Source organism: Monodelphis domestica, chromosome 1 (genome assembly GCF_027887165.1).
Source record: "Monodelphis domestica isolate mMonDom1 chromosome 1, mMonDom1.pri, whole genome shotgun sequence".
NCBI lineage: Eukaryota > Metazoa > Chordata > Mammalia > Didelphimorphia > Didelphidae > Monodelphis > Monodelphis domestica.
The window spans coordinates 542,901,990-543,046,168 of record NC_077227.1 but is presented as its reverse complement, the minus strand read 5'-3'; positions in this window follow the sequence as shown (position 1 = coordinate 543,046,168).

Genomic DNA, 144,179 nt, shown 5'->3' with positions numbered 1-144,179 from the left:
AACAATCAAATCACCAAAAAAGGAAGCTAATTATACCATGAGATATCAAAAAAAAAATAGAACAAAATTTAATTTCAAAAAATGAAATGTTAAACATTGCATAGGAAAAACAATGTATGTGGAAAATAGAATGAGGTTAATCTAATAATTTTTGGACTAATTAAATCCATCTTTAAAAAATCTCACATGTTTTAAGAAATTATAAAGGAACACTGCACTAATATGATAAAACTACAAGAAAAGCAGAAATTGAAGGAATTCATTGACTACCTCCTGGAAGAAATTTCAAAATGTAAGGTCTCTTTGATATTGTAACCAAGATTCATAGCCCTCATTTCAAGGAGAAAATCTTACAGGGATACAGAAAGAATTCAAATATCATGGAGTCACAGTCAAGATAAAAAAATTTTAACATTTATCATTGGAAAAAATAGAGCCCTTGAATTATGACATTAATTCCAAAAAAATAAAATAACTTGAGTATAATCCTACAAGAGAAAACTAATATTAAATGAATATTGTATTTTAAAGCATTCCCAATGAAAAGGCAATAGCTGAATAGGAAATATGACATTCAAACACATGAATCAAGAGGAGATATTACTTATTAGATATTAGAACACTTTTTAAATTCTCAAATGGAACTCTTTGTTATTATAAAAAGATGAACATGAGTGAGAAATCACAAGAAATTTAACAAGATTAAACTGTTTACTTTCCTGATTGGGGAGATGATACATATAATTCTCAAGAGTTTCATCATTAGGGCCATTAAAAGGTGTTTACTTTGAGGGCATGAGTGTGAGTCAATATTGTTGGGATGATTTCCAAAGATGAACAGAAGGTTGAGAAAGAGGAATGCACACAGAGAAAGGAAAAGGGAGAGGAAATATGACAAAAAATATTTCACATAAGAGGCAAACAAGAAAAAAATTATAATGGTGGGGAAATTTGAAGGTAAAGTTGATAAAGATTGAAGTTCATTTTCATTTGAACTGGTTTGGAGAAGAATGATCATATCTATAACTATCTTTTTTATTTGTTATACATACATACATACCCACATAGAAATTTGATAATATAACTTCATCTTACCCAACAGGGACATATGAGTGAAAGGAACTAAAAGAAATTTTGTTATGTATATTCCACTATGTGTCCTAAATGAACCCTTTAGCTAAATATAAAAGGTCACATCATAAAAAAATGTAGGAAAATTAATGTAGTTAACCTTCACAATTATGACGTTTAAGTGAGGAGAAAGAGAAGAGGAGGAATCAACCAAAGTATGTTATTACAAGTGATTATATTTGGATTGCAATTTGGATTACAAAACTTTTCATAAGAATAAAACCTTCAATTTTAGGACCAGGAGTCAACTTGTTGAGGAGGAGGAAAAATGTCTGTATCAAAACTATAAGGATTCGTAATCAAGATACATAAAAAAATAGAAATGTTAAGCCCATTAATTGCCCTAAAATGGAGAAGTGGTCAGAGGAAATAAAGATTTTTAATATGAACTGTGAACTATTAGCAAGTACTAACTATGAGATTTTGGAACAATCTTAGGAAAATGAGATAGATTAGTATTTATGATGCTTATTTGGCATGTCTTTCTTATCCAACCTCATTCCTCTCAGCAAGATCTTCTTTTTAGAAGTCAAATAATTGATACTATCAAGTTACAAATTTCTTACTAGATTACAGACTGTATTGACACCCTAAAGTGAAACTGGTAACAAATAGCATTTTCAAGACTGTAAATTATAATTTGGGCTAATGAAAGATAAACCTTAAATCTCTGAGATCATGGATCCATGGGCATGTTTAAGTATGGTAGTATCTCAATCCTCCTCCACTAATAGAGTAGGGGTGTCAAGCTAAGGAGAAATGGATAAATTACTAAATAGGAATTCGTAGAGGTTACATATTGATTAATTTTTTAACCCTTATCTTCCACCTTAGAAACAATACTACATATTTGTTCTATGGCAGAACAGTAGCAAGGCTAGGAGATGAGGATTAAGTGACTTGTCCAGGGTCACAAAGCTTGGAAGTGTCTGAGGCCAAATCTGAACCCAGGACCTCCTATCTCTGGCCATGGATCTCAATCCACTGAGCCACCAAGCTGTCCACTCTATTGATTAATTTTTAAATGTAGTATGTTATATTTTGTTGTATTTTTACATAATTTGTTAAATTCTTTCTAATTACATTTTAATCTGATTCAGACTGCATTGAGGAGTGTTGTAAGCTTCTAATACTCACTCAAAGGGGTAGGAAAATCCTTTTGAGGAAACCTTCCCCTCCAATCCAGAATGTTACTAAGAGGTTGATTAAAATAATACAAGGAAATTATTTTTAAAATACATAAGAATTCTGATCAATGCAATTAGCAATTATATTTCCAGATAAGTGTGGGTGAAGGATATTATGTACCTCCTAAAAAAGAGTTGATAGTCTGAAGTTGGTGAAAGAGACATTCATTTTTCAATATGTTCAAAGTGGAAATTTATTTTGATTATGAATATCTGTTACAGTGGCTTGTTTTTCTTTCTCTTTTTTTCCCTCAAATCCAGAGAGGGATAAGAGGCAGAGAAAATAAAAGTTTGTTAATTAAATGAAAATAAAATTGAAAAGAGTCTCTGCTGTATAGTTCTGCTCTATGGGAAAGTCCTGACTTGAACACATCTCTTTACTTACTATTCCATTCTGCATCTTAGTTTAGTTATTTCCCACAAACCTTGACTTTATATTGGATTAGTATGGCTGAATTCATACTCAGAAAGTCAGAGCAATTTATCAGGTAGAAAGGAAAACATTTTTTGCTGCTAATAAGGACACCAAAGTTTTATCTCAAGACTTTTGTTAGAAAACCTTGCTACAGAGCTAAACTAAGCTTCTTGTAAATGTCTATAAGTTGCTCATTATGTTGTAGTGTTGACTATGTTGATAAGAGAGAGCTCAGGAGAGCAATCTGATATCTTTATGTAATGAACTAGTTTGAGAAATTTGCTTTCTTGAGGGACTTCATGTGTGTGTGTGTGTGTGTGTGTGTGTGTGTGTGTGTGTATTTCTGTTTTCTTTCTGTTGCTGGAGGAAAGATGTGTGTAATGGACTAGACTATAAAGCTGTTGAAAGTCTCATGGCACAAAATACACCAACAGTCTTAGGAAGTAATGACATGTTATAGTCAGCAATAACTGTGTCTTTGGCAATATCTTATGATTCCTTTTCTATTCTCTCAGGTATACTTGCTCCAGAGGACATGGGATCATATTAATCAGAGGTCACAGAATCTAATATTCTCCTAGGAAGGGTTGCAACAAAGAGCAAGGAACAGAGAAAGCAGTGGTAGAAGTAGAAAAAGAGAGGGCATGGAGTCAAAGGGCAAAATATCTGCTTGTCTGTAACTAGCACAATCAGATCCTATTCCTACTCCATTTCATGTTGCCATCATTAGGAACACATTGTTTAAGATAAGAAACACAAAAGATAGTTCATTACCCTCATGATTTGCCCATGCTTCCACAAGCCCTTTCTTCCTAACCATTCTGTCCTTTGTACTATGTCCCTGAAATTGTTGCTCACTACACATTTAGTGGGGATTCATCTTTGACATTGAATCAATGGAAAAAGAGAATCCTCTAGATGGTCTTTATTTGGTTCTATTAGAATATATTTATTTAACAAAAATTTATTGAGAATTAACATGAGCTAAGTACAGTTTACATCAAGAAATACTGGTAATCATAGTATTTTCAACTTTCAAAGACTACCGAAATAAAATGGTCATTGTTTGGAACTTTCTGTCTTCTAAATGTGTTAACCCACTTTAACATCAGTTAAAGGGATTTCATTACCATAAATAATAATCTTATGGGCAAAACTTCAGTTATTTGATCTATGGACTATTTTCAAAATAGTGTAATTTTGAAAGAAACATTGAATTTGACTTTATTATAAATTTAATGTGGAAACTTCATCCTGAATGTTCCCTGCATATAAGAATAATGATAATAAGCATTTTTAGATTTGTAAAAAGCTTTACACACAATAGTTCATTCTAGTCTCACAACTACCTTAAAAGGTAGTTTCTATTGCTCTGGAAAACTTTTAAATGTTAAGCTTTGCTCTGCTTTTCAGTAAACTTCCCAATTATTCTCGATTTTCTAAAGAGACCTGCTATTGAGAAGTATCTAAATGGAAGAAATATATACTAAGTTATAGAAACCAACCAGGTGTTTTCTATTAAATACCTTGCATCAAAACGGAAATTTCTTAAAAAAAAAACAAACCTCTTTCCATTGCCTGCATCCTCTATCCCCCCAAAAGGAGATGAGAAAACAAGTACATCATTAAAGGTACATTAACTTACTAATTTTTACATGTCTTTCGATGGGCTGCTTATTTCTATGCATTTCTCTGTGCCCTGTCACACTCCACTAGTGAATTCACAATTGTCATTTTTCAGTGTTATCATATTCTAACTTGCCCCCTCATTTCAGCACCTCCTTTCACCTTGCACTGAAACATCATCATTACTCCACAACACCTAAATCTTAACTGCTTTACAAGCTGCTGTCAGGAATTTAGTACCTTTAGGCTGACTTCAACACCTTTCTTTCATGTTTTATGTTTTTTCCAGTTTTATAGTCATTACACAGCTGCAGAAAATGGCTACAAATCAGACAGATGACTTGGAGGACTGGAGGGAGGGGTGGAGGGGGATGGAGAATTTCACCCAGCCTTGTTGTTCTCTCCAAAATATTTAAGATTTTATTAAAGTAATAAGTGATATTTAGGCCTGCAGGATGATACATATCATCTTTCTTTGGTGATGGTTTATTATGAGTGAAAAAAACATGGAGTCCCCTATCTCCATTTGGGCTAAAGGGAAGTGATCATGTACAACCTGCTATGGAGAGCTGAACTGTTCCAGGTGCTCTTTCCAGCATCAGCCAGCCAGCCAGAAAGCAGTGTTCACTCTGCTTGGTCCCTGCCACGATCACCTACTTATTTCTTCTTAATGAAAAACTGTGTCCTTGTTTTGTTATTCCCCCAGGAATCCTCTTTATTCTTCAAGTATATTTGTTTGTAAAACTTTGTAACATTATTAAAATACTAAATATAGAGAATATTTAATAATACATAATTAGATACAATGTAATTATAGTTGTGATATATAATCCTGACCAGTAATAACAAATATGATAATAATTTTTTAAATATTATTAAAGACAAATGTTTTATAAGAGGTCCTATGGATAGAATCAACAAAAGTATGAGGAAGATTTAGTTACAAATCTTGCCTGGGATGTACACTGGCTATGTAAGAAGCTTGGCAAATCTTTTAATTGTTCAATTTCCCAGGCATATCTTTTAAATTGTGAATCAGGTTCTAATCTGAACAAGAAGAAGCAATTTCCTTTCTGAGAATTTTCCATATTAATAAAATCGCAGTTTTGGTTCCCCTCCCACCTCCTCATTCCTGCCAGAAACAACACAAAATGTATAGATTGTTCAATGTTTCATAAGAGCCAGGTTGGCAGAATAGAGAGAGCATCAAACCTGGAGTCGGAAACTTGGTTTCAGATTCCAAATCTGACATTAGCAATATGAGTATCACCTAGTCTTTTAGTCTCTCTGAGTTTCAACAGGCAACTAAAACTTAAAACATTAAGCTATAGAAAGGTTGATCCTACCAAGGACATCTCAGCCTCAGGAGAGATGGTTTATCAAATCTAACATTTCAGTGTAAACATAATATCAACACTGAGCATATTTCTTACATTAATACAGCCATATGCTTTCTTACCCTCTAATTCTTTTCCATATCCTTCCCTACATAGTCCAAAGAGAATCCATCCAAATGACTAGATTGCTTTGTCTAGGGTTCCATTTGTTTGCTTCTTTACAGTTGGAAAATAACAGTAGAGCACAGAAAGTAGGCACATTTTATCTCTCAATCTTGCTGCATGACCAACCCATCTCCATTTTTTATCCTCCATTTTCTACTTTTCCCAAACCCTTGACCTTGCAAGAACATCTGAAATCCCATTCTCTACAACAAAGATTGACTACATTTCACCTACGTGTTTTGCATTCTATTTATCACCGAGTTCTACAGAGAAGCTGTTAGGCAAGTTATCAATCAGCAACACAGTCAGGAGACAAACAGGAACAAGACGTGACATTCCTTTATTGGCCCACAGATGACACTAAGTAAACTCCAACCTAAAATAATTGAATGTAAAAGGGAATAAAAATATCATTTTGTCAACATGCTCCTAACATATGCTTATGTAATAGCATAGGCTTATGTAATAGAAACCCAGAGTAGGAAAAGGACTTTGAGAGAAAATTTAGGTCAAAGTTTTTTTTTCTTTTTTTGTCTCATAGACCTCGTTAGCACAGGTGAAAACTATGTATCACTTCTCAGGAAAAAAGAAAATTTTTCCATGAATTAAAATACATTGTATTATAAAGAAAAGTAATTTTAATTAAAAAACAGTTATTGAAGTGGGAGAAAAAAACACACAAATTCACAGACCAGAGGGAAGAGCACTTGATTTGGGCTATTCACTCATTCATTTCAATGAATTTATTAAGTAACCATTATATGTGAGTCATATGGTAGTAGGGGAGATATAACATTTAGAACAGACACTTGGTCTTCCTTTCAAGACCAAGCTAGTATCAAATCAAAAGGAAAATCTTTCTATTCATTCCTTTTATATCTCTTTGAAAAGGACAGAAATGTATTCATTCAAAAGGACAATTATCATTAATGGTACAAACTATTATAAATATGTGAAGAAAGAGCCAGGATATATCTCAAGTAATACAAATCAGTTAATCAAAAAGCATTAAATGTCTATCATGCCATGTACCAGGGTCTTTGATAGGTGCTAGAAATACATATATATCATGTATGATATATGTATACATGTATGATATCTATATACATATGTGTATATAGATACAAAATAAAAAAATAAATAAGTTCTGCATCAGTCCCAGTCTGACTCTCTGTTTACCTTATCATCTCCTCTACTCATCCACAGGCCAATCCCTGACCAAAAGCACATGGTACTGGTAGTTCCTTCATCCTGACTTTACTCTCTCAAGCAATACCTTCTCCTTTTCCTCTGTGCTGTAAGGAGAGCCTTTTATACTTCAAAGGAGACATTGCCTTATAAAGCTGGCCCTTGAGAAGCCAACACAGTGGTACCTAGCTCCCTCAAGGAACCTCTTTCCAGACACCATCTTCATGGACGATTTTTCAATGATAAGCATACTCTCAGAGCATCACACGTTCTTCATCCCATTGATTCTGAAACCAGATCTGTTACTGTCTAAATACCATTTCTCTTGCCCCACCACCCAACCTTTACTCCAGTGTTCCTCAATTTAATCTCCTGCCTTATTATCACATTATCAAATTAATTTTCTCTTGTATTGTGCTCTCTGAAATTCTCAATCCCTAATTAACAAACTTGTTTTCATCTTAAACCTTTTCCTTTTTTTACTTCTACCCAAAAACAGCCCTGGCTGAGACCTACAGTCTTCCTCTAGACATTTCATCACAAATCATCCTTTCCAGTATTGGTTTGGTTTTTACCCAAAACACTTCTTGCTCTCCATTGCCACTTACAGATGCTCTTTTCCACTACAATGTAACAGCTTCCATTCTTTTGAATTTTATTCAATTCAAATTGATCACCCAAACAAATATTACCTGGTAGATATTATCTACAAAGATTCAAGAGCTCTCTCTTCCTCAATCAGTTTAATGCCTTTTTCACAATCTCTCTCCACCCCAACTCCAGCTTTCAAATTGGGAACTTCAACATTCCTATTGATATCCTCTTGATATACATTAATGTCTAACTTCCTCAGTCACTCAGTTTTCATGATCTACTTTCTCCATTCCATCTCAAAGGTAATCATATATTTGTTCTTTCCATCAGCATTCCACATTTGTTAATGAATAATGATTATGAAAAATCCTTTTGCCTGAGAATAATCTTTTATCTGTCGTTCACTTTGACTTTCATTCTCCACCTTTGGCTTTCATCATCACCTTATCTTTAATTCTTCAACCTCCCAGTTCTTTCCCAGGCCATCACCCCTCAAGTGACTATACTCCCTCCATCCTCTATCTTAAACCCTCCTTGAATCTATTCAACTACACACTATCCTCTACACCCAAATCTTTTACCTCTTACCTTATTGCAGATCATGCCTTGCCAAGCCTCAGACTTTCATTGCCCCAAAATCTTCTTCCCCTCCTATTTATGTGCCACTTACTGAACTAGAGAAAAACAGGGATCCTATTCATAGTACCATTACACTTATTGTAGTTTTTCCAAACCATTTTTATCTCTTCTCAAGTTTCTTGACATCTACTCACCCCACCCTTTCAGCTGAGCACTTTGCCTGATATTTCACACACACACACACACACACACACACACACACACACACACACACAATATTAACACCATTCACAAACAATTCCTTTTCTCCTCCTCCTCCTTATCTAGGGATTATTCAGATGCCTTTCCTACTATGCCCCCCTTTAATCTTGTCTCACATGAAGAGGGACCCCTTTTGGCTGAGACAAACCCCTTTACATGTCCCTAGGATCCCATCCCATTCGACCATCTCCAGCAGAATACCCCAATTATCCTTCCTATGCTGATACCTACTGTCTCACTATGTATGGACTGCATCCCTGCCACCTACAAACTTTCTCATATAGTCTCCATATTAAAAACAAAAAAGCAACTCATTATTTAGTCCTACTATTCCTAATGATAATTGTCCTATTCCTTTCTTCTATAAAAAGGAGATACATTCCTTGAGAAAGTCATCTAAACTTGATGTCTTTATTTCTTCTCCTCTCATTTGATTCTAAAATATATGTGATATCTTTCTCTGTCCCTCCTACCCCCAACACAGACACTGGATTTAATAAATTCACATGGGTGTTTAATTTATTAACAAAAATCACTGCATGTTTGGACTAATAGAATATGTTCATAATTGGCCCATAAACCTCAAGTCTCTCCCCACTCCATTCCAACTTTATCTGTCACATCTTAACAGCTAAATGTAATGTTCCTTTCTCAAACTTCAGCATTCTCTATCTCTTTTCTTCTCTTAGGTACTCTTTTCTTTCTAATTTTATATGATACTAATCTCTCCTGGTTTACCATCTACCAATCTGACCATTCCTCATCAGTCTCCTTTGCTGAATTTTTACCTCAGTCTCAACTACTAACCACATGTATTCCACAACACTCTACCAGGGGACCTCTTCTCTCCTAACTCTACTATCTCACTTGGGGATATCATCAGCTGCCATCTATCTAGATGATTCCCAGATCTATATATCCAGTCTTCTGCTCACTCCTGAACTTCCGTCCCAATTCACTAATTGCTTTTTGAATATGTCAAAACTAGATGTCTTATCCTTGGCATCTCAAACTCAGCATGACCAAAACAGAACTTGCTATAATTCCTACAAATTCTCCCATCTTACAACTTTCCCACTGCTTTTAAGTATACCTCCATATACCTAGTCACTTAGCCTTGCAACCTTGGTGGCATCTTCAAACCCTTAATTGCATTCAACCCACACATTCAATCTATTACTAAGCTGTACAATTCTCTCCACTCATAAAAAGCATCATTACTGAACCCTTGGACTTATACAGTAAATTTATAATTGGTGTGTGGACCTCAAGTCCCTCCGCATTCCATCTCATTTTCCTCAGATTCCAAAATTATTTTCCTTAAACACACATCTGATTATAGTATTCTCTTACTTGAGGAACTGCATTCTTTCTGCCCTTCACACATGGAATATTCTGCTAATCATTGAGATACTTTAACTCTCTTTAGGATGTCTAACATTGTATCACTTATCTATTATAGATGTGATATCTCCCTAACAAAGGGAGATTTGTTATAATTACATTAGCTCTCTTAACTACCAAACTTAACAAATCTGAAAACAACTCAGATCTTCAAGTATTTTAGTGGTCTAAAACAGTTCAATGCAAATCAAGAGATAGACATGGCAGTCAAGACTATTTTCTTAAATTGTCTTAAAGAAAGCATCATGTCCCGGAAGCTAAGTGACATAGTGGATAGAATGTTGGAACTGAAATCAAGAAATCCTGAGTTCAAATCAAATTTCAGACATTTACTAACTGTTATGACATTAATCAAGTGATTTAACCTCTGCCTGTCTGGGTTTCTTCAACCATAAAAGGCAATAATAGCACCTTTTTAGAGAGTTTTGTGAGGATTAAATGAGGTAATAATTGCAAAGCACTTAGCACAGTGCCTGGCACATCATTTTATACTTATTAATTGGTTGTTCTCTACCCTATCACCTCCACCTTCTGCATTCCCTGTTTCCTTTCAACACAGCTCAATTTCCATGTTGTGAAGGTGTTTCATGCCCAAGTCCCACCCCTAGTGTCATCCCACTAAGATAGCATTTCAATTATGCTCTCTAGATATACAATTTGTTGCAGGTTGCCTTCCCATAAGAATGTGAGCTCCTTGAAGGTAGGGGCCAAGGTTTTTTTTTTTTTCACCTTTTATTTGTATTCCTTAGCACTTAGCATAGTGCCTGGCACATAGTAAGAATTTATTTGTTGACTGAATAACTAACTGACTAAGGATGGAAAAGTAATCATTGAACAGAATATTTGTGAATTGCCCATTTCCAACCCCCTAGCCTCAGAAAGACAGAAGACCTTTTTGGTTGCTTCATTCATTTTCTAGAGGAGTAAAAGGATAAATAAACACTCTAAAGCTGTCAGTGAAATTTATATGTGTTCCAAACTCTGTTCTCCTAACATCCACAACTAGAATCAAATCCAATTCATATACCATGTAATGGCATCAATGTGACAATGGCTCTGCCAGAAGAAAGTGATTTCTTGAAAGTACCATGGTTAAGAAGGTTCCATGGTAAAAGTCAGTGACAGATTGTCTAAGTAATATTCTTTCAAAGTAGAGTGACTTATCACCAGGTTGTTCCTAGAGATACGATTCTGAGACAGGGAAGAACCAGAGAAACCCTTACATCATGTCTGTTAAAACCTGGAGGGGATTTATTTCATATTGGTAGAGGAGGAACTCATACCAGTGAAATCAGAGGTTACTGAAGTATTGAAGAACTAAGTCATGAGAGAATTATATAATTTTTAGAGATATAGTTATTTTTTGTTACTATTTTTGTCAGTGTGACTATATGGCACAGGGCATAGAGGAGCGATCTTGGTGACAGAGAGAGTTAGTGTCAATTTCCAATTCTGATACACACTAATAGGGTGAACCTAAGTAAGTCCCTTAATAATAAAACCCGATTTGCTACTTCATTCTGGATGTTTATCCTGCCCCCAGATAACCCCCAGAAACTCCCTGTGAGTCACACATTCAGTGCCTGCAATGTGCTAGGCACTGTGCAAAGTATTGAGGGTACAAAAAAGGCAATAGAAATCTCAGCTCTTGAGTTTACAGGGGGGAACAACAAAAAAATATACACAAATGAGCTATTTACAGGACAAAAAGGAAATTATCAAAAGAGAAAAAGCACTAGAATTAAGAGGAATTGGGAAAGACATCTTGTCTTTTCTGAAAGAAAATGGAATTATAAATAAAGCTTCTTATACTTTTATTTCCCAAGGGGAGAGGGAGAAACATATTATATGGGGCTTTAAGGAAGTCAGGAAGCCAACAGGCAGAGATGAGGAGGAAAAATATTCTAGGAAGGAAGGAGAGCCAAGGGAAATTCTCTGAATCAAAAGACATCATTTCTTTTTTTGAGGAATGACGAGGAATTTAAGAGTGGATCCTGGAGAAGAATGAAATGAAGACCTGTTGGTTTCAGTGTTTTTTTTTGTTTATTTGTTTGTTTGTTTTATTTTTTTATGGAGATGCTAGGAGAAACCAATAAGTAATAGGAAGCTGCCACAGAGATAGAGTGAATTTCCAAGGTATTGAAGCTGAGGGAACAGGATAAACATCCAGGATAAATTAAGAGAATCTGGTGCCCATGTACAAACTCTGATTTTATCAATCATTACCTGTGGACCTTTGGGAAGTCACAATCTCCCCACTCCTTAGTTTCTCTATCTCTGATATGAATTCATGGGTGTGTATGTGTCTGTGTGTGTGTGTGTGTGTGTGTGTATGTGTGTGTGTGTGTGTGTGTGTGTGTTTGGAGGGGGGATTCTAGATAGTTCACATTTATATATTGTCTATTATGTGTCAGTTATCATGCTGAGCACTTGTACAAACGTCCCATTTGATTCTCACAACAACCTTAGGAAGAAGGAGCTATCATTATCCCTCTTCTTACAGATAAGGAAACTGTGGCAAAAAAAAAAAAAGTTTTATGACTTGCCCAGGAGTAGACAGCTGCTAAGAATATGAGGCTGGATTTGAACTCAGATCTTTTAAAAACATTTTGATTAAAATCCTTAGCTTTCAACTTAGAATTAATATTGTGTATTTGTTCCAAGGCAGAAGAGTGGTAAGGGCTAGGCAACAGGGGTTATGTGACTTGCCCAGGGTCACACAGCCAGGAAATGTCTGAGGCTAAATTTGAATCCAGGATCTCCCATCTCAAGGTTTGGCTCTTAATACACTAAGCCACCCAGCTGACCCCTTGAACTCAGATCTTTGACTCTAGGCCCAGATCTTTGTGTACTATGGGGCCACCTTGTTGCTTCAATTAGAAATAATTACAATTATTTTTTGTTGTTCCACTATTTTGTCTACTTTGAAGTACCATATTTTTTCCTTGAACAAGATACTCGAGTGACTTGTCATTTCCATCTCTAGCTCATTTTTCAGATGGGTAGACTGAGGAAAGCAGTGTTAAGTAATTGCCAGGGTCACACAGCTATGAGTTTGGATTGAGGATTTCCTGCTTTCAAGTCCAGCTCTCTAAATCCACCTAGCTGACCCTAAGAAATTGAGGACTTCCTTCTGTATACTCTGCTCCAAGCCATTTCAACCTTCTATTTTTCCTCCACATTACATCATCTCTATACCTTTGCTAGGGCTATCTTCCAGAACACAGAAGGCACGAGGCACTTAATTATTGATGGACTTAAATGAATCTCCAACTTTTTGGAACCCTAGTTTCCTTCAAGCCATGGCACAAAAACACATTTCTTCCTGACACTTTTTTCAGGTTCCTGTCACAGCTCCTACCTTCCTTCCCTTCCCTTCAGTATTCCCTTCTATCTGCCTTCTATGTGTTTTGCCTATAACTGTGTATATCCAAGTACTTGTGTTAGAATGCTCCTGGCAAGTCAGAATTTCTTTATTTCTTTTACTTTGGATAAATTGCCTAGCACACAAAAGATCTAGAGTTGACTGAATGATGAAGTGACTCTGTTTGGTCTCTCATTAATGTTCTGGCTTAAATCTCCATTTGAGCACAATTTCTCTCTTCCTAGGAAAGGGTTTCATAGAACAATACCATTTTAGGATCTTGGTATAATAGATTAAGAGTAGAAATGCCTCTTAGAGATACTCTGGCCGAGTTCCCTACTTTTTTTGAAGCTGATATTGAAGTCCAGACATAGGAAGTGATTTGCCCAAGGTCTTCTAGTTAATAAGTAGCACTGGAATGAGATACTGTGTCTCCTGATGCCTTGTTCACTTCTTTTATGACATGATACTACCTCCTTAAGTCCACAAGTCCTAGACTCTAAATTTGTCATCTTTGTTGGCCCCACAAATGGTTCACTGACCAGGAAATTGCACCCAAAGATAGATGACCTTCTAGTGTCTCTGGTAATAAGTATTTTTCTTAAACTATGCCAGAGGCAGACCTAGGCTGTGTCCTTGTTTATGCTGCTGTCTCCATTAGGTGACATTTTTCCCTTGCTTTCTATGAACATGTCACTGGGATGTGTCTCCTTCTGTTACCACATAAACAACAACAGCAAAATAAACCCCAAAGAAACAAGAGAACCATGGTCTGAAAGGCATGGCTATCACACAATTACGCTCCTCTCCTCTCAAATTCAGCCTTATAAAAATAAAACAATCAACTTACTACTCTCGAAAGGGGTTTACTTACTTTTCTGTTCCCTTTTTGGTAGATAATCTTTTTTTTTAAATAGTTTAAATATTTTAAAGAAATGAGCATTACCTATATAAAAAAGGGCAAATATGCATTGGCCAGGAGCCAGATAGGAACATTCTTCCTATGAATGGATGACTTCAGGAAAGGGCTCACTTACATTCTTCCCTGAGGGGCAGAATTCTATGTTACTATATTTGTTTGTCCATAATTGGTTTTCAGATTTACAAAGAAAGCACAATGCCTAGCATTGATAACACATGGGCTGGCGGGACTCTTTCTAGCCAATCACTGAATACAAATATACACAGGATATACGTCTATATGTGTGTATACATACACATAGGCTGTATATATATATATATATATATATATATATATATATGTTACATATATTTACACAAATATATATATACACATATATACAGAGATATACACACATGCTCATAGCATAGGTATATATGCATGTCAGTATGATTGTGGGTTTATATACACCCAAGTGTGTATATATTATGTATACACTCTGTATGAGTATCCATATATACACAGAGCATTGCATATGTCTAAACACATATCTATTTGCACAAATGTATTTCAGAAGTGTGTATACACACTATGGGTATGTATATATGTGTGTGTGTGTGTAGATAGATAGACAGATAGATAGACAGATAGATGGATAGATAGTTATACAGACAGATGGATAGCCAGGCAGATAGAATGATGAATAGATGGATAGATGGATGGATAAAAAGATAGATATAGATAGCAAGACAGATAGATAGATAGAGCGAGACAGACAGATGGATAGATAGATAGATAGACAGACAGACAGACAGACAGACAGACAGATAGATAGATAGATAGATAGATAGATAAACAGAAAGACAGGTATACAGACAGATGGATGGACAGACAGATAGACAGATAAATGAATAGATGAATAGGTGGATTGAAAGATAGACAGATGAATAGATGGATAGATGGATAGATAGATAGATAGATAGATAGATAGATAAATTTTGTATTTTCCCAACTAAATCAGGCTGATCTTATGATAGATGGTAGACAGACAGATGGATGGACAGACAGATCAACAGATAAATGAATAGATGGATAGGTGGATAGAAAGAAAGATATAGATAGATAGATATATGATAGATAGATGGATGGATAGACAGATGGACAGATAAAAATAGATAAGAAATATGGATGGATAGATGGATGGATGGGGAGACAGAGAGAGAGATACCACATAGGGACCTAGAAGAAGAAGTAAAGAGAATTGAGTCCTCTACTTCTATCCAAAGAGTTAGCTATACAATACATTTGCATATCTTTACAGATGTAAATGATAAATATAAATGTCAGTCATATGTAAATGCAAGTCTTAAATGTAGATTTCTTCATCTATTTGTGTGTGGGTGGAAGGAGGGTACATCAGGGAAAAGGAGAATGGGTGTGAAGAGGAATATCCAAAAACAATATGTAATGCCACCAGAGACATACTTTAAAAAAAAATAGTCCTGCCATTCTGCATTGAGAGTATGTCTTCCATGTAAACAAACATTCTGTGCAAAGATTCTCAAGATGTTAGCCTTTAGATGTAGAAAATTATGCCAAAACTAAAGCAAAGGGAAAAGAGCAAGCCACATGTGTCCAATTAAAGGAATAGCATAGTCCCAAGGTTCATCTAAACAGACTTTTTTCATGGTTCCTAGGTCACAAGATTATTGACCTGGACAAAACATTAGAGGTCATCTAGTCTGACCCTCTCCATTTGAAGCAGATGAAACTGAGACTCAGCTCAGGGAAATGATTTGCTCAGAGTTGTAGAAATTGTAAATAAGAGACCCAGGACTTGAACTCAAGGACTCTTTTCAAATTCAGTTTTCTTTCTACTACCTACATCTTTGATGATTATCCCCAAATGCCAGTGTTTAAAATGCTTTACCAATTTAATGAGGTGTTTTAAACCCTGAATTCCATCTGCAATATTCAGTACCATTGGTCATTTTTTGTAAAGAGGTCTTTAGAAAGAGCCTTCCCAGGTGTTTCTGTCTTGCATTATGTTTTTCTGCAATTATGTCGTTCAGGACAAAGTAGCTTGGATGAAAATCAAAATACAAATATAAGTTCACCTGCCTTCACCAACAACTAGATAGTTTTCCTTTTCCTGTTAGGTCATATAATTTAGAAGTGGGAAAATACGTATATACCATTTAGACCTGAGTTACTTAACCTAGGGTTCATACAAGTCTCAAAAGGTTAGTAGATAGATTTCAGGAGTCAAGTGAATTTGTATGGGGGGGAAATCCTTATTTTCACTTATTATTGGTTTCTTTTACATTTTATTTTTAAATTCATTAACTTATTTATTTTCTCTTATAAATTTCAAAACATTATTCTAAGAAAGGCTCCATGGGGTTCAATAGTCTTTCAATAGCATATATGAAAAAAAAAAAACAGGTTAAGAACCTTGAATGGAAATCTTTTGCATTACTGAGGAAAATGATCTTCTTATAGGACCCAGTTTGTCTTTCTGTGGTCCTAAAGCAAATAAATAGCAGAGCTGAATTTTAACTTAGCTCTTTTGGCTTCAAATTTTGTATCTTCCCAATTAAATCATGCTGATCTTCTGATAGAAGGTTTTCTCAGCTATGCTGCTGTCTAGCAGTAGGTGAAAGATGATTATTTAAATTTGGACATACTCTTAAAGATCATTTAGTCTAACCTTTGTCCCTGAATGATTAAGGGCTACTGAGGTTCAGGAAAAATAATTGACTTGTCCAAAATTAAAGAAAGCAAGTACTTTTAATAACTGCAAAGGAAGGACAATCATAAATATAGAGACAATTGAAAAAAAAAAAAGAATAGCTAGGTAGCATAGTATTGAGGGCTGTAGACTTGGAATAAGAGAAATTTGATCTTGTCATAGATACTTTCAATGTGACCCTAGATAAGTCACTTAACCTTTGTCTCAGCCTCCTCGGGGGGTAAAAACAGCATTTATTTTCCAGGATTCTTGTGAGAATCAAATAAGATAATATTTGTAAAGTACATTGCAATTTTATAATGTTATACAAATGCTAGCTATTAATATTCTTGTTATGTGGTTTGTTTAATGCCAAAAGTTATATAAAAATGTTTCCCAACCTAAATAAAGTAGTTAAAATATAACCTATTTCATCAGTATCCTTCCTGAATGAATTTTAATGAGGAGAAAATAGGTTGTAAATATACCAACAAAAAAGATTTTTTTCTAAATATTTAATATATTTTAAGTGAAAAAGAGACAGAGACAGAGTGACAGAGGCAGAGACACACAGAGAGAGGCAGAGAGGCCAAGAAAAGTTAAATAACCCATCCACGGACGTGTGTTTACACACACATAAAAATACACATATGCACACATATGTTTACACATAGAGTATATGATACATATAGAAAGATCTTATTTTCCCTTGGTGTAGTTACAACCTATGTTCTCCCCATTAAAATCCATTCAGGAAGAATACTGAAGAAATGGATTCTTTTAATTTGAACAACTAATCTAAGTAAGGAGAAATAGATATGCCCAAGTCGGGATTTGAAGCTTTTCCTACTTGATAGAGTGTACCAGTCTGCACATTCTATTGGTCTGCAAAATATATTTGGTGATCAAAAATCTGGTAATGTCTCACCAAACATATCAAGGGTGGTTTTTGGAATTTTGGAATACAAATGCACGAATTTCTTATCTGAGCTCCTTCTGTATACTGTGTTGACGGTTTGTTAGGACTTGTCAGAGCTTACCTTCTATTGAAATATCCTCAAATACCTTTACCACATGTTGTGCCTTGGAGGAACTTTAGTGAAAGAGTCTATTTAATTCTATATTGCAAATTTCTTAAAACTGATTCAATTCTTTATTATGAGGGATGGCCTTCTGGGCAAGGGAAAAGAGAGGAATAAGAAAGATATTTCCAGATATAGAAATAACAGGTTTATATCTTGGTGATATAAAACTAGTACTTATAAGTATAAACCCATTTTCTAAAACTGAAGCTTAAGGCAATATAATTCTTGCCCAAATTTGCTTAGATTTTCAGTGGCAGGCCTGAGACTAGAATCCAGTACTCCCTATTATCAATGAAGATGCTTCCTTGCCTCTTTTTTCACCAGATACTTTGTTCTTTTCTGTGTTAATTCATTCATAATTCTATTTGCTATTAATTTAATTAACTCAATAATCTTTTCCTCACGTTCTGTTGATTTCACCATGAGTACTCAGTATTTCTACTATATCATCCAGCTCTCCCTATCTCAAAATGTCAGTGGTTTTTGTCCATGTATTACATATCTAAAGTGATAGATTAATAAAGATGATAGGCAAATTAGATGAACTGATATCTGGTAACACGGTCACCAGTAGCTAATGTTAGCCAAGAGGGATAGTAGAGTTCTGGGAGGAAGAAGCCTAATGTCCAGTATTTTATGTGCTATTTTTATATGAAGATGGAAAAAAGTCATTTCAGCTAGGTCTCAGTTTCTTTATTTATAAAATAGAAATAATAATACTTGTCCTGTTTGTGGGGAGGATCATACAAGATAATAGGGATGTAAACATGTTACAAACTGTAATATACACATTCAAGTGATTTTTGCCAATATCTACTACCCTATTAATCTTTCTTTTGTTTTTAATAGATAATTTTCCTTTTAACAATTCCATGTAATATCAATTTTCCACTTGTGTTTTCTGAAATTATAAGATCCGAATTTTCTTCTTCTCTCTATCTTCCCCTTCCTCAAAATGGTAAGCAATTTGATATGGGTCATATATGTATTATCATGTAAAACATACTTCTTTATTGTTCATTTTGTAAGAGAATACTAACTCCTATAAAACCATAAATAAACTAATGTGATGGATAGAAAGCTTTGATCTGTGTTCAGACTCCAACAGTTCTTTCTCTGGAGGTGGATTGCATTCTTTTTCATAAACCCTTCAGAATTGTCCTGGGTCATTGCATCGCTGAATTTCTACTACCTTCTAAAAAAATTGAATATATATTTTTAACAATTGGATGGTACCATGGATAGACTCCTGGACCTAGAGTAAGGAAGACCTGAGTTCAAATTTGTTCTCAGATATTTATTATCTCTCTGAATCTGGCCAATTCATTTAACCTCAGCCTGTCTCAACTTTCTCATCTATAAAATGTTAATAATATTACCTACCTCCTGGGATTTATTACAAAGATAAATATTTGTAAAGCATTTTGTAAGTTTTAATTTACTATATGAATATTGCCTATTACATTTTTAAAGAAATCAAGAATGACCATTGGAAATTATTTAGTAGAATGTATAATTTGACTACATAAGGAGCTGAGACCAGGGGAAGTCAAGGCACATGCATAAACCAGACAGTTATTTCAATGGCAGAAATGGTATTAGAATTCTAATTTCCTTTTTTTCCAGTTTATTGGGTTTTTTTTCCCTCCTATACTGTGTTAATCCTTCAGTGATTCATTACTGATTCACTCCCAGGCTATGTGGGTTGTAACTTCCCTTGGTTACAAAACTCACTTGTGCAAATAACATGGTTAAAACTACTTTGTACTTCCCTAGAACAAAATCCACTATGGCAGAAAACTTGGGAGAAGGTACTGCATTGCATCTATATCTGAAATGCTCTACTGAAGTTCTGCAGTGATCTTTTACCATGGCTTAAAGGTGATGCTGGGTCTTCAAAGACCATATTAGCATGATATAAACTTTGGCCAGTCCTGTCATAGTTTTGGGGATTATCTTGTAGGTCAGCTCTGACATATGGAGGCTAGTTTAGTGGGAAATAGAAAAATCCTTTCCTGGAAGTTCAATACCTCTTCTACATAATAACCCTTCAAATATTTGAACACAGTGATCACGTCCCTCCCAAGTGTTGAGGCTAAATAATTTCTGAATCACCCCTATGTTGTGAATTCAAGGCCTTTCAAAATTCTGGTTGGTCTTTTATGGATGTTGTAAAGATTAAATTGTAATCCCTGCCTATTTTTAGATTTTTAACCACCAATACTGTAGACACTCTTCTTACAGTAGTGGGAAGATCTGCCCATTTTTTAGACTTAATCACCAAAAGTGTAAACACCCCCATTTCACACATTAAGTGGGAGGTCTGTGATCCACTTGTGAAATAGTGGGTGATGAATCAAAATCAACTGATGGCACCTGGGTAGTCCTAAAAGCAAAAGTGTCAACTGTGATTGTTAGACATAAAAAATAGGGGAAGTGACGCACAAGAAAGTGCCTTTAAAAGGGAGTGACAACTGCCAGAGTGCAATTGGACTTGGAACTCTCACTTGGAGTATAACCTCCTGTGAGAGAGAGTTCTACTGAGAGTTCGACTTGGAGTGGAGGCTAATAAAAATCTGCTGGCTGGACTGACACATGGTGAGTGAAAAGCTTACTCTTAAATGCTGATTTTTTTTCCCTAAAAAGACCAGCCTCAGGAAAGGCCTATCTTCTTGAGAGACTTCCCCGGGGCCTCATCTCTGCCGAGGTCAATTGAAACTAACTCTCCCTGCCCAGTAAGGCAGAGAGTAAATGACTTAGTGCTTAGGCTAGATATCTTACCTTATCCTCTATCTGAATTTCTTTACTTCACTCTTTCTACATTTTGTAAATAAATTGTAAATAAATCTCATCCAAATTAATATAAATTCCTGGTGACTACACTCTTAAATAATCTAGTCCAACCATTTTATATTACACCCCTTTCCCCTCCCCCTTTACAATGTTCTCCAGATTATCAATTTCTTTACTAAAATGTGATGCCTAAAAAAGAGAATAATCTATATATAGTCATGAAGCACCCACTTTTTTAGTGGTCTCTCTCTTTAATTAGAGGAAATTAGAACCATGGATATCCCTATTCAAAATGTCATCAAGATTCAGCTAACCCTTTCCTGCCAATTCCCTTCCATTTCTCAATTGGTTTTAATATAAACAATTTTATCTCATGGATATACAGAGATTAGATAGTTAGACAGGGTGGCCCCTGCTTGCTCACATATACAAACAGAAAACCTTTCAGGTCTAGTTAAAAATGGAAGAATTGTTGAAAACTACCAATTCTTGAAAATTAATGAGAGATAAAAAGCCAGGTTGAATTAAGGAGACAGCACTGCATAACACATTTCTTTTTACCAACAATAGCTCAGCCATCATTATCTGTCCCCTTGCTTTCATATATGAGCTCATGTACTATAGAATGCGATTTAATAAAACTTTTATAAAAGAGTAAAAGTACAGCTATCACTTCCTTATTGTGGGGATTAGGAGTGTGGCACCTCTGCAATCTGGAAAATCCACATAAAATTTTTCGTCCTTCTTTGTACTGAAGAAGAAGAATAAATTCGTTTCTTTTTCTTTAATTGGATGTTTACAGTAAGAGAAATTGCATATATTTATTATGTTAAAAATAAAATATGTTGATATTGTACAAAACTATTCGTGTATTTTATGCATTTCTGATTTTCTAAACCTTTTCTGTGTCATCTGCTGGCTTTGGTGCGTCATCTGTGACTTTTTCAAAATTCCTATTTAATTTCTTATGTAAACCCCTGATTTATCAAAACTATGATGATGAAAATTGTAATGTGGAAGAGACACCTATAGTAATAAAGCATTAGTTCTAGTTTTCCCTGGAACAACTAGGAAGGTATTCTTTTCTGAAAGGTAGAATTTGTTCAACTCCTTGTCCCCTTAGAACAATTATGATTTCTTTTATAACAATAAAGGACAAAAGTTTTGGCTCTCTCCATAAAATATGAAAATATATGTGTATATATATTCACTTTATATGTGTGCATATATACACCCACATATATTATATATCAATCTATAAGTATCTGAGTTTATATATATTCATTATATATAGTATGTATGCAATGTATATTATATATGTATCTATAAGTATTTATATATGAATAAATGTGCTTAAATGTATATATATATAGAGAGAGATATAGATATTTCTTTGAAATATAATAACTATGTGACTAGACAAGTCACTTAAAATGTGCCGCTCTCTAAGACTGTGGGAAAGCAAATGACAGTCTTCGAGGATAAAAGAGTCTCGTCACTAAGAACTCCTTCTACCAGTGAAAGCACAAATCCATTTCCTTCATTTTCTCACATCCCTCCCTCCCTCCCTCCCTCCCAGAAGAAGACTAGGCAGGGAATTAGAGACTTAATGAGGTTAACACATTTTAAACTAAAGACAACAGAAGAAATTGAGGTGGTAGTGTCTTGTTCATTCTACTGTGATTTCCCATATTGATCTTTAGATAACTAGAAATTCTAGAGGTCAAAGACCCTTCAATTAAAACTTTTACATTAAAGCCAAAGAGATCTCAAGCTGCATTGACTGCTAATGGAACCTGCCTGCAAATGAAATGCATTTGATTGCCTGAAGCGCAAACACAAACACAGATACATGAAGTTTGTTTTGCTTGGCCCCCAAAGGAAAGAGCTCAGCAGAGGGGCAGATTTTACCTTAATAGAAGGAAAACAATTCCTCACAATCTGTGTGTTCCACAGGTGGAACAGGTGACCTTAGCAGCTGATGTATGTTGCCAATTATTAATTCTTCCAGGGCAGTCAGATTGCACACTTGTCTGGAGTGTTGAAAAAAGTGGTTCGCCCTCACTTGTGGGTTTGAGTGCACATTTTCCAAGGTCCCACCCAACTCATCGGATGATTTGATGAGTCATTGGTTATATGTAGGGCAAAGGAAAGGTAAGAAGAGGCAGAAGAGGCGAGAGAAAGAGTGAGGGAGAAAGAGAGCGAGAGAAGGAGAGGGACTGGTCAAATAATTTTGTACATTTGTGGAGCAACTTGGTGAGGCCATTTTTGCTACCAGTATGATCAGCACCTCCTCTGTAACATGAAATTTTGTTCAAGTTATCGAATCAGGACCATTCTAAGGGACTTATGACAGAGAATGCTGTCCACCTCCAGAGAAAGAAATGTTGGAATCAGAATACAGATGAAAGCATACAACTTTTTATTTGTTTATTTGGGTTTATGTTTGGGGTTTTGGTTTTATAAAATTATTCACTTGCAAAAATGAACAAAATGGAAATTTTTTTTGCATGATAATACTTGTATAACCCAGATGGAATCACCTGCCAGCATTGGAAGGGGGAAGGGAAGAGAGGGAGAAAGATATGTTTAATCATATAACTTAGGGAAATCATATGGAATTTTATTACATCCAACTCAGTGGCCAATTTAAAGGTCTTTCCTCATCAGCCAATTAAATAGATTTTTGTCCTCACTCAGTAAGCTGAGACAGTCAAAGGATATCTACTCATACTCTAAAATGGAAAAGAAGGGCCCCTTCATGACATAAAACCAAAAGCAGTGCCTCTAGGGTTAGAACCATGAAGACATATGGTGAATGCTCCAAAAACTGCAAGTCTTACTCATTCCACAGGAATTGAATGATTTATGAGATGACAGACCACTGGACCTCCCTCACATCATAGCTCACATCAGCAGGTAAGTCAGTGTACTCATCTATCAAATAATATGGATTAAGAATCTATGTGCTAGACCCTGTGATAGGTACTGGTGCTAAAAGTACCAAGAATGAAGCAATTCCTTGCTCACAAGTAGCTTATATTCTAATGGTAGAAACAACAATGTAAGTATAAAGTGAATAAACACAAATATATGCAAAGATATTCAATGCAATGTGTTTTGGTAAGAAGCGCCTTCTGGGAAACCCATCTTCTTAGAGAATCTTGGAGTCTAAAGGAGCACCCAGGCCATCTAGCACAAGCCCTTCATTTTGAAGCAGAGGTACCCAAGGCCCATGGAGGTTAAGTAATTTATCCAAAATGATATAGGTAGTAAGTGTGAGTGGCAAGGATTTATATCCTGTGATTACGGAGCCAGTGTTCTTTCTACTGCCCCCCATATCCCTATTAGCAAGGATATAGTAAGTGCCTGTTGGGTGTTTGGGGTGGAAGATACAAACACAAAGAATGAAAAAATCCCTGCTCTCCTGGTGCTTAAATTACAACAGGGAAAAAAAATAAAGGCATAGATATATACACAATAAATATAAACGAAATGAATTCACACACATACAAATTAGTTAAATGCAAGGCAATTTGAGAGGAGGGCACTAGCAGCTGGGGCTATCAACATGGGTTTTTCATAAAGTGATCTATAGCTCAAAAGAACAGAGGAATCCTGTGAGATGAAAGTGAGGAGGGAGTTCATTCTTGGTGTGTAGCAGCTCCTTGGGGATACATAATGGAGGGGTTCTTTCCCCTTCCATTTTAGAACAGGTCTTATCTGCTTACTGCTTCCTATTTACAGAAAGGAAGGAAGGAAGGAAGGAAGGAAGGAAGGAAGGAAGGAAGGAAGGAAGGAAGGAAGGAAGGAAGGAAGGAAGGAAGGAGGAAGGAGGAAGGAAGGAAGGAAGGAAGGAAGGGAGAAAATTACATTTTTGATTAATAATTATTAGTGTAGTTTTTAATTAGGCTGTATAGTTCACAAATGCCTAGTGCATTGGAGAAAGATAGACACCCAAAGAGAGAGAGAAAGAGAGAGAGAGAGAGAAAGAGAAAGAGACAGAGAGAGTCAGAGAAAGAGAGAGACTTTTAACCTGCTTGCCTGACTGAACAAAGTTTAGGGTTAACTCACAATAAATAAGAAGTGATATGAAAGTAATTGTGGGATGAACTGCTTCCAGCCAGGCCATAAACATGCATTAAGTACGTACTCTTTGATAAGAGCTGTGCAAATTCTCCCAACACCCCTCTGAAAAATAGGTTCAATTTTATCCCATTTTACAATTAAGGAAACTGAGGCATACAGGTTAAGTGACTTGCCAAGAGTCACACAGGTAGTAAATGCCTGAGGCTGGATTTAAACTCAGGTCATCTTGACTGACTTGTGCCCATGGATTCAGCCTAGGATACCTTTTAATATACTGAGTCAGACCTCTGCAATATACTAAAAGGCCATCCCTCACTCCTTAAATCTCTCTTTCCTGTTGACCTTGAAATATAAAGCTGATTCTGAGGTCTCAGGAATGAGGAGGGAATGCACTGGCAGACCATTAGCACATGGTCTCCTAAGCAAGTTTATCCCTCATGGTTGTATCTTAGGGTTTACATCTTCTTTTCTTTTTTAGGACCTTATGGTATCAAAAAGCAGTTAGTGCCTTGCCCCTTCCCAGCTGGAACATTTGCAACAGCAAGAATAGTGTCAGTGGCAAAGACAGAGGCAGACCAATCCAGAGAGAAAGAGTTTCCTATGAAGAAGTCACAGGAAAGCAGAGTCCACTTAGCATTATTAGGTTCTACTCTGTGGAGGTAAAATATCAAATGGCTAATTAGCAACCCTGTTATAAATGTCCCATTGAGGCTTGTATCCCAGCCTCTAAACTGACTATAACCATTCCATAATTCATTGAGACAATGTTATCTTCGTGTGTGGGATTAAAAGTGCCTGTTCCTTACCTGACTCACATTTGGAATCTGAGTAGCTGATGACTGGCTCCCTCCTCCTCTCCTTCCCACCTTCACCTTCTACTGGACACATTTGCTAAGAGTTGGGCCAAAGTGAAAATTGTTCCCTGGTAATGCAGCTAGAGGAACCTCATTTGAGATACAGGCAACTCCAGAGCAATGAACAAAACCATGAGGGCAGGTGAAGGACAGGAATGGATAAAGGTCTGTTGTTATCTGGCCTTAGCCAGAGTGCCATACACACATGGGACCCAGATTGTTCAAAGGTACTTAGTAAGACACACATACACACACACACACACACACACACACACACACACACACACACAGGGGTTGTATGACTAACTACAAAACAGTCTTTATGGAAGTAAAAATATAAGTAGGTGAACATAAATTATGCTGGTCTGTGCCAATATAATTAATATGATGATAATAGCGAATGTTTGCTTTAGTATTATAACAATTCATTGAGAAAATAATTACTTTGGAGAACATGAAGAATAATTTTTAAAAACAACAAAAGTCAAAATAAATAAGTACTTAATTAATAAAGGTCAAGGATAATAATGAGGTAGGTGGAGGGGCAAAGAAGAAGACAAATCATCAAATCTATTTGATACTTGATAAAATCTTTAAAAGATGATTAGCAAAATAGATTGTTTGGCAACATACAAAAAATGAAAATGAACAAAGTAACCTAACACTGGATAAATCTGAAGGACATAAATAACAGGATAAAAGGGGGAGGGGGGAGAAGAAGGGAATTCTCTCATTTGATCATCAAAACAATCCTGTGAAGTAGGTACTATTACTATTCCCATTTTACAGTTGAGGAAACTAAGGCAAATAGAGATTAAGTGACATTCCAGAAAAACTGGAAAACTGTCCTAAATTTAGACTAAGATTTTATACCATATATATTAGATATACTACATATTACAATAGGCTACAAATGCAAACATGACCTACATATATAAGTTCATATCATAAACAAATTAGAGGAACAAAGAAGAAAATAGATTTTTCAGCAAAAAGTCAAAACTAATCAAAGGATGGAAAGAATCATAGAATGGGTTAATTTTGATTATATTAAACCAAAAATGATTTAATAAAAAAATCAAGGTATTTAATATTAGAAGGGAAACAAATGATTGGAGGAAAAAACCTTGCAACATGCTTCTTCAACAAAAATCTAATATATATGATGAATGAACAATTCATCCTTATGTATAAGAACGACAGTCATTTGTGAGAGTTGATGTTTAAAGGACAGGAAAAGATATTTTCATAGAAAAAAGGAAAGAAATCTAAGCAATCAACAGAGACATGAAAATGCTCCATTTCACTAATAAAGATATGCAAATTAAAATGATTTAGAGGTTCTCCCTTACACTTGTCAGACTGGCAAAGATTACAGAAATAATAATGACAATTATTAGAAGGACCATAGGAAAACAGACCTATTAACACACTTTTAGTGGAGCTGTAAGTTGATCTAGCAATTCTGTAAAGCAATTTCAAATTATATCCAAAACATTACTAAATAGTGAGTACTCTTTCACCTACATATACCTCCACTAGGTCTTTATCTCAAGGAGGGAGAGTGTGAATATTGGATTTGGCTCTCCCCTGATTGTAACAGTGAAGGTACTTAGCTTTTCTTTGATTGTGAATATTAATTTGTAGTCCTCTGTCTATTTTTAGATTTATTCTCCATAAGTGTAAATATGGTACTTAAAAGATAAGTATGAAGATCATCCATTTTTGGATTTTTTTAAAGGTACAAACACCCATTTTACACATTGAGTGGGAGGTCTGTGACCCACCTATGAAAGAGTGGGTGATAAATTAGAATCAACTGACTGCCTTCTGTGCAGTCCTAGAGTGGAGTGTTGGCTGTGATTCCTCAACATAAAGATTAAGGGAAGTGATTCAAGAAAAAAAAGTCTTTAAAAGAAAGAGACCAGGGCCTGAAAAGGGTCCTTCTTGGAGTTCTTCTGGTGGTTCTTCTGGGAGTTAGACTTGGAACTCTCACTTGGAATGGAACCTCCTGTGAGAGTTCTGCTGGAGTTTGACTTGGAACTGGCGGTTCTACTGGAGTAGAGAATTTTCTTCATTCAGAAGAATGCTGACTGGACGTTTTTCCTGGTGATGCCTTTTCCTTGGCTTTCTAGTGAGTTCAAGGCTGACTCCCTTTCCCTTGGCCTTTCTGGTGGCAACAGCCTCCAAAAAGGCCCCTCATCTTGAGATTTCTTTCCTTTGGCAGGGATCTCCTGCCTGGCTCAATAGGATCTCTTTCTTTTTCTTCTCTTTCTCTCTTCCTTAATATCTTCCCTCTTTATTGTAAAATAAACTACCATAAGGTCCATCCTGACTTTAGTATTTCATTTGGGATTTAGTAATTAAATACCTGGCAACCAACTAAAATATTATTCAGTCCAACTATAAATTTAACAAGAAGGACTTCAGGGTAAACATGGCTGCAATCTAGACACCACACGCTTCCTCTCCCCGGCACGGAACGAAATAGACTACATCAAAGGAGCATAAAAATCACCTTTGGAGGAACAGAAGGACTCCCCAGTACCCCAAAGAGGCAAAGGTATGTGGGGTTTGAACATTTCCACACTATAATAAGAAAGAGGAAAAGCTTGCACAGAAACGTGAACTGAGCCACTCTCCCCCCCCACACACACCTCCCCCAACAAACCAGAGTGAGCTACTGGAGTGCTCACTGGGACAGCGAGTGAGTGGGGAACGTCTCTGTCTGGGGGGGCACTCCAGGGTCCTTGGGATCAGGGGACTGCCAGGAAAAAACCTCTCAGGGCGGTTTCATGGAAGAACCCAGCGCTGAGCACAAGGGGTCCACGGAGCTGTATTCGGGGTAGTTGCACTGAGTATCTGGGCGGAGCTAAACACCAGGGGAGGACCACACGCTGATTATCTGGGTGGAGCTGAACACCTGGGCAGTTTAGCTGTGATCAGGGGCCCAGCTCTCTAACAAATCTCGGAGGCTAGGAAGAACTAGTCTGAGGCAACCTAAATTCACAGAAAATCTGCCAATATCACCCAGACCCCAGACCAAAAAAGAAAGTGGAATAAAACCACCAAAGGGATGGCTCACATATCCCAAAATCAAGCCTCCAGGAAGAAAGGGAAAAAAGGTGACTATTGAAAACTTTTATGGTGGGAGTACCCAAGGAAAAGAAGAGAATGAGGATGACATCCAAAAAAAAAAAATCAGAATATGCCTCCCAAAAAGGAAACTATCAAAAAGCTCTGGAAGATCTCAAACTGGAGCTTACCCAAAAGATGGAAATCTTCTGGAAAGAAAAATGGGAGAAAGAGACCAGCAGTCTGATAGATAAGACTGCACAATTGGAGAAAGAGCAGGAAGCATCCAATAGTAGGGCAGACAAAGCTGAAAAGCAAAACCAGTCCCTAATGACCAGAATTAAGCAACTCGAAGAAAGTGAGATCATAAAACAGCAAGAATCAATAAAGCAAACCCCAAAAATTAATGAATTAGAAGAAAACAAAATATCTCACTGAAAAGGTCACAGACTTGGAAAACAGAGGAAGAAGAGACAACCTCCGAATTATCGGTCTACCAGAAAAACCAGAGATATACAATAAACTCGATGTTATTCTACAGGAGATTATTGAAGAAAATTGCCCACACATTCTGGAGCAAAGGGGCAAAATAGAAATAGAAAGGGTTCATAGAACACCCTCTATACTAAATCCACAAAAGACAACCCCCAGGAAAGTAATTGCCAAATTCAAGAGCTTCCAAGAAAAGGAGAAAATCCTCCATGAAGCCAAGAAGAGGAGCTTCAGATATAAGGGGGCTCCCATAAGGATCACACATGACTTAGCGGCTAACACACTAAGAGACCGCAAAGCATGGAACACGATATTTAGAAAGGCAAGAGAGCTGGGTCTCCAACCAAGAATCAAATACCCAGCAAAACTGACTATATAATTCAAGGGGAAAGTATGGGCATTCAACAAAATAGAAGACTTCCAAGCATTTGCTAAGAAAAGACCAGAACTTAGTGGAAAATTTGATATCCAAGCACAGAAAGCAAGAGAAACATGAAAAGGTAAATATGAAAGAAAGGGAAAAGGAGATAAATCTTATCTTTTTATTTAAGTCAAACTCTCTTCTATAAGGACTACATTTACATCAAATTGTATATATTAATATGTGGGGAAAATGTTTTGTGTAACTCTCAAAAATTGTATGCATCATAAGAGTAGTTAGAAGAAACATGCATAGGGAAAGATTGGGGCATTAAGAAGATTTGGTGAAAGTGGGGGCAAAGAAGGGAAAAGGGAGGGGGGAACCATCGATAATACTAAGATTTACTTCAAGAATTAGGGGGGGGACTTAATAGAATAATCTTTCCCATATAAAGATACACATGGGAAGGGGAGGGGAAGAACTCTCATATGAGAAGGAGAGGAAGAGAGCGTGAAGTGGAATTACTTAAACCTTACTCTCAGTGAAATCAAATCTGAGAGGGAAGAACATCTAGATCCACTGGGATCCTGAACTCTATCTTATTCAACAGGGCAAGAAAGAAAGGAAAATTAAGGAGGGAGAGGGGGAAGGGAGCATAAAAAGGGAGGGGCTAGAAAGGGAAGCATCTCAAGGGAGGGGACTAGGGGGACTGACCCAAAGTAAATCACTGGTTCAAAAGGAGATAGCTAAAGAAGAAAGGTCAGAACTAGGGGAAGATATCAAAATGCCAGCAAATCCACAAGTGACAATCATAACTTTGAACAAGAATGGGATGAACTCACCCATAAAACATAGACAAATAGCAGATTGGATTAGAACCCAAAACCCTACCATCTGTTGTCTTCAAGAAACACATATGAGGCGGGTCGATACTCACAAGGTTAGATTTAAAGGTTGGAGTAAGACCCTTTGGGCCTCAACTGATAGAAAGAAGGCAGGAGTTGCAATCATGATATCTGACAAAGCCAAAGCAATAATAGACCTGATCAAAAGGGATAGGGAAGGTAAATATATTTTGTTAAAAGGGAGTATAGACAATGAGGAAATATCACTAGTCAACATGTATGCACTAAATGGTATAGCATCCAAATTTTTAATGTAGAAACTAGGAGAATTGAAGGAGGAAATAGAAAGTAAAACCATATTAATGGGAGACTTGAACCAACCACTATCAAATTTAGATAAATCAAACCAAAAAATAAACAAGACAGAGGTAAAAGAAGTGAATGAAATCTTAGAAAAATTAGAGTTAATAGACATATGGAGAAAAGTAAATAGTGTCAAAAATGAATACACCTTCTTTTCAGTACCACATGGCACATTCACAAAAATAGATCAAACACTAGGTCACAGAAACATGGCATACAAATGCAGAAAAGCAGAAATAATAAATGCAGCCTTTTCAGATCACAAGGCAATAAAAATATTGATTGGTAAGGGTACATGGAGAGCCAAATAAAAATTAATTGGAAAATAAATAATATGATACTCCAAAATCGGATAGTTAGAGAAGAAATCATAGAAACAATAATTTCGTTGAGGAAAATGACAACGTCAGGACATCCTTTCAAAGTTCATGGGAGGCAGCCAAGGCAGTACTTAGAGGAAAATTCCTATCTCTGAGTGCATATATTTTTTTCTTTTTTTTTAATTTTAATTTTAAACATTATTTTATTTGGTCATTTACAAACATTATTCACTGGAAACAAAGATCATTTTTCTTTTCCTCCCCTCCCCCTCTCCCACCACCTTTCCTTCTCCCATAGCCGACACACGATTCCACCGGTTATCACATGTGTTCTTGACTTGAACCCATTTCCCTGTTGTTGGTATTTGCATTAGAGTGTTCATTTAGAGTCTTTCCTCAGTCATATCCCCTTCCCCACTGTAGTCAAGCAGTTGCTTTTCATCGGTGTTTTTACTCCCACAGTTTATCCTCTGCTTGTGGATAGTATTTTTTAGATTCCTGCAGATTGTTCAGGCACATTGCATTGCCACTAATGGAGAAGTCCATGACCTTTGATTGTACCACAATGTATCAGTCTCTCTGTACAATGTTTTTCTGGTTCTGCTCCTTTCGCTCTGCATCACTTCCTGGAGGTTGTTCCAGTCTCCATGGAATTCCTCTACTTTATTATTCCTTTTAGCACAATAGTATTCCATCACCAACATATACCACAATTTGTTTAGCCATTCCCCTATTTAAGGGCATCCCCTCATTTTCCAATTTTTGGCCACCACAAAGAGTGCAGCTATGAATATTCTTGTACAAGTTAGTGCTATAGCTGGATCAAAGGGCAGACAGTCTTTTATCACCCTTTGGGCATAGTTCCAAATTGCCCTCCAGAATGGTTGGATCAATTCACAACTCCACCAACAATGAATTAGTGTCCCCACTTTGCCACATCCCCTCCAGCATTAATTACTTTCCATAGCTGTCATGTTAGCCAATCTGCTAGGTGTGAGGTGATACCTCAGAGTTTTTTTTTTTTTGATTTGCATCTCTCTGATTATGAGGGATGTAGAGCACTTTTTCATGTGCTTATTAATAGTTTTGATTTCTTTGGCTGAGAACTGCCTGTTCATTTCCTTTACCCATTCATTAATTGGAGAATGGCTTGATTTTTGTACAATTGATTTAGTTCTTTGTAAATTTGAGTAATTAAATCTTTGTCAGAGGTTATTATGAAGATTGTTTCCCAATTTGTTGCTTCCCTTCTGATTTTGGTTACATTGGTTTTGTTTGTACAAACACTTTTTAATTTGATGTATTCTAGATTATTTATTTTGCATTTTGTAACTCTTTCTAATTCTTGCTTGGTTTTAAAGTCTTTCCCTTCCCAAAGGTCTGACATGTATGCTATTCTGTGTTCGCCTAATTTTCTTATAAGTTTCCTTATTTATGTTCAAATCATTCACCCATTTTGAATTTATCTTGGTGTAGGGTGTGAGGTGTTGATCTAAACCTAATCTTTCCCACATTGTCCTCTAATTTCCCCAGCAGTTTTTATGAAATAGTGGATTTTTGTCCCAAAAGCTGGGATCTTTGGGTTTGTCATATACTGTCTTGCTGAGGTTGCTTGCCTCCAGTCTATTCCACTGATTCTCCTTTCTGTCTCTTAGCCAGTACCAAATTGTTTTGATGACCACTGCTTTATAATATAGTCTGAGATCTGGGACTGCAAGGCCCCCTTCCTTTGTATTTTTTTTCATTATTTTCCTGGATATCCTTGATCTTTTGTTCTTCCAAATGAACTTTGTTATGGTTTTTTCTAAATCAGTAAAAAAAAATTTTTGGAAGTTCCATGGGTATGGCACTAAATAGATAGATGAGTTTGGGTAGGATGGTCATTTTTATTATATTGGCTAGTCCTACCCATGAGCAGTTAATGTTCTTCCAATTGTTCAAGTCTAGTTTTAGTTGTGTGGAGAGTATTTTGTAGTTGTGTTCATGAAGTTCCTGTGTTTGTCTCGGAAGATAGATTCCTAAGTATTTTATTTTTTCTGAGGTGATTTTGAATGGGATTTCTCTTTCTAATTATTGCTGCTGAGATATGTTGGAATTATATAGAAATGCTGATGACTTATGTGGGTTTATTTGGTATCCTGCAACTTTGCTAAAGTTGTTGATTATTTCAATTAGCTTTTTGGTTGAATCTCTAGGATTCTTTAAGTAGACCATCATGTCATCTGCAAAGAGTGATAATTTGGTCTCCTCCTTGCCTATTTTAATGCCTTCAATTTCTTTTTCTTCTCTAATTGCTACTACTAGTGTTTCTAATACAATATCAAATAATAGAGGTGATAATGGGCATCCTTGTTTCACTCCTGATCTTAATGTGAATGGATTTAGTTTATCCCCATTGCAGATGATATCAGTTGATGGTTTTAGATATATACTGTTTATTATTTTTAGGAATGACCCTTCTACTCCTATGCTTTCTAGTGTTTTTAGTAGGAATGGGTGTTGTATTTTATCAAAGGTTTTTTCTGTATCTATTGAGATAATCATGTGGTTCTTGTTGGTTTGCTTGTTGATGTGGTCAATTATGTGGATAGTTTTCCTAATATTGAACCAGCCCTGCATCCCTGGTATAAATCCTACTTGATCATGGTGGATGACCCTTCTGATCACTTGCTGGATTCTTTTTGCTAGTATCCTATTTAAGATTTTTGCATCTATATTCAGTAGGGAGATTGGTCTATAATTTTCTTTCTCTGTTTTTGGCCTGCCTAGCTTTGGAATTAGTACCATGTTAGTGTCATAAAAGGTGTGACAAGGAAATCACTTTAAAAGACTGATATACATTAATTTAAGGTCGCCAACGAATTCAGCTATGTAATTCCCAAATGAAAACTCAAGTCAGCAGTCAACCTTTTATGGAGTTTAATTACAAACAGGATGAAGAAAGGTATTAGAGATAGAGAGAAGGACAGAGAAAGGGGAGAGAAGGGAATAGGGCTTAAATACCCCTTCTGTTTAGGCTGGTCCAAAAGGCCCAAGCCCTTAGATAGCTGGGGCAAAGAAAGGAGATCAGTCCCTATTACTCACGTCACCAAAATGGATAAAAAGTCTCAGGGGCCTCCACCTCCAGCTTCCTTCAGAGCAAGCTTCTCAGAGCACCTCTCCAACCACTCAGAGCCAAAACTCTCCAACCAACCACCCCCTCAGTCCTCAGACCCCTCTCTCTTTAAGCAAACCATCCAAGTTCCCTCCCCTCCATTCTCACATCTACCAATCACTGTCCATGTCTTCCCTGTGCCATTGGTGGCTCTAGCTTAACCCAGGATCTCCCAGAGGTCTGTGGCTTTGCACATATCTGTTGAAGGTCATATTCTCAAATAATTGAATCTTGATCCTTTGCTATAGCCCTTCCTAAATCCTGTTACCCTGAGTAGGGTATAGATTGGAATAATTAAATTTTGATCTATGCTGCAGCCCTTCCTAAATCCTGTTAGGACTGAGTAGGGTGGAGATTGTAATTTCCAAGACCTGCTTCTGTCATTCCAAGTATCTCTATTGTATCAATTCTAAAATCAATCATGACTCAAAGAAATTCCTGTTCTATGCTTAAGCATAGATCAAAGCCCTTTCCATTGTTCAGCAAAAGGTTTCTGTCCTAAAGTAATCTTAAGAAGGGAGGAGGAGGAACCTCCCATGCCAATGGGGTTCACATTCTAATAGAGTTCCCACTATCAATAGGAAATTTTTCAAGTATGAAATTTCCCAATAGTGAAATTTCCAACATTTATAAGTCTAAGAAATTTTAAGGTTTACAAAGGAGTTTGGTAGAACTTCCTCTTTGCTTATTATGTCAAATAGTTTGTATAGTATTGGAGTTAGCTGTTCTTTGAATGTTTGATAGAATTCACTGGTGAATCCATCAGGCCCTGTGTATTTTTTCTTAGGAAGTTCTGTGAAGGCCTGTTGGATTTCTTTTTCTGATATGGGATTATTTAAGAAATCTATTTCTTCTTCTGTTAGTATAGGCAATTTATATTTTTGTAAATATTCATCCATATCACCTAGATTGTTATATTTATTGCCATATAATTGGTCAAAGAAGTTTTTAATGATTGCCTTAATTTCTTCTTCATTGTAGGTGAGTGCCCCCTTTTCATCTTTGATGTTATTATTTTGTTTTTCTTATTTCCTTTTTTTAATTAGCTTGACCAGTACTTTGTCTATTTTGTTTGTTTTCTCAAAGTACCAGCTTCTAGTCTTGTTTATTAGTTCAATAGTTCTATCACTTTTGATTTTATTAATTTCTCCCTTAGTTTTTAGGATCTCTAGTTTGATTTTCTTCTTGGGGTTTTTAATTTGTTCCCTTTCAAGTTTTTTTTATTTGCATTTCCAATTCATTGATCTCTGCCCTCCCTAGTTTGTTAATATATGCACTCAGGGATATGAATTTTCCTCTGAGTACTGCCTTGGCTACATCCCATAAGGTTTGAAAGGATGTCTAGCCGTTGTCATTTTCCTCAATGAAATTATTAATTGTTTCTATGATTTCTTCTCTAACTATCTGATTTTAGAGTATCATATTATTTAATTTCCAATTAATTTTTGATTTGGCTCTCCATGTACCCTTACCGATCAATATTTTTATTGCCTTGTTATTTGAAAAGGCTGCATTTATTATTTATGCTTTTCTGCATTTGAGTGCCATGTTTCTGTGACCTAGTGTATGATCTATTTTTGTGAATGTGCCATGTGGTGCTGAAAAGAAGGTGTATTCCTTTGAAACAAAGATCATTTTCTTTTTAAGGAAAAAACATTATTTTAAGGAAAATTATTTTAAGGATAAAACATTATTCACTGGAAACAAAGATCATTTTCTTTTAAATTTTCTTTAAAAGAAAATGATCTTTGTTTCCAGTGAATAATGTTTGAAAATGACCAAATAAAATAATGTTAAAAAATTTAACAAGAAGAAAAATGCTCATATGCACAAAAAGTTTTCTACAAATTTTTTTGTCTTAGCAAAGAATAAAAAACAAAAGTGGTGCCCATCATTTGTAGTATGGTTGAACAAATAATGGAATATGTGTAACTGAAATTGAGCAACTTATAGTAGGATTTCCTTATCCATATTCTCTCTCAAAGATGGACACCAGAAGCAGCAGGAATAACTGTAGGATACAAAGCAACCCAAAGCTTAAAGAAAAATCCAAGATGATTGAGAGAAAACTAGAGACTGAAGACTTCTCCTCTTTCATTATCTTGCCAATGCTACCTCACTTCTCATAAGGGCAAGGCTTTCATCTCTATCAATGAGGAGAAAATTCCATAACAATGGACATTAGGACTATTGTTACTTTCTAATATAGCATGAAATATAATTGTGCCTTAAGAAACAATGAAAGGACAGTTCAGAAAAACCTAGTAGACATTTGAGTAACTCAGCAAAATCACCCATAATAACACTTAAAGTGATAAGTTGTTTTTTCCACATACAATTATCAATGATTATCCACAAAATACAAAATGTGAATAAGGTCTGAATACTTTCCAAATTCTACAGGAGGCCTATTTGGATTATCTTATGAACTTGGTTATATCCTGTGAGATCTATAAAATCATTGAGATAATTGGGACCCTGAGAAGGAAGAAGGTATTATAGGAGGAGGGAGATCAAGGGTCTATCTCATTTCCAACCTCAGCTCCTTGTTCTTATACCTTCCAACACCATCTTAATCAGAAGTGGACCTCATGATTTTTGAGAGGTTCTACAAATTTTGAAATTACCAGTGGGATCCTAGAAACATTGTTAGTCCAGATAATGGCAATGTTTATGTCAAGAACCAAGGACAGAATGGATCACAAGAGGGAAGTGGATTGAAGATTTTTAATTATTATAATAGAAAAACATCTTGAGGACTTTAGAAAAAGAACTTCCAGAAGCTATCAGCCCTTCTCCATGTATGCTCTAAAATTAAATCTATTTCTCTCTAGATTCTGTGTATTTATAGGAAAGATTGTCATGGAATTTGGGGGAATACTTCTTGCCAATTGCTCTTTATGTATCACCTTAGTATATATTCCTTATTAAAAAATAATCAAGTCTGGCTGACTATTACTAAATGATATTCAGGAAAGAGTATATTGATATGGGATCAAGAGCTAATCATTAGAAAAATGATTCCAGACTTCCCATAGCAACCTGAAGGTGCCCAAACTGCCAATGAAAATGGATGCATGAGAGAGGAAACAGAGAGTATATACTTATGTGAACTGATGTAAAATTAGGTGAGTAAAAGCAAAGAAAATGTTTAAACAGTAACAACACAGTGCAGGAAAACTACTAAGAACTATTAAAATTGTCATAAATACAACAACAAATCTTGACCCCAAAGGACCAGGAAGAAATATGTTATACTCCTCCTAGTAGAGGGATGATGGACCCCAGCTTCAGAAGATCTTTTGTGCATGGCAAGCATGTAGATTGTTTTGTTTGACTTTTCTTATTTGTTACAAAGCTTGAGATTTTACTTTTCAGAAGAAGAAAAAGGGTGATTGAAAGATTTTTAAATGCATAGAAGGAAATTCAGAGGAAAACATAAACAAGACATCTTTGAAAATAGCATGTTGATTTTGCATACAATTTTGTTTAAAAAGCAAGTTGTACATAATAGAGATTCTCAATTCCACATATAAGCATCTTTTCTTCTATTGTATGTTTGGAATGTTCTGCAGTGTGTGTGTGTGTGTGTGTGTGTGTGTGTGTGTGTGTGTGTGTGTGTTTTGGTGTTTGTTAAATTCAGAAGGAAATAAATAGATTTAAAAAAAAAAAGACTCTTCTTTAACAGCCCAGAAATGGGTACTTCTTGTTCCTGGAGAGGATGAAAGAAGAATTCTTTGATGAACAGCCTTCTAAATAATTTGGATTACTCCTGAAGACAGAGCTACTGCAAGTATTGGTTCTGTGGATTTTTATAGTATATATTGAATATGAAAATTCTAGTATTTCCTTGTTGCCTTTCTAACTAGTCACTGCTCTGATAACTGAGGATTGTGTCAACTGTCCATAAAAGCAGGCGTAGTATAGTATATAAAACAATATAAACTCAGGAAGACTGGTTTTTCCATCCTCTATTTGATTCTTACTAACTATATGATGTTAAATAAATGAATTTGTGTATCGAAGCCTCAGTTTTCTCATCTATAAAGTCAGGAATCTGAACTCAGTGATATCTGTAACGTATGTTTCCTCTCTGATGTCTCTTTGTGTTAAAAATGTAACCTTGTATTTGTCAGTAATTTTAAATTAGGAGACACTCATAGAATCATGAATATAGAGGTAGAACTCTCTATCCATTTCATCAACTACTTCTATCCATTTCATTCAAGTCCCTTATTTTACAGATGAAGAAACCAATGCCCAAACAGATGAAAAGATTTGCCCAATATAAAACAGCAATTAGGTTTTAGAGGAAGGATTTGAATTCAAGGCTTCTGACTTCAGAATCTGTGCTATTTCTGCTGTGCTGTGTTTAAATTCCACCTCTAACATGACAATTCAGGGACTATGTATGTACAAGTCTCAATTTCTTTGATCTCTGTTCCTTTATTTGTCTAATAGTATATACTTGGATACTACCTCAAAATGTTATTTCAAAGGGTTCTTGGGAGAAAAGTACTTTTAAACCATTATTGTTGTTGAGTTGTTCAGGAAGGAAGGAAGGAAGGAAAGAAGAGAAGGAAAGAAAGAAGGAAGGAAGGAAGGAAGGAAGGAAGGAAGGAAGGAAGGATGGAAGGAAGGAAGGAAGGAAGAAGGAAGGAAGAAGGAAGGAAGGAAGGAAGGAAAGATTTTAAAAGCAAACAGGGAAGTACCACCAATGAACCAATCCCATCAAAATTCCTATAAAGAAAACACGAAAGCAACCAGATTCTATCTGTGTTATCTACCTACAAAGCAGATGCAGGGCCCATTTGTGCTAGCAACAACCACTTGTGTTTTCCATAAGCAGGTCCATCTGGACATCATTAAGCTTGTGTCTAAATTCTGGCTGGGCCATTTCTTTACTTCTTATGTAACCTTGAGCAAGTCACTTTACTCTTCAGATTTGACGTGTCAAAAGAAATTTCATCTCTGTGATCCCTTCCCAAGTTTAATGGTTAACCTAAATCTGTGATTCTCAAAAGAGAGAGGGTTAAAGCTGCTCAAGATAGACGCAGTTCCTGCATAGAAATTTCTCTCTGGAGCTTTGCTTTTTTCTTGATTCTGTGTAATATCCTTGTTAATCATCAACTGGGTCTCAAAAGTGCAGAAGAGTATCTCTTCTTAAAGCTATATCAGGTAACATAAGAATACATGAAGTTTTTTTCTCAAACAAATATCCTTCCTTTCAGTGACTTTTCGATTGGAATATTACTTTAGAATTCATCTAGGACAGACCCCACAATTTAGAGATAAAAAAATGAGGTCCAGAAAAGGTAAATAATTTACCCAAGACACTAATAGACACAATACTCAAACTCAGGGCTTTCTTTGGTTTTTTTGTTGTTGATGATGTTCTTTTCTTTTCTTTTTTTTAATAATTTTATTTAATTAATTAATTTAAAATATTTTTCCATGATTACATGATTTATGTTCTTTACCTCCCATTCCCCACCCTAGAAACTCAGGGCTTTCAGTACGGACTGGGGATGAGGAAGATCTGAGTTCAAATTTGACTTTAGATACAAAAATTCTGAGTTTTGTAATTACTAATTGACACTAAATATGCTAAATCTAAATACTTAAGATTTTCTCATCTGTAAAACTGGGTTCTTGGAAGCATCTAACTCAAAAAGTTGCTCTGAGGATCAATTGAGATAATGGATTTAATCTTTTGTGCACCCTGAAGTATGAATAAATGATGACTATGAGGATTGTCATTATCCAAGAAGAGTGGTCTTTCCTATACACAGTCTTGTAAACACAATTGGGAGCATGCTTCTCTGCTGTACAGAGAATTGGGTACAAATGCTTTAATTGTATTTGAGAAAGTTAGGCCCCTTTTTATTGTGCTAAGGCCTAGAGGCAGATGGGATGGGAGGAGGTGGGCCCACAGAGCTCTCTGTCATTTCTCTAAATCAGCTGTAATTCACTATTCAGCCAGGCATGCATTCATTGGGGTGCCCCCCAGCCCCTTCTCAGACCCCATCCACACCTGATTACAACACAGCGACTCCTTCCCCAATCAGTGAGTCTGACCAGTGACTCATGCTCACTGCCTTGATGACAATGAGGCCTAATGTGTGCAGAGCCCGAATAAGATTCATGGGGCTCCTTACTGATATGATTTACTGGATGTCAGTTTTTACTGCCTCCGGGGCAGCAGTGGTCATGTGGTAGGTGCTCAGCAGATAAATGCCTGGAGGGCAGCTCCATGGGCAGCTGCCAGGAACAAGGAGGAGTGGGGGCAGGGAGAGGAAGAAGAATGATTTTTCCAGATGAGATGCTGGTCGATGTGCTACAAGGTCTGGAAAATAAAGGGGGCCACAGTGCTCCAGGAACAGCTGGTGATGATGAGCTTAAAAAAAAAAAAAGATCATTTGCTGGCATCGGCCAGTTGGAGGGCCTGTCACAACAACTACTGAGTGGACGGAAACTGATTTATGGATGGTGATGATAATGATGAAGAAATAAAGATGGATTTGCTCCAAAGCACTTTGGAAGCATTGTTGGGGGCAGAGTGAGAGAGAGAAAGAGAAAGAAAAAGAGAAAGAGAAAGAGACAGTCAGAGACAGAGAGGGAGGGAGAGGAAGGGAGAGAGATAAAGAGAGAGAGGAGAGACAGAATGGGAGAGAGAGAGAGGGAGAAAAAGACACAGAGACAGAGACAGAGACAGAGAGACAGAGAAGAGATAGAGATATAAGAGAGACAGAGAGACAGAGACAGAGAGAAACAGAGACAGTCATAGACAGAGAGGGACAGAAAGGAGAGAGAGAGAGAGAGAGAGAGAGAGAGAGAGAGAGAGAGAGAGAGAGAGAGAGAGTGAGAGAGAGAGATGAGAGACAGAATTGTAGAGAGAGAGAGGGAGAGAGAGACAGAGATAGAGGCAGAGAGAGAGAAACAGAGAGACCTTCAGAGACAGAGGGGAGGGAAAGAGGTAGAGAGAAACAGAGACAGAGGAGAGACAGGAAGAGAGAGAGAGGAAGAGAGAGAGAGAAACAGAGAGACAGAAAGGTGGAGAGAGAGACAGATGGAGACAGAGAGGGAGGGAGAGACAGAGACAAAAAAAGAGATAAAAAGAAATAGAGAGACAGGATAGAGACAACTTGGTAGATATAGAAGAGACATAGAGTCAGAGACAGAGAGTGAGCAATGGCAACATATCGCCTAAGTTCCATTATAGTCACACATACTTTTAAAGTAACAATAGCAACAACAATAATAAATCACACCATATAGCTTTAACATCATAGGAGGTTTTACAAACATGATTTATTTTAGTTTCATTAGATTTAGAGATAGAAAAAGATTTTTTAAATCATATAGTCTAAGGTTCTCATCTCCCAGATGGGGAAACTAAGCCTCAGAAAGGTTAAGTGAATTTTTCAATGTCTCATGTATATTAAATAGCAAAGCCAGGCTGTAACTCAAGATTTTTGACTCCTTATACTATATCAATCATGCTCATAGCAATCAATAAGTAAAGAAACCCAAGTATTATTATATTCATTTTATCAAAAAAAAAAAAGAACAGAACAAAACTGATGAAGACTTTTACAGGTCAAATGAGCCTGAGGTAAGTTATTTTGGTGTCATTTGTTTTGTTTATTTTCTGATTTTTTTTGACAGTAGGGAAGGTGGTGTCTAGATATGTGATTTCAATGTTGTAGGGCTTTCTTAGTGAAGAAACTCTCTCCACCCTTGTCAATCAGTAACTCTCTTGTATCTAAGATTATTTCCTGGGACATTAAATAGTTAAATGACTTGCTTAGGGACTGAGGACCAGTATGTCTGAGACAGGATGTGAATAGAGACAGAATTCTCTATTCATTAAAAACTCTACTACTCTGGCTTTCCACAGATCATATAGCTAGTAAATGGCAGAGATGAAATTCTAACTAATAAAAAAATGAGTCATGACACAGAAATGGATTCTGCCCTCTGTCACTAGAGTTATAATCGAAATGTATTTGTGGAATACTTAGTCTCTGTCCAGGACTGTGCTATGTGCTATGGGGAATATAAAGAGGGATGGATGCCTCGTGTCCTTAGGAAGCCTACCATCTTATTAAGGACCTAAGATACCTACAAATGAGAAATTAACTAGCAAGTTTCATCCATATAAGTACAAAATGGGTGGTAAAGACTACAAATTCTAGTGAAGTATAGAAAAGAGAGACAAGTTTATTCTGAGCTGATGGGGTGGGGCAGTGCTACAAAAGATTTCATGAGGAAGCTGGAACTTTATCTGAACCTTAAAAGATGCAGAGGTATGAAGAAAAAAGGAATGTAGAAAAATGGCTAAATATTTACATATATATGTGCATATCAATAAATATATATAATATGTAAATATACATATTAATATAGTAATACAGAAATAATATTCTAGAAACAGGGAAGCAACCAGCATATTTATGACAAACAGTTAATACTTGAAGAGTAATGGATGATAATGTAGAGACTCTAAGATTAAGGCTTTTTGAAAGACTAAATGTCAGATAAGCAAAGTGGATTTTACATTGAGGACAACTGGGAGTCATAAGGTTTGTGAGCAGTGAAATAGCATGAGGATTACTATATTTAATAAATGCACTTTTATTATTTCAATATCATTACAGGTGACTAAATTTGACTAATCAAAACTTTCTGTATGACTTTTTGGAAATAATATTTCTTCATTTAACATCAGTTAAGGATATACTATGTTCTGAGCACTGTGTGGGATTCTAAGAGAGGTATAAAATTTGAATTAAACATAATTGCTCTCTTTATGAAACTTACAGTCAAAACAAACATAATACTCAAAACAAATTGATAATGTACTTTTTACAAAATGCTAGAGGTCTTTTTCTATTTCTTTTTAAAAATTCGATGAGTATCAGTTCTGTACTAGGGTTGCCCATCTTTTTTCTTTGGCTCTTACTATATGACTAGTCTCCATTTCCAAATATACTTGTCCCTAATTGTGCCTTTAATGTCCTTCTAAGGTTAGTCATTGATTATATTCTGTAGCTGGATTATACTCATCACCTATTCTTCCTTTTCTCTTTGGGCTACATAAAAATGTGATTCTGCTGATATACCATTCTAAAATAGGTGGAAAATCCAAAAACAGATTAAGCAGAAATATAAACTATCATTGTGCCATTCATTGCTCAGAAGTGAAAGGCAGAGCAATGGTATTCCCTTTGCTTGTCACCAAATTACTGATTTAACAAACCAAAAGAATCTTTTTTTAATGTCCTATTGATGAAAATTATAAGTGACATATAGAGCAACAGAGATACATGTAGTGAATATTAGAAGCAGCAACATATAAATAATACTTGCCCATGTGCAAGAAGTATCATTTGGGCTATTATTCAGAATATATGTAATTTTAAAAGGATACAGACTAGCTATGTTAGCAAAATTAAATGATAATGGACAGACCAAGCACTGAAATAGTAACCAAGAAAAATATAAAAGACAGATGAAATCTTTTAATACATGAGACAAATGGGGAATAATGGCTGATTTTCATAAAGGCAAGCAAAATTATATATATATATATTTTTTTTTTTCCTCATTTGATCCTGACAATATTCCTATGAGTAATAAGTACTCTGGATATTATTTTCCATTTTAAATGAGTTGTGCTGATGACCAGACCCTACATGTGTGGAACTATAAAAACAAGCAATTCATGAAGACCTTCAATGTACACAAACACTTTTACCTACTCAGATTTCCGTAAGATGGCACAATACATGGTTACTGGAAGTATAGATCAAATAGTAAAAGTGAGGGAGTGCCACTGAGTGATTCACATTTGGTGACTCCCTGCCCTCTCCTCTGGATGCCCTCAGACACCATAATTATCCCCATTGAGCTCTGTTTAAATAAATATTGTCCTTTCATGCAAATTATTCTGTATATAGATTGAGCTTATTAAATGTTACACACAAAATATCCATGCATGGTGAATGCGAATTATATTCTGTAAATATATATACATTGTCTAGGAGTTCCATAGGGTTAAAAACCTGGGCTGGCATTGGTCACACTAGGTCTAAGAAGGCAGAAATTGGATAAATTGAATGAGGGTACCAAACTGAGGAGTGGATGGTGTCTTTCCATGTCATGTTATTTCCTGTTTTTCTTTCTGCTGTCTGTTGGTGCCTGGATTTGTGACTTCATTTGGGAGAAAAATATTGCTGTTAGGGCTCTTTCATAAATATGCAACATTACTTACATGTGCTTAAAAATCTTCTCAAAGAATTTGAGATAATTAAAAAAAAACTAAGAGAGTTTATGACAAGGCTACAGTCCTATGCTTACCAAGCATCTGAGCAGGGATTTGAATACAGATCTCCTCAACTCTAAGTCTTTTTCTGTTACATTACCTTAATGCCTCATAATAAGTCTCACATGGTGCCAGAAGGTAGGAGTAGGTTGTACTTTACTCTAACAATAAAATTCCAGTTGAATGGATCAGAACCCCATAGGTATTGAAATATTATTATGACTATAATTTTGTCACAATAAAGGTGAGATAACCATTGTTGATGTTGTTTTAAGCCTCAATGTTTCAAGGCTATACACCCTAAGTTGATGTTGTTCTTGGATGTTATACAAGTGAGTTACAATTAGAAAGGGAAAATGGATTTGCAAAAGGATCATTGACCTTGGAATTGGAGGACTTCAATTTGATATCCCTGGCTTTGGCACTTATCAGTTATATGACTGGGCACGTCTACTCTCTAATTCTCAGTCTCTTTATCTTTAAAACAGGAATAATAATAACTGGATTACCTGCTTGGCAAGGTGGTTTTGAGCATCAAATGAGATAAAGTTGGTTTGTAACACTAAAGCACTATCTGAATAGAGACGGGCATAGGAATGGAGACCAGACTTATGATGGAAATCCCAAATGAGAAAACTCCTATCAATTCAGTTAGCCACCTTTTCTATAGTCTGAAGTCTTGGAGAGTTATGTAAAGAACCATGAGTATATATCAGAAGCAGGACTTGAAAACAGGGTCTTCTTGGTTCTGTGGACTACTCTCTAGCCATGTTATCATGCTTCCTCTTAAATGCATCAAAGTTATTTATGTGCTTGTTTATTGTTAGAATATAAGTTTCTTGAGCATAGGAATAATTTCAGTAGGTATGTATCCACAGAGTCTAGAACATGCCCAGAACATAAGAGGAGCTTAACAAATAAATGCTTGCTTACTTAATACTACATGTCAATTAGTTAAAAACTTATTTTTCTACACATGCATATACTTACACATATGTGTATATATACATACATATGTATATGCATATGTATATAATTCATATATATTAATTGTTCAACTGTTAAATCTTCTGTTTTTGTTGAACTTCAGATAATGCTTGAGGACTAAAATTTACTCTTTAAAAATTATATTTTTTATATTTTGACAAATGATCTCATTCAAGGGTTTTCCTTCAACCAATATAGCTTGAACTTTATCTTTTTCTTCCTGTATGATTCTTAGTCATGTGAAATTATAAAGAGGTTAAATAATATTGCTTAGAGTACAAGGGCTTTAGTTACACTGCCATTAGCCTTGCTTACTCTGATCAGTTCAGTTCCTTCAGATCATTTGTTTGCCCTCAGATGATAACACCAAACGCCATTTTCCTTCACACCTTACCTCATTGCTACTTATATGTCACATAATGTTTTTTGCTCTTTTCTTAAAATGCTGACTCCAAGACATTGCTCCATGTGTTCTCATAGATATTTGATAATGAATGCACTTTCTCTTCTCCTTCCTCTAAGGAATCTCAGAATGTTCATTTTAATCTAATTACGTTTCATCTTTGTGACTAATGAGCATCTAAAGTATTTAACAGTCACAGAGACATGGTGTCTGCAGATTGTGCATGGGGATAAGCAAGTCAAGGACTATGCTTCCTGGACAATTGCTCCACAGTAGCTCCAATTACTTCAGCCTCTGGTGCCTCCTTGTATTCTGAGTCTGCTCCATCTGGCTCTGATTTGGAAGCACTTCATTTATCACAATAGTTTGTTATTTTAAAAGAACTATTCAGTGTCAAAGAAACCATGTGAATCTTTTCTTGTTTGCTTTCCATGGAGGAAGAACCCAGCCTACACATTCTAAACAAAGTTATATCTGACTATAATTGAGTACGGGCTATGGTCATAAAAGGGGATATTGGATAGCTACTTATGTAGGCAAGAGGCTTCCTTCAATTTGTAGTAGCAAAGGTTCTAAGATGTCACATATACCTTCTGAACACCATGATAGAGTGGAAAGGCCACTGGACTTGAAATAAGGAATATAAGACCCTGAAACTTGAACCTTGGACAAATTAAAGGATTTTCTACCTGAAAGAACCCTCAGAGACTCAATAATCTCAGTTGATAGTCTCAATAATCTTGTTCTGAGATGATAAAAATGAGAATTGGAAAAAAAGTGACTTAACTATGGACATGTGGTTACCAAGTCACTGAGCTGAAATTCTGTTTCAAATCTAATATATTTTACTTTGTACCTCAATGTCACCTTACTTCCCATTGCCTTAGTTTCTTCATTTATAAAGTAGAATTTGTATTCTCTATTTCATAAAATTTGAGAAGAGCCGAAATCTATTACAGAAATGTGAGTTCTCACAATTAAATTATCATGGCCAAAGAATTCACCATCAAATGTATAATAAAGTTAGTGTTTCTTATTAATTATGCTGGTCCTTGGAAACCAGATAATAATTGATTGTCAAGATTATACGTCATTATTGAGGATGAAAATATAAAAAAAATAAAATAAAATCATTTAGCTTCTAGAACATAGAATAATGGAACATTACAACTAAAGGTAACTCTGAGGCCATCTAACAAAATGTCCTATGGAATAACTGAATTTCTTCTTCTGTTTTCCTAACAGATAGCATTCATCTTTTGCTTGAGGACCTTCAGTGGTGGAGATCTTATTTCCAGAGAAAGTCCTTTACATCTGAAAACAACTTCAAATGTCAGAACGGTTCTCTTAGTCTGAGGAAGTTCATTTAAAATTATGAATAATTATAATAATGCCATTGGACTAAATCAAACAGCTCATCACTGGAAAAGTAGAGGTTCAATAACATAGATAAAAAAACAAAATAAATTCAACATCAGTTGTCATATTTAAAAAAAGGCTTTTCCATAAAAGGCTTTAAAAGCAGGAATAGAATAAAGCATACTGGTCTTGGCATCCTGAAATATGAGTCCTGGTCCATCTGTGTGATTTTGAGCAATTCACTTTGCCTCTCAAGATTTTGGTTTTCTCATCTGTAAAATGGGGATGGTGATATTTATACAATCCATAGGTTATTGAGAAGAAAGTACTTTGTTAACCTTGAGGCACTAGAGAAATGTGAGTTATTATCATTTTTGAAACATTGTTTTCTCAGAAACTCAAACTAAATTTACTTTGCAATTGTAGACGAATACATTGTTAGGGAAAAGTCCCTTAAAAATTAACTTGTGGTGGGAAAAAAAAAAACCTGTCAAAAAATAGAAAATAGATCAAAGAGTTCTAGTTAGCAATATTGGTCTCAAAATGTCGACTATTTTCCTTAATAGCCACTTGAGTAAAATGTAGTCCCTTTATGATTTGAAAACTAATTATATCACATGAAACAAGCCATATCTTCACAAAGTATCGAGATTTGAAGCCTTGATACCTACTATTGAAGCTACATTTAAAAATACTAATTAAAAAAACTCAAATCCATATTGCAAAATGCAATTAAAAGACACAGTGTATTTTCCTCTGGGGGCAAAAAGAGAATAAAGAAAACCCCAAGGGTGACATTGGGAAGGACGCTGATGTAAGCTTAGTGATTCAAAGACATACATGAATAGAATTTTGTTCACTTTTCCTGAGGATTTGAGTTGTTTTTAAGGATAAGATAAGTAACACAATGTAGACAAGATTGATTTTAGGATGATAGGACATGGATCTGGAAGCAACCACAGAGGTTATTTAGTCAGAACTCCTTTTATAGCTGAGGAAATCTACGACTGAGAATGGTTAAATGACTTACCAGGAATCTCACAATTATATAGTTATCTTTGGTAGGATTTGAACTCAGGTTATACCAACCACGAGCCTAGAACTCTATCCATTATTCCAACTTGCTACTCAGAAACTTTATCTCCCATTTAGGAATAAAAAATAGAGATATAATTTCACTGTTTGGTAATCTCATAGGTGAGGAAAATGCTCCTGGCAATGTAATTTGGCATCCTCTTAGAAATTTAGAGAACAAGGCTTAGAGACAGGTCTGGAGGACTGAGAGGTTGAGTGACTCATCCAGAATGACAATGCCAGTCTGTGTTGCAGGGGATACTTGAACCTGAGTCTTTAAGACTTTGGAATTGTTTCTCTGTCCAAAGTTTCTTTAGGGGTGATAGGGGATAAGTATAGATTATGAATACATTTGACATAAATAATACTGTCATATTAGAGGACTTTACAATTGTTGCTTAGCAGAATTAAATACATTGTATTAGGCAATTTAGTGGGATGTGCAATTTAGTGGGAATGGATTATAGTATGGACTGAGAAATAGAAACAACTTCCAAGGGCAACTAGTTTGACAACAACAACAAAAACTTTCTTTAAGAGGAAACTTAAAATATGTTTTTATTGATGTCTTTTGTTTTTTGCATCATCATAGTTGTCAAAAGGATTGCTTCCCCTTCTCCTTCCCTTCATAGAGCACTATCTTATATTACAAATAGTTCTTTTAAAGAGTAAAAAGAAGACCTCAATGCAATGAATCAAATATTGAAAAAGACCAAAAACATATACAATATATGAGACTTGTGGATTGCCTACCTCCACAAAGAGGTGGGTTGTGGGTATCTTTTTCTCACCTCTTCTTTTGAATCGTGTTTTAGCTTTATAATATGGTTATATTACCTTTGTATTTTGTGTATATGTAGGTAATTGTTCTTTCCATTTATATCGATATTGTCACTGTGAATATTATTTTCATGGTTCCACTGACTTCAGCCTATATCAACTCAAATATATATGTAAATATATGCACAAACATATACATATATAATATTCATTACTCTCTATATTTATCATGTTCATTTTAGCACAGTGATTTTACATTACATGAATGACAATTTATTTAGTCATTTCCCAATTAATGAATATCTGCATTGTTTCCAATCCTTTGCTTTCACAAAAAGTTCTATACTATAATAAATATTTTTGGTGTCTATGGGGACCTTTTTCTTATCCATGACTTTCTGAAGTATTGAAGTAATCTGAAGATTGTGGAGTAAGGAAAGCTCTGAGCTCACCAAAACTTACCTCCAATAAACCACAAAAAACACTTCTCAAAAAAAATTTGGAATGACAGAACCAACAGAAGACAGAATGAAACAGGGTTTCAGTCAATGAAAAAGTAGAAGGCAATAGCAGACTTGTCTCACTAGGTAAGAGGCAAGAACGGTATATATGGGGACTTTTTTTCTTATTCATGACAACAATCCAAGGACTATTATAGTCAAAATCCAGAACTCCCAAGTCAAGGAGGAAATATTGCAAGCAGCCAGAAAAAAAATCAAATATCCAGGAAGCATAGTCAGTATTACACTGGATCTATCTAGCAGCTTCTACATTAAAGGACTGAAAGGTGTAGAATGTGCTATTTCACTAGGCAAAGGCCCTAGGACTAAAATAAGAAAATCAACTACCCAGCAAAACTGAGCATCATACCCAGAGGAGGAAATCCATGTTAGCAGTGACCAGAGATGAAATGAAAATTTGATGATCAAATTCAACACTCAAGAGAAACATAACAAGGTAAAAAGAAAAGGGAAAAATACTCAAAGGACTCATTGCAGGTAAACTGATTACATTCCTACCTGGGAAAGTGTTAAATAGAAAACTTAAGACATTTATGATAAAAATGGATACTTAAGGTACTTAAGATACTTAAGGTCATCAAAGGAAGTAAAGGGGCTACCCTGATTGAATTACTACATAAGGGTATAACTAAGACACTTAAGATTTCTCTGATACTTGAAGTAGCTAAGGTACCTAAATTACTCAGGATACTTGAGATATAGAAGATATTTAATAACTTTATTACTATTAGGTCAGTGAATAGGAATATACACAGTCACAAATCAGGAAGTAAATTGAATATGATGGGATGATATTAAAATAAATCAAAGCAAAAGAAAGAGGAATACAGTGGAAAAAAGATTGAAAATTGTGGGTAAACTAATATGAGGAGTCAATAGAGAAGAAAGGAATATGGGGGCAGTGGGCAATGCTTCAATTTTATTCTCATTGGAATTGGATCAAGCAGGAGTAATATCTGCACAGAGCTATTGAAACCCATCCTACCCTAGAGGGAAGTAAGGAGAGGAGAAACAAGAAAGAGGAGAGAATGGGCAAAGGGAGGGCAAACTCAGGAAGGAGGTAGTCAGAAACAAAATATTTGTGAATAGGGAAAGACTAAAAAGAGAGTGATAGAAGGAAAATGGGGAGGAGAGGGAGGATGGAGGGAAACACACAGTAATCATAACTGTGAATGTGAATGGGATGAACTCAGCCATAAAACAGAAAAGAATAGCAGAGTGGATTAAAAGCCAGAATTTCCCAATATGCTGTCTATAAGGAACACATAAAGCAGGGAGACATACACAGAATAAAGATAAAGATCTAGAAGACAACCTACTATGCTTAAGAGAAAGATTAAAAACGAAGAGAAGCAATTGTGCTTTCAGACAGGCAGGGTGTAGTGGAATACTATTGTGGCATGAGAAATTACAAACAAGAAAACAAAAAACCTTGAAATACTTATATGAAATGATGCAAAATGAGGTAAGCAAAGCCAGGATAATTTGTACATAGCAACAGCAATAAAGTACTGTTGACTTTGGATGAGCATGGATCCAGGGCATCGTAAATGACTTAATTATTCCTGGCAATGCAAGGATCCAGTAAAACTTCAAGGGACCCATGATGGAAAAGGGTATCTACTACTATGGAAGGAATTTGCAAAGTCTGAATGAAGATTGAAGTATGCCATTCTTCACTTAATTTCCTCCATTAATTTTTCTCTTGTTTAAGTGATATATCTTCTTTTACAACATGATGAACCTGGAAATATGTATTGTACAGTAGCAAATATATAAGCTATATCATATTACTTGCCTTCCTGGGGATGGTGGAGGGGTGGGAGAGAGAAAATATGGATCGCAAAATGTCAGAAAATGATTTTTGAAAATTGTACCAAAATGTAATCTGGAAAAAATGTAATACTTCTAAGAATAATTGATTATATAAAGATAAAATGCATTTTATAGAAAATTTGATATAAAGTGATCTAACAAAGTACATAATTGTTCAGTGTGAAACAATAGGACTATGTTAGACTAATAGACAAGCTGAAATTTGAATAAAGTTGTATAGCAAGTGATTATAGGAAGCAGAGTTAAAGAAGGAAATAAGGTTTCTTAAGGGATACACAGGAATAGGGACCAATCATCACTTCCATCACTAACCACTAAGTTGACTGAAGGCCCTACACCAGTAATAACCTGAGTAGTCATGAATCACCCTGGACACAAGATTCTCAATTACTAAAAGCAAGGCCAACTCCATCATTAACCAACCAGGAATGTGCAGTAGGGCAGTCAGGACCATTACCCCAGAATTGAAAGATACAAATGTACCCCCTGAGCAGAGAGGGTTTTATACCCTTTAGTGCTTTGGTGGAAAATTACTGACCTACTTGGATTATTTCCATTATGACTAGTTCCCAGAGGGTTGAGGAGTCTAGGTGAGTTTATGTCCTGCAACTTAGGGTTTTATTACTGTTTCATGATGAAATTCTCTCTCTCCGATCTTGCATAAAGTACAATTAAGTGAGAAACAGGGGCTTAGATATAGTGGCATCTGCCTTCTCTATCTCTGATGGGAAAATCAGATGCCAAAAGAGGTTAATTCCTGGGAAAACAATTTTTAAATACAGTAGGGAAACAAAACACTTCAATGAATTTTTTTTTATACTGAAAATGGTTTATTTTGTACTAAATGTATTTTAAAAGCAGCATTTGAGACATGAGGTTGCCTTACTGGTTTTTGGTCAGTGCCAGTGCCTGGAGTGTTAAATAATAGTAGTGATAAGACCTGGTTATTCTTGGGCAATTTAGTTAAATCCATATTTCTTGCCAATTTCATCTATATATTCCTGGGAAACATAAGTATTTTGTTATGAGTTTATGGAAAAAACAAATTTGAGGATTAATATTTTTGTTCTCCTGCTTTCTCCCGTCCCCTTATTTCAGGTTAATGCAGCAGTCTGTGGAATCAGTTTGGAATATGGCATTTGACTTTATTCTTGACAATGTTCAGGTGGTTTTACAACAAACTTATGGAAGCACATTAAAAGTTACCTAAACTTTATAAGGAACTTGGTGAGAGAGAGCCTGGAGCTCTCTTCTAGCTGTGCCATAAGTGCTTGTGAAGTATTTTCAAAGTGCATGATAGTAATGCTCTGAGTTTTTATAATTTTGAATTTCTTTTTAAACAGAAGTGTTTTGTACATTTCTTTTCAAAAAGTGCCAAATTTGTCAGTATCTTCAATGAAATTTTAAAAGATTAAGTACAGAATTCTTAGCTTTCAAACTGACTAATAGGTCAGTAATATGACTATCACTACTTATAAACCTCTCCTCTTCTCCTCTTGTCCTGCATTTGGAAAGTAAGGTCCTAAATTTATTCTATCTCAGGAATCAAAATAGAAGCTAAAATATTATTGATAAGACCTGCAACATATGAAGAAACCAAAAGAAGGCAACAGAGATCTGGGGAAAGAGATCTGAGGTAAATAATATAATGACAGTCAAGAAATTAGCCAATTATGAGAAGGTAAGTTTAGAAGAAGGATAACTGGGGTTGGAATGACACGAACCAATCAGGGAAAGTGTGAATTAATTTTCAAAAACAGAAATGTAGGACAAAATTGTATCAGAACCAAATGGCTAGTTACAGAATAAAATTATCCTGGAATTGCAGAATTGGAAAAGACCTCAGTGGTATCTATCATTGGCTAGAGTAGGAGTACTTAAGGGCCATGTGGCAAAGTGAAGTGTCCCATCAATGTCACTCTAAGGCAAAAGATGCTCAGTGTTAAAAGTGTATAATCCAAGGATGTTTAGTCTTATATTGCTCTGCAGTCTGATCTTCAGATGAATGACAGGAACAGTTGATATAGACAGAAGGGTAGGGATAAGGTCTATTTAAATGGTCAGACCCCAACAGCAGACATTAATGGCTTAATGTCAAGTAGATGAAAGTGTTTAGTGGCATATCACAGATGTCTGTGCTTGGACTGTTGCTGTTTAACCTGTTTTAATAAATTTCTTGGATAAAGGCATAGACAAAATATTTACCATTTGAAATCATAAGCAGTATAGTTCATGCACAGAACCACAGAGTCAGGATCCAAAAAGATCTTAATAGGCAGGAGTTTTAGGAAAATATAGTACACTTAAATTTTAATAGGGACAAATAAAATTGTACACAGGTTTAAAGTAATAGAATTCACAAATATAATTTATGAGAGTCATGACTAGAAAGCAGTTCCTCTAATAAAAATATCTGAAGGTTTTGAAAAATTGAGAGCTTGATGTGAGATAACAGTGTGATACAGTATTCAAGGAAGCTAGTAAAGCTCTGTTTGGATCAACTCCGAAATACTCTTCTGGATTCCATATTTTAGGAAAGATATTGATGATCTGGAGAAGGATCAGAAGGAGAAAAGAATTATAAAAGGCCTTGAGATATTCCACTCAAAAGCTCAATTGAAAGAAGGGGATGGAGAAAAAAAGGGAAGACTGTCTTCCAAGTCTCTGAAGGCCTATCCTGAAGAAAATGTGATAGACTTGTTTTGCTGGGCCCTAGGAATAATAAGTGCAAGTATCAAAGAGAGAGATTTAAGTTTTATATGAGGAAGGGCTTCTTAATAATTGAAACTATAAACAAATGGAATGATAAATCTAGGTGTTCTTTCTGGAGGGGGAGAGGAGGTTTGAGGAGGGAGGGAATGGTCTTCATGCAAAGGCTAATTTACTTTACTATTTTATTGTAGAGACTTTTTTGTTCAAGTGTGGGTTAGACTAGATGATCTCTCTTCTAACTTTGATATTCTGTTTACTAGTTCCCAACATGTAGATATTTGTGGTTGATGCAGTTATCTGTTTATTATGTGACAGTATCCAGCCATCTATCACATTATTCCATGTAGTACTATAAGATTTAAATTAATGTCCAATACTTCAAGTACTATCTTATAAAGTTTATTATCTAACAAAATAGAAGCACATGACTAAGTTTTTCTACCTGCTCAAAAGAAATCCCCACCCCACCAAAGCCAGGAAGGAAAGAGTGAGCAAGACAGAACTACGCTCAATTTATATCCTGTCTACATCAGCCTGTAATGACAGGAAGTGAGTAGGGTGCTGGGGATTGTAGTTTTTAGGGTAACAGATTCTAATTACACAGTATACATCCTACCTCAGTAGAAGATTTGGTCAATGTACTTCCTCCAACCAAAGCCCAGAAGGTATGGCTAAGAGGCTCCCTTTATGATTCCTTTCTAACACCAAAACACAATTCTCAGAGCGCTCAGAAAAGAGAGACTCTCAGTGTTCAAATTACAGAATGACTTTAGGATGTACAAAAAAAAATTAGGAGCTTACTGGTCCTGAGGAAGTTATAGAAGGGCATCAGAGTGAGACTTTTCCTCAAAATAGCAGGTGTTTCTTCAAGCTAGCCCCCTAGAAGCCAAGAAAGGGAATTAAAAGGGGGAAAAGAGGCTTACTTATAGGCTCTTGAGCCAAAGAAGAAATGGTCTCTTACCACCAGTCTATAGAAAAAGAGGAAGGAGAGTTCCTTGATGCATCTAATCAGTGGTGCTGACTTAGTTTGGAAGATGATCCTTATATATTTGTTAGGTATTGTAGGATTTAAATTAATATTCAATATTTCAAGGATTATATTTTATAAAGTTTATTATCTAACAGAACAGCACCACATGACTAAGTTTTCTACCTGCTCAAAAAGCCCCCTATGGCATTGGGAATCTTAGTTTTGCTGGGGGTTGTAGTTTTTAGGGTAAAAGATTCTAATTACACAGTATTGAGCAATTTGTGGACAATAGGACCTGGATAACTCATAGTCATGTCTGAGGAAGAGGGTTGATGTGGATAGGAGTGGGAGACCAACTGTGTGAGATTGCAGTGATTTGTAATTGAGTTGGAAGGTGCCAATGTGGTTTCCACATCAGTTTAGGCATGTCAGGTGCTAATCTCTGATAGTTTTGTAAGTGTCTAAAAGGTGATTGTCCCTAGGGAGATTTGGTTTTCTCAGTGAGAAAGTGAAGTATAAAGAAGGAATGTGCCCTGGAAGGCGCCATGGGCAACACTGAGCGAATGCTCTTTCTAGTGTCTTCCCTACACTTTCAGTCCTACAGATGGTGTTAATAGAGCCCTATCACAGGCATAGTTCCCAACTGCCAGTATTCTTCTCACAGGAAAAAGGAATATGGGGTACTGGAGGAGTGTATAATCTCCCTATGATTAGACCCAATTCCATGTCTAGATATTTAGACACCTTGGCACTGAGGACAATACCCTTGAGTTGAAGACCTCAGCTCAAATTGACTCACACATTTAATGGAGCTGGCTGGTCCTGGGGAAGTCGAAACCTCAGACACAGATTCTTCATGAGTTTCATGGAGGTATTACACCTTTTTTTCATAGGATTATTGTGTAGATCAAATGCAATAAAATGCTTTACAAACCTTAAATAGCTGCATAAATTAACTATGTGAGCTCCTCAGCAGTAGACTCCCATGAGACTTAAATACTGAGGGAGAGTCCTTTCTCTGATTACAACTTCCTCTCATTATATATCTCCTAACCTAAACCTATTCTTCAATTTCACCTCTAGTCATTCACCCCTCTTGCAACCTGTTTAGCAGCATTCTTGGCTTCTTCATCTGTAGACACAACTCACCAGAGTCTGAAAGGGGTTTTGCCATACACCTTTATATGAATAAATAAATAAATTAGAAAAGATGACAAAGGGGTATCTATGGGGAAAATTTCCTTTAGTTTTGCCAGGGATTTTTTTCCCTCTCTGCTAAACAGGTACCCCATTTCTCAGATGAGGAAACTGAGTCTCAGAGAGAGCAAATGACTTGCCCAGGGTCTATGCTGGTCTATGTTTTATTACCACACAATTGCTCATTCTGTGACAGATTTCTTTAAATGAGGAGGAGGAGTGGGAGGATGAAGGGTGGGGATGTGTTTTTAAATGATTGGATAATAACTATTATTATCATTATCATTATTATCATTATTTACTAACAAGGGATGTAAGACCCATCTGTGGTGATATTCTGTTCAGTGTTTGGTGTGACAGTGTCTGGCATAGGCAAATTTAGAGGGGAGGGGCAAGTTTGTATTCTTCTTATTCCTTTGTGATACATTTCCTACTCTTTTTAAAGCATTTCCTAAAGTTAATCTTTCCAACAGTATTAATGCTGCTTTCCCATTTAAGTTGGGCTTCCACAGTGTCATCCCATCAGTCTTTGTATTTCAAGACATTTCTTTCTCCTCTCCCTCAGGTAATTCCTCAAAGTAAGACTCACCCTAGGCAATATTCTGAAGTAGACAAAATACTGTCTATGGATAGAGTACTGGTCCTGGACTTGGGAAGAACTGAATTCAAATTTGACTTCAGGCACCTGGGAAAGTCACTTAATCCTGTTTACCTCAGTTTCCTCATCTATAAAATGAGCTGAAGAAAGAAATGACAAACCATGCCAGTACCTTTGCTAAGAAAATCCCAAATGGGATCTCAAATAGTAAAACATGACTGAAATGACTGAACAAAGAAAAATACAAGCCTATGCTCCTCCATCTTCCTTTCTCTTACTCTTTCCTCTTTTCTGTACTCTCATTTTCTTCTTTTAGCTTCTTCATAATCTATTCCTAAAATCTGATTCTGCCCATATGATGCCTAGAAAGCATATAACAACTTCTTCTGTTGTGTCCAATTGTAGAGTAACAGCAATGATCCAAACTACTCATTCACATAGCTAAACATTAAAATTTATAAAGCACTTTCCACATGACAACACTATGAGGTAGACAGTCAACATAATATCAATCACATTTTATAGATGTGGAAGTTGAAATTCAAACAGAAGATTGGAGTTTTACGTGGGTCACCCAATGAGAAAATGACAGACTGGATTCAAATTCCCACTTCATGATTTCCAGTCCACTGTATGAGTCTGCTCCTAACTATGCCACAAATTACATGAGTTTGATCAGAGACAATATCAATTTCTTATGTGGCATCAAGTGATGTAAATAACTACCAAGGAGGCATCCTCCCCATGGTCATTACTTCCACAGCATCTGGTCTCCAGCTTTCCAAGTTATTTTACAGACCTCAAACCCAAGCTGAAATTCCCTGTCCTAATAATGATACACTGCATCTTCATTACCAGGACTTTTTCCTTCTTCTCGGGTATGGTACACTGAATGAAGTTTAGTATTCATCTTAAACTCAACATGACTAAAACCAAACTCATTATCTTTCTCCCTAAGTCCTCCCCATTTCCAAACTTCCCTTTTCCTGTCAAAGGTACCACCATTCTCCCAATCCCTAGGCTTGTAGCAAAAGTGCCATCCTGGACTACTCACTTTCTCTTATACCACCATATCTAATTTACTTCCAGAGTCTGTTTACTTCGCTTTTGCAACATCTCTTGAATATTTCTCTTCTCTCATCTAACACTATTATGTCCCTGGTGCAAGCTCTCATAGCCTCATTTATGGGCGACCACAACAGTCCAACAGTTGGTCTGCTTGCCCCAAGTTTCTTTCTACTATGGCCCATTCTCCATTCATCCTCCAAAGTGATTTTTCTAATAAAGCACCATTTCAGCTCTGATACTCCCAAATATGATGAACTCCAGTGACTTCCCATCAACTATAGGTTCAAATGCAAAATCCTCTTTTTGAAGTTGTGGATGAGAGAATTGAAAAAGCCTGCAGCAGAGCTGAAGAAGCAAGACCTGCAGAACTGTCAATCAAGGAAAACATTCTAAATGGAATGGTGACCTGGAAGGGCAGTTGAATAAGGAGCAGTGAAGCTGAGAGACTGGGTCTTTTGCTTTGGGAACAAAAAGGAGAAAGGACCAAAAAAATCCTTCTCTCACTGATTTCTCCCTTCAAGACTCAAGTGACTAAAATCTTCAAACTTGTTAGCCATCTACCCAATTCTAGACTCTATTCCACTATCCTTCAACATAGGAGTATTTTAGGTTTAGGGAAATCCCAAACCCTCTCTCCCATCAACTTCCTTCCCCTTTCCCTTTCTCCTAAATAAAACCCCTTATTTAAACTTATCAAAGAAAGAGTTATCTGTCTGATATAACAAGATACCCATCAGAGCTGATTTCAGTTATACCAACAGAAGAACCAATTGACGGGGGAAGGGAGGAGGGAGGAAAGACACAGAAGGAGGAAGGATAGGGAGGAGGGAAGGAAAGGGAGGAGGTTGACTGATCTGATCTTTCAATCATTATCACACTCAAGTTAATTCCCTAATACAAAGTTCAAAGACTTTATGAACCTGGAACTACCCACAACCTCTTTCCAATCTTTTTACATGCTTCCCTCCATCTCTCCAGGTACATTTTGCTCTAGTGACATTGGCCCCCTAGCTCTTCCTTGAACAAGACACTCCATCTCTTAGATCCTGGCATTTTTTCTAGCTGTTCCAATTGCTAGAATGTCCTCCTTACTCATGTAGGCTTCCCTGGTTTGCTTTAAGTTCCAAATAAAATCCCACCTTCTACAGGAAACTTTTCCCAATTACTCTTATTGCTGCTGCCTTTCTTCTGTTGATTACTTCATATTAAATTTGTATATAGTTTATTTGTACTTCATTTTTACATACTGCCTACTGCACTGTGAGATCCTCAAGGGCAAAGACTCCCTTTTAATGTTCTTTGTATCTCCAGCTCTTAGCACAGTGCCTGGCTCACAACAATTCCCTAATAAATACTTATTGGATGATTTATTCAAAAGAAATATCCTACCTCTGTCATCATAAAGTTTTTTTTAGTTTATAAAGTCAAAGTTTCTAGAAAGTATCTTTAAGATCATCTAATGTAAATTGTCTGTTCAGAGATGAGAATATGGTAGCTGATGTTTATTTTATATAACATTGTAAGGTTTCCATAGCATTTGTAATGTAATTCATTGTAAATTCATTGGGTTCTTATAATTAAAATATATTCACTCATACGTGGCAGCTAGGTGCTACAGTAGAATAAAGCCCCAGACCTGAATCAAGAAGACTTGAGTTCAAATTCTGACTTGGTCACTGAATAACTGTGTGACCCTGGGAACTTTACACTGTTTGCCTCAGTTTCTTCATCTATAAAATGAGCTGGAGAAGGAAATGGCAAACTACTCTAGTATCTTTGCCAAGAAAACTCCACATGGGGACATGAAGAGATGAAAGACTGAAATGAAATCTATACATGCATATGTGTATTTAAAATAAATGCATATATCTATTTAAAAAATACATACTATTCATTTAAAATATATATTCAGTTAAATCTATATTTCTACCTATTCATATACGTACATGCATAGTTTGATTGTTGTTTTTCAGTCATGTCTGACTCTTGGTGACCCTGTGGATCTTATCACACTAGTATTTTCCTTGGGATTTTCTTGACAAAGATACCGGTGTGGTTTGACACTTTCCTTTCCAGAGGTTAAGGGACCTGTCTAGCATCCTTCTGTGGGTAAGTGTCTCAGGCTGAATCTTGAACTTAAATCTTCCTGAATCCATGCCCAGGTTGCTGTCCACTGTGCTACCTCGCCCAGCCAACCAGCTGCTTTGGTATATATAGATAGACGCATAGGCGTTTACTTACACATATTATGTATATAGATAAATAGATATCACTTGTGTGTATCCCTTATAATAACATCATCAGTTTAGTATTATATTTTCCTTATGGAGAAATTGAGGATCAGTGAGATTAAGTGATCTGTCTGGGGACACATATTAATAAATATCAAAGATGGGATTTGACTCCAAGTCTTTCTTACTCCAAACCTAGTTCTCTATTCTCTAGGGCAAGTTATCTCTCCTGTAGAGGAATCTTCACCTTTTTAAACTCACCTCAAGTCTCACAAATAATAACTAGCAAAGGCAGAATCTGAACCCGGGTCCTCTAAATCTAAAGATTTCCAATATGCAACATTTTTTTTTCCTCATAAAACTTCATTCATCAGTGCTATTAAAGTAAGTAAAGTTGTTTACTATATAGTTTCATTAACAAGGTTACCTGGCATAGTTGATGAATACAGGGAGATGAGGTATTGACTGCTGAACTTCTATCAATGCTTTCTCCTAAGAAACCCCATTTAGGAAAAGGCAGAAATGAATAAATGCTTCACATTGTGGCACCTGATCCAGTAGGAATGGGAAGACCAGTCCTTGTGACCCTCACCTCATTCTTACTTCCCCAGGCCTAAACTTAAAAACCTACAGGTGTTCTTAAAACCAAGCTTTATCATTTGTGGCAGATGCTTCGAGTAGATACAGACTCTTCCATTGATGTTCCTCTTTACTGGTTTTGTCATTGGACTGTGCTTCTTCCTCATCTCCCCTTTCAGGATCCATTATTTTCCCATGGCTCACCACTCTGTGGTAATTTGGACTATGACTTTGTTCCTATTATAAGTTATTGGACGCAAAGTATGAAATCATATGAGATTCTAATTGGCAACAATTCTCCAGGAAATCAAGGGCCACTCAGTCACCTTGCCATCTGATCTGTATCCTCCCCAAACATATGCTCTTCAACCTCATGTTCTGGGAATGCTCAGAATCTCCTAGAACTCTCCAGATTAAAATTGCCTGCCCTGACTATACCCCTCCTATACATGGTGTCTCGCCCACACCAAAATGTAAGTTTTTGAGAACAAATACTGTCATTTCTTAAAATTGTTTATCCTCAACATTTAGCAATGTACTGGACACAGAGAAGGTACTTTATAAATATATTTTTCATTCCTTATGGAAGGTTCTTGACCACTAGGGTCTTGATGACTATAATAGATGGAGAAAGGAAAGGGATAAATATTTATTAAGTGACTACTAGATGGTAGGCATGAAAAGTCTTGCAAATATTATCTCATTAAAGACTCACAACAACCCTGCAGATGACAGAGAATATATCATTAATGGAAATTAAACTTAAAAGTGTGTTGTGGGAATATTTTTTAGTGAGCTAGTAGTGATTAAACATTTACCAGAACACTACTGTCCTTGAACTGACCATGGCATAGGATTGTTATAAAGATCAAATGAAATCAAATGCATGTAAAGCCGTATTTAAAATGTTCCATAAATGACAGCTATTATTATTGCCATTGATTAACTGTGACCTTGAAAGAGTCACTTGCCCTCATTTGGATTCAGTTTTTTCATCTTTGAAATGGAGACATAACATCTCAAGGTCCCTTCCAATTTTAAGATAAAAAAAAACAACAAAAAAAAAACATACTTATTACAACCTTATTGCCTCTTGCCACATTGAGAGGTCTCTCCTTTTAGTTTTGCATTTGGAACTTTAATGTATGCTTTTGTTCCTTTCAAAGTGCTTAGCTGTAGGTTATGTTTCCCCCCCTGACTTAGAGAGATTATGGTCTCAAATGCAGAAACTGAACTAAAAATCCTATAGATATATTAAGGTCTGTTTTGAGGTGACTTCAGTGGCTACCTATAAAATCTAAAGTTTCATTTAAAAATAGGATTGATCACTTTTTCAAATACTCCATGGATTAGCACTTTCTTATCTTTCTGATCTCATTCATTTTTATAGGTCTTTTTGAGCCCTGCAATCTGCTGTCCCTAGATTATTTAAAATCCCTGAATATCCTTTCAGATGTGGGAGGAAGGGATTTTTTTTTCTTCTTGTTGATAGTTGGGCTCATGAATTCCCACTGGAAATTCATTTCACAGATGCGATTCAGAGACTTTCCTCCCCTCTCTGGTTTGACTCTTCCTTGAGCTCTTCACATTTCTTGAATGAATACATGTATTTATCTTAGTTTGCCTGAAAAGGCACTCTGGGATCATCTTTTTAACCTGATGATGGATCAATAATTGAAACTGGCTTTTTAAAATGACATTTTGCCTAAAAGCTACTTCAACAAGGAAAATGAGCTTTCAAAAAATAATGTATATTCAATAAAAGTTTAGCCAGGGTCCCTGGATGTTTACTGCTAAATATCTCACAAGAGAAAACAGTTGAAAATTATTGAGCTGGTTAAGAATAAAAACTTCTCTCAGAAGAAAGTAGGGAGAAGGCACTCCTTTTTGTCAGGGGGATGGGATAAGGAATTCTTTCCTTCATTTTTTTTCCCTGTGTCAGAAGGTGTAGGAGATTCACCAGATCAAGAGTTAGATGGGCCCATCTCTGATATATACTATTTTTATAATTTTACATTGCTTCCTTAGCTGTAAAATGAAGGAGCTAGACTCAGTGGCCTCTAAAGTACTCGACCTAGAGTCAGGAAGACCTAACTTCAAAATCTGAATTCTGACATTAACTAGCTGTTTCACCCTGGACAAGTCACTTAAATTCTGTTTTATTGTTTGGAGAGGATAACAACATTAACTTCACAGATTGTTTTAAGGATCAAATGAGCTAATATTTATGAAACATAGCACAGAGTAAGTGCTTAATAACTGTTTGTTCCCTTCATTTCACCTTACACCTGTAGTAATCTACTCCATGGCTGAATAGCCCTTTTCATTTTGGACAATCTCAGTGAAAAGAGCAGTGGAGCTGGAATAAGAAGGTCAGAGTTTTAAATCCCTTCTCCCAATCTTGCCTCCTGGGTGACTTTATCCAATTCACTTAACCTTCCCTGTCTTTCATTTTCCTATTTCATAAAAAAGAGAGGATAAAACTAGACTTCTTCTGCGGTTTTTCTAGTTTTAGACTTGCCATCCTATAATCATCTGTTTTCGGACCCAGATTTCCCATATGAGAGGTCCACACAATATAAACTATATAAAAATGCACAATAATGGTAGATGCTTGCTGAAAGATGGCATTTAACCACATTAAGTCAGGCAAGGAGCTAAGGTTCCCTGGCAAGGGAGATGATTTTCCAGTTAGCCTTTGCCAAGGCAGTTGGGGTAGATAGAAAGTAGTCTGGGTCACAGTGTCAGGAAGTCTAGATTTAAGTCTTTATAACCTAAAATTCAGAAACTGATCCTGGGCAAGTTATCTCTTCACTCTGAATATCAGTTTCTTCTGCTGTAAAATGGGAATGATGATGTCTGCACTACCTATTTCATAAGGCAATTGAAGGAACGTGCTTGATTAACCTTGAAAGCACTATACAAACGTGAATTATTACAGTTCTTTAAGTAGGCTAAAGATGCCCAACAAATTCATTTCCCCCCAGCATGATTAAATCATTCCTCTGTCTATAGTTAACCCTTTTTTAACACAGCTTATATAATACACAGATTAAGTATTCCCTTTCCTTTCAGCAGCAAAAGAAAACACAATTTACATATTTGAAATTCAGAATGCCTCCTAGCAGAGTTAATTGGTTAGTTTTTTTTTTCTATTAAGACCACATACATATATGGGGATAAAACTGCAAAAGGATATTATATATTCATACACACATATGTATGTGCATGTATATATATACACATATGTACATATATACATATTTTCTCATAGAATAAATAGCTCCAATAAAATAGATCTTATAGACTGAAACCCATGTCCAGTGCTCATCTCACTATTTCACAAGATATAATTACAACCATCAAATGCTTAATCCTTTGCTTTTTCCCCCCAACCTTTTGCTTTTTAAAATAATGACCCAAAAAATGAACATTTTCCAAAAATAAGCACAATAAAAGGAAGGCAACTTGGTGTAATAGGAATGGAAGCAGGAGACCTGAGTGCAAATGCAGATATCTCACTAATTGACTATGCTTATGGGGAAAGTGTTTTAACTTCTCTTGTCCTCATTTCCCTCACTTGTAAAATGAAGTGGTTGGACTAGATAATATCTAAATTATTTTTCTATCCCTAAAATTCATTGATAAATACAAAAAAAGTTTCATATTGTTGTCAATTAAAGATGTAGGAACAAAAGGAGGATAAAAATGAAGAAAGGCACATAAGAATAAGTAAAAAAAAAGAAAGAAGAGGAGATATATTATGGGAAAGAAGTAGAGGAGAGAAAAACCTCTGCAGAAGGAAAATAAAGGGAAGAAGAAACAAAGAATAAGGAGTGAGAGGCAGTAATATAGCTAGATAAATTTAGTAAATAGGCTTTCGAATGAATTATCATCATGGTTGCCTTGATGTTCACTTAAGCTGGGAGTTTTAGACTATCTTCCATTATTATTACTAACTATTTAAATATTCATAAACCGATTATGGATTAGATAGAGAGATGAATCCAGAGTTAGAAAGACCTCGACTCAAGACCCCACCTGTGGCAAACACTGGTTAGGTGACCCTGGGCAAATTGCTTATCTTTGCAGGGCTTCTAGGTAACTAAGACTTTAATTTGCAAAGCAGGTAATGATCTGAATTAGTATAGAGAACCAATGAAATCACAGGGCTGGTGTAAATTATTGAAATATTCAATTGCTGATTCATCACTGTTCACAGCTCATGGTCAGTACTTATTCTTTTTCCTTTAGGGACTGGACTGTGAGTAAGAAAATTAAAGCAGTCAGTTAGGAGAACCATTATTTTCTGAGCTATTGCACCAGTGAACAGAGAAATATCATAAAGAAAAGGCAAGATTAAATCAATTTGGAGTAAATGGATTAGTTTGTACTCATTTTTCATATATTGTGTTTATATTCAGATGTATTTATGTAAAAGTATAAATGTATACATACATATGTCCATCGTATTTATCACAGCAGGAATAGAAGTGTTTGTGTGTGTCTGGGCGTATGTTTATTTTACTGAAAGCCATCAGTTTATATCTATGAGATGTATACATATTTACCACATATAATATATATTATGCATAGATCTATATTTATATTTACTAAATTTATAATTAAAAATGATTGCTTATGGAAAACTGAGATCCCTACCTAACCACTGGCAAATCTTAAATTCTTTCTGGGCCTCAGTTTCCTGATCTGTAAAATGAAAAGTTTAGATGAATTGACCTCTAAGGTCCTTTATAGCTCTAAATCCCATAATCCTAAAATTTCCCTAGTGCAATTCTTCTTAATGATGATCATTCTGGTCTGAGAAAGGGATTATCTGAAATTTCACAGCTGATTTACCATGGATCCTAACATAAACAAACTCTCATATGTCTAGTCATTACCTTCATAATGTCCTTTGTCATTCCATGGACATGTGCAAAATAGAAAAAAAAATCCTTCCTATATTCCTATATCATTCTGAAAAATGATCATTAAACATATTACAAAGTAGGAGGAAAATAAGTAGAAGTATGAGAATAATATACACCACCACTTTTTTTTGGTGGCAGGAGACAGGGCAGAAGTATGATTTATTCATCAGTGCAATGATTTCCTGGCATATAGACTCACTTCTCTAATGAAGCCTGGCAACCCATCTGAAACTTTTAGTCTTGGAGTATTTCCTGGGGGCATTGAGAAATTAAGGAACTTGTCCATGTTCACCTAACTAGTATGTGTCCACAGGCAAGTTGAACCCAGGTTTTCTGACTCCAATGGTGACCCTCACCCCACTATGTCACATTATTTCTCACAATTGTCAATAACTATAATAATGATCATGATAGTAGTTGCACTAATGTATATTACTTCGTGCCTTGCAATGTACTTTTCATATGTTATCCCATTTATTCTTCACAATAACCCTGTGAGATAGATGTTATTACCCTGTTTTAGGGTAGGAAATGAGGACTTGAATAATTTACCTAGAGCCACACAGCTAGAAGGGATCCATTTTGCCCTTCTGGGGCTCTCAGAAAGTTTCCCACCAACCAACTTTATAGGAGCCAAATGGAGGGTTTGTTTGCTGGGGCTGGTAAATAATTCTGCACTTTTGACTCAGCTGAATGTTTTCTTTGCTAAGGTACAGGTATTTGCCTCAGATAAGTCCTTAATGACAGCTTTAAGGCGTTAAAAAAAGACATTCTGAATTCAGGTCTTCCTGATTCTACACTGAGCACTATTCATTTTTTATCTAACTTCATGTATATATTCATGTGTATGAAATTAATAAATTATGGCTATATGTAGCCATAAATTATTATGTTCAATAGTCATTCATCACAAAAAGGTTACAAGGTTTTACAAACTGAACTTGGACAACAGAGATTAGCATTTGGGTGGTGGTTTAGCATAGTAGCTAGAAATGGACTAGGCTTTGTAGGTTATTTAAGCATCATGTAGGGGAAGCAAACCTAGATTAATTGTGAATATCAGTTAAGTTTTTAAGGAGAAGATTCTGAAAAACACTCTCCTCTCTGTAGAGAAGAAAAGGACTACAGGAGCAGAATTTAGGTACTTTGTCAGACATTGTTTTCTATCATATCTACTAGTATTGTCAGTTTTGCTTGCCCATTTTTCTTTGCTAGAAGAGAGCATTCAATAAGAAAGGAACATAGTTGAAGCAAAATAAGCTAAAAAAAACAGCAAAAAACAGAAAGTGAGATCTCTCTATCTTAAAAAAAAAAAGAATATTAAAAATTTTGACTGATTTAAGCCAGTAGAACAGCTAGGTAGCTTAGGGTATAAATTCAGGAAGATCTACATTTAAATAAGTCTTCATACATTCCTTACCTGTGGGTCCCTGAGCAAGTCATCACCCTTGTTTGCTTCAGTTTCTCATCTTAAAAAAAAAACTGGAGAAGGAAATGCAAACTACTTCATGGGAGTTAGGGATGGTGGTTATATAGAAAAATAGATTTGCTTCACCAGTGTGGGCAGCTATGTGGTACAGTTTATAGGGCATTGGGTTTAGCATCAAGAAGACACGTCTTCCTGAGATCAAATACAGCCTCAGACACTTTCTAGCTTTGCTATCCTGGGCAAATCATTTAACCCAGTTTGCCTCAGTTTTCTCATCTATAAAATCAGCTGGAAAGGGAAATGGCAAACCACTCTAGTATCTTTGCCAAGAAAACCCCAAAGGGGGTCATGAAACATTGGACAAAATTAAAAACCTCAAATCGGATCACAGAGTCTGATATGACTGAAAACACCCCAACAGCAAAGTCATGCTAGAGAAGCATCTTCTGAAAAACAGATCTCCATTTGTTTTCACATCTTAATCACAATCTTCCCAGACTTCCCCTCTCTAAGATAATTAGTCTAGGAAGATATCTATTCTCTCAAATTTTTTGAATTTAAATAGGGAAAAGACCTATTCCAAGCACTAGTCACATCCCCTTCTTAGAAGAAAGCATCATCATGAAATTCACTTAAATGTAATGACTTTTTTTTTTGCCATTTTTCCATTTTTGCCATTTTTCCAACCTGGTCCTGAAGCCCCAAACTATTGTGCTCTTTGCTCTGGAGACTTGATAGCAGTGTCCCATTGCCCTCCCTTTTCCCAATTTATGGAATGATGTTGCAAGCCTTCCTGTGAGAGAGTGTGTGATCCTGCCCTCTCAGGCCCCCAACTTCCAGGTGGCCCATCTCCCCCTGAGATATTAAACAGAGTCCCCAAGCCCCTCGGAGTGGGATGCAGTAGTTCTCATTTCACAGCTGTCACCGTATGCTCTGATTGTCACAAAAGCTTAGGACAGATTAGAGAAAGTAGCTTTTGACTGGCATGTCAGGAAAATCAGTTGTCATTAGCATACTAAACTAGGTAGGACTAAACCTGCTGGCTCCCCAGTGGCACTTCCAAGCCTGGCTTTCCAACACTTGATTAATGAATGGTGTTAGCAATTAAGAACACAACACATGATGGGCCTGGTGTATCCTTTCCAAGCCAATTTTGTCTTTTGCTCAGAGGTAATGAAGAGTAAACGTGAAGCTGAGATAAACTCGACCTGATAAGGATCAAGGCCCTGCGTAGACCCACCATTTTTCATTTCTGGGACTCTTGAGAAATCTGCCCACCAACCAACTCTACAGGGGCCAAAGAGGGGGTTTGTTTGCTGGGACTGGTGAATAATTCTGCACTTTTGACTCAGCTCAATGTTTTCTTTGCCTAGGTCCAGGTATTTGCCACAGATAAGTACTAAATGACAGCTTAAAAGGCATTAAAAAAGACATATCCACAAACCCGCCCTGCCATGCCTCCTTCGGCTGAGTGTCAGATGTCACCATGATCAAGGCAAAAAGAGATGAAATGGTTTACATTTCGAGAAATGTTTTGCAGCCATGTTGGCCTGCAGAGTTATTTCATTAAGTGAGTTTGTCAGCAGCTGGGGGAAGAGGGGTGGAGGGATGTGAGAATGTTAACCAGGGCTGCCAGCCAGGTGGGTGTGCTTTGTCTTCAAATCTCCATGGAGGGTCAGGGGATCGGCTTTCCACCTCTCTCCGGCAAAGCCACACACCTCCCCCTGGTGGTTCTAGCCACCTGGGCCCGGTGAGACCACTGTCCAGGCAGCAGTGGTGCCTTGAAACTTCCAGTCCTTGACAGAGTGAGAAAAATCCATGAAGGCAACTGAAAGAGAAACAAGTCCGACACCTTCATTTTATGGTTGAGGTAACAGAAGCCTGGAGAAAAAAATTATCCCTAATGACAACGAGTTTAGATGAGAATATAATATTAGAACATAAACTCACTGTCAGAAACTGTTTCATTCTCTATTTTTTTTTAATCTCCCGTGCCTAGAAGAGTGCCTGGAGCATAGCAGGGACTTGTTAAACACTGGCTTTTTGATGAATTAAGTGATTTGCTTTAGAACAGAAAGATAGGATGTTTCTGAGGGAGGATTCAAACCCAGGTCATCTTGACTCAGTTCCATTGATCTATTACATAAACCCATAGTTTCTGCATGAGGAAATTCAGACTTCTAAGAGGGAATACCTTTTCCAGGGTTTCCTAATAATTGAGAGTCAGAGGTTAATCTTAAAACTAGGTCTCTAGACTCCCAGTTTGGCTCTTCTACTCATGCAAAGTGACTTGAATGAACTAAGTTTCAGGTTGTTAGTGTTCCCTATAACCAGAGTATCATCAGGTTGATCTTCATGACTCATTCATAAGTTTTAGACCCTTGTAACATGCAAATTAAAACAAATAGGACTTGGAGAAGTGACTAAAACACACTCTAAATCTTCACTTTGAAATATATATCACAAAAATTCATAAACAAAAACAATTTCCTGTTAGGAGAAATATCTTAAGGTGGGTCAACAAATAGGAAAGCCAGCATAGGAAAAAGCCCTTGTTGGAGGCCTCTGCCTATTCTTTTCTTTACTTTCCTGGAAATAATCACTCAAAAATAGTCTACTATTAAAGGAAATTTCATATCTCCCAAAGAGTTTCAAAATGTACTTCACAAAACTCCCAGAATTTGTAGGGTTATATATTCTATCTCATGGCCCCTGTATATTGGGGGGACCCCACTTTGTATCTGAAATGCATTGATGCTGACTCCTCACCTTGCTTTACCAGAACCACCATTAATTCATTGCCAGTGGCCTCTATGATTTTCAGAACTGTTAAAGGATAAGATTTCATCCACTTCACAAAGACACAATGTCAGAATCTCAAAATTGCATGAGACCTCAGTTTTGCTACTCTAATTCCTAAGAAAGAATCTCTTCTTCCACATTCCCAACAACTGAGAATCTACCCTCTGTTTAAACACCTCCAGTGATGAGGAACTCATTGCCACTCACATTTGGATGCTCTAATTGTTGGGAAAATTTTCATCACATCAAACTATTTCTATCTGTGCTTTTATGAGATGATAGTTAGGACTTAGAATAAGAAAGAACTTAAAATTTTAGTTCTACTCATTGGCCCTTAGGTGGTATACAGAACAAATACAATCCTTCTTTAAGAAAGTTTTTGAAATACTTGGGAGGCTTTGATCATACAAACATATCTTCTCTTTTCCAACTCAATATTCCTTGGTAGGTGTGATATGACTAATATTCACCACATTCCTTCTCTACCCCCAAAATGGAGATGAAACAGAGATTAGACTTGGGAGAATTCTTTTAAGGTGAAAAAAACCAATACTGGTATCTGATTGGGCCCTGACTAAAGTTTCCTGGTCACTTTAGAAAATAAAAGTCCCACCACATTAACTTGAGACACCTCTGATTTGCTGATTGTATAAAGACCATGTGAGTCACTACATGAATTTAAATGTGGAGATGTGGGAACTCATATCTATGGAAGCTAAGCACCACTAAACTTTATTGCGGATGCTTTCTTTATAAGGCCAAATTAACCTCTTTTTGGTAACTGTTTGAATATGTCAATGTTTTATTTTTTCCCTAAATCAAACCCAAACAGGTTTTGGACATTAGGGTTCTACTTAGTAGTAGTTGGTCAGCCTTTTAAGATCATTCTGAGATCAGTCATGGCTGAAGTGGATGTAATATGGATGCAGAATATATTTTTAATATCTTCTTTTTGTCTTTAGAAAGTTTATTTTCTCTCCCACTTTCCCTTCTACTAAAATCCCCTACTTTTGTTAAAGATACCATTCTTCCAGTACCTTGATATTGTCTATGATTCTTCAGTCTTCCTCCTATTTATTCAACCAGTGAGCAAATGGGTTGTTGTTTCTTGTTGTTTCTACCTCTTAAACATCTCACATCCTTCTCTCTTGACATAGCCACCACCTTATTTCAGGCCCTCATCACTTCTCTCCTAAATGAAATTGTCACCTATTGGGTGTCCCTGACTCTAAGTTCTCCCTTCTCCAATTGATACTTTATAGAACTATCAAAATATTTTTCCTTAATAATAGGTGACCATCTTTCTCTCACTTATCAATAAATTCCAGTGTCCCCCTCTTGCCTATAGCTCTAGATAAAAGCATCTTTTTGACTTTTAATGTTCTTCATAACCTAATCCCAATATTGCTAGCCTTAGTACACACTCCTTCCCCTTTCACTCTCAACAGTATAGTCAAATTGGTCATCTCCCTGTTTCAGATTTCATCTCCCCTATGGGCCTATCTTCTCCCCTCAAGCCGGTTGAAATTGTCTCAAATTTCCTATGAAAACTCAATTGGCTTTTTACCCCAGAACTTATACAAATAAATACAAATGCTTAACTCCAAAATAGTTTGGGATGGAGGGTACAAACAATTGCAAAAATCAAGAAAGACCTCATTTGCTAGTCTTTGATCTGGGTTTTGAAGAACTAGAGATTCAATGATGATTGAGAAGGTAGGAGTTTATAGTATGGGACATAGCTAATTTAAAGGTCTTAGAGTGGACTTTTTTTTGTTTTCTTAATTTAAGTATGTAGGAAACCTGGGTATGTTTCATGGAAGAAGCCAATAACTAGGGAGATGTTGAAGATGGGGTTGGACATGGGAATAATTGGGGTTGTAGGGAGGGATAGGATTGAGGACACATTTAGATGGTTTGACCTTGATAGGATTGGCCTTGACAGGAAGGATCACTTTATAGTCAAGAGATTAGAAGAAAGGAAGTAAGAGTGAGAGATAACATCAAGGAATTTTAAGATGAAGAAAAAGGGATAAACAAGAGCTGTCATTTGAAAGGCCTCAGATTTCTCAATTAAGAATAAGTTGAAATCCTCTATTAAGAGACAGGATGGGAGGAATAGGGATAGAAGATTTAAAAGGAGAAAAGATTTGAGGTTTTTGTGATAAATGGAATTATAAAAAGAGTTTTATGTTACTGTGGTGACCCATTTAAAGTTGGATAGCATGAATATCCATTCAAAATCACTGTGTGACTTTCTCTAGCTCCATTCAGCCAGACAGTAAATAGGAACTAAGAAAACAGAAAATGAGAGTGGTATAGGACTGTGATTTGATAAAAGTTGAGTGCCAATAGGACAAAGGAATAGGTAATTTGTTCACAGAGGACAATTTAGAGTTGCATTGGCTAACTAATGGATCAATATGAGATGGAGAGAAGGAAAGTAATTGAAAGGATATATGAGAAAGTTCTGAAAGACAAAGAGGGCAAAGAGTAGGCTTAAGAGAAAGGGGAGATGAATGATAGAAGGTTATAGACAGAGGATTGTGAGAATTTTTGATGAAGGAAATTGAATGTTTGTAAATTGTGGTGAGTTTTAAAATGTGATCATCTTGATATGTGGCAAAAGTGGACTGGAGGACTAGGTCATAGGATTCAAAGATAGAGAGAAATTAGAAGATGAGAGAATTTGAGGAAGGATTAATAAGGATGTTGAGGGGGCAGCTGGGTAGCTCAGTGGATTGAGAACCAAGCCTAGAGATGGGAGGTCCTAGGTTCAAATCTGGCCTCAGCCACTTCCCAGCTGTGTGACCCTGGGCAAGTCACTTGACCCCCATTGCCTAGCCCTTACCACTCTTCTGCCTTGAAGCCAATACATAGTATTGACTCCAAGACGGAAGGTAAGGGTTTAAAAAAAAAATAAGGATGTTGAATTCCCTGAGTAGAAGGAAGGCTTTAGGAGGAGAGGAAGATGGTGAACTTGAAGAAGGAGGAAAAATGACCTTGGCCTTAGTGGTTATAAGAGATTCTGTATTCTGGTCATCCACTTTGAGTAGAATATTTTGATGCTGAGAATTACAAAAGAAGAGAAGTTGCTGAATGAGAGTGATGAAGAGAGTATGGAACTGGTAAGGAGGACGAAATAGTGGGGGTAGTGGAAGGGGAAGAGTTATGGTACCCTTACTTCCCTTGACCTCCTTGTCCCCTCTGTCACTCATCCTTTGCCAAACCTCAGCCTGATATGAATCCCATCATTCTCCTCTTCTATTTCAGTTCATGTGCTGCTGAATGAGTCTAGAGGGAAAGTACATTAGAAATTAAAGTTATCTGGCTTCAGTTGAAAGGATAATTACATGGCACAATGGCACATCTTTATGAGTCCAAATCTGGCCTCATACACTAGCTATGTGATTCTGGGCAAGTCACCTAACCCTTTTTGCCTCAATTTATTCATCTGTAAAATGAATTGGAAAAGGAAATAGCAAATTACTACAGTATCTTTGCCAAACCCCAAATGGGTCATGAAGAATCAGACACAACTAAAATGACTAAAATAACTGAACAAAAACAAAAAGTTTAAACTGGACCATGGCACATAGTAGGCACCTGAGGAATGATTGATTATGCTCTGAATAAATAAAATTCAAATCAGAGGCTCTCACTTGACTTTTCTATTTGTGATTTCAACATGAACAACAAAAATGACTTAATGTCTCTGATAGGTACAACCATTTCCATGCTATCTACAAGACAGGCAAATACAATAAATTTTCTATCTAAGGAAGCCAAAATGCCTGCCTTGATCCTGGTAGTAGGGACTTAATGTTTGTAGAATTGAATTTCATTAAACGTTAAGTTGCTACCTATACAACATCCTATGATATCTATGTTTATATATGTATATAACAAATTCATAGAGGATTTGTCCAAATCTATTACCCTCAGTCTCAAAAGCCAGTCTTTTTCATCTTTTCTTAATTATTTTGCCTTGTTTCTATTGACTGACCACTGCAATAAGCTTTTTTTATTTTCCAGACAATGCATTATATTTTTCAAAAATTGGATGATTTTTGCCTGCCAGGAAATACTATGCATTTTCTCCATTCTGTAAGCTTGTGTGCATTCAGCCCACCAAGAAGTGAGAGAACTGAAGGTCGCATTCAGGAAACCATTATAGCTTCACAGAGTTTGTCTATGAGAGATATCAAACTCAGACTTTGGGGAGTTTCAATATGTGTAATCGTACCTGGTGCTTTGCCTGTCTGTCACAGAGTTTGCACCAATGCCCCAAAAATGAAGAATTCAACTGATCAAATAGGGGATAGGGAAAAGAAGGAGATTACAGCAGAAGCCTCTGCCTCCAACAGCTTCCTCTGCAGGTACTGGACTGGGCAATTCTACCTCAGCTGAGTCCTTGACTAGGCAGGTTGTATTTCAGCCCATTGTTTTGTGTAGACACTTATTAACCCCAGTGAATTTAAAGCTAAAGTTTGCACTCAATATCTATTGATTAGCAGTCAGCAGTGCAGTAATCCTTGGATTCTGATCAATTCAGGCTGAGGGCAAGGCCTCTCTATCCCCCATTGCTCTCTTCCCCCATCACCGATTCACAATGAGAGTGATGGGTGGGGGGGGTGGATAGTTAGGGGCAGGAAGGGAACAGGATTGCTTTGAAATATAGGATTTGCATTCATAGGAAATGCAAGGTGAAAGGAATGCTACTTATTTGATAACCCAACTCAAAGCAGAGTTGGAGAAGACTTTAATGAGCATTTAGAAAATTAAAAAAAAAAAATCTGAAGCAATAGACTAGACCAGCTGTCCATAATTTAGGAATTGTCAAGACAATTGATCTGCATTAAAGAGAATACAACATCATTCAAGATCTTGCCTCTTTCCATTACTCTTGATTGCCACCATACCTTTATTTCTTCAGTCCCTCCTCCTTTTAGACATAATATTATTCGACAAAGAACATGGATTCTAGTCACAGAACCTAGGTTCAAATTGCACCTCTGGTGCTCACTATCTGTGTGACTCTAGATAAGATACTTTACCCTCTTTCCTCATCTGTAAAATGAGGAAGTTAAAACCATGAAGGGTTCTTCCAGCTCTCTGTCTATAATTCTAATATGACTTTAAAGAAGAAACATGCCTTTCCCAAAGGAAGAAGACTCAAGAAGCAAACCTTGTAACAATGAAAATATTCTTTCTTTAAGATGCTTATAGGAACCTAGGTGTAGGGGTCATGGGAGGGCATTTAGAACCAACCTCCTCATTTCACAACTATTGTAATAGCTAGCAATTATACAGGGGATTTTTGTTTGTGTGTTGGATGGTTTGCAAAGCCGTTTTTAATTGTGATCTCAATCATTTTTAAAGCAGGTATAATTTTTATTTTAAGTTAAAAAACAGAGGCCTTGAGAGGTGAATTGATATATTCCATATTACATACATATTCACTATTGGTGGAACTGATTCAATCATTTTGGAGAATAATCTGTAATTATGTACAAAGAATCATAAAACTGTATCGACCTAAAAATGCTCCTATTAGGTTTTTTTTTAAGGTAAACAAGAGAAAATGAAATTAACCTATATCTTCTAAAATGTTTATAGCACTTTTTGTGGTGAAAAATAAATGGAAATTTAAGGGGTACACATCAGTTGGGGAATGGCTAAAACAAGTGTTGGCCTATGATTATTATGGAATGCTACTGTTCCATAAGAAATGATGAGTAAGTTAATTTTTTTTTAAATCATGGAAAGACCTTCCTGAAGTTATGAAAAGTATGAAGCAAGAAAAAACAAGAAAACATTAAATGCAGCAAAAGAAATGTTATTTGAAGAATGATTTCTGTATATCCATCTCCAGAAAAAGAACTGATAATTAGAACTAAGCAAGACATGGTTTACATAAACATATGTATTTTTGTCAAATGATGCCTTCTCTAAAGGGGTAAGGGAGGGAGGGAGTGACCTAGGTATTTTAATGTAATCAACAAATAAATTTAAATAAAAAAACAGTAAATAAACATAGAACCAGAACATGAGCACAGATTCTCTGAGTACAAATTCAGCACTCTTTTCTGCTAAGAGGACTCTCTCTTATTTGGATTTACTCTTTCCTTTAAATTATTCAGTGGGATAGGAACAAATAGTGTTGTATCCAGGGTCAGAAATAGTCACTATATCACTTCTTTTTCATAACTCTTTTTTTCTTTGTTATAAAGAAAGAGCGCTAGGAGGAGGGTGGACAGCAAAAATTTCTGTGATTCAAAAGGAAAGAAGAGAACAAAATTATTTTAAGGATCTACAAGGAACCAGACAGTGTACTAATGGCTTTCCAATCATGCACAACTCCAGAAAGAAGCTGTTATTAATAGCCTCATTTTACAGATGAAGAAACTGAGGATCTGAGGCAGAGATTAAATAACTTTCCCAGGGTTACACAGCTATTTAAATGCCTGAGAATGAATTTGAACTCAGATTTTTCTGGTTCTAGGCCCTGTGCTTCCAAAGAAACCAAAGTATCCAATCTTACTAAATAAATACACTTCTCCAGTAAGAAAATATTTGAAAATTTTAATTGTTCTTAATTTTCTAAAAGAAAAGTTCAAGAATATTATTATGAAAGAAAGTTTTAGTTGAGAAAGTTTAAGAATGCTATTAAAAACAAATACTTAGGGGCAGCTAAGTGGTACAGGGAATTGTGTACTAGGTTGGGAATCCAAAGGACATGGGTTCAAATCTGACCACAGATACTTCCTACCTATGTGATCCTGGGCAAATCACTTATCCCTGTTTGTCAAGCTCTTGCTATTCTGTTTCAGAGTTGTCACTCAGACAAAAGAAAAGGTTTTAAAAAAAATTCTTGGGCAGCTAGTATGTTTGCCACAGATTTTGTTCTAAATAATAATAACTGAATTAATATAACACATTAGTGTTTGCCAAGCACTTTACAGATATTATTTCATTTTAACCTCACAGCTAATATAAGGAGTAATTTAGGGTTGAGACTGAATATATTTTAGTTGGTCTCCAGGGATATAAATTCTAAATCCCAATGAAATACTCGTCAGAAATGGGATTTTATGGTAATTTATTTACAGTAGAAGGAAGAAATTAAGAATGAGAGAGAAAAAGAAAGCAAGAGAGAGAAAGGGAAGATCTACTCTGGCCTGGTCTGAGCCAGGCAGGAATTCAGAGGCCTTGGCCAAGGGGCCTTTCCAGAAAGTCAAGGAAAGGGGGCTTCAGCCTTATCACTCACCACATGATTGACCAAAGCAAAGCAGTCTGAGGTCTCATGCTGAGCTCCTCCAGGGTCAAGTTCCATGGCCAAGTCCACAAAAGTCCTTTCTCAGAGGAAGTGATGCAAAATATAAAGGCAATAATTTACATCACTTCCTGTGTCTCACATGTACCAATGGTGGCTTAAACTTGGCTTAGGACAACCCAGGGGGTCAGTCACTTGTTTCTGATTTGTCACTTGCTAGCACACACGGGTTACAGGCCTTCCCCACACACACTTAATCCTTCAATGGGGGTGTATACATTCCTGGTTGCTAGAATTCTAAAGACTAAGCAGGGTGGAGTAAAACTAACATTCACAATTCCCCCAACGATGATTGGGGGAATAGTTTCCCCAATTTATCACTAAACATAATCATCTTGTACCTCTAAAATCTTCCAACTACAGGGGCATACAAAATTTCACCTTCTAAGAGGAAACTAGAGATAAGAAGGAAATAGAAGAGAGAGAGAGACAGACAGACAAGAAAACCAGTGTTTTGCTGGATGCATTGACAAAAACCAATTAGGGGGCAGTCCCCTTTTGACATAAGAGTGTACATTCAAAATAAATGTTCAAACAACCTTCAGTTCAATCAACCGCACCCCAAAGTTCATTCTAGATCTTCTTGATGGAGTGTAGGGTTTTCAGGCATCTTTTTGCAAACAGTTTTAGGAGTTATCAAAGCTTCTTTCCTTGCAGATCTTTCTTGAACAAAATTTTAAATCTTGGATTTTATGAAAATACAATTCCCCCCTGAAGCAGGTGTTGAGAAACATCCAGTTCAGCTCAGGATGCAAGGTTGAGTTATGGGGCATATGAGTCAATTATCAAAAGAAAAACAAAAACATAAACATAAAAGAAAAAATGAAAGAAAAATTAAACCATTTGGAAAAAGAAAAATTCAAAATCAGAATCAAAATATCAAAAATCTATGTATACAAAATTTTGATTAAGCAAGAATAAATTCATAACAGGCCCTTGTATTAGGGTTTAATAAATTATTAACAGACCCTTGTATTAGGGTGTAATTAAAGTAATTTCTATCCCACAAGTCTGTAGGACAGAATGTAGAAATATTTCAGTTACCCATTTGCAGAAGATTACAGGAAGGTGCCATACTATAAGAGAGATAAAAGGACCAGATTTTTTTGTGTGTGATAGGGAAGTATCATTCCCTAGTCTGATTTTACCTTCATTATCAGGGATAAGGGGAGCCAGGATGATAGCCAAACTTTAGTAATTTTCTGCGAGTATTTCACAAAGAATGTGGATACAAGGGAGTCCTACATCTTAACATATATCAAGTGTCAAAACCTCTACTCTCACACTAGGTTCAAGTCCTCTTGTATTGGCTTAGAATTTCATTAATCCCACATGGATTGGTTTGGTCCTTGTTGACCCTGTGCTCCTTGACACTTACATCACTTCCTGTGTCTCACATGTACCAATGGTGGCTTAAACTTGGCTTAGGACAACCCAGGGGGTCAGTCACTTGTTTCTGATTTGTCACTTGCTAGTACATGTGGGACATAGACCTTCCCCACACACACTTAATCCTTCAGTGGGGGTGTATACATTCCCAGTTGCTAGAATTCTAAAGACTAAGCAGGGGGGAGTAAAACTGAAATTCACACCACTACCCTTCAAGGTAACCACTCTTATCCTTATTTTAGAGATTAGGAAATTAAAGTGCAGAACTTATGTGACTTTCACTGGGTTATCCAGTTGGTAAGTGTTTGAGCTCAGATTTTAATTCAGGTTTTTTGTGACTCTAAGATCTGAGTGTTCTGTCTATTGTACCATTTTACTTGCCTATGTACATGTAAAATTTCCATTTATTAGAAATATAAATCTGTGTATACTATTTATATGAATTTGCCAATACATATGCAATGCAAAAATATTTTGTTCCAGGAGTAGCCATGTAGCACAGTGGATATTGTGCTAGCTCTGGAGTTGGGAGGACCTGAATTGACATATGGCCTCAGATACTTCTTGGTTGTGTGATCCTGGCAAGTCACTTAACCCCAAATGGTAGCCCTTTGCTGATCTGCTGTCTTAGAATTTATACTAAGACAGAAGATTTTGGGTTTGGTTTCTTAAATAAATAAACAAACAAACAAACAAATAAATAAATAAATGATTTGTTCTAAAAAGTTTGTTAAATCATAGAATAACATCTGGAAAAAATTCACGGTTCTTATGTTTAGTTCATCATTCTTATTTTATCACTGAAGCAACTGAGGTCTCCTAGAGAGGAAGTGACATGTCTCAACTACATTCTTATTTTATCATTGAAGCAAGTGAGGTCTCCCAGAGAGGAAGTGATATGTCCCAACTACTGCAAAAAAAGCTAGCAGCAATGTCAGGATTTGAATGTAAGTCTTTGTGTTTCAGATTCTGAATTTTAGATTTACTCCACCCTGCTCAGTCTTTAGAATTTTAGCAACCAGGAATGTATACACCCCCACTTAGGGATTAACTGTGAGGGAGGATGGTCTATGACCCACATGTGCTAGAAAGTGACAAATCAGAGGCAATTGACTGACCCCCTAGGCTGTCCAAAGCCAGGTTTAAGCCACCATTGGCATATGTGAGACACAGCAAGTGATGTAAAGACTGCCTTTATATTTCACGTCACTTCCTGTGAGAGGGACCTTGGCGGTAGAACTTGGCTTCGAGGATCTGTAGTGTGAGACCTCAGCCTGCTTCCCTTAGACTGTCATGTGGTGAGTACAAGGCTTAACCCCCTTTCCCTGGCTTTCTGAAGGCACCAGCCTCCAAGGAGGCCCCTCATTTTGGAGGAGGCCTTGTAGTTGGAATCCGAGTTAGATTTAATCTTCTGGGAAGGCCCCTTGGATGAGGCCTCTGAATTCACTCTGGCTCAGACCAGGCCAGAGCAGATCTCCCCCCCTCCCCTAATCATGCTTAATTTCTTCTTTCTATTGTAAATAAACCATCATAAAATTCCATTCTGACTTGAGTATTTCATTGAAATTTATAATTTAAATCCTTGGCGACCACTAAAATATATATATATTCAGTCTCAACCCTAAAATTTACCCTTAACAAGATCCAACATCCTTTCCCCTGTGTCAGACTCTCTTTCTTTAGTGTTCATGCACACATACACATATACATACATGTGTATGTGTACATATATATATATATACATATATATATGTATAATTTGCTACAAGTTTTGTTTTGAACAAACTCTGTGAATTTCATTCTAATCTCATCATAGGCACTCAGTCCTCAGACCAACCCGAACCCTCACTACTTGGTCAGTGTGTATCTATCTAGTCCACTTGCAATTATAACTAGGTGAAAAATTCATTCAACCCTCCAACAGAAGATTTGGCAATGTAAGGTTTCTATGATAAAAATATATGTCTTATCAAGTTGAAATTTAGCAAGGTGTAATCCAAGGTTTCAGAAATAAGTGTTTCTAATAACTTATTTAAGGGCATAAGGTTTACTCTCATCCTTTGTTCTAACAAGCATCCAGTCTCTTGAGTTCACTGGGAATACAAAGATAAACAGGGTAATTTCCTGAACCCTAAGGATCTTGGAACCTGGTAGCAACATATAAAAATGTACATTTAGAGAAACAACAAAGCTTTATAATGTCTCTCCCTATGAGCAGCTAGGTGGTAGAAGCAGATCTAGCACCTAAGATCTAGTGTGAGGATGTTGTTATTCAGCTATTTTTTTCTAATTCTGTCTTGCTCTTCTTGACCCCATTTGGGATTTTCTTGGTAAAGATACTGAAGTTGTTTGTTATTTTCTTCTCCTGATCATTTTACAAACAAGGAAATTGAGGACAATATTTTTAAGTGACTTGCCCAAGGTGTAAACCTCAAAATTCCTTAGACTTATAAATGTTGGAAATTTCACCATTGGGATATTTCATACTTGGAAAATTTCTTACTGATAGTCTATTGGAATGGGAACTCCATTGGCATGGGAGGTTCCTTCTCTTCCCTTCTTAAGATTACTTTAGGACAGAAACCCTTTGCTGAACAATGGAAAGGACTTTGACCTATGCTTAAGCATAGAACAGGAATTTCTTTGAGTCTTGATTGATTTTAGAATTGATACAATGGAGATACTCCACCCTATTCAGTCCTAACAGGATTGAGTAAGGGCAGCAGCCTAGATCAAAATTTAATTATTCCAATCTCTACCATACTCAAGTTAACAGGATTTAGAAAGGGCTATAGCAAAGGAGTATAGATTTAATCAGTTGAAAATATGACCTTCAACAGACATGTGCAAAAGCCAGAAACCTCTGGGCGGTCCTGGGTTAAGCGAGAGCCTCCATTGACAGGGAAATTGATGAAGAGTGATTGGTAGATGTGAGGACTGAGGGGAGGCAACTTGGATGGTTTCCTTAAAGAGAGGAGGGTCTGGAGACTCGAGGGGTGGTTGAGTTTTTTGAGCGGTGTGGTTCCTGGGCTCTGAGGAAGCTTGCTCTGAAGGAAGCTGAAGGTGGGGGCCTCTGGGACTGTTTCTCCATTTTGGACACGTGAGTAATAGGGACTGATCTCTTTCTTTGCCCCAGCTATCTAAGGGCTTGGGCCTTTTGGCCCAGCCTAAACAGAAGGGGTATTTAAGCCCTATTCCCTTCTCTCCCCTTTCTCTCTCTATATATATCTCTAATTCCTTTCTTACTCCTATTGTAATTAAACTCCAAAAAAGGCTGACGGCTGACTTGAGTTTTTCATTTAGGAATTACATAGCTGATTCCTTGGCGACCTTAAATTAATATATATCAGTCTTTTAAAGTGGCCTGGCATTTAATGTTGGCTATTACTGGACAGAACAGAATGAAATAACAAGTAGTTACAATAAAGAACCAGGAATTTGGAACAGGATTTAGTCCAATGATCCTAATTGTTCAATGAACTCATTTGATCTTGCCCCCAGATTTATTTGCATGCCAATCAAGAACTATAATTGGAGTAAAGGGAACCCCATCACTCCATCCTCCACAGAATATTTGTAGGTTTGTTACAGGGAATCCCCAAAATGCAATTCAGAAGCAAAGAATGATAATGAGAGGCTTAGAAGATGAGAAAGGAATTTTCTAACTTCAACCCTGGTAGAGGTTTTGGACCCAACACTAAATTAGCATCAAGGAAAAAAAAAAGTGGTCAAAACAAAGAAAATCCTATCTTGGGGGCATTGTTAGGTTTTGTTGGCTGCTCTGGTAGTTATGGACTATTCATTAAAAGAGCATTAGCTCTCTCTTTCCAGGGAGAGGCTAACAAGCTGCCACACCCCAGCAAATTCCAGCAAAGATCAGCAGAAAGCCTACAGTATGTTGAGCCATCATATAGTAGCAGAAAAACAATTCTGCAATCATGAGGCCAGTGGTGACTGACAAGAAGCAGCATCACTGTAGCACCTGAGGGGGTGTTGCCCTAGCCACACATGCCACCATATAAGTACTTTTCTTTAGGAACAAGCTTTGTCATTATGGGTAAAAATCATTGTGGTTGCTCCTTTCTTATTCCCTCCTTCTCTCCCTCCTTCCCTCCCCCCCTCCCTCCCTCCCTCCTTCCTTCCTTCCTTCCTTCCTTCCTTCCTTCCTTCCTTCCTTCCTTCCTTCCTTCCTTCCTTCCTTTCTTCCTTTCTTCCTCCTTCCTTCCTTCCTTACACCCTTCCTTCCTTCCTTACTCCTTCCTTCCTTCCTTCCTTCCTTCCTTCCTTCCTTCCTTCCTTCCTTCCTTCCTTCCTTCCTCCTTCCTCCTTCTTTCTTTCCTTCCTTCCTTCCTTCCTTCCCTCCCTCCCTCCTTCCTTCCTTCCCTCCCTCCTTCCTTCCTTCCCTCCTCCTTCCTTCCTTCCCTCCCTCCTTCCTTCCCCCTCCTTCCTTCCTTCGCTCCTTCCTTCCTTCCTTTCCATTTACATTGACATTTAATGCATCGTTTTTTTATCTCATTACTTCATTCTGCATATGTTTATTTAAATCTCCCCATTGGAATAATGTAATCATAGAAAAAAATTTCTTAATTAATCAATCAATCAATACATCTCCCCATCACATGTTGTCTCCTAAGAAATACAGGAGATAAGGACAGAAACTGGACTGAAGTATTAATTTGGGTTCATTAAAAATGAAAATACGTGATGAATATCCAAGAAGAAATAACAAATCAACAAGAACCAAACTGAAAGAACACAATAATTAACTGAGGCATCAATACAGGACACTGAGAACATTCCAGTACCTTTTGAGTACTAGTTATTTTATTCATTATATTTCTATCAGAAATAAATAGATTAGTTTCTATAGGTACTAAATATTGTTTGAACTGGTTATGTGAAAGAAAAGTGGGAGAGAAATAAGAATCATATCTGTGTCGTGGGAATGTGGAAAGAGAGTGATACTACTGTAAACCTTGAAATTTCTTAGACTTGTGAATGTTGGAAATTTCACCATTGGAAAGTTCCATACTTGGAAAAAATTTCCTACTGATAGTAAGAACTCTATTGGAATGTGAACCCCCTTGGCATGGGAGGATCTTTCTCCTCCCTACTTGGGACTGCTTTAGGACAGAAACCTTTTGCTAAACAATGGAAAGGGCTTTGACCTATGCTTAAGCATAGAACAGGAAGTTCTTTGAGTCATGATTAATTTTAGAATTAATACAATAGAGATACTTGGAATGACAGAACTGGGTCTTAGAAAATACAATCTCCACCCTACTCAGAGTAAAAGGATTTAGGAAGGGCTGCAGCGAAGGATCAAGATTTAATTATTTGAGAATATGACCTTCAACAGACATGTGCAAAGCCGCAGACCTCTGGGAGGTCCTGGGTTAAGCTAGAGCCACCATTGCCACAGGGAAGACATGGACAGTGATTGGTAGATGTGAGAACTGAGGGGAGGGAATTTAGATGGTTTCCTTAAAGATAGTGGGGGTCTGAGGACTGGGGGGAGTTCGAGAGGTTTTGCTCTGAGAGGTTGTGCTCTGAGAAGTCTTGCTCTGAAGGAGGCTGGAGGTGGAGGCCCCTGAGACTGTTTCTCCATTTTGGTCACATTAGTGATAGGGACTGATCTCTTTTCTTTGCCTCAGCTATCTAAGGGCTTGGGCCTTTTGGCCCAGCCTAAACAGAGGGGGTATTTAAGCCCTATTCCCTTCTCTCCCCTTTCTCTCTCCCTCTCTCTCTCTCTATGTCTAATTCCTTTCTTCATCCTGTTTGTAATTAAACTCCATAAAAGGTTGACTGCTGACTTGAGTTTTCATTTAGGAATTACATAGCTGAATTACTTGGCGACCTTAAATTAATATATATCAGTCTTTTAAAGTGATTTCCTTGTCACATTGTGGCTGACCACACAGGAGTCTAAAGAATTCTCTCAATAAACTTCTGACATTCCTTGCCTTTTTACTCTACCTTCTCACCACTTAGTCCCTTTTAACAGCAAACTTGGCTTAAAGACACAGCTGCTGGAACACGTGAGTATAAAAAACTTTTTCTCTCTTCTCTTTTCTCCTTAAGTTAAATTGGAATCAGCATTTTTTCTTTTTCTTCCCTTTAATCTTAAGGGACAGCTGGGTAGCTCAGTGGATTGAGAGTCAGGCCTAGAGACAGAAGGTCCTGGGTTCAAATTGGACCTCGGATACTTCCCAGCCGTGTGACTCTGATAGTTAGATAGAAAACAGCTAATTAGGAAAAAAAACCCTGTGGAAAGTTTGTTGCTTTGACCTGCTCCCCACCTGTTTTGTGAAGACTGTTAGAGAAATAATTACAAAATATATATATAAAAATGAGTACTACATTCTTTGACATTTATATGGCAGCTGAAGAATTAGGGGCATTGAGGAATGCAGGATACCTCCAAATTTTTATATTAATAGGTACTGTCATTTTTGTACTCCTCAATACTATACTTAGAGATACTAAAATAAAAAAATATTGAGTATAATAATATTGGAGAACCATGGCATAAAACATTGAGGGAGAGGTAGGATTCCAATAATGTGGATAAAGAAAAGTCTATCAGGCATAGAAATAATGTTAACAAAGGTTAAAAGGAACAGATGAGACAACCAGAGCCATGTAGAATCATTTTATTTATCATGATGATATATCAATCCCATAATAAGTACATAACAATATTTTTGATTGGTTAATATGGAATATGTGGGAGCTAGGGGGACTGATGTGGGATTAGACTGAAGATGCAATTTGGAACAAGGTTGTAGAAGGTTTTTGATTACAAGCTTAGGAATTTTGTCTTTATTATGTAAGCAAATGGGGAGCCACTGAAGGACATTGGAGTTGCAAGAATGAACTTTATATTAGGGGAGATAAATCTAGCAGCAGTACACGTATGGATTGGATGCAAGGAGGTCTGGTTAATGGCTCTCAGAATAGCAAAAGTCAGAGATGAAAAGGACATGAAATATCACAGTGGCAATAGGAACAGTGAAAAGGGGACTGAGATAAAAGATATAACAGAGACAAAATTGACAGGACTTAGTAACTAATTTTATGTGTGAGATAATGTAGAAGAACCAATTAAAAGTCACTCTGACAAGGTAAAAATGTGTTACTTGGAAAATGATACTGCTTTAGCCAGAAATAAGGACATCAAATTTAGGGGGAAAATAAATTCAATTTTAAGAATGTGGGAGTTTGGGGGAAAATATTTTTTGTTTCATTTCCTATAGGCATTTGGAAATGTTATTCTGACAACAGGTCATTGGTTAAAGTAGAAGAGTCTACAGTTCATTTAAATAGAAGGCAAGGCATTGGTTGAGATCCCCACTTAATCAGAGAACACAAAATATAGACTTTGAATTTTTAAATCCAGAACTTTGCAAAGAGCCTGACATAATAGGTGCTTAATAAAGGCCTGTTGATAGATTAATTGGCTGGTTGAGGGAAGGAACTTTAGAAATCATCTAGTTCAAGGTTTTCCTTTAAAAGAAAGACTCTAAGCTTCACGAAAGTTGATGTGGTTTGCCCAATGATCTGGAACTAGAACCATGATATTTTTGCTCCCATTCCAATTCATGATTAAAAAAGCATTTAAAATAGTGACTATTTATTCTCCAAAGATTTCATTTATTTTCACCCCAAGTATTCTGGTTAACCAGTCTTCAAAGAGTCTAGATCTCAGGTCTATATTATTTTTAGTTACTTTATTTTTATTTGCATTTAATAATATAAGCTATAAAATAACAATAATATAATATATGTGATTTGTTATAAATACATAATGAGTAATTATATGCTGATCCAAGAAAAAAAAATCCTCACATCAACTATGTCCAACAATTTGTCTCATTCTTTATTTTTCTCTCCATCCCAACCCTGCCCCCTTTCCCCGAGAAGACCAGTAATATGCTATAGGTAATAGAAATATTATCACATAATACATATTTTGCTATTATTCATGTTGTGTTGACAAATAACTGGAAACTGGAAGTATGTTCATTAATTATAAATTGGCTGAAAAAAGTTGTGGAATATTTTTGTAATGGAATACTACTGTACAATAAGAAAAGACAAATGAGATAATCACAAAACAACTGGAAAGACTTATATGAAATAATGCAAAGTGAAATGATCAGAATCGGAATGTTGTACACAATAATGTACAACGCAATAGTGTAAGTTGATCAACTCTGAATGGCTTAACTATAATCAGAAATGCAAGGGTCTAGGATAACTCCAAGGGATTCATGATGAAAAAGACATTCACTGCCATAGAAGGAACAGATGGAGAATGAATACACAGGGAAGCATGCCATTCTTCACTTTATTTTGTCCATGAATTTTTCTTCTTAGAGGATATCCTTGCTAATTCCATTATCAGTGCCCTTAGCTCAGAGGTGTAGGTCATGGTAACTGTTACAGTTAAAAGAGTGGTTGCCTTAAACTGTGACCACAAAAATATGGTTTCAAGACAGTGTCTTGAGTTAAATCAAAAATAAGGTGGTCGCCATGGGAAAAATTCCCAAATATGAAATACCCAAGTCAGCTGGGTTTTATAAAGATTTTAATTAATACAAATTAAGGAATTAATGAAAGGGAGATAGAGAGTAAGAGGAAATAATGAGGAAAAGGCTAGGCCAGCCTAGGCCAGTCTAGGCTTAAGCCTTAAAAGAGAGACTAAGTCAGTCTTTTATCAACTCACCACAAGATCCTTCCAAGCAAAATTCTAGTGTTCAGAGACCCAGCTACTCCAACTAGTCCGAGCTCCAACTCAGCTACCAAAGCTGCACTCTTTTCAGTCACCAAGAAAGAGACCAGCTCCAATTCAGCTCCATACATGCATTCCTCAGAGGCCTTTTTGACCTCCTTTTAAAGAGAATTTTCTCCTATGTCACCTCCCCTAAGTTCTCACATCTACCAATCAGAGTAGACATTTTCACTGGAGTGACCATTCTTAATTCACATCTTCTTTAGGTCTCAACTTCTCTGGGTAGACTAAAACTTCTGAGTAAGTTCACACTTGAGTAGACTAAAACTTCACACCTCTTTTGTTAAGCTTGTCCCTTGCAAGTTTGCAAGTTGCCTGACCTTTTAGTGATTAATTTGACCTTCATAGGTACTTAGCACCCTTTTGTATTAGATCTAAAAATAGACTTAGCTTAAGGGTTTTAGCTTCACTTTAAGTATGGGGTTAAGTACTTTTCACTGTTCAGTAAGGAGTTCACAACTTTATCTTCCCCTAAAGTATGCTTAAGTATGGGTGGAGTAATGTTAGAGTTCTCACATTCCTGATCAAGTACCTCCACTGTTTAAAATGGGGAATGGTGTTAACCAAATTTTCTAAGGTAGAGTCTGAGAATTTTTTAAATTCACAAGTCTGAGAAATTTTAAGATTCACATAACCCTCACCAGATTTCAGTATAATTGGAACATATTTAATAAAATGAATAAATATACAATAGAATCTAGATAATGTTAATATCTGGTTTTCAAAGTCAATATGTGGCCTTCATTGTTTCTATTTGAATCTGACCTTGTCACTTAATCAACTCAATCTGTGCACGTGGGTGTTTGGTATTTCCTCCAACCCTACACTCCAAGGAATGAGTGAAAACTTGGAATTCCATGTGGGATAACCCTTACTTTATTTTCCATATTGAGTAAAGGTCCCACAGTCCTTTGGATTAAGAGGTATTAAATAAATGCTTAGTGATAGTGAAGGTTCTCCTCCATGCTTGATCATCAGTTTTTAACACTGCCCCCTCCACAGTGTGTTAGAGAAAATGTCTTAGTAAGCACGTGCAGTTTCAGCAATATATAAGTATTTCCACTGCTTGTGAAGTTTTATGTCATGAATTTGGTTTTAGTTCCTTTTTTCAGCATTCTAAATTAATTCTCCCAATGATATGTTGTAACTTTCAATTCATCAAACATTTAATAAGCATCTTTTATGAACAAGGATTTTATTGTATGATAAATTATAACAGCACCATACTACAGAATAGTTTACTTGACATTCATTCACATTTGTTCAATTATTCAACAAATACTTATTAAGCACTTGCTGTGTGCTAGAAACTGTGCTAAGTACTAGAGAAGATGAAAAGATTAGCTATGGTGAAACCTGACATAATACAGCCACTGATGGTGGAATATAGACTGAGGTAAAAGTGTCCTTAGGATATAGTACAATAGAATGTTGGACCCAGAAGTAACATCAATCATCATCTATTCCATCTCTCTCTTTTCTGGGAATACAGTTTAGTCGCAAAGTGGTTAACTGCTATTTATGGAACTTCACCTAGGTAAACAATTGAAGAACTAGAACTCATGTTTTCTGCCTTTCAGTTCAACTCTTAGTGATCATTTGTTGTTGAGTTGTTTCAGTTGTATCTGATTCTTCCTCACCCCATTTGGAATTTTCTTGGCAAAGCTACTGAAATGATTTGCTGTTTTCTCTTCCAGTTCATTTTACAGATGATGAAATGAGGCAAACAGAGTTAAGTATTTATCTAGGCTCACAGAGCTAGTAAGTGTCTAAAACTGGATTTGAATTCACAAAGAGAGGCTTGGCACTCTCTCCACTGAACCACCTAGCTGCCCCTCTCAGTAAGAAAGTACATTAGAATTTTAAAACTACCTCATCAAGAAAATGCTCTTGCTCATCCTGGAAAAACCTTCTTTGACTACTACTTCATACAACTTTCATCTAGAAAACAGACTGATTTTGCAATAACATGTGAAATAATGGTGCTCAGGGACCTAGATTTTTCCCAGTTAGTGCCTCAGTTTCTTCACAATGGAATAATGATGCTGACAAAACAGAATTGTTTGGAATATGTCCTAAAACTAAGACATATTGCAAGTAATTCAGTGTCTTGCTTGAAATAAGTGCTCAGTAAATAACCACTGGATGAATGAATGGTTCCATAATACATAATCAACTGTACTTCTTTACAGGCTACAGTATATTTTCCAGGTAATGTTGGTAGGAACCTGGGGTTTCTGAAGAGATTGACTTAAAGGAGACCCTTAGGATGCGGATTAGTAATAAGATAATGGTAATGCAAATTCCAATTGTGAAATAGCCCCTCTTGGACTGCTGAGACAGCAAGGAAGCAACTATAAGTTACTGGGCTAGCCTGCCGGGAGCAATGCACATGTGTCAAGCTTGCTCAGCACATTTTGCGTATTCTAGCCAGCTGTGAGCCTCTGGGATGAACAGTTAGCAAAGCAATGCACATTGTTAATAGAGTTCCTACAATTTTCCCAAAATCAGAGAAGAAATTAAAAAAAACTATATTCTAGACAATTCTTATAGATTCCTGAGCAATGGATGAAAACAAGGGCCTTTGGATTGCAAAAAGAGAGATGATTTGTTTTATTTCCTTATTTTACCATTTCTTTTCCTTATAATTCTGAACCTAAAAATGTCAAATAAAACAAGCACTTCCATTTATGTAGTAGAACAGAAGAATGGGTTGTACATGAAATTGAACTGTATTCCTTATGCTTTTTTGTTAAAGTACAGAATAAATTCAGAATGTAACTTTCCAATCTTTCTTGCTTGTCTATAATTCCTTCTGGTCTTCATTCTGTTTTCTCTGGTGCTTATTAAAAATGGTAGATGATTTAAAGAAGGAACTTATTTTAAATAGTGGTGTGGTGCAAAGAACATTGAACGTAGAAGGTTTGGGTCTAAAACCCAGTTCTTTCATTTACTAATTATGTGATAATAGGGAAAATACTCTCTCAAAGATTGTTTTCCTTCTTTGTAAAGTGAATTGGATGGACTAAGGGATTTCAAGGTCTATGCTCTAAAAACCATGAACCTATGATAAAAGCTTATGTATTTGCCTTCCTAGGATAGAATATCATTGTTTGTTTTAATCAGCATAGACAGTCAATGAAATACTCAGCAAAGAGGATGAGATATTTTCTGTTTGCCAATACCTAGATGTATTGGGAGCTTCTTGAGAACAGGAACTCTCCTTTTCCTTTTTCTTTTGTTATCCCCAGAGTTTAGCACTAGATCTGGCACATAAAATGTTCATTGAATGACTGTCTAGTACCTATAAAATAGTTGCTATTTTCCTTTCTTATGGCATTAAAATCATTTTTATCATTTTGGTGTGTGGCAAACAGTGAGACAAGGGATCCAACAGTTTCCCAAGAATGGAAAAAGACTAGCACACAATATATAGGGCTGCTTGGTGGTGGTGTGACTAGAGAGGGCCTGACCTTGAGTCACAATGACTCATCTGGCCTTAGACACTAACTAGCTCTCTAGACACTTATTGACCCTGGGCAAGTAAAGAGACCCTCTTTGTCTCAGTTTCCTCACCTGAAAAATGAATCAGGGAAGGAAATGGCAGACAACTCCAGTTTTTTATGCCAAGTAAATACCAAATGGGGTCAAAGGATGAGTCACTGAACTGAAAACTGAAAAACAAGGAAATTTTAGTAATAGGAATAAAAAACACTATGGAAGGAAATTTTTATAGGAAGAGATCATTTTACAAAATCAAGGAATAATGATTCAGATTCTCAACTCTATTACATCCTCTATATGACTTCCTAAATGACTTTCCTTAAGTGAAAAACTCACTCTGCCACTCCCCTACTCAATAAACTCTTGTGTCTCCCTATGCCTCTAGCCTCAAATATAATTAAACTCATTTTTTATAGTCTTTCACAACCTGGAATCAATTGATCTTTCCCAGGTCAGTGGTTATTTACTCCTCTTCCCCATACTTTGTGATGTAGTCACACTGAAATGTTTTCTTGTTTATTAGAGTTGGCTTTCCATCTCCTGACTCTGGTAAAATTCCCTTACCAGGCCAATTCCCATGGCTGGAATGAACTCACCTCTGCCTCACATAATCCCCTTTTCTTTTAGTTTAAGAACTACCTTTAACACAAGTCTGTTGAAATCCTTTCATCTCCTATTGCCAGACAACTGTCTTGAATTCAATTACCTTATATTTATTCACAATTTATACTTTTAAATTTTATTCTCTATATATTTACAGGTTGAAAGTAATCTGTTTGAAAGCATGGATTGTTTCATTGGTGGTATTTTTATCTTCAGTACATAGAACAGACCTGGCACAAAGTAGGTACTTAGTAAGTTCTAATTATTTTATTAATTTACCTATTTTGGCAGTAAATTTGGACATGAATTTTACTAAAGATCTTTCCATATTTCAATACTTATAACCCCCCTCCTTAGTGTTCATTCAAAGTTCTGAATCTAAAGATTTTTAATGTATTTTTCCTGTAAGAACAACACTATGTATTGAACTTTGCCTTTCAGTGTCAAATATTACAAATTTGAATCACCAACTATGAATTCTCTAAATTAAAAAAAAACTTCTAAAATTTCACTAAAATTACTTCCTCATGATTCTCAGAATTTCTTGTTTTATTTCCTTAGTTTCTCTGGGAAGTAAATTGGATTCATTGAATATGATTCACACAGAGATTTTGATGAGAAGGCAAAGAAAAAAATCAAATGGAAACAATGGAGCATCCACTCATCTAATAAATGATACTCAATTAAAAGCCAATATTCATGAAATAAAATTGGAACAATGACTGAACTGTGTGTCTTGTTTCATATTATGGTCCTGACCATCACAATTTACTTAAAACATTTGCATCCACCTCAAATCACTTTATTTTATTTTTGCTTATTTCATATAAATTTTTGCCAACCTATTCTCTCATAATTCACTCAATCAACACGCAAAGATTTATAATGAGCCCATTATGTATGGGGCATTGTGCTAAAAGCTGGGGATACAAAGACAAAAATGCACTTTTATAAATGTCTTGAAAAAAGTACAACTCTGATAGACAATAACTATTAAGAATCCTACTTTACAGATGAAGAAACTGAGGTGAACAACAGTTAAGTGACTTGAACAGTATCACACAGTTAGTAAGTGTCTGAGTATGGATTTGAACTTAAGTCTTCCTCACACCAGGTCTACTATCCTATCCATTTTTCTATTTAATTACCCCTCTGTGCTACTAGCTGAGAGATAGATAAAAAGATGTTTATTCATGCCCACATATACATAGTTATAAGTGTATTGTGTATATATATGCATAATGAATACATATATTTAGAAAGGTGGACAGATGAACAGACAGGCAGGCAGGCAGGCAGATAGATAGATAGATAGATAGATAGATAGATAGATAGATAGATAGATAGATAGATGTTAGAAATATGTTCAAGTAAGGAAAAAGGAGCTTTTGATGAAAAAATAGAGGAGTGTGTTTTTGTTCCTCTAGGCAACAGGCCCTAGACCTTATGGAGCAAAGAAGTAAAAATGTGAGACTCATGCTTTTGGATTATCGGTATGATATTTGTTTGTAGAATGGATTAGAGTGAAGAAAAAACTTGTCAAAGATGCCAATCACAAGGCTTTTGGAACAGTCCAGAAGAAGGAGCTGAGGCCCTGAACAAGAGAAATGAAAATGTTAGTGTTAACTACTCACATATCCACCTTATCTCCTAAATGATGGACTGGAATTTCAAAGACATGGGTTCTAAATCCTTTTCTAACACTACTACAAAGTCTTTGTTTTCTCTGCTATAAAATGATGGAATTTTATTATTGTTCTTGTTCAGTTGTTTCAGTTGTATCCTACAGTTGTGTCCAACTCTTCATAATTCCACTTGGGTTTTTCTTAGAAAAGATATTCAAATGATTTATTATTTCTTCCTCAAAGCTCATTTTACAAAGGAAGAAACTGAGGCAGAGTTAATTTACTTGCCCAGGGTCACACAGCTAGTATGTGTCCTTGACTAGATTTGATCTCAGGAAGATGAGTCTTCCTGATTCCAGGCCTGGCACTCTATCCATTGCTCTACCTAGCTGCTCAAGGAGTTGTTTTAAGTGATCTGAAATGTCCCGTCCATTTATAACATTATCCTTAGAGAGTTTTCATTTTGAATACTTGAGAGGAATTTAAGCCTTCTTACAAACTCCTGCCCCAAAGCATTTGTTTACTATAAGAATACTTTCCTCTTTCCATTCCTAAGAGCTGGACTTCTTAAATTTTAAATAGGAAGAAACAGCGGATCTCAACACCTCCTTAAGAGAGAGCATTCTAGGCATGAGCAACCGCTAGAACAAAAGATTAAAGTTAGGAAATGTAGCACTATTGGGGCAAAATATAAGTAGGCTAGTGTATGTAGACTATGGAATGCATAGTAGGGAGTAAAGTCTAAGAAGAGAGAAATTATAATTTAATTATAGAAAGGTATAAAGAGTAAGTATAATAAACCTGAAGTCAGGGATCCAGGAAGAAACCAGCTTATGAAAACCTTTAAATGCCAAACAAAGGACATTGTATTTAATCCTGGATGTAATAGGGAGCCACTGGAGTTTACTGAGGAATGGAGAATGGAGGGATATGGTTGGATATGGTGAGAACAGCTGTTTCAACAGTACCATCTTGGTATGCTGACTTCTCTGCTTTTGGGAGCTGATGTTCAGGGATTGCTGTGCCTTGAGTAAATAAAAACACAAGCAAAATAAGTAAATAAAATTATTGAGAACTGTTGCTTCATCAGGAAGATGAAGAATCTTTAGATTTGGGTTTTTTTCAGTTTACCATTTTAAAGAATAATTCATATTTACCAAGAATTTGTAAATATATGTTACTTTTCTCACAACAAACCATGCAACTTAAAAATATCATTATCATCTCTATTTTATAGATTTCAATGAGCATACATCAGAGCCAAGATTCATAACTAGATCTCAACTTATGTTTGAATTCAGTTTAATTGAATTCAAATGGATCTATGACTTCATCAAAGTGAAAATATTAGAGTAGATGATTTCTAAGCTTTTCATCTCTCACTTTTGTTATTTGACTGTCCATCTTCTCCTCCTGATCTATGATTCCTTTATTCCTTTTGTTTCTTCAAAGTTTCTCCTTGGTCCAATTCTCTTCCTAATATATTGTGTTGCCTCTTTGGTATTCAACACTTTTCAGTTGTGAAAACTTATTTAGAGTTGACAAGAAGTGAGGAACCTCTAAATTAGATAATCTCTCTGGGTCTTTCTAGATTCATTATTCTTGGATCATATGCAATGGACAACCAACAATGAAAGAAAAGTCACATAACATACAAATTATGCCAAAGAACCTGCTCATTGGCATAATAGATACTCTTTCCTAGTAACAATTATAAATGGGATAAGTGCATTATAAATAATACTATTGTGTGAACACACCTCTGTCAAATAGGCCAATTATGTTTTTATTAAAGGAAAGGGAATAATTTTACGAATGGCATTTCTTATGTGAACTTAGGAAGTTTGTAATTATTTTTCAATCAGAAAAAAAAAAAAATTCTACCCTGGATACGTTTTTTTTTTTAAAGAAAACTTTATTTAAACAGAAAATAAAGCTAGGATAATTTGAGATTATTTTAAATGAAAAATATAACCATAAAAAAGGTTAAACTCTTAGGGGGCATATATATATATTTATGTACACAGATATGTTTATATGAGATTTCATATATATGTGTAACAAAATTCTATTATAAGAAGTGCATGTTTCTGATATGAGCTGTCTTCATTTTATCACAGAAAACTGCATTAGATATGATTTATAATGTCCACATACTTAGCAGTAATGTTTTATAATTAATGAATTTGTGTTTGATTACGTGTATATATATATACGTATATATATATATATATATATATTCTGAACGTTCAGTAGAATATAATCTCCTTGAAGATAAGAACTATTTCTTTGTGTGTCTTACACACTACCTGACATGTAATTAATAGGCATTTAATAAATGTTTATGAATTTGAAATGAACTAAATTAATAGACTTTCAGAAGTAGAATTTCAATTATAACTAGAATTATCTTAATCATTTGTCCTAGATTTTCAGAGAGATAGAAGGAAGAGTAAATAGTACAAATATCATCTTTATCTTTAAGATGAGGAAAATTATCATATCAGAGTCCAGTCTGAATCCTAGGTCCCCTGATTTCAAGTCTATCTGATCTCTCCATATTGGCAAATCTACTCCATTACATATTGCAGTGTCAGAGGAAGAATTTAGTAGAAGAAGGAAATAGGAAAGGTTAAATGTAAAATGTTCTAATAAAGTCTGATATTTCTTTCTGAAAAATAATTTTCAGAGGTTATGACCCATTACAGCTCTGGATGTCTGTTCCAGGTTCAGAAATGTTGAGCACCAGAAGACTGGACACCAGGGTTAAAGGTTTTGGTCACAGTGATTCAGGAAAATGTCCACTAATGCATGAAGAGATGTTGATCTGCTTCAAAAGAAGGTGCAAGCTAAAATGATGAAATCACAAATCCTTAAAGTAATTTCTCAAAGTTAATTAGTCAAGATTTTATGGTCATAATATTCAACCCTTCAAATTGCACATTGTCAGCTATTTTTAAAAATTCCATCTCTTCTAAATCCAGCCTCACTTATATAATGTTTTGTTTTTTTTTAAATGAGATATTTGTTAACTTATTTTCTGAGTTCTCCAAAAAGTGGAATGGAATGCCTTAGAAGATAGCATTCTATGACTAACTAATTCTATGATCCACTTTCAACTCAAAGCTTCAGTTTTTTAATATGTAACATGAAACACTAATTTGAATGAATTTTAGGGCTCCTTCCAGTTCTAATATTCTATTATTCTGGTCATATCTAATGGCATTTTCTCAAAGAATGTTCAAGTATTTTATAAAAGTGAGGAAACCTTATAGCATTTTTACTATTAAATACTTTCTATAAAGGTAACATTCTTCAGTTGTGAGCAGTGATAATAGTAGATTAACAACCTGTAAACATGATTCTCAAGCCTTCATTTTTACTCTAACCCTTCTCCCAAAATTCACTCATCTACTAGCCTCTGGTTATTCACAATTACTTATTCCTGGATGAGTTAAATATCTGGCTTAGTTTTCTTTTCCATTCCCAAACCCCTGTGCTTATATTATAGAATCTAAGTATATATTCCAATGTTCTCTCAAACAATTTAATCTCTCACTTAATGAATGAGGTCCCTATATCGGTTTTCCAATTCAACCACCCACGGGGATGGCCATACCTTTGATTTCTTCATGACTCACAACTATTCTACCTCCATGATCCTGGACTCTGAAATTCCCCTCTGATTATAAACCTCAGTTTTTCAACTCCTTTGTCTTGCTCTTCTCAAATCTATTTATTATACTTCAAGTCCCCTCATTTCCCTATCTTCCATTTCTCTAAACAATCGACAGAGTGGTCTGATCTCAGTCTTGATCCAATAGTACACAGTCCAGTAGAACACTACCTTTTACCTTTGAAACCCTTGTCTCTTTTGTCACTTTCACTGTTCCTTTCACTCTCCTTGGTACTTCCATATCTTACCAGTTCCACCTTCCCAGCTCTTTCTTGAATGTTACTGGATACTACTGGAAGAAATAACACAATTGTTCCATATAGAACCACTATAAATTTGTGTCATATAAGATCAGATATCACTGCTGTACTTCAGTCCTCTTATTATGCACTGATTAACTCTCTGTCATATACTCAAAAGTCACTGTTGCAAAATTTTGTTTTCAAGTTCATTTTCTACACTTTTTTCCTTTAATCTGGATTTAAGACCTCGCCTCCTGCTTTCTTGAGCAAATAGAGACTGCTTTCAGTTCCCTCTTTTTTTCTGTAGACCATATTTCAAAACCCCTCTGAACAATCTCCACTGCTGTCTTCATTTGCTCCAGTGTCTAAGAAGTGACCCACCCCTTACAGAGGGCTACACTTGTAATTTTGCTTCTGATCCCATTCCTTCCTACCTCTTCTGGGGGCATGACCCTTTAATCAACACTCCCTATTCCCCATCTTTAATCCCTTCTTATCTACTGGCTCCTTCTGCTTTACCTAAACACTTCCAGGTGTATCCTATATTTAAAAAAATAAACTTAATTTCATCTTACTATCTATATTCTCAGGCTATTTCCATATGTCCTTTCATAGCCAAGCTCCTAGAAAAATGTTTTTATACTCATTGCTTCCACTTCTTCACCCATCATTGAATTCTTAAATGTTTAAAATCTGCCTTCTTACTGAAACACTGAGGTAAAATGGCTCACAACAAGGTTTACAATGATCTTTTTAGGGGAAAAAAGATATTATTTTTAGATTACTTTCACATTCCAGTACATTCCCCCCATTTCCCCATCCTGAAAGTGGATCTGTATAGTAAAGGATTTTACAAAGGAGTAAGGGAGAAAAACAGTTCAACAAAACTCAAGACTCACAGACCAAAACCAGTATATTCTAGATTCCATCTCTAAACTTCCCCCTACCCCAAATTTGCAAAGAAAGGTGCTTTTTCAAACCTTGTCTTCAGTTTTAAGTTTGATAATTATAATTATGCAGTGCTATTTTGAATTTTTTCTGTTGTCCATGTTGTTTTGTTCTACTTACAGATGCATTCATTCTGTAAATTGTTTTCCTGTTTCTGCTCATTCCCATCAGTTGATGTTTTCCCATGTCTCCAAGTATTCTTCATATTCATTGTTTAATATTCCATTACAATCATGGGCCACAATTTTGCTGTTCTCCAATCATAGAGTATCTAATTTGTTTCTAGTATTTTTCTACTACAAGAAATATTTCTATAAATATTTTGGTTTATATTGGACCTTTCTGTTTTTTAGCTCTCCAATAAATGTGTATAACAATGGACCTCTCCATAAGAAGATATGAATATTTTAGTCATTATCTTAGCATAATTATAGATAGGTTTCCAGAATAGCTAGACCCATTGCCAGAGATTGCTTAATAGCTAAATGCATCGACTCTTTCATATAATCCTTTTGAAAAGTTGGTGTTTTATACCCTTTAGCAATGTAAAATAATCAGCATAAAGATGTGAAGAAGTTTTAAAAATATAAACAATATGGTTTATTACTTGTGTACTCTTTATAATATGTGAACTTCCTTGATTAGATGAAGAAGGGAAAAGATAATTAGTTAACGGATCAAACTAACCAGATCTTTGGAAGAATTTCAACAGAAGGTAGTCCGCAAGAGATAGTCAAGTTGTTAAGGACTACAGATTTCAAATTGCTTTGAGCAATCCTTATTCCTATATCTGAGAGCAAAGGACACATGGAGGTTACAATCATCTTCAGAGGGAGTTACCCTTCACCTACACATTGCCTGTGTCAATGGAGACATTAGAGCAATAAGAAATAATTCATCCAGTAGAGACAAGCAGGAACACAAATATAAAAAGATAAACCACGGAAGGGAGAAGGCAATTTCAAGACCTTTAAACCCTTGTAGCAGAAAGGGAAGGACTTCTAGTAAACAGGAGCTGTGTTTAATTTTTCTCCCCAATCACTTTCTACAATTATAGCCCTCTTCCCCTTAGACAAGGTATAATTGTAGGTTAGCCTGCACAAAACTTTTGAGGGTGGATACATTAAGTATTTTTTTACTGTGGCAATTTAGTGGTACTTGGTAAGAAGCAAATTGATACCTATTGGATGAAAGAAATGGTAAAGTCACGGCCTGGGATTGATGAGCAGCAATACTAAAACCTGGACTCTCAAGGTTACTATTTCAACCTTAAGAGACCTCATTCTACCTGACATCTGCAGCTTGTGACACTGTCAAATAGATTATCTTCCTGGAATCTTTGTCCTGCCTTGGATTTTGTGATACTATTTTCTCCTAGTTTTCTTCTTTCTCTTTGAATTACTTCCTTAAACTTCTCTGTTAATACAGGATATTTCTATAGTTATAATAAGCATGATGGTCAATAGAGGTCTGTCTCATTTTTTGTTCATTTACTCTAAGTTATTTTGTTCCCATTAGCTTAACTATAATCTGCATTCAAATGACTTAAAAATCAATATATCCAACTCTAATCAATTTCCTGAACATCAATTGACTACCAAAATAAATGTACCAAAGGAATATCAAACTCAGTATATTCAGAACAATATTCATTATTTTCTTCTTCATACTTGTTCCTCCTCTAAACTTACCTGTTTTTGTACAACTCACCATCATCCTTTGATTCACTCAAGTTCGAAATCTCAGAAAGCTTCTTCTCCCATTCTTCATCTCCTATATCCAATCATCTGCCAAATTTTGTCAATTCTACCATCACAATATCTCTGGTCCTCCTTTCTCTAGTCACATGGCTACCACTCTAGTTCAATCACTCATCCTTTCCTTAATCAACTATTGAAATAGACTCCAAATTGGTTTCCTTGAATCTATAATCACCCTCCTCTCTAAGAAGTCAGTCAGTTGGTCAATAAACATTTAGTAAGCACTTACTATGTTCCAGGCACTGTGCTAATTGCTGGAGATATAAAAAGAAGTAATACAGTCGCTTCTTTCTTGAGCTCACCATCTAATAGATTAATAATAAGCAAACAAATATGTAGAAACAAACTATATACAGGATAAATCAGGAATAAATAAGGAAAGAATGGCCCTATCAATAAGAAGGGTCAGAAAACTCTCCCTCTAAAGAATGAGATTTTATTTAGAACCTAAAGGAAGCCAAAGAAGTCAGTAGGTACAAATGATAAGGGACAGCATTTCAGGCATGGAGACTAATAAAGAAAATGCCTGGACTCCAGAGCTGTAATGTAATATTTGTGGAATACCCAGGAGGTCATACTTTCTGAATCAATAAGTGCACAGAGCAGGGAATAAGGTATTAAAACAATGGAAAGATAGCAGGGGGCAAGGTGATGAAATACTTTAAATGTTAAACAGAGGACTTCATATACTATTTTAGAGGTGATAGGGATGCCCCCAAAGGAGTGATGTGTGTGACATGGTCAGACTTGCACAGTAGGAAAATCACTTTGGTGACTGAATAGAAGATGGATTTGGAGTGGAGAGATATTTGAGGCAAAGAGAACCAAAAGTAGACTAAATCAATAATCCAAGTGTGAGGGGATAAGGGCCTGTACCAAAGTGAAGATAGTGTGAGAGTAGAAATGGGAACATATTAGAGAAATGTTGCAAAGGTAAGATTGACAGATTTTGGCAACAGATTGGATAGGGGGTGTTGAGAGATAGTGAAGATGACACCTGTAAACCTCAAATTTCCTTAGACTTATAAATGTTGGAAATTTCACCATTGGGATATTTCATACTTGGAAAATTTCTTACTGATAGTCTATTGGAATGGGAACCCCATTGGCATGGGAGGTTCCTTCTCTTCCCTTCTTAAGATTACTTTAGGACAGAAACCCTTTGCTGAACAATGGAAAGGACTTTGACCTATGCTTAAGCATAGAACAGGAATTTCTTTGAGTCATGATTGATTTTAGAATTGATACAATGGAGATACTTGGAATCAATCTCCACCCTATTCAGTCCTAACAGGATTGAGTAAGGGCTGCAGCCTAGATCAAAATTTAATTATTCCAATCTCTACCCTACTCAGGTTAACAGGATTTAGAAAGGGCTGTAGCAAAGGAGCAAAGATTTAATCATTTGAAAATATGACCTTCAACAGACATGTGCAAAAGCCAGAAACCTCTGGGCGGTCCTGGGTTAAGCTAGAGCCTCCATTGGCACAGGGAAATTGATGAACGGTGATTGGTAGATGGGAGAACTGAGGGGAGGAACTTGGATGGTTTCCTTAAAGATAGGGGGTCAGAAGACTCCAGGGGGGTTGAGTAGTTGGTCGGTGTGGTTCGTGTGGGCTCAGAGAAGCTTGCTCTGAAGGAAGCTGAAGGTGGGGGCCTCTGGGACTGTTTCTCCATTTTGGTCACGTGAGTAATAGGGACTGATCTCTTTTCTTTGCCCCAGCTATCTAAGGGCTTTGGCCTTTTGGCCCAGCCTAAACAGAGGGGGTATTTAAGCCCTATTCCTTTCTCTCCCTTTTTCTCTCTCTCTATCTCTAATTCCTTTCTTCCTCCTATTGTAATTAAACTCCATAAAAGATTGACTGCAAACTTGAGTTTTTATTTAGGAATTACATAGCTGAATTCCTTGGCGACCTTAAATTAATATATATCAGTCTTTTAAAGTGATTCCCTTGTAACACACCTAAATTGTGAGTCAGGTTGATAGGAGAACCAGGACAGAGTGGTATCCAGAAAACTTAAAAAGAAGAAAATATCAAAAAATGTTTGACAGTATCAAAAAATATGGAGAGGTTGAGGAGAATGAGTATTGAGAAAAAGCCATTCGACTGGGCCAGTAAGAGATCATTGGTAACTTTGGAGAGACAGTTTCAGTGACATGAACTGGGTCTTTCAATTTCAAGTCCAAAACTCTTTCCATTGTGCCATACTGCTCTGTTCTTGGGCAAGAACTCAATTTAAACAGAAAATAATCACAAAAGAAGACAAAACATTCAATTGACTCAGTTTGCTATGCTGAGAGTCTATTCCTTTACACTGTCCTCTTCCCCGAGAACTCTGTTCTTTTGGTACATTGAAATGTCTACTGCTATGTTTTAATCTGAAAGTCACTTAAAGTCCCTTTGGAAATAAGTGAGTACAAATCTTAAATGAATTCAAATTCAATTTAGAAATGGCCCTCCTTCAGCAATCACCTCTTGGTCTCTTGATAGCTCACCTTCCCGCAACCCCATTGTCCCAGGTATCCCAGGGCAGAACTTTATCAATATAAATGTCAGGTGGTTTAGAGTGTCAAGAAGTATTTTAATTTGTTGGGGATAGGGGAAAAAGAAGAAGGGAGAACCAAAAACAAATGTCTGCTGAATAATAATTACAGAAAAAATATTTTTTTCAAGACTTGAACTTACAAAGTTTCATTTCAGAAAGAATAGCCTATCAAAGCATATCATTTTAATTATACATCTATTATCAGGGGACTATGAAAGTGTATATTAAATTAACGAAATGGATTGCCTCAGTTACACAGTGGTTATTAGCAGAAAGAGCTCCCAGTTTTCATATTATGTACATCACTAACTTTAATTGCATTAGGCTGAGCTGGGAGAGCTATTTTTAGGAAATATTTCATCCACGGAACAATTTCTGTTGGCTGTCTGCCTGCTCCAGCTCCAGTTCTGAGGTTTTCCTTATAAATGGTAACTTATTATTTCTGTCTGTCATGCTTTAGCAAATGCTACCTCATTAAAACAACTCCAAAGTGACTTCAGATCTGAGAACTCTCCATTGAGGACTCTCAAAAGTAGTGGCACCAAAGGGATATTGAGTGTTCTGTTCTCACTGCTAGGTGATTATGTCCACTAGTCCACTGACCTGAAATTAAACAGGCCCCAAGTTGGGGACCAAGATAAATAAAAATGGAGGGTGACATGTAAGTTTTATTTAATGTTTTTTAAAAGATGAAATGTGTAACTGCCCATGCATGGTGTATGGGTAAAGCAGCAAATTCATTTTTAAATTAGTACTTGTAAACTTGGATACACACATCAAAAATCAATTAGGTGGCATTTACATGTTAATAGTGATTCTCTTAACTTTTCCTACTTCTGAACTGAGAACAGATGTTGGTGATGGGGCACACATAATGCTTCTTTAATCCAATAATATTGCAGGTTCTTAGGTACCTTAAGCAGAACATTAGAATCATGGACATTTAAAGCTGGAATGAACCTATAGATAATTTAGTATCCCTCATTGTTCATATGAGAAAATAAAACCCAAGAGGAGAGTTACTTGCCCAAGAATACACATTAAAAAGGTGGCAGAAGTAGGTTAAAGAAAGATGGCTATTTTAAAATAGAATGATAGATAGATAGATAGATAGATAGATAGATGGATGGATGGATGGATAGACAGACATATGATACACACACACACACACACACACACATATATATATATATATATATATATATATACAAATACACACATATAGGGTATTGCAAAAGTTTTGGTACTGTTTTAATCAAAACTGCACTTTGTGTATGTTTGAGCATGCACATATATGAGGCAATTAGGTAGTAAAATAGTCAAGAATACTAGACGTGAAGTGAGAAAGATTTGAGTTCCAATCCTGTTTCCGACTTTTATAAGCTTTGTGATCCTGGGAAATTCATTTAACTCATATTATCCTGCTTCCATATTTGTAAAATAGGTGGTTGTGAAGATCAAATGTGATATATTGTGGTGCTCTATCATCTTAAAATGCCCAAAACATGCTAGTTAGTATAACAACTATTGTTAATATGATTATTATGATATATCAGGCTATCTTCTTAAAGCTCTTCTTCCCTTCATTACAAAACTCTTAGAAAACGTTTTCTTTGCTTGTTTCCATTTAACCTTCTACTCAGTTCTGGACCCTTTGTAATCTGGTTCCTGATGGAATCACTCATCTTAAATTCCTCTCTATATGTGACTAATGATTTCTTTATAAGTGACTATTTCTTAACTGAAGAATTCTGTGGCATTTTCAGACCTCACCCTCGTTGATATCTCTGTAACATTAGACATTGTCTTCCTTCCCTTTGGATACTCTTTTCTTACCTTGTTTCTGTGACACTATTATCTCTTGGTTTTCATCCTCTGTCTGTGTATTCCATCCCAGAGTTCCTTGAAGGATGAGTAATCTGTTTCCTGCCACCTAAATATGAGAGTCCAAAGGTCTGCCAAAAGACATATCTCTGTCTCTGTCTCTCTTTCTCTTTCTCTCTGTGTCTATCCATTTCTCTCCATATACATACATAAATATTACGTATCTGTAAGTATGTTTTCTTTTCAATAACAACTTTGCTACCACTAATTTCATTCCTAATTATGTATTGAATCATCTAGAGAGAGCATAACTTCGTCTTGGTCCTAGCACTAATATGTTAAAATTTAATCCAACATAGAACAATAGGAAAGAGCACAGAATAAGATTGACAAAGACTTATATATTCATTTTGACTGTAATTAGTAGGGTGTTTGAATGTTACACTGATTCTCTTGCTTCTATTTCCTTCTTTGTCAAATTGGGGGATTGAAATGAACAACAATAAATCTCTTCCCACTCTGATATTGTAGATACTTACTTTTGATATTCTTCTTCCTAAATAGCTCAACATGCTCCCTCACCACTTGGTTTTGTTCCTCTTTTACTCCTATGATTTCTTCTGTCCTAGTGAGGTTATAAGCTAACCCTTGAAAGCACAGAGAATACAGATCTTTTTCATTCTCCTTAGATTTTAAAAGGTTTTGTGCAAATAGTAGGAGCTTAATGAAATACTTGTTCAGTGAATAAGCCACCTCTTCCAAAGATTCCCTCTTTTAAAGGGCATAGCTGGTCAATATTAATGGGCTAGAAGAACTAGCTTATTTGGGACACCATGTGCTATAATTAATTACTTGCAAGAGTAAGAGCTGCAAACTGATGTAACTGTTCTGAAGAGCATTATGGAACCATGTCCAAAGGGTCATCAAATTGTATATACCAGCAATACCACTACTAGATCTATATCGCAAAGAGGTTAAAGACAGAAAAAAAGGACTTACCTGTCCAAATATTTTGTGGTGGCAGAGAACTGGAAACTGAAGGGACATCCATCAGTTGGGAAATGGCTGAACAAGTTGTGGTATATACTTGTAATAAAATACATTGGGGCCATAAATAATAACAAACAAGATGATCACCAATACATCTGGAAAGACTTATATGTAGTGATGCAAAGTAAAGTGAGTAGAACCTAGAACCAGGAGAACATTGTACACCCTAACAACAATAACGTATGATGATCAACTGTGAATGACTTAGCTATTATATATAGAGTTAGTATCAAAGACAGCTCTAAGAAATGACCAAAAAAAAGGATATCCATCACAATAGAAGGGATAGACAGAGTCTGAATGCAAATTGAAATGTACTTCATTTTTTAATCTTTGCTTTATTTTTCTATGAATTTTTCTCTGGTTTAAGTAATATGTATCTTCTTTCACAATTTGATAAACATGGAAATATGTATTACATGATAACATATTTACAGCATATACATTTAACCTGCCTTTTTAGGGGGGTGGAAAATAGGAGGGTAAGAGAACATGAATTGCAAAATATCAGAAAATATGTATAATGCAGATTGAATTGCTTGTCAGCTCCTGAAGGGTGTAAGGAAGAAGGAAAGTAAACTATTTGGAACATCTAATTCTGAAAAAAACTTATGTGAACATTTGTTATTTCATATAATTGACAAAAATATCAGAAAATGAATATTAAGAAGTTGCACTGACATGTAATCTATAAAAAATTAAATGTACATAGAAATTAAAACAGACACTAAGTCAGAAACCAGGTTTAAAGATGAAGTTGGTTAAATTCTCAACTCTAGAAAATAGAGAATTATGGAAGGGGGTCAACATGGAGGGCTATCTCTAGGGAAGTGCTACAGAGATCTGTCTTTGTCATTGCTGTGAATGGTTTAGTTGGGGACATTGATGAGAAGCTTATAAAAATACATATGACTCAATGCTGGGAGGGATAGTTGATCTAGTGAATGATAGAATAAGGAACTAAAGAGACCTAAAGAGTCTGGACTGGTTGACCAAAGCTAAAAAGATGAAAATAATAAAGAAAATTTTAAGTTTTTCATGTAAATTAATTAGCTGCATATATGCAGAAAATAATCATGGTATAGTGAAAAGAATACTGGATTCTTGGCTGTACCACTTACACCCTATGTGATCATGAGCAAATCATTTAACCTCTTTAGGTTTTAGTTCCCTCACGTATTAACTGAGGAGTCTGGACTTAATGACCTCTAAGATTTGTTTCAGGTGAAATATGTTACACTAAGTTGATTTTCTCTCTCTGGCCCATCTTTCAAATGAGAAAGTGGGACTAAATATTAATCTCTATAGTGTCTGTGGTCTTTAAATCTTATAAAACCAAAGTGCACAGGAGAGGTATAAACAAAGGACTGGGGAGAGAGAGATCTAAGGAAAAGAGCATTTATGACTGCAGCAATGGGAGAGACTTCATGAAAGAGATGTCTGCTTTTCCTCATAAGGAAGGGAAATAATTAAGCTTACTGAGCCACAGTAACCAAAAGTGTTTTCTTCAGGAACAAAGAGGATTTATGAGTGAGGATACTGCAAGGGTGATGGGACAAGGTGATCAGTACAAATGGAAAGTCTCTAGGGAAGGAATTTGGATTGGTAATTTATCTTTCTTTGAAAGAGTAGAGAATTAACTAAGAAACCCACAGAGTATAATAAGAGATTCCTGAAAGGTAGCTTCAGTGTTTTCTTATACCATCCATTTAGGACGGGATTTTTAGTCATGCTCTCACAGTCCCATTTCTACTGGAAAGTCCTCTTGTCAAGACTGCCAGGTCTTCTGTCTGACAAGAAAGGTAAAGCACCACTAGTTTGTATTTGTTGAATATAATTGAAGTTGTTGCACAGCCTATGGTTAATAGCCACCTGTCTACCTTATTAGGCATTACAAAGTATGTTGGCCCACAGAGCTTAGTGTTGGAATCAGAAAAGAGAAGGTGCTATGAAAGACAAGATGATGATCCCAAGGTATTTTAATCTATGATGATCCCAAGGTATTTTAATCTAACAAGCAGTGATAGAGAAGGAATAGACAAAGGAAATCACTTTTGGTTTACAGAAAGGAAGAGATTCAGTGGGGAAGTGACTTGTTTAAGGTCATACAATGAAACAATGAAAAATGCAGTCTAGAATCAAGGCCTTCTGATTTTCAGAGCAGTGCTATAATTCAATTTAGCTAAAATCTGGGGACACAAACACAAAATTGATCTCTCTCTGTCCTAGTGGAGCTTACACTTTATTGGGAAGAAGAATAAAAACAGAGAAAGAAAACTATAGACCTGTTTCTCTAAGGAATATTGATGCAAAAAATGTAAATGAAACACTAGCAAGGAGATTACAGCACTATATCACAAAGATCATACACTATGACCAGATGGGACTCATACTGGAAATGCAGGGCTTATTTAATGTTAGGAAAACTGTCAGCAAAATGGACCATATCAATAACAGAAAAAAACCAAAAACCAAAATCATATCATTATCACAGATTCAGAAATAGTTGAGTTTTTTTTACCAAATACACCATTCATTGCTATTACTCTAAAAAAATAAAAGAATTAATGGAGTTTTCCATAAAATTATAAGTCTTATCCATCTAAAACCATTAGCAAGCATTATCTGTAATATATAGGATATAGGATATGCTAGAAACTCTCCCAATAAGATTAAGGGTGAAGCAAGAAGTACCACAATTAGTCAATATTGCTCCAGAATTTCTTGCTATAGCAATAAGAACAGAAAATGAATTTGAAAGAATTAGAATATGCAATGAGGAGACAAAAGTATCACTCTTTGCCAATGATATGTTGGTATACTTAGAGAATCAACTAAAAATGAGTTGAAAAAATTAACAATTTTCAGCAAACCTGAATGATATCAAATAAACCCACATTCATCTTCAGCATTTCTATAAATTAACAAAGTCCATCAGAAAAAATGAAAAGAGAAATTCTATTTTAGATAACCATAGAAAATATAATATACTTAGGAGTCTACCTTCCATTACAAACTAAAGAACTATATGAAAAAAAATTTTTAAATATGTTTCACACAGATAAAGCTAACTTAAAAAGAATGAAGAAATATTAATTGCTTGGAGTAGGCCAAGCCAATATAATTGTAATTCCACCTAAATTAATTTACTTATTCAGTGCTACACTAATCAAATAACTGAGAAATATTTTATAGAGATAGAAAAAATAATAACAAAGTTTATCTGGATGAACAGAATTCAAGAATATCAAGGGAATCAATGGAAAAAATGTGAGGGAAGATAACTTAGAAGTGACCACATCTCATCAAAACAATATAGTAGTAGCTAAGAAATAGAATGGTGGATAAATGGAAGGGATTACTTACATAATAGACTATAGAAAGTGATTGTGGTATTTTAGTGTTTGACAAATCCCAAAATCCAAATATTGGGGACAAGAAATCACCATTGGACAAAAATTTATGGGAAAACTGGAAAGCAATTTCACAGAAACTAAGTATAGGTCAAAACTTCACACAATTTACAAAAATAAGTTCAAACTGGGTATGTGATTTAGACAGAAAAAGAGATAATATGAGCAAATTAGAATTGCAAACAAAATTTTGCCTATCAAATCTATGGATAATGGAAGAATTTATAATCAAACAAGAGATAGAGGATGTTATTAGATATAAAATTAATAATTTTGACTTTAAGAAATCAAAATTTTTGTATAAACAAAACTAAATGCAGGCAAAAGCAAGAACTTGGAGAAAAAGTGGATTTATAGCATATGTATCTGATTAAGGCTTCATTTCTTCAAATATATATTCTATTGATAAATGATCAAAGGATATGAATTGTTCATTTTCAGAAGAATAAAAGCTATTTCTAGTCATATAAAATGCTCTAAATTACTATTAATTAGAGAAATTAAAATTAAAACAACTCTGAGGTATCACCTTTTGCTTATCAAATTGGTTAATATGACTGAAAACAGAAATGACAAATGTTGTAGGGCAGGTGGAAAAAATAAGGACATTAATGCACTACATGTGGTATTTTGAACTGATCCAACCATTCTCAGGAGCAATTTGGAACTATGCCTAAAGGGTTACAAAACTGTCCACTACTGGTTCTGTAACCCAAAGATATTAAAGGCTAAGGAAAATGACATATGTACCAAAGTATTTATACTAACTCTTTTAGTGGTGGCAAAGAATTGGAAATTGAAGAGTCCCTCAGTTGGGAAATGTCTGAACAAGTTTTTTGTTTTTTTAAATATGATTGTAATGGAAAACTATTGCTATAAGAATGATAGAATGCTTTCATAAAAACCTGGGGAAACTAATGCAAAGTAAAATGGATAGAACCAAGTAGAACATTGTACATAATAACAGTAATATTGGATGATGATCAACTGTGAATGACTGAGCTATTCTCAACAATATAATGATCCAAGACAATTCTGAAGAACTTACGATGAAAAATGCTGTCCACCTCCAGAAAAAGAACTAATGGAGTATGAATGCAGATTAAAATATACTTTTAAAACTTTATTATTTTTACAGGTCTTTTTGGCCTTTGTTTTCATATTTTGTATGTTTGCAAATATGCTATATATATATATATATATATATATATATAAATTAAAAGCCTTCTCAAAGAAAAAAGAGAGATTTAGTAGGGAGAAAAATTGGAACTCAAATTTTTAAAAAGGAATATTAAATTTTTTTTGTTTAAATACAACTGAAAAAATTAAAATCACCATTGGGGAAAACAATGTGTATAACTAGAATTAAAAATAAAAGATGCAAATACACAAAATTAAGGATGATAGAATGTAGTGTTGTGTAGGTGGGAAGAGTACTGGCTCTGAGTCAAAGAATCAGTTCACTTATTAACTCTGTGTCTTTAGGCAAGTAAGTTAAACCTCTTTGTCTCATTTTTCCTTAACTATAAAAAGAAGTTAGATTATATAACATCTAACATAAAATATGGCACTTGAGTTAAGATACTTAGCTGCATATATTCAGAAAAGCATAATAGGCTAGTGTAAGTAGATTTGGACGGAATCAGAGGCTCTGAATTCAAAACTTAGCTAGCTACCTGAAAGTGGGCACATCACTTAGTCCTGAGTTTCCTCATTTATAAAAAGAATAGGCTGGACTCAATGACCTCTAAAGTTTCTTCCTTCCATAAATCTATCATCCTATATCGACTCCCTGTGTCTATATATTCTAGCTCAAAATCTATGATCCTATCATATATACAAAGGCATCTCCAGGAGGATGGGAAGAACAGTAGCTGAAGGAAAGATTCTCATAGAAAAAAATGTCAAACATGATCTGAGCTATCAGGAAAGCCAACATTTAATGTCTGTTATAATCAAGACTTAGGCTATAACACAAGGCCTACCAAAACTAATATAGTGGGAGAAAAATAAACAAACAAAACAAAAAAAAACAGAGTTAAAATAATGGAAAAGGCATACATCTACAAAGAGCACTTACAAAATCCATTTGAACAGAAATCAATGCTGCATCCTTGTACTGAACAGTAAAGAAGTTTAAGATAGCTGTTAAGTCTGAAAATTGACATAGTCACAACCTTTCCCCCCCTTTACTTTAATTATTCTAATGTAGTTTCCACATGAACAAACTGAATCATATATGAAAGAGATTAGAAGAGAATTCTTTGGTCTAACTTAGTGTTACTTTCTAGGCCCATACTTTTGTCTAATCTTAGCAAAGAAGAACAGATACATGAAGGTTTCTCAGAAGATTGGTCACCCTAACCCAACTAGATGACAGGGGTTAGTTTCATCATGAAGTACATGATATTATCTGAGAGCCCTGAGCAGATGGATTACTTTTGAAATTTCTATTTTGTTCATTTTTTTAAGAGTAAAATCATATTAAACCAAACCCCCTAAATAAAGACCCAAATAAAATAACATGAAAAATATAATACCCTGACCATTCTTTCTCTAGAGGTGAATGCCATTCTTTATCATAAATCCCTCAGAGTTATACTGGATCATTGTATTGCTGAGAGTCTATGATAATCGATCATTCCACAGTATTGCTATTCCTGCTTATTTCACTCTGTATCTGTTCATGTAAGTCTTCCAGTTCATTAGTAGATGGACTATTAGTGACTGCCTGGGATGGGAATAATCATTCTTAAAATATCTACTGTGTGCCAGACATTGTGCTAAGCACTTTGCCCTTTACAAATATTTTGTTTGATCATCAAAACAATCTTGGGAGATAAGGACTATTATTATCCTCCTTTTATAATTGATGAAACTAGAACAGATAAAGCTAAAGTAACTTATCCAGAGTAAAAAAAAAAGCTAATAAGTACCTGAGACTAATTTTTATGTACACCAGACCCAGCACTCTATTTCCTAATCCTTCCAGATATAAGAGTACACCATCAGATTGTATGATTGGGTAATAGTAGGGACTTTCAAGATTATCTTCAGGGATTATTTTAACAGGGATCTGTGAACTTGTTTTTAAAAATATTTTGAACATTGTGTTTCAATGTGATAGATTTCCTTTTCATGCCTGTGTATTTTTATTTTGTACCTATAAAAAATAGTATTCTGGGAATGTCTCCAAAGGTTTAACCAGAGTTAAACTCTGCTTTAGGTATCAGATAGGTAGCGATGGAGAACAAGACCTTGAAACAGGAAGACCTAAATTGAAAACCTCACTCAGAGACTTGTTAGCTGTGTGGCTAGGCAAATCACTTAATCCTGCTTGCCTCTGTTTTCTCATCTCTAAAATGAACTAGAAAAGGAAATGATTAACCATTTCAATATTTTTTCCAAGAAAACTCCATATGGCTTACAGAGTCAGAAATGCCTGAAATGAATAAAGAATAACAAAAGGAATCCATGACAAACAAATAACAAAAAAAATCATGATCTGGCCCAATCCCCTCGTTTTATAGATGAGAAAATTAATGTAAAATGATGTTTCCTCCCTCAGAATTTTGCACGTAATAAATATTGCTTATCCAAAACATTAAGAGACACAGTTGAGGACACAGTCACTCTTTGCTTGTGGCTAAGGAAAGTACATAGAGAAATCATATTCTCTAGCCACTAACTGAAGCAATTCAATGCACTGAGCACTTACTTTGGAGTCTGGGAACTTGCATTGACTTTCAAGATCTTCACTTGGTCCTGAGAAAAAGGTTATATAGTTTTAAATAGTGCAAGATTTGGAATCAGGAAGACTTGGATTTGAAGCCTTCCTCAGACGCTTACTAGTTCTATAATCTTGAAAAAGTTATTTAATTCAAGCCTTACCATTCTTATTTGTCAAAATAGTATAATAAGATCTTTACCATTTTCCTCCTATTGTTGTTATGGGACTCAAATGAGATACTGTATGTAATGTGCTTTATACAGTTTAAAATATCACATTAATCAGTGGTCCCAAACTTCAGTAGAAATGGGGGCCACTAATCCATACATCAGAATCCCTCTGGGCTACATAATAACTTAGCTTTAAAATGTGATATTACTTGTTTTATTATATTTTTATTTGGCTAAATATTTCCCAATTACATTTTAATCTGCTTCTGAGAAACCCAGAAATTATTATGGATTAGTGAGCCAACTGTTTGACACAAAGAAGACACACACACACACACACACACACACACACACACACACACACACACACACACACACCCTGGATATTTTTCAGGCAAGTTACTTTATCTCCCTGGTGCTGAGATTTCTCTTGTATAAAATGAAGGAACTGGGCTCCATGATTTCGAAGTTCTGTTCTTACACTAAATCTTATGATCCTATGATTCTATGACTACTCCCACACCCCCAAACCTTGTTCAGCCATCTGGACATGCAGGCTGTTAGAGATGGGGGTGCTGAGTAAGAATGGGATTGTATCAGGACAGCCCAGCATACTCCTGGGGCAACCACTCTAGGAAACAAGCTGTGAATGATTGGATGCCAAGATCATACAACAAAATAATAAAGTAACAAAGTTGGTCTTTGGCAACCTTGCATCGTGTGCCCTTACAATTTGTTTGGGAACAAGAAAAGCAAAGTCTCTGGCTTCTCTCCCTTCCATATTATAAATTCCAAGTTATTCCTCCTTAGGAACAGCTGTACTAACTGGATTCTGCCACTAATCCTCTTTCAAACTTATTCTTCCTTCTGCTGCCAGATTAATCTTCCTTTTGAAGAATAATCTTCCCTTATTCAAACTCCTCCAATGGCTCCCCATTGCTTATCATTTATTATTGACCTAAAGAAAATCAAGAAAAATCAACCGGAATAAATATATGTATATATTTCCATACATACAGACATATCTTATTCTCTTTTTCCTTCCTTGGCCGACCACTCCTTCTCAGTCTCCTTTGCTGAATCCTTATTGAGATGTCAGCCTCTAACTGCAAATGTCCCATAAACTTTTATCCTGGGTCTTCTTCCTCTATATAACTTCCTTTGGTGGTCTCATTAGCTCTCATATATATAATTGCCCCCTCTGCACCAAGGATTCTCAAATCTGCCTATCCCGATCCAATCTTTCTGCTACCCTTCAATCTTGCACTTGATGCCTAATAGCTTAAATTCAAAAAGTCCAAAGTCAAACTCATTATCTTTGTCTCTAAGCCTTCTTACTTCCTACCCTCCCTTTTATTTTAGAAGGGAACACCACTCAAGCTCACAACTTAGTTGTCATTTTCCCCTCCTTACTATCTTTAATCTCCCTCACTTCCACCCAATCTCTTCCCATAGACTATTGATGTCATCTGTGCAAAATCTGTTGAATATTCACCTTTCTCTCCTCTGAGTACTCACCCACTCTAGTATAGATTTTAGTCACATCACTCCTGGACTATTGCAATAGCCTCATGGTGAGGTTACTGCCTCAAGTTTCTCCCTACTGTAATATATCCTCCACTCAGCCACCAAAGCAATTTTCTTAAAGTGTAAGTCATACTATATTACCCCTTTTACTCAATAGATTCTAGTGGTTCCCTATCGCATCTAGGACCAAACACAAAATCCTCTATTTGGTGTTCAATGACATTCATAATCTAGTCCCCTCTTCCTTTTCTAGTCTTCTTATACCTTATTCCCTACCATGTACTTTTTTCTTTTTTTTTTAAACCAATTGCATGTAATAACAAATTTCGAAAATAAGTATTCCAAAGTTATATGATCCAAATTAAATTCTTCCCTTCTCTCCTCCCCCCAGAGCTGGCAAGCAATTTGATCTACCATTTACTTTTTAAAATTATTGTTTATAACATTTAAAATAATAGGAAATTCAATTAATTCTCTCCCTCCATCAGAGAATGCTATCATTTGACAAAAAGATATAGTGTATATAAAAACAATGTCTTCTTTATTTGTATTTATTAGTTCTTTCTCAGGTGGTTGATACATAAGATACTTTTTAACACAGTGACGCTGGCCTCCTGGCTGTTCCATGAATAAGACTCTATCTCTTGGCTTCAGGGATTTTCATTGGCTGTCCCCCATGCTTAGAACATTCTCCTCATTTCTACCTGCTAGCTTCTCTGACTTCCTTTAAGTTACCATTAAAATCTTATATGCTATAGGAAGCTTTTTCTAACCCCTTTTAATTGTAAAGCTTTCTCACCCTTCCTATTAGTTCTTCATATAAACTTATTTGTATTTACCTATTTGCTTTTCATCTCCTTCATTAGATTATAAGCTCATTGAGGACAAGGCTATCTTTTGCTCTTTTTGTATACCTAGTATTAAGTACCATGCCTGGCATATAGTAGGCAGTTAATAAATATTGGATGACTGCTCACCTTGTATTTACTTACATGTATGCATGTGTATATATATATATATATAAATATATATATATATTTATCTATATATATATATATTTACATATATTCATTCTCTTAGTGGAATGAAGGCTCCTAGAGGTTCACTAATTTTCATTTACTTTGTACTCTCAACCTGTGACTCAGTGCTTTGCTTTGTGTGTTGTAGAAATTTATTAAATATTTGTTGAATTGAATTGAATTACTTCTATGGAATAAATACTGGGCTTGGAAATAAAAGAAATAATTTCCTGTCCAAATCTTATCTACCAGTTGTATGGATTTGAATAAGCACTTTACTTCTTGGATATACAGTTTTCTCTTATGTAAAGTGAGAGTACTTCTTATTTGTACTTTCCCTAAGAGGATCCAATGAAATTATAGATGTGGGATTTGTTAAGGGCAAAATGATATGTAAATATAAGATCCTTCTTATTCAACATAATTTACTTTGAATATATGGAATCCTAAATTCAGAATAATATAAAGCTACCTCCAAAAGGTAGTGAAGATATATATTTCCTTTACATTCAATATATTCTAAACTTTTTTCTTTTAACTAGGGTGCAAATATCTTCAACATATCTTCTACGTTGTATGTATTTCTTTGGTACCCAAAACTGTGTAGAAGATACATAGTGCTTCATGCTTTAGTGAAGCCACACCTATTCATCCTGTGCATTTCTAAACCAAATCCCTTTTTTTTTTTTTGGTTTGGTCAAATTCAAACATTATTCCTTGGTTACAAAAATCACATTATTTTCCTCCCTCCCCTGCCCCCGCCCTTCCCATAGCCAATGCACAATTCCAGTGTGTATTACATGTCCTTGATCAGAACCTATTTCCATACTGATGATGTTTGCTCTAGGATGTTCCTGTAGGATCTATATCCCCAATCATATCTCCCTCAACCCATGTAGTCAAGCAATTGTTTTCTGTCTGTGTTTTTACTCCCACAGTTTTTCCTCTGAATGTGCATAGTGTTCTTTTTTCATAGACCCCTCCAGGTTATTCATGATCACTGAATTGCCACTAATGGAGAAGTCCATTACATTTGATTGTACAACAATGTATCAGTGTCTGTGTATAATATTCTCCTGGTTTTTCTCCCTTTGCTTTGCATCAGTTCCTAGGTTATTCGAGTTCCCATGGAATTCCTCCACTTTATTATTCTTTTGAGCACAATAGTATTCCATCATCAACATATACCACAATTTGTTCAGTCATTCCCAAATCAAAGGGCATTCCCTCATTTTACAATTTTTTCCACCACAAAGAGCTCAGCTATGAATATTCTTATACAATGTATTTTTCTTTATTATCTCTTTGGGGTACAAAAAGGCTATGGCTGGATCAAAGGGCAGACAGTCTTTTAGTGCCCTTTGGGCACAGTTCCAAATTGTCCTCCAGAATAGTTGGATCAATTCACAACTCCACCAGCAATGAATTAATGTCCCAACTTTGCCACATCCCCTCCAGCATTCATTACTTTCCTTTGCGGTCATGTTAGCCAATCTGCTAGGTGTGAGGTGATACCTCAGAGTTGTTTTGATTCGTATCTCTCTGATTATAAGAGATTTAGAACACTTTTTCATGTGCTTATTAATAGTGTTGATTTCTTTGACTGAAAATTGCCTTTCCATGTCCCTTGCCCATTTATCAATTGGAGAATGGCTTGATTTTTTTTTGTACAATTGATTTAGCTCTTCGTAAATTTGATTGATTAGACCTTTGTCAGAGGTTTTTGTTAGGAAGATTGTTTCCCAAGTTGTTACTTCCCTTCTAATTTTGGTTACATTGGTTTTGTTTGTACAAAAATACCTTTTTAATTTGATGTAATCAAAATTATTTATTTTACATTTTGTGACTTTTTCTTAGTCTTGCTTGGTTTTAAAATCTTTCCTTTTCCAAAGGTCTGGCATGTATACTATTTGGTGTTCACATAATTTACTATAGTTTCCTTCTTTATGTTCAAGTCATTCACCCATTCTGAGTTTATCTTGGTGTAGAGTGTGAGGTGTTGATCCAAACCTAATCTCACACACTGTCTTCCAATTTTCCCAGCAGTTTTTATCAAATAGTGAATTTTGATCCCAAAAGCTGGGATCTTTGGGCTTGCCATAGATTGTCTTGCTGAGGTCACTTATCCCTAGTCTATTCCACTGATCCTCCTTTCTGTCTCTTAGCCAGTACCATATAATTTAGATGACCACTGCTTTATAGTATAGTTTGAGATCTGGTACTGCAAGACCACATTACTTCTCATTTATTTTTCATTATTTTCCTAGATATCCTTCATTCTTTGTTCTTCCAAATGAACTTTATGTTTGTTTGTTTTTTCTAATTCAGTAAAAAAGGTTTTTGGTAGTTAGATGGGTATGGCACTAAATAAGTAAATAAGTTTGGGTAGGATGGTCATTTTTATTATGTTAGCTCATCCTACCCATGAGCAGTTAATGTTTTTTTTCCAATTGTTTAGATCTAGTTTTAATTATGTGGAAAGTGTTTTGTAGTTGTGTGCATATAGTTCCTGTGCTTGTCTCGGCAGATAGATTCCTAAGTATTTTATATTGCCTAGGGTGATTTTAAATGGAATTTCTCTTTCTAATTCTTGTTGCTGAAATGGGTTGGAGATATATAGAAATGCTGATGACTTATGCGGTTTATTTTGTATCCTTCAACTTTGCTAAAATTGTTGATTGTTTCGACTAGCTTTTTTGTTGATTCTCTAGGATTCTTTAAGTAGACCATCATATCCGCAAAGAGTGATAACTCGGTCTCCTCATTGCCTATTTTAATACCTTCAATTTCTTTTTCTTCTCCAGTTGCTATTGCTGGTGTTTCAATTACAATGTTAAACAATAGAGGTGATAATGGGCATCCTTGTTTCACTCCTAATCTTATTGGGAAGGCTTCTAGTTTATCCCCATTGTCAATTATGTTTGCTGATGGTTTAAGATAGATACTTTTTATTATTTTTAGGAAAGGCCCTTCTATTCCTATATTTTCTAGAGTTTTCAATCTGAATGAGTATTATATTTTGTCAAAGGCTTTTTCTGCATCCTTTGAGATAATCATGTGATTTTTGTTGGTTTGCTTGTTGATGTGGTCAATTATGTGAATGGTTTTCCTAATACTGAACCATCCTTGCATTGCTTGTATAAATTGACCTGATCATAGTGAATAACCCTCTTAATGACTTGCTGGAGTCTTTTTGCTAATATCCTATTTAAGATTTTTGCATCTATATTCATTAAGGAGATTGGTCTATAGTTTTCTTTCTCTGTTTTTGACCTGCCTGGCTTTGGATTCAATACCATATTTTGTCATAAAAGGAATTTGGTAGAACTCCCTCTTTGCTTTTTATGTCAAATAGTTTGCATAGTATTGGGATTAGCTCTTCTTTGAATGTATGATAGAATTCACTTGTTAATCCATCAGGCCCTGGGAATTTTTTTCTTAGGGAGTTCTTTGATGGCTTGTTCAATTTCTTTTTCTGATATGGGATTATTTAAGAATTCTATTATTTTGTTAATCTAGGCAATTTATATTTTGTAAATATTCAGCCATATCACCTAGATTGGCATATTTATTACCATATAATCAGGCAAAATAGTTTTTAATGATTGCCTTAATTTCTTTTTAATTGGAGGTGAGGTCTCCCTTTTCATCTATGATACTGTTAATTTGGTTATCTTCTTTCGTTTTTTTTTTTTATTAGATTGACCAGCACTTTGTCTATTTTTTTCCCAAAATACCAACATCTAGTCTTATTTATTAGTTTAATAATTCTTTCACTTTCAATTTTATTAATTTCTCCCTTAATTTTTAGGATCTTTAATTTAGTTTTCTTCTGGGTATTTTTAATTTGTTCACTTTCAAGTTTTTGGATTTGCATGTCCAATTCTCTGTCCTCCCTAATTTGTTAATATATAAACTCAAGGATATAAATTTTCCCCTGAGTACTGCTTTGGCTGCATCTCATAGATTTTGAAAGGATGTCTTATCATTGTCATTTTTTCAATGAAATTATTAATTGTTTCTATGATTTGTTCTCTAACATATTTTGGAGAATCATATTATTTATATTTCTAATTAATTTTTGATTTGGCTCTCCATGTACCCTTACTAATCATTATTTTTATTACATTATGATATGAAAAGTTTGCATTTATAATTTCTGCCTTTCTGCATTTGTTTGTCATGTTTTTATGACCTAATAAATGGCCAATCTCTGTGAATATACCATGTGCTGCTGAAAAGAAGTTGTATTCCTTTTTGTCCCCATTTATTTTTCTCCATATATCTATTAACTCTAATTTTTCTAAGATTTCATTCACATCTTTTACCTCTTTCTTATTTACTTTTTAATTTGATTTATCTAAATTTGATAGTGGTAGGTTCAGGTCTCCCACTAGTATAGTTTTACTATCTATTTCCCCCTTCAATTCTACTAGTTTCTCCTGTAGAAATTTGGATGCTATACCATTTGGTGCATACATGGTGATTACTGATATTTCCTCATTGTCTATACTCCATTTTATCAGGATGTATTTACCTTTCCCATAATTTTAATCAGATCTATTTTTACTTTGGCTTTGTCAGATATCATGATTGTAACACCTGCCTTCTTTCTATCAGTTGAGGCTCAATAGGTTTTGCTCCAACCTTTAATTCTAACCTTGTGAGTATCTACCTGCCTCAGGTGTGTTGCTTGTAGACAAAGCCTCCCAAGGGCATATGGCCAATGCACTGAGCATACTTTTGAAATGTCCATACTTTTGAAATCCTGGGCAACCCAATATATGGTCCATCCAGTATTTGTACTCCCAAGATGTTCCAGGTCTGACTTCCTCTTCTGCAATTACTATCTGCCAGGATTTTTGTATATCTATGAAAAATGGAACACAACAATTCATGAAGAATAAAAAATTACAAATGATCTGAAAATGATGGAAATTCATGTGATGGGTGTGAGCATTCTGCAATATATATTGAATGAGTAAATTTAAAGGAGAAGAAGAGTAAATGTTAAAGAAACATGGACTAGACATATGACCAAGGTAATAGATGACTGGTTAATAGCCTTGTTGCTCACTTGTACCCTCACAATGTCAGGAGAAAGTGACTAAGACTTTCAGTATTTGGGATGCATATCCTATGGGGAGCCTCTGGTAGGATAAGGTATGAGTTATAAAAGAATGCTAGATGGTGATATATATGTTTGAAAAAAAAGTTACAAATTGATGTGAGAGATAATGGATCAATTTTAATCACTTAACCTTAAAAACCATCGTGGGGTTATAGATTTGGAGCCAGATTGTAGATTAAAATTGAACTTTAGTGGTCATTTGGTCCAATGACTTCATTTACAGAGAAGGAAACTGAGGCCAAGAGAACTTAAGTGACTTGATGAAGAACAGGCAGGGAGTAGTAGAGGTAGTACAGTATAATGAATAGACAGGTAGTTTAAGTTTCAAAAAGATCTGCATTCAAGTCCTGTCCCTAAAACATTCCATTTGTGTAATCCTGAGCTGATACTGAATTTCTCAATTGTTCTAGGCAAATAGGATTATAAATTTCAGAGAAGCCACTGCACTGGAGGAGGGGATTTCCTTTTCTGATAATTCTCTATACAAATTGATACCATAGTTCCTGTCACTACCTCAATCCTAACCTTGGAAAGAACATTTAATCTTTTAGGAGTTTCAGTTTCCTCCTTTACAATATGAGAAATTTAGCCTATATAAACTATAGGGTCTTTTACCGTTACAAATCTATGATCCTATAAATTCTCAGGTTCTTGATATGTGACCAGCCAATCCTTCTTTTGTATTTTTACATTTCTTAAATATTTTATATCATTATTTATATGCAATTCTTTCATAGCAACATGTATACTGCATATAAAATTATGCTACATATTTTTTATTTCTATTGCCCTTTAGGCTCCTTATAATTTTAATTCTCAAATGGCATTCTGTTATACACAGTCATTCATAAATCATCATTGGGATTGGGCAAGTAATAGAAGAAAAAATAGGCTAGTAACAGGAAGAATCACATATAATAGGTGAATACAGAGTCACCATGGGATTGGAGAGGAGATTATCCTTTGGGCCAAGAAGAGCTAGGTTTAAGTCCTACCTCTCACTCACACTACTTAAGTCAGGACAGAGAAGTCACTTAAGCTTTCAGTGCTCTAGGCTACTATCTAAGATGATTAATTGCAGAGAAGGGGCCAATCTATTTTGATAGATAGAATTTTTCATCCAGGAGTTCACTATGCAAGTGAAATCAGGTGGCCAGTCCCAATCTCCCATAAGTGGAAAAGGACATTTTACAAACTTCATCATCAGTAAGAAATCATCCCTTTTTTGCTAAAATGTGGACAGAAAAACTTTCATCATGCTAGCAAATAGCATGTCTCTATTTTATATCTCATTTAATACCCGTCTTCAGAGGCTGTGGTACAAAGTTATCTCTATAGTCCTATCTGCTATGGGATCATGGATTTTATACTAAATTTGGAGTCATAGTAAAGGCCTTGGTTTCATCATTTGTGAATTGATGGCATCAAATTACAGGATCTCTAAAATAGTTTTCAACTCTATATCTTAATGCTTTGGGATATTAATGTTTTACTTGTCTTATATGTATCTTCAAAACATAATCTCATTTTAAATCATGAACTTTTAAAAAAAAGTCACTAAATACAGTAAAATCAGTTCAAGTTACCAAATATTTATTAAGAATCTACTGTGATTTATACTAGGAAGATAGCAAGATGAGATAAAACATGGCCCTTGTTCCCATGTACTTTATAGTCTAGTTAGTGCTTTGACACACAATTCAATAGAAAAGCCAAAAGTATTTATTATTTAACTTTGTTTGGTAATGAAGATACAAAGATGGAGGGGAAATGAATAGTCCTTGTTCTTAAGAAGCTTGTAATGTCATAGAAAGATCTTAGCTTTCCCACTTACTGTAATCTGTGTGATCTTGAGCAGCTCACTTAACCTCTGTTCAGTTTCCTCACGTAAAAAATGAGAAGCATATAATATATTATCTCTAAGTTTCTTTCCTACCTTAAATCTATTATCCTGTGATGAGGTATAATATGTCCATAAATAAATATGGCACATGGCTGAATGCAAAAGAGAAAAGAACTATATAAAATATTCTAATAATGTGATTTAAAGATTTAAAAACATTTATTTCATATGCATGAGAGAACAAACCCAGAAAGTGGCAACATGAGGAACAGTGGAGAAAAAGTCATCAAGGAAGGCATATAGGAGGCGTTAATGGATGGGTAATAGACAAGTCAGATGAAGGTAAGAGAAACGTGGAGAGAGAAAAATCCCCACAAAGACAACATTGAGCAAAGTTTTTAAAAAAATCTTTTTCATAGTATTTATGGTTATAAGGGAAGATCTTTCATTTACTCCACCTCTCAGTCATTTGTGTGACTGCAAGATTTAGTGTTGCAAAGTAAATTGTTTTCATCTAAGAAAGAAAACATTAGAGTTTCTCATGTCTCAATCTGAAACAATACTTTCAGTAGAATTTTAATTCTTTTCAACTGCTCCTGCTATCACAAACCTTTAAACATTATGTAAAGTCTAGATGTTACTATTATTACAATTGCAAGTATTTAGAGAACAATCTTCTGGCACTGACACATGACCAGGTTTAAACCCAGAGATAGTAAGAGAGAAGGAATCTCTTCTGTCAGAGGAGAGAAGATTTTAGAGCATCAAGCAACAAGGAAACACCTGAAAACAAAGATTTTTTGTACTGATTGTTCTGTGATTTATCACTTCTTTGTCTAGAAGGGAAAAAATTTGCTGTGATTGAATGACAATGCCCCTAAAAGAGCTCCCTATACTTAAATACTATTGTCTTCAAGGGAACAAAGAATAAGAAATTCTCTGTATATGAGAACATATATGTGTATAAAATATATTCAGTAAAAAGCTTATTTGTTCTTCAATACAGACTTTGTGTACCAGTGTGCTGTGCCACGCTGAGTGAATGCCAACTAGTAAAATTCAGCTCTTGAGGGAGTCATTCACTACATGGAGAAGTAAAATAACTATCATTGAGTCTTTTGTCTCACACCAAGGGCAAATACCTCGATTGCTCCTTTTGTAACAAACTAATTAACAATGTCTGGTCAGCACATAGGGAAAAAGAAAGGAAATAAGTATTTATTAAACAGTATTTCCAGACATTGTGCTAAGTACTTTACAAACATCTCATTTGATTCTCACAACAATTCTGGATGATACATGCTATTATCATCATTATTAGAGGTAAGACTTGCCTAGAGTCACAAAACTAGTACCATCTGAGGAAGAATTCAAACACGGGTCTTCTATAACCTCTACACCACTTGATTGCTCTAAAGAAGGTTGCATATGAATTTCCAATTTTAAAAATCATCAAAATTAGGTAGGTCACTGGTAGGTCAACCCTAAGGAAGTAAATGATAAAACAAAATGGCTCATATTACTCAGAATATTTATTCAAGTATTTTTGGAGTAGCAAAATAGTGGAATCAATGTCATTACCCATAATTTGGAGAATTAGTTGTGGTGGTACATGAATGCAATGTAATACTACTGTAAATATTGTACTATATTATTACTTGGTAAAAAAGAGGAATATGAAGAATACAGAGAAGCACAGAAATATATAAAATTTTACAAAATATAGCAATCAAGACAAGAAAAATAATATATACACTGATAATACCATGAAAATATCTGAATTTGGGGGCAGCTCTAAGTAATACACATTTTTTTTATTTAATGCTGATCTAAATTTTTTCTACTACAGGTTCTACCTATTTCTCCTAGTTCTTTCCTCTGGATTCTAGAAGAATCTAGAAGTCTAATGCCTATTCCAAAACCCCTATTCCATTTCAAAATGTGTATTAGCTGTAATGGTGCAGAAAAAAAAGCCACTCATTATCATCCTCTCATACTCTAATTTAATTCTTCTTATAGATCTTCCATATTGGGCCACTGAACCCATTGGAGACCTTCCTTATGATCTCTTTCCATGGCATGGATAACAATGGGGCATGTGGGTTCTCCACTAGTTATTCCTTGTTCTAACAACTATGAGACTGATATTTCATGGCTAGAAACTATACAGCATTGCTGGAATAATTCTGGAATTGCAAATTGGTCCATGTTTCAGATAGAGACTTGGGTTCATTAAAAGTACTGATCAGTTTTACAAAGGCACCAGTCCCAGTCTAGTCATTATCTATATGTAGTATCTGAGATATTTGTACTAATGGACCATGTCTATGGGTTATCAATTCATTTATGTATCATAATCTGGGCCATAGTCACAATTCATTCATCATTTTTGCTATTGTTATTATTGTTCCCTTTTCTCTATATGGAAAGGATATACCTTCTAGATAAATATAAAGTGTCTTGGGATTTTATGAAATTAATGAAATGTCATCAACAAATATGAAAAACTTGAGGATCTTGCCATATACAGGAAATCCTCTTTTGTTTGGACATTGCTGTGGATATCTCTGGTGATAGCAACCAACACTTTTGGTGAGTATAAAACTCATTGTTTACATTTTACTTCAATACTATTGATTAGAATATATATCACTGAACAAATTTAACTATATTGTTATATTTACCTATGCATTATTATCTCTATTTTCAAGAAATCTTGTATTGCTTTGATGTGTATAGAAAACATTTTGTTGAAAACGAGGCTTTTAGATTATGCATCATTTGATATACTGGAATACTTTGTATAGGTTTAAAAACTGCAAACGTAAGTATAATGGTAGTTCATATTCTCCCCACTTTTTAGTCAATTTTTTGACAACTAAAGATGTGACTTTTTTAGAATATGATTTGCCAAGGCTTTCCTAGGTTATCTTAATGTTTATGTAGATTTTTATGCTAACAGTTTTGAGATAATGGGAAAGTAAACATATGGGTAGGCAATTAATGTTTTTTTTTTCTTTGTAACCATTTTTGGATCTTTCTGAAATCTATTGCACCTTCCCTGCCCAAATATCTGATATTTTCTCTTCTTTCAAATAGCTTTGAGAATCAATTCTCAATTCCTATAAAATTGTGTTGCTTGTAGCGCTTATCTGTTTTGCCTAAACTTGGTATATTCTAGCTGTTCTTCCATCTGACTTTTCTTTGATATTGTGAACTGTTACCTCATACAACATATTAGGGACTATGATATTAGTATTCAAATGTGATGGATATACCATCACTGATGGGGGGGAGTATGTAAATTTTTACAGATATTTTCCCCTTTTGATTTGTTCACTGCCCTTTTTCCATTTTTCACCCTTAAATAACTCAAAATAATTTGGATCAAGTTGGAATCTCAATTTTATATTCCATTGCCTTTTACTTCCCTTCATGATATGCTTCTAGTTAGAATTTTCGACCATTCTCCTTCTGATGATTTACAAATCAGTATATACTCCAAATTACTGTTGTCCTTGATTGTCATATCACTCATCTATCCAGGAAAATGACATAGTTTCTGTTTAAGGTAGTATTTGTTCTCTTCATTGTGACGATTTAAATCATTTAACTTCCTTAAGAAATGGTGTTCTATATGTTATTTGTTCTTTTATCTATTTTCCATTTCTTTTCTACCAATCCCTTTTAAAAATAGATAACTGGGCCTAAGAAGAATGACTGGTACTGGATTCATGATAATGTCTAGTAACGTGTCTTGTTTCATAATATAACAAATAGGAAAATACTTAAAATGTATTATATGATATGATTATATATGATATGATAATATATGTACAACCTATATCATATTACCTGCCTCCTAGAGGGAGAAGAAGGAAGAAGAGGAAAAAAAAAGAATGAAACAGACTTTTAGACATAGCCATATGAAATTGTTTTTCTTAAATAAGTTTAATTATAATTAGTTACATATTATAACAAATCATATGTATTTTATTGTTATATATATTATATTATATGTAAAAATACATGCTAATACAAAATCAATATAATTGGAGTATCCTCAATTATCATCTCTTTCTAATTGGATATCAATTTTTATATTAGTGCTAATGGATCAGTGAGCTGATTGTACACATTAGAATTTCAAAATCTCTTACATCATTAGTCAGTCATTTCCTGTTGATTAAAATGTAATCAATTATATTTAAATTTTAGATAATATTTCTTATTCAGTGCCTCAAGGTCACTTTCTCTTTCTCTCTCAAACAAACAAGGAATGATATGGAAGGTTGGTGTTGCTTTAATCAAATTATTTAATGCTTTAAAATTAACTACTTGAATTTTTAAAGGAATTTTTAATATTGTTATTGATAGTTTGGAATTTTTTCATAGAAAATTGCTCATTTATATCCTTTGACCAAATATTTATTTACTAGGAAATAGCTCTAATTATGAATTTGCATGAAAATTTTTAATCTATTCATTGTGTCTTAAAAATAAAGTCTTTACCAGAGAAACATAATTTTTCCTCTATTAACTATTGGATTTATTATCTGAACTTCATTAGATTTTTGAAAACCTACTATTTTATAAAATAATATTTTCTTTGCATCTGCTATATTCCACTTTCTCTTGATTGGTCACAAATTCCTCCTTTCTTCATAGACCTGAAAGATAATTTGCTACTTTAACTTGTTAATGGTATGACCTTTTGTTTATTTCTTGATTAATGGTTTAATGTCTTAGTCTAAATCTAATTTCTGGCAAAATGTTATCCAATTTTTCTAGCAGGGGTTTTTTGTCAAATATGATATGATTTCATCAGTAAATTTGATATTAAAAAGCACCATTTCCTACTCTCTACTTTGCAACCTAATGACCACAAGACCCTTCCATCTGACCTATAGCTGAAACTTTTCCTGTGTCTTCTCCTCCACCATTAGAATGCAAGCTCTTTGGAAATAGAGATTTTCTTATTTTTCTAGTTGTATCCACATATAGTAAGCACTTAAAAACCTTATAATTATAAGCACTTCATTCATTAATTTTAATATAATGTGTTATTATTATGGTTATTATGATAATTATGATGTTTTAGAGGGCTGCAAACATAAATGAAAGACTTGTTACCCTTGTTCTTTAAATCCTTATGACATTATCTTTAATCATGCATTGTCTTTTAAAATTTTCTGTAGTTACTTCATTTATATATCTTTTGCTTCCTAGTCAATTGTAAGTTTCTCAAAAACAAAGATAATCTTTTGAGTTTGGGATAAGAAAACTTTCTTCTATATATTAATTTCCAAATAAAATTGTTATATTTTCTCAATCTTTTTCTTTCTTTCTTTTATTTGTAACCTTTGACATTATTGATCAGCTCTTCTCTGGGATACCATCTCTTCTCTAGATTTCCATGGCATTGCTTTTTACTGGCTCTTTGCTTTCCTATCCAACTGCTGCTCAATTTCTTTTTACTGGTTCTTTTTTCATGTCAAGACCACTAAACACAAGTGTTCCCTTGGATTAATCTTGAGACTGATTCTCTTCTCCCTTTCTATTATCTCATTTGGTGATCTCACGGCTTCTTTGTTTTCAATAATCATGTCTATGCAGTTCATTTCTATATTTATCAGTCCAGCACGCCTGTCTTTTCTTAGCTTCATTCAAATATCTTCTAGTTTCAATAAGACTGGATTTTATTCCTGTTCTTCTTTCTTCAAACCCAACTCTATACGTGAAAACATTACTAGCTACAACTCAAAAGCTATTACATAGAAAATATTCTGCATATTTTGTATTTTTATTCTTATTTAATCAAAGAGATCCTATAGCTCCTATGTAATAACATTCTTTTTGTTGTTGTTGTCGTTGTTGTTGTGGCAGCTGATGATCGTAATATCAATATTTGCACACATGGAAATTGGTGAAAATACTGCTAATGCCTTTGTTTAAGGTTAGCCCTGTTCCTGCAGGCAACGATGTTTTGACAAATTTGATTAATTGGTAAGGAATACTTAGAATAATGGGATTTAGAGATGGAAGATGTCTTATAGATCATAAATATAGATCCCCTCAGTTTATAGGAAAGGAGAAAAAGGATCTAATTTACCCACAATCCCATAGACTACATCTAAGTTAGAATATTTGCTTGTATTTCTAGACAGATTTTATACAAGTTAGAGCACTGAGGAACTTTAAAGATTGAATACAATCTTTTCATTTCACAGATGGAATTCAGACTAAAAAAATGATCTGCACAATATCACACATATAGAAAATGTCATAGGTAGAATTTGAACCTTAGTCCTTTAATTACAAATAATATATTTTTGAAATAATCAATCAATAAGCATTTATTAAGAATCTACTATATGTCAGGCACTAAGCAAGACACTAAAAATATAAAAAAATAGATAAAAATAAGTCCTTGACATCAAGGAAATTTCATCAGATCAAGGTAGATAATATGTATCTATATAAGTATACCTAGAAAATAAATATAACAAATCTGGGGACAAGAAAGTAGGAATATTTATGAAAGATCAGGAAATGTTCCATGTGGAAAGTTATACTTGATCTGAGTCTTAATAGAAATAAGTAATTCTTGCATTCCGGGTATCTGAGACAGTCAGAAGAAAGGTAGAGATATGAGAGAGGGTGTGCCATTTGTGAGGAACAGAAAGAGGACAAGTTTGGCTATGCTGTAAAATTCAGGAAGGGAAGTAATACAGAACAAATATAGAAAAATTGGTTATGAGTAGATTATGAAGTTTTAAACCAGAACAAAAAAAGTTTATATTTTATTTTGGAGGAAATAGTCACAGGAGTTGTTTGAGTAAGCAAATAACATAGTCACATCTGTACATAAGGAAAATAAATTTTGAATCAGTGTGGAGTATAGACAGGAAAGACAAATTTCCACAGCATCACACTACTCCTGATTATGTGCAATATTATTTTCCACTTAGGTCAGTGAATATTCATGTGAAATTGGAAATAGAGGAGTATTTTATAAAATTTGGAATTGGAAGAGACTTTAGAGATGGTCTGAACCAACCCCCTCCTACAGATGACAACACCGACATTCTAAGGATGTTAAATTATCTCCCCAAAGTCACATAAACACGAAAGAGTAGAATCAGGAAATACTTGAGTTCTCTAGACTATATTCTGAAGTGTAATTGGTTTGAAAGCATAAGTAGAGTTCATAATTAACCATGTTCAAGTAAATTGCCATCAATCTTCAAACTAAAACCTAGAATCTACTTTTCCTCCCTTGCTGAAAAAGGACATAATAGGATTTCATGTGACTCATTTTTTACCTTCCAGATACACATGAGACTTGAGAGATTTAAGGATGTGATGATAGAGCAAAAGAACTCCATGTGTCTGACTCAGATAGACAATCTGAATGAGCTTTGGATCCTCAGTCTGTCACAGCAACAGCTATGAAATAAGAGAATTAGTATTATTAGGCCTAGAAAGTCTAAATTGGAGAATCTGCTTTTCTTCATGTAGGAAAAAGAAAAGAAAAAACAGAGAGAGCAAGAGAGAGAGAGCGAGAGTGAGTGAGAGAGAGTGAGAGAGAGAGAGAGAGAGAGAGAGAGAGAGAGAGAGAGAGAGAGAGAGAGAGAGAGAGAGCTTGCTCCATTTCAATACTATCTCAGCTGATCAGGACAAGCCAGAGCCACCAGTTAAAGAGCTTATTCTCCAAATCTCTTTATCCTTTCTAGAACTGTGAGACATTGACAGCCAGTCACTTAACTCTGTCCGCAGCTGTGTGGGTTTTGCATAATTAATTATTTATACCAAGGCAGACACAGTAATTAACATCCAGATGAATATGATATTCTGATCAGAAATGCTTTGCATTTCATCCATCCCTCAAGCAACTAACTGTCAAAACTGGACTGTTTGACGGAGTGGGGCCTGCCAAAAAGCTCCCAGACATCTGTTCCCCAACAAAAAGAACAGGTTCTCTGAGCCACGCTTCCACACATTCACTAGTTTCAGTAGGCGAGAAAGAGTTGATTACCTCTTCACAAATTCTGGTCAATTTTTGTCTTCTGGTTCCAAGAACACCATGCGGCATCTCACTGAAGGACTGAATTTAAAATTTAAAGGGAGATGTGTTTATGTAGTATAGCCAGACTCCAGCCAGACTCCAGGCCCTGCTCCCTGTTTTGTTTTGTTTTGTTTTTTCTTCCTTTTCTGTGAATGGAAATGTCATGAATTTACTTTTATCTTTCTCAGGGATTGGCTTAAAAAAGAAAAAAGAGAAAAGAATTATGAATTATTTTAACAATTATTTGGCAAAAAATTATATTAATAGACAGATTTATAGATTTAGAGTGGGAGAACCCTCTAAATCCATCCTCATATTTTATAAATGAGGAAACTGAGGTTTAAGGAATTTAAGTTAGATGCTCAAATAACAAGTAACTAAAGGAGGATTTGTATTCATACCACTAGAATATGAAGTACTGGAAGAGATGTATAGTATGCCTAACATGTTTGAGTTGAAGTTGTTCTTAGTGTTCATCTATCTAGTCCAAGAATCAGATAAATGTTATCCAGTGGCCAAATTCAGTCCTTTGCCTGTTTTTGTATGGCCCATTCAAGTATAGAGTACACAACTGACTGTATCTTATTCCGGGAAACATTTCTGAATATTATTGAGTATTATTTATGGCTATTTAATGATATATAACTACAGTATAATGTTAGATGATCAGGTTTAGATTCAGAAAACCTGGGATAGAATCAAATTCTGAAAGGAGACTTAGAAGCCATATATAGAGCTCTATTTGAAGCTAAGGATATTTATGGTTTGCTCATTTTTATGTTTTTTAATTGAGTTATTCTATTTAAAAATGTAAAAATCATTCATTGCTTGGTATTCACAAACAGGCAGCAGCTGGATTTGGTCCTCAGACTGGAGTTTGCTGACCCATGAAGTCCAAATCCTTCATTTTACAGAAAGGCTCAGAGAGAGGAAATTAATTGTTCATGGTCACACAGACAATAATTGGAAGACCTGGGACTAGAATTGATTGGTAGAGTCAAAAGAGAATAAATCCAATTCTTCCATTTAGAGCCTATCATCTTAGGTAAGGAACTGGCCCCTGGGTTTCTCATTTTTTAAATAAAGATATTGGATTGGATAACTTCTAAGACCCCTTCTAGAATATATGATTCTATACCAGTGTTTCTATATAAAAATCCAGGTCTCCAAACATTAGACTACAACTATATCTCCTAAAATAGCTACAAATATTACTTGATATTATTCAGAAATGTGAGTGTGAATAAGGTACTACTATTTGAGTGCCCTCTACTAATTGGATGGAAGATAACTAAGATGTAGGATTTTGCACCTTTTTTTTCTCCCTCTCATTTTACATACTGTAAAAATCAGCCAAATTCTACTTGGGAGAGGACTCCCTATGTCCTCTTGCCTGCTCTAGCCTCCTTTTATTTATGTGCACTATCCCTCAGATCTAGAAGATCTAGTATGCACTCTTTCTACCCTTTGTGTCTGCTGTAATTCTTTCCTTTCTTCAAGGCTCTGTTTTGTCTTGATGCCTCTTCTTCCATGAAATCTTCCTTCCTTCCCTACCTCTTGTGACATCTAAAGTTGAGCCATCCTTCCATGAATCTTTTTTAAGAGATAAGCCTTGTCTAGTAGATGGTGTGTTGAATTCTAATTCAGAAGGATGTACACTCAAGTCCTCCCTGGATATGTAGAAGGTTTTGTAAACCTTAAAATGCAATACAAATGTTAACCATCATCATCATCAACATTATTAGTTGTGTGATTGTGAAAAAAAAAATTATTTATCCTCTTTAGACCTTACTGTTTTCATCTGTAAAATGAGGAGGCCAAACTTTATGAAATGGTACAATTGAAAGAATAGCCACTCTAGAATGAGAGGACTTAGTTCAAACATCTGTTCTGGTGATTGTTTCCCTTTCTGACCATGAGTTGGTCACTAACTCTCCCTGAGTCCCAGTTTACCTTCTGTAAAAAGAGGGATTTGGCATAGACAGGCTACAATATTGGATAGAGTTCTGAACTCTTAGAGTCAGAAAGACTTGAATTCAAATTCTGAATCTCTGCCCCAGAACAAACCATTTAACTATGTCTCCATCTAATAAAACCCATCTAATGCTTTTTTTTCTTTTTGAGGACAGAATAAGATAATGCTTACAAGCTTTCCAAACCAGAAAGTGGTACTTAACATCTTGTTATTATTATTATCAATTATTATCATGCATATCATTTTATTATTCTTTCTACCTCTAAATTTATGGTCTTAAATTAGATATTAAATTACATGTTAAATTAGACCATTCTGGTGGTTCTCTCCTGTGCATTTTTCATATTAAATCTAATTATTTATAAAATGTTTCTTTTTTCTTTGATATGATATTAAGTCTTTTGAGGAAATGGACTTTGTAAATTTCTCATCTTTATATATCCAGGATCTAACACAGTGCCTTGTGTATGATAGGTGCTTAATAAAGTTGGTCAAATTAAGTTTGCTAAATACTTTCCTATAATTATAGCAGTCAGAATTGCATAGGAATAAATAACATTTATTTATAAATGTTAAATAGCATTGATAGAAAGGTATTTTTATTTAGGTTCTTCACATAATCAGATAGAACTATCCTTTTCAACTAGTCAGTCTGTAGACAATCATTTCCAAATATTTCATTACTTCTATTATCCAAAATAATTCATTTTAATTATTCAACCATAGTTTCCATAGGTTATGTGGACATAAACATTTCAAAAATAGACTACCCTCAAGGAGCTCATACTAAGGAAGGCATAGATGTACACAAATCATACACCTATCATATTGAGAAAATTATAAAAGAGCAAAATGACAAATGTTAGTGAGGATATGGAAAAATGGGGACATTAATATATTATTGGTGGAACTATAAACTTATCACTTTGCTGAGCTATCTGGAATTATGCTCAGTTATTTTAAAACTCTGTATACCTTTTGACCCAAGAATACCACTTTTAAGTTCATTTCCTAAATAATCATCAGGAAAAAAAGAAAAGAACCTAAATATTTATGTTCTAAAATATCTATGGCAATTCTCTTTGTGCTTGCAAAGAACTGGAAACTGAAGAGATGCATATAAATTAGGGAATGACTAAACAAATTGAGGCATATGATTGTGATGGAATACTACCATGCTGTATGAGCTGGGGTGTATGGGGTGCTCAGGGAGGAGTAGTATCTCTGGTATGGAGGGCTTGTCGTGCCCTCCTAGGGCAGCTCTCCAGGCTCTGACCTCACCTGACACCCAGCTCTCACTTGTGGCTCCTAGTAGTTGCTAGGATGTGGCAGCTGTCACACCCCGGGCAATGGCTTCGACAGGCCCACTAAACCTTGTGAGGGTAGCCATCGGGTCGTCGTGGACCCATGGTGAACCAGGGCTTTGCTCACCCAGCATGTGAAGACTGCTTTGGCGGAGCAGGCAGAAGAAACCAATAAGAAGGTTCAACAGCTGAGAGGGCGACGCAGCAAAGCACTGTGGAGTGCTCAGGGCATGTTGGAGCACAAAGGACAACACGGCCATCCAATGCAGCTGAGGAAGTCTCCAGGTGTAATGATTTTTCATGCCACTGGACCCAGGCTTCCAACGCCGAGAGAGTGGGACTGTCTCTGTGCAGCGACTTTTCCACTTAAATCTTCATGCACAGGTGTCTTTGTGCTCAAAAACACACAAAGACAATCGTCATCCTCGGTTACTGAGAGACTGCTACTACTACTACCATGCTGTAAGAAATGACAATCAGGTCAATTTTGGGGAAAAACACACAGAAATAACATGAAGTTATGAAGAATGAAATGAGCAGAACAAAGAAAATGTTATATAAATCAACAGATATATTGTTTGAAGAATGGCTTGCATACTTCCACCTCCAGATTAAATGTGTGAATTAAATATTCTAGGGGACCTCCAACCCAGTACAATCCCAGAAAGACTCACCATAGGAGGCACAGCATCACATGACTGCCAGTTCATGGAGCCACAGAGGCCAGGAAATATAATTATGGTCACTGGCCAATTGAAGGCAGATGAGGTTTAAAAAGCCACTGTGTGAGAAGCTCATGCATCTCTTGACATCCATCTCTCTCTCTTTCTCTTTCTGTCTCTCTCTGTCTCTCTGTCTCTCTCTCTCTGTCTCTGTCTCTGTGTTTCTGTCTCTATGTCTCTGTCTCTCTCTGTGTCTGTGTCTGTCTCTGTCTGTCTGTCTGTCTGTCTGTCTCTCTGTATGTCTCTCTCTCTCAAGCCATCCTGGTGGCTCTTATATTGCTTATAATCTCTGGCAAATGGTAGTGTGGAGGGGACCAGGACTTTATCACTTTAAGTTATAAAGGCTAGAAACTTCATTTTCTTTCTCTCTACTAATAAATACTTATAAATTTAGTACAAAGTCTCTAAGATTAATTTTTATTTATAATGTAGTAAATGACAGATAAAACTAAATTAGATATGGTCTTATATACACAAATGTCTTTTTGGCAAATAATATTTTTCCTAATGAAAAGAAGGTATAAAAGAGGGTAATAGCGGATATTTTAATGTAACTAACAACTTTTAAAAAAATAATACAAATTAGAACACAAAGCTTTTCAGAAGATATAGAAAAATAGCAAATTCTTGAACTGAAAACTTGTGTGGTCAGACTTGTGCTTGTTGAGTATCGATATGGCAGTTATATGGAAGATAGATTGGAAAAAAGGAGGAACTGGATCCAGGGACGCCTATAAGGAGTTTACTTCAATAATTCAGGTAAGAAGTGATAATAGTCTATGTTGATAATATTCTATGTTGGACTAAATTATAATAGAAGAGGTTAAATGTGAGAGATACTGTGAAGATCACATCAACAAAGCTAGTAACTGATTATAAATGGCAAGTAAGAGACAGTAATGAATTGACCATGATTCCCAATATTGAAAACTTGTACAATTTAAGAAGTTGTCAGCATGAATCTTAACAATCAATATTTTGATCTTAAGAATCAATGACTTCCCAGTCATGTGACCCTGGGCAAGTCACTTAACCCCCATTGCCCAGTCCTACTACTCTTCTCTCTTAGAATCTATATTGATTCTAAGACAGAAAGTAAGGTTAAAAAAATAGATTCAATGAATTACACTTCAATCCTAAACTGATGCCTTAATATAGTGTGAATATAAATCTGACCTCTCAAGTTATTCTAAGAGCATAAGTTCTACTAAGATCTACCAGTTTAGAAAGACTTCCAATATGAAGCTGACAACATATTGTACAAAATGGCTTTCATTTGAGCACCATTCTAGTTAAATTAAGAGATGTGTCTGATCAAGTTGTTCATAGGGTATTAATTTTTAAGGCTTCCTGTATTGCTTGGCTCATATTGTGTGACATGAGGCAAGTAACTTCTCTTCAGTTAATCACATTTTCCCATCTTTAAAATGGTAATAGAGGGAGATAGTTGGGCTCAATAATTCTAAAGTTACTCCAAGTTCTTCAACTTTATTACTCCAGTATCAATCAATCAATCAGCGAATATTTGTTAAGCGTAGATTATGTGCCAGAACTCACTGGTAGGAAATGGAAATACAAATTAAAAATGAGAAATAGTCCCTGGCCTCAAGTTTACATTCTTATAAACTAAGCTTTGGTAATCCATTTTTTAAAAATGGACCAAACTCAGTGAATATATACATGTGAATGCCTATATAGAAATAACCCCAACTCTGTCAGAAGTGAACATGTCTCTATGGAATTATAAATAAGAATGGCCAACCTGACTTTGATTCTGTGCTTTTTAAGTTTCAATTGCGGCCCATTTAGTAATGAGCTGCCACCCTTGTAATCTCAATACCGGGTCTCCTTCTGAACAACTGAACTCTCTAAATGCAAGTATAAAGGGAGGTAGGACTGGGGAGGAGGAAGGAGGGCCTTTGTGCCTCTGCTGAGATAGCACATTTGGTTTTGTTTTCTGTTTTCCCCCTAAGTACTTGTTTTCATTAGCTTATAATTTTCCCACTGTGCTACAGCTTTATTACTGAAATTCTAAACACTTGTTCTCTCTCTCACAATGAAATTGTTAGCTAGGGTTGGAGAAATTCTGTTCTATTTGGTCTTTGAATTACTCATGTGTGAAACTCTGTGGATTGACATTAATAATAGCACTGACATTGCTTTCTTTGTGGCTGTTACTCATAAAAGGAGGCAGGGAAATACAGTGGAAAGAACCAAGAATTTGAAATAAGAGGACTTTGCTTCTAATCTTCACTTTCCTCTGTACTATCTATGTGACCGGGGTGTATGGGGTGTTCAGGGAGGGGTAGTATCTCTGGAATGGAGGCTTGTCGTGCCCTCCTAGGGCAGCTCTCCAGCCTCTGACCCCCACCTGACACCCAGCTCTCACTTGTGGCTCCCAGTAGCTGCTAGCATGTGGCAGTGGCCACACCCCGGGCAATGGCTTCGACAGGCCGGCTAAACCTTGTGAGGGTAGCCATCGGGTCGTCGACCCCTGGTGAACCAGGGCTTTGCTCACCCAGCATGTGAAGACTGCTTTGGCCAAACAGACAGAAGAAACCAATAAGAAGGTTCAACGGCTGAGATGGCGACGCAGCAGAGCACTGTGGAGTGCTTAGGGCGTGTTGGAGCACAAGACAACACGGCCATCCAATGCAGCTGAGGAAGTCTCCAGGTGTAATGATTTTTCATGCCACTGGACCCAGGCTTCCAACGCCGAGAGAGTGGGACTGTCTCTGTGCATCAACTTTTCCACTTAAATCTTCATGCACAAGTGTCTTTGTGTACAAAAACACACAAAGACAATCGTCATCATCGGTTACCGAGAGACTACTACGACTATCTATGTGACCAGGATCAAATCACTTTCCTTCCTTGGTCTTGGTCTCCCCATCTATAAAATAAAAAGCTAGACTTGTTATTCAGTTGTATTCAACTCTTCATAATCCAATTTTTGGATTTTCTAGGCAGATACTGAAATGGTTTGCCACTTCCTTCACCAGCTCATTTTACAGATGAGGTACTGAGGCAAACAGGATTAAGACACTTGCTCAAGGCCACACAGTAAGTGTCTGAGGCTAGTTTTGAACTTAAACAGATGAGCCCTGCTGATTCCAAGCCCACTTCACTATCTACTACACTACCTATCAGCTCCAGAAATTAAATTAGATGATCTCTAAAATCTTTTCTAGCTCTAAATCAATGTACTTACAAGTCACTTTCCTCTCTTCTCTTTCCCTTTTCTCTTAAACCTTTACCTTCTGTCTTAGCAACACTTCTAAGATAGAACAACAGATAGAGTTGGACAATCAAGGTTGACAACAGGTCCAGGGTCACACAACTAGGACGTATCTGAGACTAGATTTGAACCAACACAAAGCCTGGCACTCTCTCCACTATTATACCTAGTTGCCCCCAAGTCACTTTTTAAACAGACACATCTAAGGAAACTCTTCTAAAAGATGCTTAAGGATAGCAAGGGAGATGGTGAAAGGAGTTAGAACTTCTTAGAGCATCTATAGCACATGCACCAAGACATCTTTTCCATACTAATTTAAGGCTATGGCATAGCAAGCCCTCTTTTGAAAGGCTTTAGTTTTGTATTTCCTAGAACACATGATGAATATTCACTTAACAGAATAAGCACAAGTGCATCAGTTCTGAAAGTTCCCCAAAAACTCAAGACCATTGGGTCTCATCATGTGGTGGGCAACAATCAAACATGAGCAATGGTGGACCTATTAGAACTGGGAAATGTGTGACTGGATGGTGTCATTTTAATGCCGAATCATGGGTCAAATTGTCAGTTCCAGATATCACTAATAAAAGTCTTCTTATTGAATTGTTTAATTATGGCTCCCCAAATTGGTTACTAATAGATAGAGATATGGGTGTCTTCTGGTGAAAACAGTTTGATGCTTTATTGGCATAATATTTTACCTAATTCAAAATTATCCAAATACACAAACTTTCTAGTATGAAAAATGATAAATTAAATATTTACCTTTTTCTTAGTCAGATTCTTCTATATTATCAAAGCATAGCTCCAGCAAACTAAATAGGTTTCTTTTTTTTCCTATGTGACCTATGTAAAATAAAAATTCCAACAGTAGCCAGATATTTTAGCTTTATTGTAGTAAGTAGGTTCAGAAGATTGGAGAAAGCAAGTGCTCTCTATAGTTCCTGTGATTGAAGATTTATGTTAGGTCCAAGCCCCAGAGAAACTTAATTCCTAGATTTGCATTATACCAACTAGTCCTTTCCAGGGTACATTATTTTGGTTCAAAGTTCCTTAATCGTCTTTTCCTCTATCATTCATTCTTTCTCTCCCCAAACACTAAATGAGCACCTACTATATATTTTCCATCATTCTGGGTCCTGCGGAATAAAAAGAAAAGGGCATGAAAGAGAAGGAGAAAAAGGGGAAGGAGAATGAAAAGAAGAAAAATCATATTCCTTGGAAGTATACTCAGCTTTGAACTCCTCACCAAAATCATGGAGAAACAAACAGATAGAGGCATAAATTTAAAACCCAAGAAGTCAGATTGAAACCAAGACTCTTGATCAGCTAGTAAACAATTCCAAAATAATAAATTGGAAAGAGAACTCAATAATAAGTGTCTAAGTATTTTGGTAGCTTTTATAATTTATTATTTTATTTTATAGTTATATACTTATATATGATATATATATTATATAGTTATAATTTATTCATGTTAATCTTGGACAAATTGTTTACCATTTCTGGGTCTCAGATCCCTCACCTGTAAAACAAGAGGGACTTAGATGGATGAAAATAAGACCACAATTTGTTAATACTCTAATGTTTCTGATGCTGTTGAGTTTCTACTGTCTGCTAAACATGGGATTGGGTGCTAAGGGGAGGATGGTAATTCAGTGGATGAAGAGCTGTGGCTCAAGTCAGGAAGACCTGAGTTCAAATTTAGCCTCAGACATTTATTAGTTTAACTGCATGACTCTAGGCAGTTTAACTTTTTGTTTCTCTTTCCATAACTATAAAATGGGGATAGCACCTTCCTTGAAAGTTGTTATGTGGTCAGATAAGATAATATTTACTTTAAAAGCACTTAGCACAGTGTATGGCACATAGTAGCTACTATGTAAAGTATTATTCTCCTTGCCTGGTGGAAGTGGGGAGATGTATATAGGTATCTAGGTGTTTCAATGGATAAAGGGCTTCAAATATTTACCAGCTGTGTGATCTTAGGCAAGTTACTTAATCCTGTTTGCCTCAGTTTCCTCACCTATAAAATCAGCTGGAGAAGAAGATGGCAAATCATTCCAAGTTTGCATAGTAGTCTTCTCTGTTATTTGGACAGTATGCCTTTCAAGACCTGGCCCTGATGGGTTAGTCCCTCCTTTGCCTACATGTTGCCCCAGGCTATGTGGAAGTGCATTAGGCTCCTCCCCCACTCTTCTACTTCATTGCCTTGGGTCAACTAGCTTAGACTTAAGCTGTCCCTTGCTCTGCTGCTTCATGGTCTCTGTCCAACATGTTAGACTGGTCCTCAATCTGACAATTCTCATGGATACTGCACTCTCAGAGTTTATTCTCCTTTCCTACCCTTTCTTAGATGTGTCCCTCCCGCATTCCTTTATTTTGAGGTAAGTTATTCTCTCTCTCTCTCTGTCTCTCTCTCTCTGTCTCTCTCTGTCTCTCTGTCTCTGTCTCTGTCTCTGTCTCTGTCTGTGTCTCTCTCTCTTTCTCATTTGGGGAAGTAGAGAATACATCACTCCACAATCTTTGTTCCCAGTGTGCCAAATTCATCCCTTACAGAATCAAATTGCTTGTCCTCTCAGAATGACCAAGGACTCCTGATTTCACAACCCTGGAAGGAGGCAGGTGGGTGAGGGTCACCACAATAACATGACCACAATAACCAAAATTCAGGGAAGGGTATCCAAGATAGCAGATTTGCTTATACCACATAATTCAGGATTTAACCTATAGAGGACTATAACATGTGGGGAAGGATGGAGAAGTAGTGTGGAAAAATGCATTATCTCTTCCCAACCCAATCCAGAATTTTAGGATATCAACATCCTGAAACAAAACTTCAATTGTTCCTACACAATTACAATTCTCACTACATGTCTTCTCTGGCAGTCAGCTATGCCTGGAGCAATTGACTCCATCCCTTTTGAAGAGATTTAATGAAGCAATCCCAAAGTATTTTGAATTACCTAGCCCAGCTGAGGGTACAGGGGAATTTTATTATCTCAATCAATTAATCAAAAAACATGTACTAAGCATCTATTACATATCAGGCACTGTGCTAGGAGCTAGGGATACAAAGTCAAAAAATTAAATTATCCCTACTATCCAGGAGCTTAGTCTATAAAGGGAGTCACATGAACATATATAAATATATGCATATTAAATACAAGGTCATTAGGGGAAAAGATATCATAAGTTGGGAGAATCAGGAAAGGTAGAGCTTAAGGTGAGTTTTGAAAGAAATGAGGGATTCTGTATGAAGAGATGAGGAAGGAATGTATTCCTAAAAATTCTTAATTTAGGAGTAGGAAATTAGAAAGACAGAAGGAAGGAAGGGAGGAAGGAAGGAAGGGAGGAAGGAAGGAAGGAAGGAAGGAAGGAAGGAAGGAAGGAAGGAAGGAAGGAAGGAAGGAAGGAAGGAAGGAAGGAAGGAAGGAAGGAAGGAAGGAAGGAAGGAAGGAAGGAAGGAAGGAAGGAAGGAAGGGAGGGAGGGAGGAAGGAAGGAAGGAAGGGAGGGAGGAAAGGAGGGAGGAAGGAAGGAAGGAAGGAAGGAAGGAAGGAAGGAAGGAAGGAAGGAAGGAAGGAAGGAAGGAAGGAAGGAAGGGAGGGAGGGAGGGAGGAAGGGAGGAAGGAAGGGAGGGAGGAAGGAAGGAAGGAAGGAAATGCTTATTATAATCCAAGCACTGTACTAAGCAATTTACATGTATTATCTCATTTGATCCCCACCACAACCCTAGGAAGTAAGTACTATATTATTTTCTCCATGTACAGATGAAGAAATTAGGGCAAACAGAGGCTAAATGATACACTTAGAGATATACAATTAATAGGAACCTGAGGTAGGATCAGAACTTTTGCTGTTGTTTAGTTGTTTTTCAGTCATGTCAGTCATTGTGAAACCATTTTAGGATTTTTTTGGCAAAGATACTAGAGCTATTTTCTATTTCCTTCTCCATCTCATTTTACGGTGTTACAAGGGAATCACTTTAAAAGACTGATATATATTAATTTAAGGTCGCCAAGGAATTCAGCTAAGTAATTCCTAAATGAAAACTGAAGTCAGCAGTCAATCTTTTATGGAGTTTAATTACAATAGGAGGAAGAAAGGAATTAGAGATAGAGAGAGAGAAAAAGGGAGAGAAGGGAATAGGGCTTAAATACCCCTTCTGTTTAGGCTGGGCCAAAAGGCCCAAGCCCTTAGATAGCTGGGGCAAAGAAAAGAGATCAGTCCCTATTACTCACGTGACCAAAATGCAGAAACAGTCTCAGAGGCCCCCACCTTCAGCTTCCTTCAGAGCAAGCTTCTCAGAGCACACACCAACCACACCGACCAACCTCTCAACCCCTCCCTCCAGTCTTCAGACCCCCCTATCCTTAAGGAAACCATCCAAGTTCCCTCCCCTCAGTCCTCACATCTACCAATCACGTGTCCATCAATTTCCCTGTGCCAATGGAGGCTCTAGCTTAACCCAGGACTGCCCAGAGGTCTGGCTTTGTACATGTCTGTTGTAGGTCATATTTTCAAATAATTAAATCTTTGATCCTTTGCTACAGCCCTTTCTAAATCCTGTTAACCTGAGTAGGGTAGAGATTGGAATAATTAAATTTTGATCTAGGCTGTAGCCCTTACTCAATCCTGTTAGGACTGAATAGGGTGGAGATTGATTCCAAGTATCTCCATTGTATCAATTCTAAAATCAATCATGACTCAAAGAAATTCCTGTTCTATGCTTAAGCATAGGTCAAAGTCCTTTCCATTGTTCAGCAAAAGGTTTCTGTCCTAAAGTAATCTTAAGAAGGTAGGAGGGGGAAACTCTCATGCCAATGGGGTTCACATTCCAATAGCCAAGACCCACTATCAATAGGGAATTTTTCAAGTATGAAATTTCCCAATGGTGAAATTTCCAACATTTATAAGTCTAAGAAATTTTGAGGTTTACAACGGATGAGAAAACCAAAGCAAACGGGGGCAAATATTTTGCCCAGGGTCACACAATTAGTGTCTGAGGTCTGATTTGAACACACAAAGAAGAATCTTTTTGACTCAAAGTGCAACACTTTATGTACTGCAACACCAACCTGCCTAGATTAGAACTAAGAGCTTTCCAACACCAAATCTCAAATGCTCATTTGACTGCACCACTTATCCACTTCTTTGCACAGAACTTTAAAAGGCAGAATTTCTATTTTGTTCTAGAGTTAACTTAGAATCATCAGAGTAAACTGAGCAACAGAATTATGTGGTCAGATATTATTCACTTAAGGAAAATTGCTTTGATGCTAGAAAGACCACTAGGAGGCCATTGTAATCAAAGGTTAATTAGGGACTAAACTGGATAGTAATTGCATTAGTAGAGAGAAAGGGTTAAATGTAGGAGTTGTTTTTGGAGCAGAAATGGAATGGTTTGGCAACTGATTGGGGTGAGGGACAGAATGGAGTTTAGGATAAAATCGAAGTTATGAAACTGAGATACTAGATAAATGGGGATGCCCTAGAAAGAAATAGCAAAGTTCAGTGGGAGAATAGGTTGGGGAGGAAAAAAAATGAGTTCTTTTTTAGATGCGTTGGGTTTGAGTTATTTCATTGATCAAGAAATTCTTCCATTTTTCTGTGTGAGGTAACTTATTGCACTTTCACATCCCTACGTCATATTCTTGTCACAATTTGAAGAATTTCTCCTAAGATAAGAAAATCATAGGAGGAATTATATTTGATAAATAATATTATCTAAAGGAGGATACCACTGGCTGGGTTCCTTGCCTTAGAGCCTGCCCTCTTGATCTAAGTAATAATTTCATGGATTATTGGGTAACTCCTATGTCATCATTCTTATCATATCCTGAGACAATCTAATCTTCCTTTTTTTTTTTTATAAAAAGCCTCATTTCTCTTAAATGACCATTATCCTAATAGTATTCTCTTTATGACTAACACTTTGTGGAACTCTGTCAGAACACTAAAAAGATACCTGTGAAAGGGGTTCTTTTGGGAGGCAACTTTGTTTGGTGGAAGTAACATTGAACTTGGAGTTATAGAAGATGAGTTTGAATTCTGCCTCTGCCATTTAACGTTTATGTGATCTTGGACTAGTCCTTTAATCTCTCAGCCTCAGTTCCTCTTGGGTATAATGAAGGGATCAAACTAAGTGATCTTTAAATTCTCTTTCAACTCTATATCTAAGATTGATAGCTAAGAAGAGTAACAAATTGTCACACTTATTTCCTGACCCTTCCTGTAGTTCATTTTGCAATTTCACTGGCAGTAGCTAAGGATCAAATGATTACAAATAATCATGTGTATTGTGATCAATTTCCATCTCACTAAAATTATTATCATGATTACATGACTTTCTTAAAGACTGCAGTGACTTTGTTTCCCTTTGAAGGTGAAGCTTTGATTTCATAACAAAGGAAGATATAGTTAGACAGGCTTTTAGGTCATTTGCCTAATTTTAATGAGGAGGAAACTCAGAGGCAAGATACCTACTTGAGAGACAAATATAGACAATAGCAAAGCCAGGTCCTAGGACTTGAGCCTTCTGGCCCATTCAGTAGCTCTTTCCACTCATAATCGCAAATAAAACCTTACATTTATACTCAGATGTTTGCCAGTGAAATGA